At 42.8% G+C, this 115,000-nt stretch overlaps 4 protein-coding genes and 2 long non-coding RNA genes across 7 annotated transcripts; 2 read left to right on the forward strand and 4 right to left on the reverse strand.

Moving 5' to 3' along the window:
- The first annotated feature begins 19,646 nt into the window (after positions 1–19,646).
- LOC117472504 lies at positions 19,647–22,561 on the forward strand. Of its 2 annotated transcripts, XR_004554937.1 has the most exons (4): positions 19,647–19,697; positions 20,387–20,427; positions 20,591–20,618; positions 21,340–22,561. It is a non-coding gene; the product is annotated as an uncharacterized LOC117472504 (long non-coding RNA). The 2 variants fall into 2 exon arrangements; XR_004554936.1 differs by lacking the exon at positions 20,591–20,618 and having other exon boundaries at positions 19,657–19,697.
- A 2,417-nt stretch (positions 22,562–24,978) lies between these two features.
- On the reverse strand, positions 24,979–32,067 carry LOC117472577 (proton-coupled amino acid transporter 1-like). The gene is made up of 2 exons (XM_034117862.1): positions 31,879–32,067; positions 24,979–25,901 (listed from the first exon to the last, which is right to left on the reverse strand). The coding sequence occupies exons 1-2, from the start codon at positions 31,910–31,912 to the stop codon at positions 25,627–25,629; spliced, it is 309 nt and encodes a 102-aa protein (XP_033973753.1). The 5' UTR covers positions 31,913–32,067; the 3' UTR covers positions 24,979–25,626.
- A 13,821-nt stretch (positions 32,068–45,888) lies between these two features.
- LOC117472586 lies at positions 45,889–47,549 on the forward strand. Its single transcript, XR_004554944.1, has 4 exons — positions 45,889–45,964; positions 46,071–46,138; positions 46,646–46,689; positions 47,463–47,549. It is a non-coding gene; the product is annotated as an uncharacterized LOC117472586 (long non-coding RNA).
- Positions 47,550–50,744: 3,195 nt separating this feature from the next.
- On the reverse strand, positions 50,745–67,863 carry LOC117472590. Its single transcript, XM_034117882.1, has 15 exons — positions 67,181–67,863; positions 66,968–67,060; positions 66,379–66,768; positions 66,054–66,155; positions 65,646–65,878; positions 65,344–65,522; positions 65,134–65,227; positions 64,868–65,031; positions 53,461–53,635; positions 53,241–53,358; positions 52,941–53,032; positions 52,735–52,849; positions 52,253–52,522; positions 51,949–52,107; positions 50,745–51,854 (listed from the first exon to the last, which is right to left on the reverse strand). Exons 1-15 carry the CDS (start codon positions 67,470–67,472, stop codon positions 51,649–51,651), a joined length of 2,682 nt encoding a protein of 893 aa, XP_033973773.1. The 5' UTR covers positions 67,473–67,863; the 3' UTR covers positions 50,745–51,648.
- A 1,006-nt stretch (positions 67,864–68,869) lies between these two features.
- LOC117472664 (scavenger receptor cysteine-rich type 1 protein M130-like) lies at positions 68,870–73,236 on the reverse strand (the record flags this gene model as incomplete). The annotated part of the gene is made up of 4 exons (XM_034117979.1): positions 68,870–69,069; positions 69,364–69,660; positions 70,078–70,389; positions 73,149–73,236. Coding segments are annotated over 4 exons (792 nt in total), but the record flags the coding sequence as incomplete, so codon positions are not given.
- Positions 73,155–80,710, reverse strand: LOC117472594 (putative DMBT1-like protein). The gene is made up of 3 exons (XM_034117893.1): positions 80,635–80,710; positions 78,741–78,773; positions 73,155–73,439 (listed from the first exon to the last, which is right to left on the reverse strand). The coding sequence occupies exons 1-3, from the start codon at positions 80,669–80,671 to the stop codon at positions 73,243–73,245; spliced, it is 267 nt and encodes an 88-aa protein (XP_033973784.1). The 5' UTR covers positions 80,672–80,710; the 3' UTR covers positions 73,155–73,242.
- Between the last annotated feature and the right edge of the window lie 34,290 nt (positions 80,711–115,000).

The raw sequence follows: 115,000 nt of genomic DNA on the forward strand, positions 1-115,000 counted from the left end.
AGAGCAAAATAAAACCAACACTGTTCTTCTATTATTTATAATAATAGTTCAATTGTTCCGTTCCTCTCTTCATATTGAGTGATGGAGGCGACATGTCAACACATGAAGGACTTTAGGTTTCTCAGCATGTGATCACACCACACAGCAGGACTTACAGTTATCACAGAAACATGTTATTATTACTTTCTAGTAGTTTCTTTATCATTAACACGTTTTTCACAATGTGTTGGAGTTTAAAATCAGATCTATATCATTTCCCACCAATAACAGAGTTATGTCTTAATGCTGATATACTGAGAACATCTGATGGTATTCAGTTTAAAATATTGAAACTTTATTGGTTTGTTAATTGTGTTTGTGTTCACACATGTTCAGATGCTCAGAGAAGCCTGAACACTTTTCTCTGGGTATTGTCCACAGTAATGATGTTACATGTCTGATGTGTAATGTGTATTTGTAAAGCGCTTTGAGCACCTGGAAAGCACTATAATAAATGTAATGAATGTTATTATTATTAAACATTAATTATTCACATCCAAATATTAATTAACATTTAAATATGTACATCTCTAATGTCAAGTGATTATTTAAAGGTCTTCTATTAAAATCCTCCTCTTCTTCATGTCTCTTCTACATCAACATGTGTCCCCTCTTCCTCATGTCTCTTCTACATCAACATGTGTCCCCTCTTCTTCATGTCTCTTCTTCATCAACAGTGTCCCCCTCTTCTTCATGTCTCTTCTTCATCAACATGTGTCCCCTCTTCTTCATGTCTCTTCTACATCAACATCAACATGTGTCCCCTCTTCTTCTTCTCTTCTTCATCAACATGTGTCCCCTCTTCTTCATGTCTCTTCTTCATCAACAGTGTCCCCTCTTCTTCATGTCTCTTCTCTCACATCATGTGTCCCCTCTTCTTCATGTCTCTTCACATCAACATGTGTCCCCTCTTCTTCATGTCGCTTCTTCATCAACATGTGTCCCCTCTTCTTCATGTCTCTTCTTCATCAACAGTGTCCCCTCTTCTTCATGTCTCTTCAACATCACATGTGTCCCCTCTTCTTCATGTCTCTTCTATCAACATGTGTCCCCTCTTCTTCATGTCTCTTCTACATCAACATGTGTCCCCTCTTCTTCATGTCTCTTCTACATCAACATGTGTCCCCTCTTCTTCATGTCTCTTCTACATCACATGTGTCCCCTCTTCTTCATGTCTCTTCTTCATCAACATGTGTCCCCTCTTCTTCATGTCTCTTCTACATCAACATGTGTCCCCTCTTCTTCATGTCTCTTCTTCATCAACATGTGTCCCCTCTTCTTCATGTCTCTTCTACATCAACATGTGTCCCCTCTTCTTCATGTCTCTTCTTCATCAACATGTGTCCCCTCTTCTTCATGTCTCTTCTTCATCAACATGTGTCCCCTCTTCTTCATGTCTCTTCTTCATCAACATGTGTCCCCTCTTCTTCATGTCTCTTCTTCATCAACATGTGTCCCCTCTTCTTCATGTCTCTTCTTCATCAACATGTGTCCCCTCTTCTTGTCTCTTCTTCATCAACATGTGTCCCCTCTTTTCATGTCTCTTCTTCATCAACATGTGTCCCCTCTTCTCATGTCTCTTCTTCATCAACATGTGTCCCCTCTTCTTCATGTCTCTTCTTCATCAACATGTGTCCCCTCTTCTTCATGTCTCTTCTTCATCAACATGTGTCCCCTCTTCTTCATGTCTCTTCTACATCAACATGTGTCCCCTTCTTCATGTCTCTTCTTCATCAACATGTGTCCCCTCTTCTTCATGTCTCTTCTTCATCAACATGTGTCCCCTCTTCCATGTCTCTTCATCAACATGTGTCCCCTCTTCTATGTCTCTTCTCATCAACATGTGTCCCCTCTTCTTCATGTCTCTTCTTCATCAACACGTGTCCCCTCTTCATGTCTCTTCACATCAACATGTGTCCCCTCTTCTTCATGTCTCTTCTACATCAACATGTGTCCCCTCTTCTTCATGTCTCTTCTACATCAACATGTGTCCCCTCTTCTTCATGTCTCTTCTACATCAACATGTGTCCCCTCTTCTTCATGTCTCTTCTACATCCATGTGTCCCCTCTTCTTCATCTTCTCTCTCATCAACATGTGTCCCCTCTTCTTCATGTCTCTTCTACATCAACATGTGTCCCCTCTTCTTCATGTCTCTTCTTCATCAACATGTGTCCCCTCTTCTTCATGTCTCTTCTAACATCAACATGTGTCCCCTCTTCTTCATGTCTCTCTTCATCATCAACATGTGTCCCCTCTTCTTCATGTCTCTTCTTCATCAACATGTGTCCCCTCTTCTTCATGTCTCTTCTTCATCAACATGTGTCCCCTCTTCTTCATGTCTCTTCTTCATCAACATGTGTCCCCTCTTCTTCATGTCTCTTCTTCATCAACATGTGTCCCCTCTTCTTCATGTCTCTTCTTCATCAACATGTGTCCCCTCTTCTCATGTCTCTTCTCATCAACATGTGTCCCCTCTTCTTCATGTCTCTTCTTCATCAACATGTGTCCCCTCTTCTTCATGTCTCTTCTTCATCAACATGTGTCCCCTCTTCTTCATGTCTCTTCTTCATCAACATGTGTCCCCTCTGTGGAAAGAGACTCTGAAAGTTTCAGGAACAAAGATTCTCTCTCTTTTTGTCCTGATCCATTTCTATAAAAACCTGTCTGAAAATGAGCTGATCAGATTTCGGCCACTTGATGATGTCATAACGATGTTTTGGCTTGTGTACCATTAGCCAATCAGCAACCAAGGTAACCCCCCCCCCCCCCCCCTTCACCTGAATCTCCTCCTAGAGCACCATTGAGTTCTTTGTAACCAAATGTCTCTCAGAGGGGCGTGGGGAGGGGCTCCTTATTTTCATCTAAAGTAACAGACAGAGAATCAGCACTTTGGAAACAGGGCTGAAACAGAGGGGATTATGGGTAATGCTGCAATGATCTGTTTGGTGTTTCAGCCAATCAGAGACAGGCTCTGTATATATCTGAGACCTATAATATATTGATGAGAAACAGTCTAATAGGGGACCTTTTAATTTCTGTTTCTTTTGGTAACAGTCACTGACAGCAGGAGCACAGACATGTGGTCAGATCACACTGACAACACATTCAACTCTATTATAATATATTATTATATATAATATAAAATGGACTAACAGCAAATCTCAATCAGAACATATGTCAAATATGTTTTCATCAAATGCTTCAAGTTAATATAATGTTTCCTCTTGTTTTAACACATGTTGTAATATATGTGTTATTATAGACTCACTGACTGTGAACTCTCAGAGACTGAATGTGAAGTCGTGGCCTCAGCGCTGAAGTCTGACCCCTCTCATCTGAGAGATCTGGACCTGAGTCAGAACACTCTGAAGGATCCAGGAGTGGAGCTGCTGAGTTCTGGACTAAAGAGTCCAAACTGCAGACTGGAGGCTCTCAGGTCAGTTCACTGACTGCAGTTCATACAGATCTGTTTGTGTTTATGATTTTCTGAATTTGAACAAATACATTTTAATTGTTATTTCTTCCATGTTTGCTAATGACTGCATATTGATCAGAGTAACAAAGAGAAGGTGAATGTGTGAGGGAGAGTGTTTGAGCTTCCACAGACTCACTCTGTGCTCCATGAGTCAGTGGAGATGCTGTCAGTACTGATGAGCTGTGAGGGAGATGAAGGAGTTGTTAAACATCTGATCAAAGTTAAAGGTCCAGATTATCAGTGGATTGTTTCTACATCATCTCTGACATTAAAACCCTGTTTAACTCTGAACAGATTATTAAACCTGGAGTTATTTCAAACAGGAACATTGTTTTCTAAACTTACATGTTTTCTTTATTCAGACTGGAACTGTTTACTTTCTGACATAGAAATGTTTATGTTCCCAATCATTTAGATGTGTTTTCACAGATAATAAACAGAAGGCTGATATAATGATGATCCTCAATAACAGAATGACGGTCACTGTTATTCAGGGAAAGATCATTGATTAGGACGCAGTAATGATGAGCTGCACATTTCAGACCTGATCACCTGATCACCAGGCTCCCCACGATACGATAGTATTGCAATTCTACGATATGCTAAGTATTGCGATACGATATATTTCGATATTGCAAATCACATGGGTCATATCCATGTCCGTCTTCCCTTCCTGGTTAAAAATGTATTTGCAATATGAATAGTTTATGTAAATAACCCAATTTGTGTCTTTTGAACCTGAAAAGGATTGTTTTTGTTACTTTCATTGCTATTGTTTACATTTCTATAATTTACCTCAACTTCCTGTTTTATTTAGACATGCTTTTTTTTGAAGGCGACTTTGCGCTATTAACAGGAAGCTACTGTTCCCAAAGAAAAACACTTGACGGAGATGAACGGAGATAAAGTACAGGCATTAACGGAGATATCTTGTTAGATATTCTTGAACCCCGAGAGCAGGAGAGACTGAAAAGAGTCAAGGCAAGCTTATAAAAGTTAACAGCATTTAATTACACAAAAGATGCGGTGGTTTACAAATGAAATTGCAAGCGGAGACACTCTCCCCATGTCTTGGTCAGCCCAGGTCCGGAGGCGAGCAAGCCCCCAGGAAGTGCGCCGGACTCAGATGAAAATATTCGTGCTGGCCAAACGGCGGTACTACACTTCCTTTTGGTTGCCAGGCCCGGAAACACTTTTTCCCATTGACTTACATGGGGAAAGAGTGGTCTGTAAATCGTTGGATAATTTTTTTTAAACTAAATAAACTACCCAGTATGAACACTTGTATAGCCCTTATTAAAAACATTCATTCCTCAAGTTGTAAAAATGTGCTAATAACGTTATTCTGTGAGTTATTTCCCTCCGCATTATGAACGCGCATCTAACCCACGGGACCGCGCGCCGCCCGGCACGTTCATGTTACGTGTTCAGCACTACATGCGTTTATCTTTACCCATGGATGCACAATAAGAACGGACCCATATCGCCTTACTGCCAGCCCACGGAGCTGTAATAATGGATATGTTGCACATGTTTGCTGTAATTCATCATTTGTAAAATATTATACTACATGGGCTGTATGATTAAATCTTGTACCGTAAATGTTGTATTAAATAAAGTTAATATTACCGACGTAGATTAACGTCCCTGTACAGTAGCTTCTTATTGCACTAAGAAGCTTATTGCACTGTATATATATATATATACAGTGCAATAATTCTTTCATGCTAAATGAAGCTCTGTTGCTTGGATATCACTAGATCCTGTTACAGCGTAATATAAAGTACATAACGATTGATGTGTAAATTAGCATAATTACTAGCTAACCGCTAGCTGCTAACTGCCGCCTCGTTATAATATAAATCTATCATAATAACAAACCATTACCATGCTGTCATGAACGTGCGGTGCTGTTACGTGTACGCAAATGGACGTGCTTGATGTGAACGAGCATTTTGGGGGGCATGGTTAAAGTTGCGCTATGAGCGCACATACGGGTACTTCTCAGGCATGCCGGGTAATCTGTGACGTTTCGCTCTCTCAAAAGTTGGGCCATTTTATCATCATGCGCGAATGAGCAACTCTCATAGGAATGAATGAGGCCCCGCCTCCCACGCTGTATCCAGTTCTTATTATACATCCATGGAGGCGAGCACCCCTGATTCTTGGCTTGGTCTTCCTGTTGTCATCTGAGGTCTTCTCCTATTGGCCAGCGTCGTCGGGGGGGCAGGTCCAATGCAATTCCTGCCTTTTTTTGTTGCTAAATTACATCCTTCTGGTGTCTGTGGTTATTTAAACATTCCCTGATAAACGTTATTCAGCGTCAATAAATGAGTGCTAATCCCATGTGTTTAGTCTACAACATCACATGTCATTTCACCTTCAATTCACGGTTTCAAAACGTTAGCCACATGCTAATGCTAACCGGAAATTAAGGATTTTCAGAATAAAATTGCTTTTAAGCTGACGGAATGTTTAAACTAAATGATGCCATAAAACATTGATTTTAATTTCTAACAATCCCTCCTTTCACACCTTTTAAGGTGTGAACACAATACTGAAATCAATGAGTTCTTCATCTGAACTTTGCATAGTACATAACTCATATAAAAAAATACTATCAAAATGGAATGGTTCAAATAACCGTCATCAAAAATACAAGAAATACTTCGGTTGGTCTTCAACATAACAGTTTTCCCTTGTGCTTAAACTTCTAGTTTTAACATTCAATATCACTTTTCAAAATAGCAGCAATTAGCTTGGTATTTGAACATTTCTTTCTCCCTCCTTTCACAGAAACCGTTCTCATACCACATTCAGTGTTAAGGCACTTGTTCTTTTACAAAATATAAGGATTAAACTATCTGAAAATAGCTAAACAAATTTTTTAAACAATCTTATCCTCTTCAGTTTTTTTTTTTTTTACACACCCCTTTTTCAACTAAATTCTAGCGCCATTCTATCGGTCTGTTTTTATCTGGTTACAGCAGATATAGTTCTCCCCATCCACATTCTTGTTGGTTATGGGACAGAGGAATAATAATTCAGAACCTGCTGATATCTGAATCTTACTACTTGGCATATGTTACAAAAAAATAAAACATCTTCATGGTGAACTAAATAACATATTTCAATAGCTCGGAAATGTCTGATGAGCATCTGTGTTATTCCTAAATAAAATCCTTGTAATCTTTCTCAAATCTAAATATAACAATGAACTATTCCTGTTTGTGGTAAAGACACACACTAACATTATGTAATACAATTTCATTATGAATTCAAAAACAACTGAAGTCATGATGCTGTCAGAGTGTGGTTTCCTGAGTGCATCTGTCCTGTAAGGTACGTCATTCTCTGCTTGGATCATGTGCAGAAATCCCATCAATTTCACCTGGCAATACTGCTTCTACCTGTCTATTATCAAGCTGAAAAATGAATGCAGAATTCCAACATACTGTCATCAAATGTCTTTCTATTATGAATTTAAATTAAATGTATATCCCCATAATAACCTAAACAATAAAGTCCATGGCTTTTACATCTATTTACCAGGCTAGTTACAAGATGTTGTCTAAATTAAATTCTGTGTCATTACATTACTATGTTTTAGCTTAACTTAACTGTAATATGTTCTTTCTATATTTCAAACCTCAGTTACTCTAATGTCTGTTAAAATATTACAAAATAGTTTCATTATCACAGGTCAACTTCTTCTGTATTCTATTCTGGAATTACATCTCTCACAGTAGCCCCTTGGCCACTGCTTCTGCATCTGTGTTACCTGTTCAAAATGCAATCAATATTTAGAAACATGTCAACATTCATCAAACAGTATCTTATCCCCAGATATGGAGCAGGTTCATTCTAAAACTATCATTCAATGCTCAGTTTGAACCTCTGGGTTGGGGCGGAAGGTTTCTTTCAATCCCTAAAAGAAAAATTTAAATTGTGAATTTTACAGCCATGTTGATGTTATACATTTATACACACTCCCCCCTTTTTACACATGAACTCATGTGTAACAAAATCCTGTAATGGGGAGGGGAAAGAAAACGTTCAGGTAAATATTGGTTAGGGACATAGCGAACATTATTTACAATTTTACATCCATTATTATTATTTCCACAGTAAACACTTCAGTGAAAATAAGTGTTTCTCTCCGTCCTTCAGTCCTAAAAGAAACAGAATCTTCAGATTTTAGTTTGAGTTTTACATTTGCAAACTGCCAACTCCTGTGGGAGTAAAATATCATCAAGTAGATTAGAAATGGGTCACATGTGCGGTTTCCCATTTTTGTGGAATTATAGGAAACCTCTCGTTTCCCTTGGAGCTCCAAAATAATATGTTAGTCCAAAACCATGCTTGGTTAGTTATTGTTTTAGAATCATGCAGTTACACTGATCACATGCCGGCATTCATTCACACTCATACCGTCTGGTTGTCAAGTCAGGTGTGGTCAGGTACATCCCAGAGTCAGTCATTGACAGTGCTTTTGTCACACTGTCAGTCAGGGTCAAAGGTCATTTGGTCTCGGCCTTTTGGCCATGTCGTGCTCTGCAGAGTCTTTTCAGAGGTAAATCAGCATAGGCGGGTACCCTCTATCTACAAAAATATGTCATATGCGGAGCACCATTCCTTATTCATTCACAATTTCAACTATGATTTTCAAGATGGTATTAACTTTTCATTGGGACTTCTGCTTCCCATATTTCCTGACACTTGGTACAAAACTATGCCACAATGGTGAAACCAATACTTTAGATTGGAATACTATATTTGGAATGTTATTCCAAAAACTTCTAAAAATGATTTCAACCATTGCTACATATTTACCCAACATAACTCTTCCTATAAATTGAAATACTTACATGTTTCAAGCATCACATATTTCACACACTACCAAAGAACATCTCTATACTTTCTCCAATATTTAAAATCCCACTGTTACTTAGAACAATAGTATAAAACCTGCAGAGCACACTAATCAGATCACAGTAATGTAAATTGACTCAAGTGTAGGCCCATGTCTACTTTCTATTATACTTATTACTTTGGTGAACATTTGTTTATATTATCTAAATTCCTTGTCTATGACATGCAACTAGTTTGAGTGTAAAAATGTGTTTTTTCTCGATGTATTTACACTCTACGATTCTTGAGTTTATTCATCTCCTGGTGCTGTCGTTCCTAACAATGTTCAATTCCTTATTGTTTGTACCAGTTTTTTTCAAAATCCAGTTCTAACTGCCGTGCCGTTTCAGGAAATGTGGCGGTACGGCTACACAATTTGTAAGAAGGTGCCAACATGTTCCTTTGTTAACTCTGATCCGGAGTGCATCTGCAGTGCGTTCTACAAACTTCCCATGGTCCACTCCATACAGGTTGCAACGACTTCATCTTGTGGATTTTTTACATTAACCCAATCACCTGATCCAACCAGAAATATTCATCATGGACCTGGCATATGCTTCCGCCTCAATTTTCTAATATCCGAACACTGGTTCTCCTCTGTATTGTGAGGTGCTCGATTGTGGTGGATATTGCTGAGTGGGGCAATCTCTGCCAAATGTCTACAATCTCCACATATGAAGCAGATACACAGGTGTTTGCTGTTGAAGATACTGTGGTGCTTGTGGCTGTACTTGGGTAGGAAGATACACAGGTATTTGCTGTTGCTGGAATTGTGTGGGAAGATACTGCAGTGCTTGTGGCTGTACTTGGGTAGGAAGATACACAGGTGTCTGCTGAACTTGGTTTTGTGGACATTCTTGGACCAATGTGACGTCTGACCACATGTGTAGCAGCCACCATTTTGGAAACCTCTTCCTCTGAAACTTCCTCCTCCGCTTTGTTGGTTTTGCATTTGATTCTCTGGTTCTTCCTGAGTTTGAACTGTTGGAGGTGTCCGCCCTGCCTTCTCTGCTAGTATGGCCATCTGATTTGTCGATTTCTTGTTTTTATTAGCTTCGGTATCTTTCTCAGCTATTTGTATCTTCAAGAGTCTTCTAGCTAGTATTTTGTCGTCTTCATCATTTTCCCTCTGTGTTGCCTGGTATTTCATGTTGTGGTAAATGAGATGTTGTCTCCATTCTTCAATGGGTTTAGTGTCTAATCCCACCACGTCTCCCAGGCATGCCTGCACTGATGGGGGAAGGGCTTTAATGACAGCGTTCTTCCACAACATTTCAACAGATGGAGAAAGATCATGTCGTTCTCCCGTGCTGTCCTCCCACACTCCTTCACATCTCTTCAAGAAGGTATGCATGTCTTCCCCCTGCTCTTTTCTCAGGCTGGTGAGGGCTTGTAAACTGCGTGTTGTCGGGTAGATGTTACGAATAGCAACCCAATAGCTCGACCTGATATTGTTGAATGAAGTGTCATCTGGAGAGTTGGTGCATTGGGCCTTGGAATCTACTGCTCTTGCCTCTAGTCTGCCTTCTATCCGTCTAAGCAGTGCCCTCATGTCTCCCAAGCACAGGTGGTCTTGGCCAGTGTACTTCTCCAGATCTTTCACCCACTTCTGACCTCCTTGGGTGAGTGGAGGTAGCTTTGCCACTAATGATTCCATGTCCCTGTGAGTCCATGGTTGGTAGTCAAATCTTCCTCTTCCAGCCGCTATCAATGGCATGACGCTATGTACAGTGCCCCTGGTCTGTTGTTGCCGTGTGTCTTCCGGACATACTGAGTGTCTGCTGGTTACAGAATGTGCACTGTCGCTGTCATCGTGTCCTTGTCCTTTGTAATTTTGTTCGTCTGGAGAGTAGTTTGTTCGGCGTGTTCTTTGAGAGTCTTCCCATCTTTGAGTTCTTTGTTGTTCTTGTTCTCTCCTTTCTCTCTGGTGTCTGTCTGCCATCATGTCTTGGAATCTTTCGTCTTCTGTCCTTTTTCTTTCTGCCATAATGTCATTTTGGGCTTCATCTGCCCGTCGTCTTTCTTCTGCGGAATGTGTTGTTTCAGGAGAGTAACCAGTTCGGAATTGTTTCTCTTGTTCTTTTTCCCATCTTTTTCTTTCTTCATGTTCTTGTCTTTGTCTTTCTTCCTCTCTTCTTTTGAGTTGTTCCATTCCTCTGCCGAGTTCTTCCATTCTTCTGTTGAGTTCTGCTTCCATTCTCATATTCAACTACAGCTTTTCTATGGGCTTCCGTTGGTCCAGGTTGATCATCTGCTGGAATCAATCGTCTCGATTGCCACTGCTTGAACAGTTCCTCTATTTGGTTCCATGTCTTCTGTCTTTTACTGGGAGCTGTCATAGCATCTGACCAGATGTTTACCCTCTCCTTAATATCTGCAGTTGAGCCTGGCATTGTGAATGCTCTTAACTTAGTGTCTTTTGGTGACATGTTTCTTAAGTACTTGGATAATATTATTAAGTTATCACAAATGAATTACTAATCCTCTGAATAGTACCTTTGTATTATTTATAAAGATATCCTATGTCATCTGAACTTAACTTTAAAATCTGGTATTTTTTTTTTTTTTTTTTAAGTTAAAAAACAGAAATTGGAAAACGAATTCAAAATTTTGAAAATATGCAAATTTTTAAATCAGAATTTAAAAAAAAATGAACAGTGTATAGTTTTGACTTTGAAATATGAAAATAGGAATATGGTGAAAATCCAAATAAACTGTGTACAGTGCATTATGAAGTTTATGAAATTATGCAAATGTAATAAAATGTGTTAACTACAATACTTCAAGTCAGAGAAACCACATGTAATCTTTATCTGTGTGTGGTGAAGAATGTATTAACTGTAATACTTATTATGTCCGCTAGGGGAGCTGTTTTATTTTAACTCCTTTCAAATGTATCAACTAGTACTTCCGGTTCATAAACCTACTTCCGGTTTATTTTCCCAAATAATAAAGTTCAAATGACTTTCTTTGAAAAGCATGAAAAACAAAAACAACTTAATCTACTCTCAATGTTCATCTACACCATCCCTGTGTATTTAATCAGTAGTTACCGGTTGTATCTTTACTCAAACTATTTCACCACCTAGTAATGCTAACTGGCTAGCTAACTAGCTTAGCAGTATAGCATTAACCTCATGTGACTGGGGGAAGGGGAGGGGAACAATGGGAACATGTGATGCAATTAAAAGCCACACTGCTTGAAAAACTCCAATACAAAACAAGACAATCTTCATTTATCTTAGCTCTAAATTCTATAGATGCTGACCTTAAAAGCTGATCTTATACCAATCTTGTACACAATCTTTCCGGCTTAGAACATCACACAAAAATATACTTTATTAAACCAGACTACGCCGGTTTAACACATCAACCATATAGACTAACATGAATGGACCCAGTCCAGTGCAAAACAGAACACATATAGTGCCTTCCCAAAGGTCTTAATACTATATAATATTCACATTAATCGGGCGGCACCGAAGAAACACTATAAACAAAACCGCACCACTCGCAATCACCTATCACACCACAGATCAATCTACAAATCACTACCAACGCTTGCACCTAATGTAGACAGTTTTTTAGTTAAACAGGTAACCGTCTCACCTTTCGTTTAGGCCCAGCAAAAAACTCCTTTGTCTGCAGCCTGGTGTGATGCTAGTTAAACTGCAGCCTTCTCCTCTTCCAACTCTCTCCAGTATCAGAGTCCCTTCGTGGTTGCCAATTGTTAGATATTCTTGAACCCCGAGAGCAGGAGAGACTGAAAAGAGTCAAGGCAAGCTTATAAAAGTTAACAGCATTTAATTACACAAAAGATGCGGTGGTTTACAAATGAAATTGCAAGCGGAGACACTCTCCCCATGTCTTGGTCAGCCCAGGTCCGGAGGCGAGCACCCCTGATTCTTGGCTTGGTCTTCCTGTTGTCATCTGAGGTCTTCTCCTATTGGCCAGCGTCGTCGGGGGGGCGGGTCCAATGCAATTCCTGCCTTTTTTTGTTGCTAAATTACATCCTTCTGGTGTCTGTCGTTATTTAAACATTCCCTGATAAACGTTATTCAGCGTCAATAAATGAGTGCTAATCCCAGTGTGTTTAGTGTACAACATCACATGTCATTTCACCTTCAATTCACGGTTTCAAAACGTTAGCCACATGCTAATGCTAACCGGAAATGAAGGATTTTCAGAATAAAATTGCTTTTAAGCTGACGGAATGTTTAAACTAAATTATGCCATAAAACATTGATTTTAATTTCTAACAATCCGTCCTTTCACACCTTTTAAGGTGTGAACACAATACTGAAATCAATGAGTTCTTCATAAGACTGCTTTTAAACTGACGGTATGTTTTAGACTAAATTATGCCATAAAACATTGATTTTAATTTCTAACAATCTACATTTAAATACGGCGATATCTAAAGAAAAAGTTTACATTAAAGTATTAGCAAGAGGCACAAGGTTAGTGTTCACTAATATAAACATGTGTCCTGATTCGTTCATACTGTTTTATAACTTTGCGGTTCACTTGTTTAATGGTATGCTAAAGTGATGCTAATATGGATGAAGCTTAACTGTAGTTGTTGTGTTGTGTCTTTGTGTAGCTCTTCCGTTGATTGTTGGAGTTTTCAATAAATGAGAAATCATCAGTCAAGTGTACGACCGTCTTTCGGAGGGATCTGCTACACTTGAGCCTCATCTCAATACCCCTCCTCGACTCCTCCTTTCCCTCACTCGCATCCCTTCCTTGCGTCTTAGCTCCGCCTCCTTAAGATGCGAGCGAGAGACACGAGGAGGTGACGCGAGGACAGAGGAGTCCTCAGATATTATTTGGGATGTCCTCGTTCACTCAAACGTCACTTTTAAACGACGTCTGTTAATGATGACATGTGCACAGCTGTATCCCCTCTCATCGGGCTCAACTGAATTCACTGAAGGAACTCAATGTATGATGGTTGGTCCTGCTTTTGTGTTCCGTTGTGGTGTAAAATGTACATTTCAATACAATTATAATAATGTGAAAGCCTTTACTCTGAACATGTGTGTCCTGTAGATCCCCACATTCACCACAAACACACATTCAGGACTGTGCATTTTAAATAATTTAACTACTGAATATTTTAACACAAAACAAAACAAATAATTGTTATTTATCAAGATCTAGCCATTTATGAAATAGCTTTCTTAATAGCTATGTTTTAGTGACGTTCAAGATCATTAAACATGACTTAAATTGTTAGTATAACCTTAAGAAATGAATTGCACATAATAATTCCCACGGAGCTGTGAGCACTTAGACATTTATGTGACGCTTTTCCACTCATTCTTCCAGTTCTCCGTTTTCCTCTCTTGAAATCGACCAGCTGTGAAGGTGGGGGCGGGGCTTTTATACGCGAGTAGTGAAAACACTTCCGCGTAGTCTGCTCTCGTGTATCCTCCCTTTCGTCTCCTCCCTCACCCCTCCTCCCTCACCCCTCCTCGACTCCTCCGTGTGCATTTCAGCTATTGGGACGTCCTTCAAAATGGCGTGTCTTGATCGATTTCCGGGTCAAGTCCCCGAGGAGGGGAAGAGAGGAGTCGAGGAGGGGTATTGAGATGAGGCTTCAGTGTTCCGGTTTCCTGTTGTTAGCATTCCAGCTTCACAGTAGCATGCAGCTAGCACGTTCTTGTGTGTGTAGTTAAATGGAAAATAAAGTGTGGAGTTCCATATTAAACACACCGCCTCCGACTCCCATTCATCGGCTCTACACCACGCACATTTCTTTATTTCATTAAATCTCAGCCTGTTGCGGTTATGTAATCGCACAAGCTGATATCGTGATTTAGATTCGATTAATCGTGCAGCCCTAGTTCCCAATCATTTAGATGTGTTTTCACAGATAATAAACAGAAGGCTGATATAATGATGATCCTCAATAACAGAATGACGGTCACTGTTATTCAGGGAAAGATCATTGATTAGGACGCAGTAATGATGAGCTGCACATTTTAGACCTGAACATCTGATTGGATTATAAACTGATTTTTATCCTCATCATGTTTTCTTTATTCAGACTGAGGTGGTGCAGTTTGTCAGAGATCAGCTGTTCTGCTCTGGCCTCAGCTCTGAAGTCCAACATCCATCTGAGAGATCTGAACCTGAGTGGCAACGCTCTGCAGGATTCAGGAGTGGAGCTGCTGAGAGATCTTCTGGAGAGTCCAGACTGCAGACTGAAGACTCTCAGGTCAGTAAGGGGTAGGGGTGGGAATCACCAGGCTCCCCACGATACGATAGTATTGCAATTCTACGATATGCTAAGTATTGCGATACGATATATTTCGATATTGCAAATCACATGGGTCATATCCATGTCCGTCTTCCCTTCCTGGTTAAAAATGTATTTGCAATATGAATAGTTTATGTAAATAACCCAATTTGTGTCTTTTGAACCTGAAAAGCATTGTTTTTGTTACTTTCATTGCTATTGTTTACATTTCTATAATTTAACTCAACTTCCTGTTTTATTTAGACATGCTTTTATTTAGAAGGCGACTTTGCGCTATTAACAGGAAGCTACTGTTCCCAAAGAAAAACACTTGACGGAGATGAACGGAGATAAAGTTCAGACATTAACGGAGATATCTACATTTAAATACGGTGATATCAAAAGAGAAAGTTTACATTAAAGTATTAGCAAGAGGCACAAGGTTAGTGTTAACTAATATAAACATGTGTCCTGATTCGTTCATACTGTTTTATAACTTTGCGGTTCACTTGTTTAATGGTATGCTAAAGTGATGCTAATATGGATGGAGCTTAACTGTAGTTGTTGTGTTGTGTCTTTGTGTAGCTCTTACGTTGATTTTTGGAGTTTTCAATAAATGAGAAATCATCAGTCAAGTGTACGACCGTCTTTCGGAGGGATCTGCTACACTTGGTGTTCTCATTTCATCAAATTCCCCTCCTCGACTCCCCTCCTCGTGTCTTAGTCCCGACCACAGGAGATGCGAACGGAGGACTCGAGGAGGGGAACCGAGGAGAGAGGAGGGGAAGCAGCAGGCGGTTAGAGAAATGAGAACTCCTCTCCTCTGAGCGGTCATTTTAAAGAGACGTCCATTAATGATGACAGGAGGCACAGCAGCCCTCTGTCTGATGGACAGATGTGTTCATGATGACTTCTATATTTACTTTGATTCATTCACAGTGCGGTATAATGAGACAATAACAGGCTACAGATGCGGACACACACACACAAACACACACACACACACACACACACACACACACACACACACACACACACACACACACACACACACACACACACACACACATATATATTTATATATATATATATATATATATACAATTTCAGAATCAAACAGAGCACTCTCATAATAACGTAACACTATCAGAGACTGGATATACCCCCACCCCCTCTCTGGTCGCTACAATAAGGGAAATAAATGACGGGCCAAAAGTTTTATCTACAAGTACTAAAAGTAAGCAGAGGACACCAAACCAACTGAGACCTGTCTGTCCGCTGCATCTACGCACACACTGTACCACACACACCTACAGCACACACACCTACACCACACACACCTACACCACACACACGCACCTACATCTCCTAAAGCATATAATCAGGCTACAGCCGTTGTGTATTTTATTTTGTGAAGCACTAAATGGTTTTAGAAACATCTGGACTCTTTGTAGATATCTACTAAACTAAAGCAAATAAAGAGAGTAGGCCTGTTATACTGAGTGATATATATTATACACACTGCTCTGCTTTCTGCACGGACCTCACAGCTGTTCTCACTGTAAACATCGCGTCGCGATGAAAGCAGTTACTAAAATAATATCCAGGGGATGCATGCAGAGCTGTGATTGGCTGAGATAAGTCCGGCCGTGCGTCACGACTCTTTGAAACATCTCTGTTCCCGGAAATGCATCCACGAAGGAGCCGTGGAGGACCGTGGAGGACCCATCAGTGTATCCTCGGTTATAGCTCCTCCAGAGAGCCTCCTCGACGCTCGATGCTCGGTCCTCGAAGTGCATTTAGAGAAATGAGATGTCCTTCAACATGGCGCGCTAAAATTCATTTCCGGGTCACTACCGGAGGACCGAGGAGTCGAGGAGTCGAGGAGGGGGATTTGAGATGAGGCTTCAGTGTTCCGGTTTCCTGTTGTTAGCATTCCAGCTTCACAGTAGCATGCAGCTAGCACGTTCTTGTGTGTGTAGTTTAATGGAAAATAAAGTGTGGAGTTCCATATTAAACACACCGCCTCCGACTCCCATTCATCGGCTCTACACCACGCACATTTCTTTATTTCATTAAATCGCAGCCTGTTGCGGTTATGTAATCGCACAAGCTGATATCGCGATTGCGATTCGATTAATCGTGCAGCCCTAGTTCCCAATCATTTAGATGTGTTTTCACAGATAATAAACAGAAGGCTGATATAATGATGATCCTCAATAACAGAATGACGGTCACTGTTATTCAGGGAAAGATCATTGATTAGGACGCAGTAATGATGAGCTGCACATTTCAGACCTGAACATCTGACTGGATTATAAACTGATTTTTATCCTCATCATGTTTTCTTTATTCAGTCTGAGGAACTGCAGTTTGTCAGAGATCAGCTGTTCTGCTCTGATCTCAGCTCTGAAGTCCAACATCCATCTGAGAGATCTGGACCTGGGTCTCAACGCTCTGAAGGATTCAGGAGTGGAGCTGCTGAGAGATCTTCTGGAGAGTCCAGACTGCAGACTGAAGACTCTCAGGTCAGTAAGGGGTAGGGGTGGGAATCACCAGGCTCCCCACGATACAATAGTATTGCAATTCTACGATATGCTAAGTATTGCGATACGATATATTTCGATATTGCAAATCACATGGGTCATATCCATGTCCGTCTTCCCTTCCTGGTTAAAAATGTATTTGCAATATGAATAGTTTATGTAAATAACCCAATTTGTGTCTTTTGAACCTGAAAAGGATTGTTGTTGTTACTTTCATTGCTATTGTTTACATTTCTATAATTTAACTCAACTTCCTGTTTTATTTAGACATGCTTTTATTTAGAAGGCGACTTTGCGCTATTTACAGGAAGCTACTGTTCCCAAAGAAAAACACTTGACGGAGATGAACGGAGATAAAGTACAGACATTAACGGAGATATCTACATTTAAATACGGCGATATCAAAAGAGAAAGTTTACATTAAAGTATTAGCAAGAGGCACAATGTTAGTGTTAACTAATGTAAACATGTGTCCTGATTCGTTCATACTGTTTTATAACTTTGCGGTTCACTTGTTTAATGGTATGCTAAAGTGATGCTAATATGGATGGAGCTTAACTGTAGTTGTTGTGTTGTGTCTTTGTGTAGCTCTTACGTTGATTTTTGGAGTTTTCAATAAATGAGAAATCATCAGTCAAGTGTACGACCATCTTTCGGAGGGATCTGCTACACTTGGTGTTCTCATTTCATCAAATTCCCCTCCTCGACTCCCCTCCTCGAGACTTAGTCCCGCCCACAGGAGATGCGAGCGGAGGACTCGAGGAGGGGAAACAAGGAGAGAGGAGGGGAAACAAGGAGAGAGGAGGGGAAGCAGCAGGCGGTTAGAGAAATGAGAACTCCTCTCCTCTGAGCGGTCATTTTAAAGAGACGTCCATTAATGATGACAGGAGGCACAGCAGCCCTCTGTCTGATGGACAGATGTGTTCATGATGACTTCTATATTTACTTTGATTCATTCACAGTGCGGTATAATGAGACAATAACAGGCTACAGATGCGGACACACACACACACACACACACACACACACACACACACACACACACATATATATTTATATATATATATATATATATATACAATTTCAGAATCAAACAGAGCACTCTCATAATAACGTAACACTATCAGAGACTGGATATACCCCCCCCCTCTCTGGTCGCTACAATGAGGGAAATAAATGACGGGCCAAAAGTTTTATCTACAAGTACTAAAAGTAAGCAGAGGACACCAAACCAACTGAGACCTGTCTGTCCGCTGCATCTACGCACACACTGCACCACACACACCTACACCACACACACGCACCTACAGCTCCTAAAGCATATCATCAGGCTACAGCCGTTGTGTATTTTATTTTGTGAAGCACTAAATGGTTTTAGAAACATCTGGACTCTTTGTAGATATCTACTAAACTAAAGCAAATAAAGAGAGTAGGCCTGTTATACTGAGTGATATATATGATACACACTGCTCTGCTTTCTGCACGGACCTCACAGCTGTTCTCTCTGTAAACATCGCGTCGCGATGAAAGCAGTTACTAAAATAATATCCAGGGGATGCATGCAGAGCTGTGATTGGCTGAGATAAGTCCGGCCGTGCGTCACGACTCTTTGAAACATCTCTGTTCCCGGAAATGCATCCACGAAGGAGCCGTGGAGGACCGTGGAGGACCCATCAGTGTATCCTCGGTTATAGCTCCTCCAGAGAGCCTCCTCGACGCTCAATGCTCGGTCCTCGAAGTGCATTTAGAGAAATGAGATGTCCTTCAACATGGCGCGCTAAAATTCATTTCCGGGTCACTACCGGAGGACCGAGGAGTCGAGGAGTCGAGGAGGGGGAATTGATGAAATGAGAAAGGGCCTTGGTGTTCCGGTTTCCTGTTGTTAGCATTCCAGCTTCACAGTAGCATGCAGCTAGCACGTTCTTGTGTGTTTAGTTAAATGGAAAATAAAGTGTGGAGTTCCATATTAAACACACCGCCTCCGACTCCCATTCATCGGCTCTACACCACGCACATTTCTTTATTTCATTAAATCACAGCCTGTTGCGGTTATGTAATCGCACAAGCTGATATCGTGATTTAGATTCGATTAATCGTGCAGCCCTAGTTCCCAATCATTTAGATGTGTTTTCACAGATAATAAACAGAAGGCTGATATAATGATGATCCTCAATAACAGAATGACGGTCACTGTTATTCAGGGGAAGATCATTGATTAGGACGCAGTAATGATGAGCTGCACATTTCAGACCTGAACATCTGATTGGATTATAAACTGATTTTTATCATCATCATGTTTTCTTTATTCAGTCTGAGGTACTGCAGTTTGTCAGAGATCAGCTGTTCTGCTCTGGCCTCAGCTCTGAAGTTCAACATCCATCTGAGAGATCTGGACCTGAGTGAGAACGCTCTGAAGGATTCAGGAGAGAAGCTGCTGAGAGATCTTCTGAAGAGTCCAGACTGCAGACTGCAGACCCTCAGGTCAGTAAGGGGTCTCTGCTGGTTCAGCAGTATTGTATGAAACACAGGGAGGTGTTTCTCTCTCTGGGGAATCACAACAGATCAGTGATGTTACCCACTGACTGCAGGTTCTTTCATTCTTCCATCAACTATTGAAGACCAGCTGAAAATGCAAAGCCACATTTATATATATTATTATTTATTTATAGCCACTGTCATTTTATTTTGTATATATTGATTGTTGTATTGTTTTATTTAGGTCTTAATGTGTGCACATGTAAAAATGTGTCTTTGATTCTGTGTAAATATATATATATAAATATTTGTACACATATTTTTATATCAATTAGTTTTTATATTCTGGATTGTGGGAAACGGTATTTCGATCTCTCTGTACACACAAACTGGAAGATTGACAATAAAGTTGACTTTGACTTAACATTTAGTAATCAACTCTCTCACAGACACATGGGATTTGACTGAAGAGTGGAAAAGGTAGTCTGTTTGTTATGGGATGTTTTTAGTTTCTAGCCTAATGACTGGTTACTTCCTGTAATGCAGCTGAGAGCAGTCAGTCGTAGTGTTTGCAGAGAAGATATGATGGGATGTAAAGCATGAGATCAGTCAGGACTCTGAAGCTGACTAACTCAAAGAACAAACACTTATTTTAAACTGGATCTAAAACTGTTGGGTTGTGTTCATCCCTACAGGATCACAGGAGAGACGTTCAGAGCCAAGATCCAGAAGACCTGTGAGTACTGAATATCCTCCATTCATCTAGATATGAAACTCTTTCATGGAGCATGACCTCAGAGGAAAACAACACTCTTGTTTTTCTCTCTTCATCATTCTGGATGTTTCTCTTCATGTTTTATTATCATCATGATTCTCTCTCTCTCTCCTTCTCCTCTCAGGTGACAGGAAGTGAAGAGACACAGAAAGGTGAGAGGTCGTACCGTGTGAAGTTTATTTATTGAGGTTTCACCACGGAATAAATGTAGTTATAGGTTTTTCTGGGGAAGAAAGTCCTTCATTCAAAATGTTCCTCAAAAGAAAGTAGAAAAGTATTATCATCAAAATATAGTGAAAGTAGCGACAGTAAAAGTAGTCATTGTGCAGATTGGTCCATTTCAGAATAATATATATGATATGTTTTATAATGATTGATCATGAAAGTGTTCTCAAAGCTGGTAAAGGTGCAGCTAGTTTGAATGACTTTGTATACTGCAGGGTAGCTTGTGAATTTACTCCAGGTGGAACTAAAGTCTGATTTAACACTTGGTTATATTTCACATCATTCATCCACATCTGTGAAGTAACTAAAGGTATTAAATACATGTAGTGGAGAAGAAGTACACCATTTACCTCTGAACTGTAGAGGAGTAGAAGTACACAGTACATCAAAATGTTACTTAAGGACAGTGCTTGAGTAAATGTACTTAGTTCCTCTCCTGATCTGTAAAGCTCTCCCAACATATGCAGGTTAGCATCCGGCAGCTTCTATGTGCTGGGGACCCGTACTGTACATTTCTCTCATCACACTTTGGGCTCCTCAACATCTCTGTGTTCCCAGCAGGACTCTCTGAGCTGCAGACACATTCTTTCTGTGACTTTGATCCAGATATTTGGAGCATAATAACTGAAGCTGTTTCTCCATGTTCAGGAACTCTGAGTCCTGCGGCAGGAAGCGGTCCTTCTCTCCAAGAACTCCTGGAGCCAGGCCTGCAAGCTGGTCCAGAACCAGAGTCCAACCGGTCGACCTCGTGAAGTTAAACTAAACTACACAATTATTAAAGATCATGTTTAAAGTTAAAAATGGATGCTTTCAGACTGCAGGGTTTCCCACACATAGACTCTACTTGTATACAGGTCTATTAACGGCCGCCAAAGTATATTTCGCGACCCATTTAGTTTAGTTTTTTATCCGTCCGCAAGCAAGACACCATCTGCGATCGATGAGCTAGTGGACAATGATCCCTCGCTCTACGCCTCCTGTACCTGTTCGCTCTGTGTTGGGAAAATACTGAATGTTCCTTCTGTATCAGAGTAGCACATGATAACAGAGGCCCTACGTAGCTGTGTACGTAGCTGGATGTCTGACTACATGGATGACGCTCATGAGACACTGTGTTGAAGTTATGATAGCTATGTTCCTCAGATTGGCATGATGACACAGCCCCTAGAGAGATAGGCATATGACTGTCATGTGTATTGCTTACGCAGGCCTTAGCTAATCTGAACTAATGTCAGAATACTGCTTTGAACCAGTGTTCCTCCATCTTGTTGACTGTCACTCCCTCTCTTGTATATAAGCATATCAAGGACTCTACTCTGGGAACTATTTGTCCCACGCAGCTCTGTGTGTGAAGACTACTTCCATTCTTGAGAGGATAATAAATACATGGATCCTGATATTGAAGCTCAAGCCGGTGACGAGTGATATTTGTATAACACTCTGCTACCGCGTGAAGGGTCTGCTAACAAGCGACCAACAGAAAGGGAGACCTCACGAGAAACAGAGAAGACGACGTAAACATCGTTTCTCTGACTGCAGTCAAAGCAGATACTTTGTGGAATATAAAAATGAAACTATAAGAATTACTCAGAATGTTCTTTTACAAATATTTCAAATGTTTCTATCCGAGTGCTTTCCTCATGAATTATCCATAAATCTAGGAGTTTGTTTTCTGTGTATTTCATAATCTTAGAGGATATTTGATTTCATGTAACTTTCAGATCAGACATGTTTTTATTGCGTTTCTACAATGCATAACAAGGGTTTGTCCTTTCAGAAATGGAAAGCTAAATGTATGCAAATACAAATGACACAATTGTTTGTAATGGTTATATGTAAGAAGAGAAAAATAAAAAACAACAGAATGAGAGAGGCTTTAGCATTTTACCTTTTTTAAATAAAGAAGATTTATTGTGTTAATTGTTCAAAGGAGACAGGCTGCATGTTTGCTAATCTAATAGATCCAAGCTAAAGACTTTAAAGTCTCATTTTATCCTCGGAAAGTTCACAAAAAAAGCTTCCTAAACTTTTATTCTGACAATCTCAAATGTGGAGAATCTCCTGACTGGTTTCACATCCACAGTTTGAACCAAAGTCTACAGATATCTCAGCGTTCATGTAGCCGAGAACACTTTTTCTTTTATAAAGGTTTGTTGGTTTTGACACGTGAAAAAGTAGAGTATTGCTCCATATGTTGTCTCCAGTACTGAGCAAGACCACTCTCTATTCCAGTAAGTCTTCACAGGCTCTGCAGCATTTAGAAGTGACGCTGCACAGATCAGTGCTGCAGAGTTACAGCGACGAAGAGGAGGAGGAAGAGGGGGAGGAAGAGGAGAGGGTTAGAATAAGAGAGGCAGGGAGAGGACGGATGAGATGAAGGTAGGCGATGAAAAATATGAGGAGAAATTAAATAGAAATGGAAAGTCTGGGTCTGACCTTGCTTCAGTCTCTGAGGAAAAATACAAATGTTTGGTAGAACTGTCCCTTTAAAGACATCATCATCGTCAGCTGGTCCCCCTTGAGGTGTCAGTTGGAAATTATTTCTCAAAAATCTGACTTTTTTCTCAAAATTATGTTTTTCCTCAAAATCATGACTTTTTAAGAATAAAACTGAAATTGATTTTATTTCTCAAAATTCCAACTTTTTCAAAAAAAATCGGACTTTTTCAGAAAAATACGAAATTAGATATTTTTCCTCAAAATTCAGTTTTTCTCAAAATAATGACTTTTAATATTATTATTTTTAATAATCTGACTTTTTTTGAAAAATCTTTGTGAGCGTTATTCAGAGCTCATCTGTGTGTTTCACCCTCATGGGGAGTGGAGGATAAACGTTGCAAATGCATGAGTTTTTGCAATAAAGGATTTCTAAATCGTTGTTTTGGTTGAACTGTCCCTTTAAAAACAGAAGAGATCGTTTCCATAGCAACCTAAAAACAGACACACATGCGAATGCTTTCAAATGTATTTATTCATATATATAGGAATAAAGAAATGAAAGGGAATGAAAATAAAGTTGTCATTAATTTATTAAAATATCAAACAGATGTAGGTTACAGCTTGACTGATGATTCTAAAATGGGTTTCAACAATTAATTTGGTGGAAAATAATGACTTTATTTACTAGAAATCGTTAGTTAGCACTAAATGAAAGTCGAAATTAGTCTTCTTTGGGAAGCTGCACATCATCTTCATCATCCTCTTCATCATCATCATAATGCTTCTCCCCCTTAAAGTGTCAAGTGGCAATTTTAGCACAACTCCAGAATAAAAGAAAACAATTGGCATTTAAAAAAATTAAATAAAAAAATAGTGTGCAGACATTTACATATGCAACAAATGGATATATACACAAACAGCTGGTTTAAATTCTTTATGAATAAGGCTTTTATATCAACAAGCCTTTTGTATACTGCCACATAACACTGGAGACGTCTGAACAGAAGCAGTGAGTCTGCGGTTAAACTCACAATAACTAACACGTGTCATTAAAATGTGTTTTATATTACATACATTACATTATAATACATGCAGAGCCTCTCTGTTCAATTAAAACCCAAAGAAAATAACATTTTCAAGGTTAGGTGTTTCAAATGCATGCTGTTTAATAAAACAAACAACAACAAAGCCAGTCAGAAATGTTTGTAAATACATTAAAACACCCAAAAAAATGTGATCAAAAGAATCAGAAACACAGGAGAGCTCCGACATAAAGACGGTACGACTCAGTTCCTAAAGTCTGACTGCATTATTACTTTGTTTAGTGACGGTTCATTCTGCTAGGGTCGAGTATCAGGGAGATCTCACTGATTATAATTATCCATATTTATTTTTATTAAATCCTATGAATAATATATTTTCCCTTTTATCGTATTTTCGACTTCATCCAGATCTCAGGTTCCAGCATCACGTGATCTTTGGTGCCTTATAGAGACTAGAAACACAAACAATGCTGTAATGTAACTTTAATGTGTTGGACAAAAGAGAAATAATTTAAAAGGTTTTTTTAATATCTACGGATGAGGATTAGGGTCGAAAATAAAAAATAAAAAATTCTGGATTTTTCTTCAAGTTCTAACTTTTTGTCCAAATTATTACTTTTTAAAGAAATGAAGAAAAAGTTACTTTTTTCTCAAAATGTTCTTAAATTTAACTTTTGTCCAAATTATGAATTTTTGGAAAAAGTTACATTTTCTGAAATCTTCTGAAAAAGTCAAATGCTTCAATTTATTCTGAAAAAGTCACATTTAACACTTTAAGTATATTTCTGGGAAAAAGTTTTTCTTTCAAGGACTATTGCAACACCTCGCTTCTGAATAATTCCCCAAAAAGCTCTTATTTTTTCCAATTAGTTCTTATTTAATTTAATGATACTCAACCCCATTATTCCCTAAAAATACAGATACTTGATTTAGAGTTTTCCTGATGTGTCTAATGTCAAAGAAGCGCGCCGTTACTGAATAAGACATAAATCAAAGTGCAACAAAACATGTTGATTTTCTTCTAAATGAGGTGGTGGTTAAAAGATCTACAGAAAACTAAATGTCAACAACTAATGTGGAAAACGTTTTGATCGTCCAGATTTAAATAAACAAATGTGTGAGGTAGTTTGATTAAACATTAATATATTCAAAATGATAGACTACCTCTTAAATACCTCTACCTAAAATCTCTCGAAGCTACCTGAAGGAATGAATTTATCATTATTATTACGTTATTGTAAGTTTGCATGACTTTCCAGGACTTCAAATGAAATGTGGCAGTTTGTTACAGCAATGAAATGATGAAATATAAATTCTCACAGCTTCTTAAAAACACGATAGATGAATGCAACAAAAAAAAGCAGTGTCCGCCATATCCAACAGCAGCAAGTGGAAGGATCAAATCAAATAAAAAATGTGCCCTAATATGTTTTCTAAATGTCTTTTCGGGTCATCACTGCACCATGAAGGAGGAAAACGCCTCGGTGCTTTTGAGTCCGTTTCGCTCTATGATCTTCTCGATGGCGATGTAAGTTCCCGTGATGAAGCCGATGAGCCCGATGAGGCTAATGGCGGCGTTTTTGATGGTGACAAGAGGCGAAAGACCCTCCGTGTGGAAAGTGATGATCTGCAGGATGGGCGGGAAGATCAGCGCCAGAAAACTGCTGCTGACCGAACCGACCAATGAGATGACGAGGTCCAGCTCTGGGATCAGGATGGCAAGAGCACCTGGAGGAGAAGAGGGAAAGGAGAGAATATTGTTCATAACTTTATCTCTGACTTTGTGGTGAAACTCAACGATACTCTAGGGTAAAAGTAGAGACGTCTCCGCAGAACCCATCTTTACTATAAAAAGTCAAATGTTCAGAAAGTAAAATGTTCAGAAATGTTCAGTGTTATGACCTGGCTCAAAAGGCCACAACAAAGAGGAGACACACCATATCAACGGTTAATAAAATATGTTTATTTAAAGTGGACCTATCATGCTATATTTAAATGATATATTGTAGGGCCATACCTATATAAGGTATATTTATACGTTTCTGTTTTCAAAATACCAAACAGATCATGCATTTTAGCCATGCCTCATTTCGCTCTATGTGCTGTTTGCTGTCTACGGGTCTGATTCTGCTGACCACGCCCCCCTGCAGGAGAGGGGAGACGTGCTCTGATCAGCTGCTGGGCTGTCAGAAGAGGGGGAGAAAAAGAGATCTCCGTCCTCCGTGTTTTATTATATAGAGTCGTTATTCATTTGTTTTAAAGCTCAATAAATAACAAAGAAGACCTTTGACCGGTACTTTTCTAATTTTGTCCGGAAGATTTAAACTTTAACGGACATCTTGACCGGCGAAAGAAACTGAAACTGAAACTCTGCCGCACGGTCCCCTCATTCCTTGGAAGAGGCGGAGAGGTGGGTGTTTGTCATCTGCTGGTGGACTAACCGGAGAGAATTACAGTGCTTGCCTCGACGGGGAGGGATTGCATTGAATTAAAGCAGCGGGAGCAAACGCTTGCTTCGGGGAGGGAGAAAGAAAGCCACAGCGGAGAATAAACAGAAGGGTAACCATGGTAACTATGGGCGGGAAGTCTTCTTCGCTGCTTTTGTGGCAGACTACAGCGCCACTTACAGGCCTGGCATATGTACTACAGCGTCTCCAGCGCTTTCGAGTGGCCATGGCCGGCCGTGGCCCAACCCCACATTCCCCTGATAGGTGGAGAGTTGGCCCAATAGCCGTAGCGCCACTTCTGTGACGACATAGAAGTGTTCAAATCTGGATCAGTTTTTATCAGATCCGTTGCAGCCCCTTTTTTAGAGATTTGGGTATGGAGGAAAATAGAGAGGGTTGTGTTTTCTGACACTTGGTGAGTTCCCTGGAACACCGGAGACACATATTCATGTAGAAAAGACGTACAAAAGTGCATTTTGCATGATAGGTCCCCTTTAAGCAAGCAATTCAAATTAAGCAAATTAATTAAGTGCAAAACGAGTAAAGCATGAGGCGTGGACGTCAGTGGTATCAGTAGTGCAAATACAGGGTGAGGGTTGCATGGAAGTGTAAGTGTGAGGGTGTTGAGGGGCACAAAGTAAAGCAACTAAAGTAACAAACAGCATACTCAACAGAACCGGGTGCCTGTAGGGAAAAGCAGAGAGAGGCTTTAAGTAGCTGCAGGGCACCAGACCCAAGTGCCCTGAGTTACTGCAATCAAGGCTGGACACAGCACAGCCACACCCTCTCCAGATGAACCCACAGGGGCATCACATCAGAAAAATATACATTTTCAGAGATTTTCTCAGTAACATTTTCTGTAAAACATTCTGAAACTTTCTGAAAAAGTAAACATTTCTGAAACATTTCTGAAATGTTCTGACATTTTCTCAATAGGTAAAGTTTTCAGAAATGTTCAGAAAGTAAAATGTTCAGAAATGTTCAGAAAAAAATACATTTTCAGAAATGTTCTCAGAAAGTAAAATGTTCTGACATTTTTTCGGAAAAAGTAAAAACATTAGAAAATGTTCTGAAAACAAAACAAGATATCAGCTAGCAAGCTGAGATTCCACCGATTCCAGAAATATAAGTATCATCACTGAGCGACATGGGAAGCAAACCCAGACATCCCAACACGTAGCTTTACGGAGCAAAAACGAGATATTCTTACTTTTGCTGTTGTTCTGATCAAAAGTGTGTTCAATGAAATTAAAACGATAAAAAACGCTGCTGAAAGTTAATCCATAGGTTAATCCAATGTGTCTGTGTCACTTTGAAAAGATTACTGATAATCCATTATTCCATTTGTACTAGACTCTATGGATAAAGGGTGTTGTTAAGATTGTAATCTATTTGAGATAAATGTGATTTTGTGTTAAATTAAGACAATTTACTTGAGTTAAAGATTGATTTCTTTCTATATCATTCAGGTATTGGGATTGTATTTAAAGACTATAAATAAGTGAACTCTATATCTATGTTTTATTAAAACTTGTGAATAAATATACGATGATTTTTCTGATTCTTTAGTCTCTTGCAGCTCTACTACACTCACAGAGTCTCTTTGGTTATTACTGTGTGATATCTAGTTCTTACGTGATGTTTTCTTTTGTTTTAATATGTTATTTTCACGGATTTGTAAAGAGCTTAAAGCTAGCTGTAGAGTAGAGGGATGTAGCGGCTGTGTGTTGGACCGTTCATGGTCTCATTTCTTTGTGCATTTTACGCCTCGGATACACTCGGATAGCCTGGCAATGCTCAAAGCAAACTAAAAACACGGCAGCATGGAACAAGTGGAACAAAGACAAACGTATCTCCCATCGGAAAGCCAAGCACTGACATCTTGATTCAAACACTGAGACTCTCTGGGCTTTTTCTCTTGAAGATTTGCTCATCACGTATGCACACGATGATGCGCTGCTTCAATCTCTTGTAGTATTCTCATTCAAAAACCCAAAAGCAATCTCTTTCTCGCAGATGTGAGTGTCGGAGTCGCATTATTCCCCCTCACACGTTTAGTCCTTCAACTCCTTCATTCCAGCAAACATTATTGAGATCCAACTGGGTGCGATGTCCTTTTCATTTCATTTGTATTTGATCCGTTCATGGTATTGTTATATCAATCTTGGACCTTAGGCGCTTTCACACCGCAGTACTTTTCCCACAAAGGTTCATCAGAACTTAGTTCATGAGAACTCTTTAGTTCTCATGAACTAAGTACAGATCGCGTTCACACCGGAATAAGTCCCTGAGGGAGGATTAGGCAAATGAAGCCGCTGACGTCACTTCTTCGGCTTTGGCTCCGACACCTCATCTCCACCGCTCCCATGTTTTCTTTTGTGTTGCCATAAATTAGTCTCTCTGCGTTTCTGCGCTGGGCTAATGCTAATAATGCTAATGCGAGGATAATAAAATGGCGGCTTCACAAAACTTTTTGGGAGTTTTACGGGGCGTGGTTTTGCAATCCGCCCAGCCAATCAGAAATAGGAACCCTTTTCTCCCACGAAAGTCCCTGCTCTCTAGCAGAAAAGAGGGGTAAAAAGGTTCATGAACTAATTTTAGTTCCGGCTCTTTTTGGTGTGAACGCGACATTTCGGAACTATATCAGAACTAAAGTGGGAAAAGTACTGCGGTGTGAACGCGCCTCTAGTCATAGTAACTAGGTATGTTATTGAATTACAGTTTCCAGAGCCAAGAGGCTAATCGTCTCTTTGCTAATTATTCACTCATTAATTCAAGTGAGCTGACAAAGAGGATGTTTAGATTATAATAGAGTTAGAGGGAAAACATTGAGGTTTGTGTGTTAGTTAAATAAAGAAAAGTGTGTGACCTCCTGCTAAATTATGAACCATCCAGAACTCTCAGGTCTTCAGGGACTGGTCAGCTTTCTGTCCCCAGAGTCAGAACTAAACATGGTAAAGCAGCGTTCAGTTATTATGCTCCAGATATCTGGAACAAACTCCCAGAAACCTGCAGGTCCGCTGCAACTCTGACTACTTTTAAATCCAGGCTGAAGACTTTTCTTTTTGCCGCTGCTTTTAATTGAACTACTTGCCTTGCCTTGCCTTGCCTTGCCTTGCCTTGCCTTGCCTTGCCTTGCCTTGCCTTGCCTTGCCTTGCCTTGCCTTGCCTTGCCTTGCCTTGCCTTGCCTTGCCTTACCTTGCTTTGCCTTGCCTTGCGTTCATGTGCAAACGTATATATAGTTTGTTAATTGGATAATTCATATCAAGACTCCTAAAGACGTCATGAAATAATGACCTTTCGACATCTGGAACATACATGTTGCTCTGATGTTGGTGCGTCCATTTGGAGAACATGATGTTCGTGTGCTAGTTAAACATGATTAGGGGAAATGAGTGTGTGGTCATTATAGCTGCTATATAGGCTGTGTGAAACTTCCACTTTGTGGGGGCATTTCCGCGATTGGCTGCTGTGGCAAGAGGTAAATGTTTTCCTCATTATTATTTGTTTGTTGCGCAACTGAATAATAATTAATCTCAACCATGTCTGTGTTTGTGTTTTATTGATCTCTCTCTGTGTTAACATTTAAGGTTGGTGAGCCATAAATTGCACGAACAGTATGCACAACTTAATGTATAACAATTATAAATGATAACTTATAACTTAACTCCCACTGTACATTTTAAATTTATATTCAATTTAATATTGAATAGGGAGGCGTGTGGTGCAGTGGGTTGTGTGTTGGTGTTCGGATAAGGTGGTCACAGGTTCAAACCCCACTGCAGTCAGCATGTTGTTGTGTCCCTGAGACACTTCACCTCTCATACCCCTTTCACACCAACGGTGTTTCAGGGCCGGTTCGGTGCTGGTGCTTGAAAAGCACCGGGTTTTCCTGTTCACACCGCAGCGGAGCAGCGTCATAGCTCCGGAATCCGGTTCGTTTCGAGCACCAAAAAGTTGTCCGTCTAGAAGCAAGAACCGCATACGTCACGCTTACATCGGAGGGGGGCGAGATTAACCTGAGCTAACACTTAAGGCGAGTACGGCAAATAAAAGTTGTAACAAGCAGTAGTGCTGAGCAAAGTGACTAGAACGCAACCACACACTTGTTAAAAAAAACACACTTTATAAAGTCAGGCAACACTAACCAGGCTTCGTGTGATTCTGTTTATTTGTACCTTACTTTGACCATCCGTTCGCTGTTATTGATCATTGTGGAGAGCAGGCAGACGTTTGTTATTATAGCAGCTATCGGATGGGAATCAATACATGGGCTGCACAGGTTGTCATGTCCGACTATCACAAGTAGAATCATAATGAAAAATACGTCGGTAAAAAGTGCCTGTAGAAAACTGCTTAGCAAGTAGTCAGTTTAGCTTCGGTTGCTATGCTAACATCACCCATGTTATACCAGAGAAACTTTCATAACAGCGTTGTGATGCCAAACAGCGTCAATTCAGACTGACACCAAACAGCGTCAATTCAGACTGACACACATTCACTTAAGGGGAACTGGGGATATGTATCAGCTGCTTGTGTGACAGTCAGACAGTGAATACTTTAGAGCCGTGTGAGCTAACCCGGAGCTAACGGGAGAATACACTCCCGTTGAAGAGCAGCCGGCCAGCACTGCAGCGGTCGGTAAATGCCGCTGAAACACATTAATAAACAATGAACCACGGCACTCTGGAGAAAAGTATAAGGTTGGAGAAGTCGTTATTTAATTTAATCTGGCTTCGTATGATTAAAAGCAACGCAGTCCCCGGCCCGTTGTTGTTGTGAAGTGAGCTCCGGCGTTGGGGAGAAACTCAGCGACGTAAACTGTGACGTCATGACGCAGCAGCGGCAGCACCAGTCGGGCTCTGAGCGGTGTGAAAAGAGCCGGCGCTAAACCGAAGAACCGGTTCTGAACCAGAAAAGCTCTAGCACGGAGCTTGAACCGGAGTTGCGTTGGTGTGAAAGGGGCAAAAGTGCTCCTGTGGGGATTGCCCACAGTATTGAGTCTGTAAGTCGCTTTGGATAAAAGCGACTAACAATTAACATGTCATGTAATAATTCATTTCTTGCACAATAATATCCTGCATTATATTTGTTACTGTACATTTGTATTTCCACATGTATATTTTTAAATATTTAATGCTATTCTATTTCAGAAATATTTTGGATTGTTTATTTTAACTTATCTTGTGTGCATTGCCTTGTCTTTTTATATGTTAGAAATGTATTGGCTCCCACATAACTTGAACCCTGCACTTACATGTGAAGAGGACGAGGACGGTGCGCAGCAACATGTCCACGGGTCGCTCCCATCTCACCGACACACGAGCCAACACGGGGGGGATGAGGATCTCCGCAGGGACGTAGAACTGCAGGGCGAAAGTGATGAAGATACCGAAACAGTAGAGAAGCTTCACCCCCTGGTAGGTCCTGGAAAAAGAGCAGAGAAATAGTCAAATAAACGAGTTATGTGGCAGAAAAATCAGCTTTCAAGCCTTCTTCTGTTCTCCTGCATCCTGCTGATGTTCAGGTGTATATCAGTATGTAGTGTCTCTACTTTAAAGAGTCCTCTCCTGCTGATGGTCAGGTGTATATCAGTATGTAGTGTCTCTACTTTAAAGAGTCCTCTCCCGCTGATGTTCAGGTCTATATCAGTATGTAGTGTCTCTACTTTAAAGAGTCCTCTCCTGCTGATGGTCAGGTGTATATCAGTAAGTAGTGTCTCTACTTTAAAGAGTCCTCTCCTGCTGATGTTCAGGTGTATATCAGTATGTAGTGTCTCTACTTTAAAGAGTCCTCTCCTGCTGATGGTCAGGTGTATATCAGTATGTAGTGTCTCTACTTTAAAGAGTCCTCTCCCGCTGATGTTCAGGTCTATATCAGTATGTAGTGTCTCTACTTTAAAGAGTCCTCTCCTGTTGATGTTCAGGTGTATATCAGTATGTAGTGTCTCTACTTTAAAGAGTCCTCTCCTGCTGATGTTCAGGTGTATATCAGTATGTTGTGTCTCTACTTTAAAGAGTCCTCTCCTGCTGATGTTCAGGTGTATATCAGTATGTAGTGTCTCTACTTTAAAGAGTCCTCTCCTGCTGATGTTCAGGTGTATATCAGTATGTAGTGTCTCTACTTTAACCTGTTTCACACCTTCCCCCCCCGGTACCGGGCGGATAAACGCGTCATTTGCAGGAAACAACGTCTAAGGAATCTTAATATTGAATAAAACTATGAATGTGTTATATCCATGTAACGGGAAGAAACTCAGCTAACTGATCTTTTTAATTTTTTTTTTCAAAAAAAAACCCACAATGCTAGCACTCAGCCTCTGAATTAGCCTCGACGAAAAAACGTAACCTACAAAGGCACATAAACTCACTCAGAACTCCCTTATTACTTATCCTAGATGCACAACCAAACACTCTTTTTTGGTGTCCTGGAGACACTGAATCTACCGGTGCCCACCTCAACACTCAGTGATAAACATTCGCGACGCTCTAAACGAAAGCGTACATCATCACATGTGGAGCTAAGAAGCTAAACACGTAAATATGGCTTACCTTGGTCAAAAGTGGTCTTCAATGGCATTAAAACGATAAAAAAAAACGATGCTGCAGTTAATCCATAGGTTCATCCTATGTGTCTGTGCCTTCTTTGAAATTATTTCTGATAATCCATAAGCAATACAACTGCGTTTTAGTTTCCAAACTCCAGAAGGAGACATTCCTCCACTTTGGTTTCGTTTTCCACACGCGAAGCAACCACATTTTTTCTTTACAACGTGTCTGGGTGGGAGCCTCCCCCTTCGATTCTATTGGCTCTAACGGTCACAAGGGTATGTCAACCAACCAAATCGAGCAAGGGGGGGCCAGAGATAGGTCAAATCCACCCAAATGACCCCAGATGGCCCAGTTTTTGGCTAAATCTCTCTAAAAAGGTCAAATTTCACTTGTTTTGCATCAATCTTGATACAGGGTACTTATTATATGTTGTACTTTGGATTCCTAAAGCTTTTAGTCTACTAACACATCATCCAAGGGTAGTTTTCACTATCTGTAAAAAATAATTTTTGGACGGACACTATAATTTACAGTTTTTTACTATGTAAAATCTGAATTTTCTTTAAAATAAAAAACATTTATATTGATTCTGACACTTCTACATCCAACTCACAGGTTTATCATTACTTTGAGAAAAAAGATTATTAATTTAACCCTTTTAGAAGGGAAGATATGGTCATCTGTTCTGGGAATGTCATTTTCGAGCCTGAGACCTGAAAAACAGGCTCAGAGTGGAACAGGTTTTAAAGAGTCCTCTCCTGCTGATGTTCAGGTGTATATCAGTATGTAGTGTCTCTACTTTAAAGAGTCCTCTCCTGCTGATGGTCAGGTGTATATCAGTATGTAGTGTCTCTACTTTAAAGAGTCCTCTCCCGCTGATGTTCAGGTCTATATCAGTATGTAGTGTCTCTACTTTAAAGAGTCCTCTCCTGCTGATGGTCAGGTGTATATCAGTAAGTAGTGTCTCTACTTTAAAGAGTCCTCTCCTGCTGATGTTCAGGTGTATATCAGTATGTAGTGTCTCTACTTTAAAGAGTCCTCTCCTGCTGATGGTCAGGTGTATATCAGTATGTAGTGTCTCTACTTTAAAGAGTCCTCTCCCGCTGATGTTCAGGTCTATATCAGTATGTAGTGTCTCTACTTTAAAGAGTCCTCTCCTGTTGATGTTCAGGTGTATATCAGTATGTAGTGTCTCTACTTTAAAGAGTCCTCTCCTGCTGATGTTCAGGTGTATATCAGTATGTTGTGTCTCTACTTTAAAGAGTCCTCTCCTGCTGATGTTCAGGTGTATATCAGTATGTAGTGTCTCTACTTTAAAGAGTCCTCTCCTGCTGATGTTCAGGTGTATATCAGTATGTAGTGTCTCTACTTTAAAGAGTCCTCTCCTGCTGATGTTCAGGTCTATATCAGTATGTAGTGTCTCTACTTTAAAGAGTCCTCTCCTGCTGATGTTCAGGTGTATATCAGTATGTTGTGTCTCTACTTTAAAGAGTCCTCTCCTGCTGATGTTCAGGTGTATATCAGTATGTACTGTCTCTACTTTAAAGAGTCCTCTCCTGCTGATGGTCAGGTGTATATCAGTATGTAGTGTCTCTACTTTAAAGAGTCCTCTCCTGCTGATGTTCAGGTCTATATCAGTATGTAGTGTCTCTACTTTAAAGAGTCCTCTCCTGCTGATGTTCAGGTGTATATCAGTATGTTGTGTCTCTACTTTAAAGAGTCCTCTCCTGCTGATGTTCAGGTGTATATCAGTATGTACTGTCTCTACTTTAAAGAGTCCTCTCCTGCTGATGGTCAGGTGTATATCAGTATGTAGTGTCTCTACTTTAAAGAGTCCTCTCCTGCTGATGGTCAGGTGTATATCAGTATGTAGTGTCTCTACTTTAAAGAGTCCTCTCCTGCTGATGTTCAGGTGTATATCAGTATGTAGTGTCTCTACTTTAAAGAGTCCTCTCCTGCTGATGTTCAGGTCTATATCAGTATGTAGTGTCTCTACTTTAAAGAGTCCTCTCCTGCTGATGGTCAGGTGTATATCAGTAAGTAGTGTCTCTACTTTAAAGAGTCCTCTCCTGCTGATGTTCAGGTGTATATCAGTATGTAGTGTCTCTACTTTAAAGAGTCCTCTCCTGCTGATGGTCAGGTGTATATCAGTATGTAGTGTCTCTACTTTAAAGAGTCCTCTCCCGCTGATGTTCAGGTCTATATCAGTATGTAGTGTCTCTACTTTAAAGAGTCCTCTCCTGTTGATGTTCAGGTGTATATCAGTATGTAGTGTCTCTACTTTAAAGAGTCCTCTCCTGCTGATGTTCAGGTGTATATCAGTATGTTGTGTCTCTACTTTAAAGAGTCCTCTCCTGCTGATGTTCAGGTGTATATCAGTATGTAGTGTCTCTACTTTAAAGAGTCCTCTCCTGCTGATGTTCAGGTGTATATCAGTATGTAGTGTCTCTACTTTAACCTGTTTCACACCTTCCCCCCCGGTACCGGGCGGATAAACGCGTCATTTGCAGGAAACAACGTCTAAGGAATCTTAATATTGAATAAAACTATGAATGTGTTATATCCATGTAACGGGAAGAAACTCAGCTAACTGATCTTTTTAATTTTTTTTTTCAAAAAAAACCCACAATGCTAGCACTCAGCCTCTGAATTAGCCTCGACGAAAAAACGTAACCTACAAAGGCACATAAACTCACTCAGAACTCCCTTATTACTTATCCTAGATGCACAACCAAACACTCTTTTTGGTGTCCCTGGAGACACTGAATCTACCGGTGCCCACCTCAACACTCAGTGATAAACATTCGCGACGCTCTAAACGAAAGCGTACATCATCACATGTGGAGCTAAGAAGCTAAACACGTAAATATGGCTTACCTTGGTCAAAAGTGGTCTTCAATGGCATTAAAACGATAAAAAAAAAAAAAACGATGCTGCAGTTAATCCATAGGTTCATCCTATGTGTCTGTGCCTTCTTTGAAATTATTTCTGATAATCCATAAGCAATAAAACTGCTTTTTAGTTTCCAAACTCCAGAAGGAGACATTCCTCCACTTTGGTTTCGTTTTCCACACGCGAAGCAACCACATTTTTTCTTTACAACGTGTCTGGGTGGGAGCCTCCCCCTTCGATTCTATTGGCTCTAACGGTCACAAGGGTATGTCAACCAACCAAATCGAGCAAGGGGGGCCAGAGATAGGTCAAATCCACCCAAATGACCCCAGATGGCCCAGTTTTTGGCTAAATCTCTCTAAAAAGGTCAAATTTCACTTGTTTTGCATCAATCTTGATACAGGGTACTTATTATATGTTGTACTTTGGATTCCTAAAGCTTTTAGTCTACTAACACATCATCCAAGGGTAGTTTTCACTATCTGTAAAAAATAATTTTTGGACGGACACTATAATTTACAGTTTTTTACTATGTAAAATCTGAATTTTCTTTAAAATAAAAAACATTTATATTGATTCTGACACTTCTACATCCAACTCACAGGTTTATCATTACTTTGAGAAAAAAGATTATTAATTTAACCCTTTTAGAAGGGAAGATATGGTCATCTGTTCTGGGAATGTCATTTTCGAGCCTGAGACCTGAAAAACAGGCTCAGAGTGGAACAGGTTTTAAAGAGTCCTCTCCTGCTGATGTTCAGGTGTATATCAGTATGTAGTGTCTCTACTTTAAAGAGTCCTCTCCTGCTGATGGTCAGGTGTATATCAGTATGTAGTGTCTCTACTTTAAAGAGTCCTCTCCCGCTGATGTTCAGGTCTATATCAGTATGTAGTGTCTCTACTTTAAAGAGTCCTCTCCTGCTGATGGTCAGGTGTATATCAGTAAGTAGTGTCTCTACTTTAAAGAGTCCTCTCCTGCTGATGTTCAGGTGTATATCAGTATGTAGTGTCTCTACTTTAAAGAGTCCTCTCCTGCTGATGGTCAGGTGTATATCAGTATGTAGTGTCTCTACTTTAAAGAGTCCTCTCCCGCTGATGTTCAGGTCTATATCAGTATGTAGTGTCTCTACTTTAAAGAGTCCTCTCCTGTTGATGTTCAGGTGTATATCAGTATGTAGTGTCTCTACTTTAAAGAGTCCTCTCCTGCTGATGTTCAGGTGTATATCAGTATGTTGTGTCTCTACTTTAAAGAGTCCTCTCCTGCTGATGTTCAGGTGTATATCAGTATGTAGTGTCTCTACTTTAAAGAGTCCTCTCCTGCTGATGTTCAGGTGTATATCAGTATGTAGTGTCTCTACTTTAAAGAGTCCTCTCCTGCTGATGTTCAGGTCTATATCAGTATGTAGTGTCTCTACTTTAAAGAGTCCTCTCCTGCTGATGTTCAGGTGTATATCAGTATGTTGTGTCTCTACTTTAAAGAGTCCTCTCCTGCTGATGTTCAGGTGTATATCAGTATGTACTGTCTCTACTTTAAAGAGTCCTCTCCTGCTGATGGTCAGGTGTATATCAGTATGTAGTGTCTCTACTTTAAAGAGTCCTCTCCTGCTGATGTTCAGGTCTATATCAGTATGTAGTGTCTCTACTTTAAAGAGTCCTCTCCTGCTGATGTTCAGGTGTATATCAGTATGTTGTGTCTCTACTTAAAGAGTCCTCTCCTGCTGATGTTCAGGTGTATATCAGTATGTACTGTCTCTACTTTAAAGAGTCCCTCTCCTGCTGATGGTCAGGTGTATATCAGTATGTAGTGTCTCTACTTTAAAGAGTCCTCTCCTGCTGATGGTCAGGTGTATATCAGTATGTAGTGTCTCTACTTTAAAGAGTCCTCTCCTGCTGATGTTCAGGTGTATATCAGTATGTAGTGTCTCTACTTTAAAGAGTCCTCTCCTGCTGATGTTCAGGTCTATATCAGTATGTAGTGTCTCTACTTTAAAGAGTCCTCTCCTGCTGATGGTCAGGTGTATATCAGTATGTAGTGTCTCTACTTTAAAGAGTCCTCTCCTGCTGATGTTCAGGTGTATATCAGTATGTAGTGTCTCTACTTTAAAGAGTCCTCTCCTGCTGATGTTCAGGTGTATATCAGTATGTAGTGTCTCTACTTTAAAGAGTCCTCTCCTGCTGATGTTCAGGTGTATATCAGTATGTAGTGTCTCTACTTTAAAGAGTCCTCTCCTGCTGATGTTCAGGTGTATATCAGTATGTAGTGTCTCTACTTTAAAGAGTCCTCTCCTGCTGATGTTCAGGTGTAAATCAGTATGTAGTGTCTCTACTTTAAAGAGTCCTCTCCTGCTGATGTTCAGGTGTATATCAGTATATAGTGTCTCTACTTTAAAGAGTCCTCTCCTGTTGATGTTCAGGTGTATATCAGTATGTAATGTCTCTACTTTAAAGAGTCCTCTCCTGCTGATGTTCAGGTGTATATCAGTATGTCGTGTCTCTACTTTAAAGAGTCCTCTCCTGCTGATGTTCAGGTGTATATCAGTATGTAGTGTCTCTCCTTTAAAGAGTCCTCTCCTGCTGATGTTTAGGTGTGTATCAGTATGTAGTGTCTCTACTTTAAAGAGTCCTCTCCTGTTGATGTTCAGGTGTATATCAGTATGTAATGTCTCTACTTTAAAGAGTCCTCTCCTGCTGATGTTCAGGTGTATATCAGTATGTCGTGTCTCTACTTAAAGAGTCCTCTCCTGCTGATGTTCAGGTGTATATCAGTATGTAGTGTCTCTCCTTTAAAGAGTCCTCTCCTGCTGATGTTTAGGTGTGTATCAGTATGTAGTGTCTCTACTTTAAAGAGTCCTCTCCTGCTGATGTTCAGGTGTATATCAGTATATGTAGTGTCTCTACTTTAAAGAGTCCTCTCCTGCTGATGTTCAGGTGTATATCAGTATATGTAGTGTCTCTACTTTAAAGAGTCCTCTCCTGCTGATGTTCAGGTGTATATCAGTATGTAGTGTCTCTACTTTAAAGAGTCCTCTCCTGCTGATGTTCAGGTGTAAATCAGTATGTAGTGTCTCTACTTTAAAGAGTCCTCTCCTGCTGATGTTCAGGTGTATATCAGTATATAGTGTCTCTACTTTAAAGAGTCCTCTCCTGTTGATGTTCAGGTGTATATCAGTATGTAATGTCTCTACTTTAAAGAGTCCTCTCCTGCTGATGTTCAGGTGTATATCAGTATGTCGTGTCTCTACTTTAAAGAGTCCTCTCCTGCTGATGTTCAGGTGTATATCAGTATGTAGTGTCTCTCCTTTAAAGAGTCCTCTCCTGCTGATGTTTAGGTGTGTATCAGTATGTAGTGTCTCTACTTTAAAGAGTCCTCTCCTGCTGATGTTCAGGTGTATATCAGTATGTAGTGTCTTTACTTTAAAGAGTCCTCTCCTGCTGATGTTCAGGTGTATATCATTATGTAGTGTCTCTCCTTTAAAGAGTCCTCTCCTCCTGATGTTCAGGTGTATATCAGTATGTAGTGTCTCTCCTTTAAAGAGTCCTCTCCTGCTGATGTTCAGGTGTATATCAGTACGTAGTGTCTCTACTTTAAAGAGTCCTCTCCTGCTGATGTTCAGGTGTATATCAGTATGTAGTGTCTCTACTTTAAAGAGTCCTCTCCTGCTGATGTTCAGGTGTATATCAGTATGTAGTGTCTCTACTTTAAAGAGTCCTCTCCTCCTGATGTTCAGGTGTATATCATTATGTAGTGTCTCTCCTTTAAAGAGTCCTCTCCTCCTGATGTTCAGGTGTATATCAGTATGTAGTGTCTCTCCTTTAAAGAGTCCTCTCCTCCTGATGTTCAGGTGTATATCAGTATGTAGTGTCTCTCCTTTAAAGAGTCCTCTCCTCCTGATGTTCAGGTGTATATCAGTATGTCTCTACTCTGAAGAGCTGATGTCCTCTGAAGGAAACGCTGAGCAGAAGGAACTGAAAGCATGCAGAGAGTGTCACCATTTATTTGATTGAACATAGAAGATAATCTCTGTGATTATCTGATCTCAGGTCTGTGTGCAGGGCTTCATTTATTCACATGTTCTCATCATTATACGTCTTTCTCCATTTTCCCTCATTATATTTAACCTGATTTACGTCTTCATATATATCAGATCCCTCCTCTCAAATTACACTTTCTTATCAATTCAGACAAATGTTTAAAATGAAAGTGTAAAAAATAAGAGAAATATTATCTCAGAATTCTGTACACTTCTTTCTGACATAAAATCTAAATCGTTTCTCATGAAATCAGATGAATTCCTAAATGAAACAGAAAAAAGGATTCTTTAATTACAAAACTCAAATCCTCCTAAAAACAAGCAGAAACACACAGTGAAGCAAAAACTCTAAAATGCTAATTCCTCCTGAAATAATCACAACATGTGAAAAACTCTCACATAATAAAGCAACATCAAATACAGTAGAGCACGAAGCATCATTGGCACATCCTTTTGAACAAGCCTTCATCACAAATTAAACTGAACTCAAATTCTGCAAAAATGTCAAGATGTTGAGATAAGGTCAGAATTTTCATTAAAAAGTCAAAATGTTGTTCTGAAGTTCTGCTTTCAGGACATCTGTTCTCTGAGCAGGGGCTGAATGATCATGTATTATATATTATCATGCGTGTGTCGGGAGCATGGATGTATAATAAGAACTGGATACAACGTTGGAGGCGGGGTCTCGTTCTTTCCTATGAGAGCTGCTCATTGGCGCGTGAAAGCAAAATGGCCAGAGATTTTCGGAAGCAAAACGTCACAGATGACCCGTCATGCCTGGCTATCAGAGCAGAAGAACCCGTATGTGCAGTCATAGAGCATGCGCACCTTAAGCCCCGCCTCCTGTCATTAAGCCCCGCCCCCCGAGCTCCCACTCTCGGCTCACTAGAATGAGTCCTCATAGTCCTCCTGTCTGCGCTGCCCCCTGGTGGCCTGCAGAGACATAACAGCCAGGTTCACTTCCTGCAGCTCCATGTCCTCCTGTCTGTCAGGCTGCCCCCTGGTGGCCTGCAGAGACATGACAGCACAGAGGTAACTTCCTGCTCCTCTTCAGGCCCACATCACAGTCCTCTGAACACATGCCTACCTTACAGCAGAAGTAAAGACCGATGGCCAGCAGCGGAATCAGCAGCAGGACGACGGCTCGGATGATCAGAGGTGTGGGATCTGAGGGAACATCTGTCAGACATCACAGCATGAGGCCAACAGTCCCACAAACTGCACTCTTTTGGCTTTCATATGTTTGCCAGAGTGGGACCTCTTTAAAAAGCACACAGTGAGACACATATATGATCCTCTTCCTGTGAACACTGAGCTCACCTGAGACAGTGACAGACAGACAGGTGAGACACAGACATGATCCTCTTCCTGTGAACACTGAGCTCACCTGAGAGAGTGACAGACAGACAGGTGAGAGACAGACAGGTGAACACTGAGCTTACCTGAGACAGTGACAGACAGACCAACACACTCTCACTCCCAACGCGTCCAGGAGCGACGCTTGGTCAGAATTCCGTGGCGTCCAGTTGTGACGCGCCGAGTTTCCATCAGCGTCATAAACGGATGCAAAGAGCTTTCAACTGATTGCAATGTATTCCCATCGGCGTCGGTATTTGACGCTTAGGGAAGCACGGCATTCGTTTGTGTCGGCAGCTGTTAAAAGTGAGCGTCCATTCCCATTGGATAACGGAGAATTGTACACCCGGAAGTAAGTATTCTCCTTACTGTCGATTGATTTGACAGTGATATCTCCATTACTCATCCACTCAAAAAACAACCAGATTACCTTTGTTAATTAAACGACATTGATAGGTTTAAATTGTGTACAATGCTTTTGTGTTTTTCCCCTACAATTCTGAGACAACTTGTTTTCTCTGAAATGTGGAGCGCCAAAGAGACTACACTACCCACAATCCCCAGCTATTGTTGTGATTGTCTGTCCGCTTTGCGACAAAACCTCGTGATAACTCAACAAGCTCTGTGATTGGATGAAACATAAATAGGTGATATTTGCACTACTCATTAACTAAAAACCACCAGATTATCCTTGTTAATGAAACGACATTGATAGGTTTTAGTGTAAAATGCTTTTGTCACGTTTTCCCCTTCAATTCTGAGAAACAAGTAGTTTTGAGTTTTGGATGGCCGAAGACACTACACTACCCACAATCCTCAGCTATCTTCGCGAGGCCAGGTCTCGAGGTCACGTAGTTCACGTGATACATTGCTCGGAACCTTGAGACACCAGCAAGGTAAGCTGTAATAAACTCGACTGCTCACTTAATTTTCGACAATATTCAAATATAACTCAAATAAAATATTTGGGTTATGTATTCAAGTCCCACCCAGGCAGCAGGATTCGTAAGACAGTACGAGAAACTTAAAGAAAATGTAGTCTGTAACAGTTATTTTCTTTTTTGTAATAACGGATCATTTAGAAGCTAGCATTAGCCACCGTGTGGCTAGCTAGCTGTGTTAGTACAATGTCGTAGTCATCAAAGGAGCTAGCACTGTTAGTTGTATCGCTCATCAAAACAAAGAGGACTCTCTGGAGCGAAAGTATTTGTAATTATTATTATTTATTTATTATTTATTACTTAGCGAGAGTGTTTTACATGTTCGGTGTAATGACGTAAAATGTTTAGGACGCGTCACTGGGTTGCTGGTCATTTGTTTTTTTTACCATAAGCTGTCATCAAGAAGGAATGCCATCATTTAATGTCATGATGTTTATATGTGAACAAATTACACAGTACATTAGAAGTCAGTACACATTAGCCTAATTATTAACAGAATGTTGTTCAATTTTGTTCAAAATGGAGTCACTTAGCATTGGCGTTTAAATGTTACATTCTATTATACAAAAACCCCACTTGTCATTTGTGTTTGAATATATTGAATATTCACAACATATGAATATATTAATTTGATTCAAACCATTGGAAGTTTGCGCACTATCTCAAGTATTCACAGCATATTAGACTGTATCTTCTGTCTCTCCAATTGCATTTAATATAGAGCATGAACTTAATAACATATTTGTGTATTTGAGAACAAATTGATCAACTGACAGCAAACATTTTTGAGATAATCCCTCTATGTTTAACTTTCATTTGCAGAATGACAAAGCCCAAAAAACAACTGTGCCCCTCCTGCCAGGCCCCAAATTCCCTTGGGCGTAAAACATGTGTGGTGTGTGTCTGCCCCCTTCAAATAAATAAAAAAATTTAAAAAAAAGAAGCGGAATTAAAGGACTCTAGCTGGGGGGCTTCTGTGAAGAGCAACAGGAACGCCAGCAGGACCGTTAAGTCGGCCGAGCTATCTGTGAGTTTAAATGACTTATTATTTAAGATGTTTGGCCTCTCAGACGATTACATATCTTATTTGTCAAACAGCCTTGCCCTCAGTGAATGTGAAACCATTTTTCTGGCTTTAAAAAGATTTGTATCATTGATCAATGTGCCTGTATGCAATCTTTTTCGCTCCAATTCTTGCAGGTTCTTAAACTACACACCCTTGGCTCCAGCCCGGTCCTTTTCCTCTCCAATAAGGGCCGCAGTGGGGAGATCCGTGGGGATCTGGTCCACCATTTTGGAAATGCTGATGGGGTCGTTAGGGAGATCCTACTGAAAATGAGGAAACTTTATGAGTACCTCCTGAAAAGTAAGATCATCCTTGTACTTTATTATCTCATTGTGTAGTCGTCCATGGGCTTTGTGTCTATCTATATCATCTATCCCGTTATATCATTAAAATGTCATCCCCCCCTGAGCCTTTTTTATATAATACAACCTATGCTGTATTATAGAACAAAGGCTGTCAACATGGGCTTGTCAGGGCCAGCATGTTATCACTGTGAACACTAAGATACTAATATGAGGGTACCACACTAATGGTATTGCAGTTACCTACTTTTTAGTTTTTATTTATAATTAATTATTTGTATTAGGGCTGTGCGATTATGGCAAAAATCATAATCGCGATTATTTTGGTCAATAATTGATATCACGATTATTAAATACGATTATTCATTGACTTTGAAAAAATCAATTTATTGAACTTTAAAACAAATACAAATAATAATTTGAACAGTATCTTTTTAACTGTTGATTACCCTGAACGTATCATTCAACTGAAAAACCAATACAAAAATAAATGATACATTTAAATAAATAATATCAAAATAATAAATACCAATAAAAAAGATCAACAAATATTTTGGAGCGCACTTCAACAAGTTACTAAACATATATAAATATGATAAATACAAATACATTGGATCAAATATGTTGCAGTGCACGGTCACAAATAATCGTTTTTTTCGATTATGTTGTTTTCGTAATTGTGGCAGGCCAAAATCGTAATTGCGATTAAAATACGATTAATTGCACAGCCCTAACTTGTATGCATATTTCTTTATTTTGTATTGTGTTTTAAGCCTGTACAGCACTTTGGACAACATTGAAATGTGCTATACACAAATATTTAAAGGGTTGAATTGAATGCAAATGTCGACATTACTCACCTGTAGTTAGCAAGCATGCACGTTATGCATGTGTCTGTAATACAACACATCTCTGCAGGCATCATAAAGATATGAGGCTGCTCTGTTTTCCCAGTTTGTAACTCTTGCCTCCTCTCTTCATGTCTTAATCCCTCTCACATGAGATGGGAGAAGAGGAGGAGACACCTCGAGAGACGAGTTGAGGCAAAAGACATTCAATGAAATTAGACATCATGACACTCCTACCTCGCACCCTAATGTCCAGGACACACATGGTGCCGTACGCTGCACGTGTGCTTATCATTACGGCTTATGCTTTTTATCTGGGCATCCGTAGAAACATGTCAGAGCAGCCACAGTTTCGAAATGACACAGAAGAAAAGTCATGCCTATTTTCTTCTGTGAGACGCACGTGGTTCTTTGCAAAAACATACCCGGCAACAACTTGTCAAAAGTCTTATCACCATGTTTCATTACAGATTTAATGTATTATCTGCAAGTTTTAAATGATTTTTAGTTTAATGAGAGAAGCTGCTCCAGACTGCAACTACATTTTCATTATGATCATGGTCTTAACTAAATACGATAAGTTGTTGTGTTAAACACTGATATGAGAAACATAGCAATATGTCTACAGTCAGCTGTGGTAGCTTAAAAACATTATTTTCACACTACCTGCATTTCATTCACTTAAGAACTACCTGGTTGATTTATAATAAGAGGGACATTCAATGCATTTAATTAATTTCTTGCAAGTAAGGCCAAAAATAACTCTTCCTTAAAATGTGTTCTGTTAATTTTCCCTTGTATTATTTTCAACATTTGCAGTGTGTGCTGCACAACAAGCTGCATCTACATCTGCTGGTCCACCAGCCCCCCCTGGACCAGAGCAAGAGCCAGAGCCAGAGACGGAGCGAGGGACAGAGACGGAGCCAGAGCCAGAGACGGAGCGAGGGACAGAGACGGAGCCAGAGCCAGAGCCAGAGCCAGAGCCAGAGCCAGAGCTTCCGGAGACATTTACTCTCCATCTTTTTTCTCTTCCTCCACCTCCTCCATGCTCCCAGCCTTCTCTCCCCCCCTTGTCTTCTCCTCCACCGCCTCCATGCTCCCAGCCTTCTCTCCCCCCCTTGTCTTCTACTCCACCTCCTCCATGCTCCCAGCCTTCTCTCCCCCCCTTGTCTTCTCCTCCACCGCCTCCATGCTCCCAGCCTTCTCTCCCCCCCTTGTCTTCTCCTCCACCGCCTCCATGCTCCCAGCCTTCTCTCCCCCCCTTGTCTTCTCCTCCACCTCCTCCATGCTCCCAGCCTTCTCTCTCCTCCTTGTCTTCTCCTCCACCGCCTCCACCATCAAAGAAAAGTCGAAAAGGTTCGATTTGCACTATACTATACTATATACTATACAATACATTTCTTTAAATGATTGTTTGGAAGACTTATTACCTAATTATTAAAATGGTGTTATTTATTTTTAGAATGCAGGAAACACAGGACCCAGAAGGTGTTCCTCTATGAGAGCATTGTGGAAAAAAGAGTTTTTAATGTAAGTGTGTTATAATTTCTTCCTTTTTGTTTTTCTTGTTAAATAACATAAAAACGTACAGAACATTATTGGTACCGTCTACAGACCATCAGTGAGATATCTGCACAGAGCCCAAACGATACTAACATATAACGCCTCTGAATCCAGAGATACACAAGTATCCACTATCGTACAAGTATGGAGCAGTGAGGTTCCTCAATCCATCCTCGACACTGCACCTTTTGTTGTCATTGTAAGCATTACAGGACTACGTTTTGCATCACCTTATAACCTTGTGTTGTAGGAAACTCCCAGTCTTAAAGAAGCTGCTCCATACTGGTACGATAGTGGATTCTTCTGTATCTCTGGTTTCAGATGCTGTTGTCTGTTAGTATTGTTTATGTGTAGAAATCTAACCTTATTGATGGTCTATAAATGGTACAAATAATGTTCTGTAAAGTTGTATCACCTAACTTTGTAAAGTATCTCTCATTAATATTTCTGTCCATTTCATGTCATGCCTTTCAGCAAAGAGAAGAAGTGAAAATTCGCTGGACACCATGCTCCGAGTGGTAAGTTTTTCCTTAATGACCATACATGTATGTGTTGTACTGGAAGCAAAGGGTTTATACACTGATACAGTAGGCTCATCTCAATTGAATACTTTTGTATTGTATGTTGTTATGTAATTTGTCCTACAGAAGAGAGACACAAATCACTAACATATGTATTAGTTATGCTACCCGTATTTGTATATATCCTAAATGTTTGACGTGCTGTGGGTCTACCACACATGCATCACAAACCACAAGTAAGAACTGTACGTTATTATTTTATAATCAAAAAATTATTATAGAATTTGTAAGTATATTTCACACACTTTAATGTTTTTATAGAGTTCGATCTCCTGATTCGTTTAAGAGATTTAATATATTTTACTCTTAATGAAGCACTTTAAACATTTAATGACTCTGATCCTCCTTTAACGGTAAGATCAGCTGCAGTGAGCAGAGGTTGTGCAGCTGGGGGCGGAGGTCTGATGCGCGAGTAGTGTGCTCTCGTGTATCCTACCTTTCGTCTCCTCTGGAAGCCTCCTCCCTCACCCCTCCTCGACTCCTCCGTTTGCGTTGAAGCGATTGTGACGTTCTTCAACATGGCGTGTCTTGATTGATTTCCGGGTCAAGTCCCGGAGGAGGGGGAGAGAGGAGTCGAAGAGGGACATTGAGCTGAAGCTAATGTTTCAAATCCTATTTGAAATGTACTTACTTGCCTGATTAAGCATCAGAAATATATATAGCATGACATATTAATAATTATTCAACTGTTCTTTATGTGTGTTTTGCAGTGGCAAGGACTGGGAGGACACATGGGAGCCTGCCCAAAACTATAGCAGCTCAACATAATAACACACACACACAGACACACACATACACATACACACACACACACACAGACACACACACATACACATACACACAGACACACAGACACAAACACACACACACACACACACACACAGACACACAGACACATACACACACAGACACAAACACACACACACACATACACACACACAGACAGACACACACACATACACACACACACACACAGACACATACACACACACACAGACACATACACACACACACACACACACACACACACACACACACGCACACACACACACACACACACAATACGTTTTTTCAATAAATTGTTTCAATAAATTGTTGTTTCTGTTGTGTATTTTTTGTACAATTATTTCTCAATAGGGTAAAGCCATTTAAAATGTTTTAGTTTTTGGTATGTTAATGCAAATGTGACAATCATTATTTTCGGGCTGCCTCAGTCTTAAAACACAAGATAGATATCAATTTTTGTTATGGTCTTCTGTATATGTCATGAATAATACTGGTACAATTTGAATTTGCCCCAAAACGTGGAAATGCAGACCAGATCTTCTAAATGCCAGGGACCGGAACATCAGGAGCATCTCTAAAAGACGATATGTGACAGTCCTGCAGCAACGGACCATATGAGAAACATTATGTTAAAACCTAGAAACTTATTCTAAACCTACTATCAAAGTATTCACCTGAAATGTAGCACAATTTGGCTCCTGTTAAAAGCACTATTTGAAAATGTAGATTTGTCAGGTCAACATGTGACTTATCTGGTTTGCTATAACAGTTTTACTCCCCAGTTGAACTGTATTTGACAATCATTAAATTCACAAACATAATTTGGGAAATAAATCAAAGACAATAGTGTAAATAAGAAAGGTTTAGTTTTTGAAACTTGTAATGGAGACGTTGATACATTAACTGTCAGCAGTATTTATTGTTACTTTGTAATTCTACTCCACCACAATTCAGAGGGTAACCTTAACCTATTTGGCACATCCCTTTCAAGATGTTCTAAGGTTTATTGACATATCATATACACAACTACGGTGTAGTTATGCAATGAATGACAAACTTCGCAGGTTCGTCAACAGTGCATTACAAGAGATCTATCAATATGTTTATACCTCCACCATTAAACAGTCATATTCTGCACATTTCTTATACTATCTACATACATCTTATAAGAGTATAATTAATATGTAATGTCAGTTAAAATAAGTGCTTAAACGTAGTTAACATTGCAGGAAAGTTGATTGTCAAGTCCCAAAACAAATTATGCAATATATCAGGGTTGCCAACTCTCACGCATCTGGCGTGTGACACACGCTTTCACTCTCAATCTCACGCTCTCACGCTGCCCAACCTATTCTCACGCCAAAAACAAGATGAACCGGCGATCATTTTTGGTTGGTTATTTACAATGTTGAGTTGACAGCTGCTCAAGCTGTCAATCCGCTCCCTCCCCGCCCCCACCACTCTTAACAACGTTAACAGACAGCAGAGCAGTGGGAGCCGGTTGGTCAATCCCCGACCCGTATTGCGCATGCGCAGATCTGAGATCCAGTAGAAATGATAAAAAGTAAAAGTCTGCTGCTTATTGTTCTACTAGGCCAAAATAGAGTCAAAGAGTATATGAGAGTGAGAGTGTGTTAATTAATATATGTGGCAGTTTGGAGTAAGTCTGTAGATTTGTTTGTGTGTGTGTGTTTCATGTATAGGCCTCTCACGATAATTAATTTTGTTGGATACATTTTCCCGGAAATGATTGCGATAAACGATAATATTGTCGGCACCGTTGTATGACCATTTTAGACCACTGACATAATGATAATATATAATAATAATTCAAGTACATCCTTTCAAACTGCTTGTCACATCCTCATGTAAATGGCAATTTATCGAGTTCATTTTTATTTATCGTACGATAAGTCAATTATTTGCTTATTTTGCTTACAGGCACAATAAAATAGTGGAAACAAACATGTGTTTGACTTTCATTAGTGAATGAAACTTTGTGCCCTTTATAGTCTGTGTCCAATATTGTGTATTTGCATATATTGTATATATATCCAATATATATGCTAAGGTCCCGCTACTGACATGATAGCAGTCATTTAGTGCGCATATGTGTAATTAAACCCATGATATCAAAATCTCACTCCAGCCAGGTACCCAAAGTTGGCAACCCTGAATATTAGACTTTAAGTACTTTATCAGGCTTAATATTTATCTGTAGATTTACCAAAGCTTTTTGCTTACATGTATTTAAAAGAAGACCTTAACTTAAAGTATTATTTAATGTTTTAATAAAGCCTAATTAGTTTGCCTGATTTGCACATCCTCCTATTAATATCTGTGTACATCCGGCACTAAACTTTTATTGTAGAGATCACTTACAGTAGCCTATCTTGTTGATATTTTCTATTCTATATTTCTATTCTATATTTCTATCATTAACCTTCTACTTTCCCCCTATTTGTATGTACTCTTAATATTTAAATGTTTTCATCAAATGTAACCCATTCAACAAAACATGCAGCAGAGATTAGCAACACAACCTTACCGGCATTGCAATGACTGTAAACGTGTAATAACGTGCTTTAACCACTAGGTGAATAATACAGACGTATAAAGTACACATGGTTTACAATGCTATCAAAACACATTATGTTAATTTACATATCTAACTACCATTATCAAGCTAAATATGGACTATATGAGGCTAAGGCATTGTACCAGGTGTAGGCTAATTATGTAAGCTAAGTCAAAAACAGGCAACTGATGAGGTGTTTGAAAGGTAATTTATGAGGAACACAGAATACAATGCCATTTTATCTGTTTCATTATTAGTGTAGGACAGATATGTATATATAACACCTGAAGATGTTTTATTCATGTTAGTCATTACTTTTAATACTAGTTGAACATTACATTTTTACATTTGTATGTTTAAAAAAAATATATGTTTCTAGTTATTGTGCTTTTTATCATGTTTTTAATTATTGTACTCCTATTGTGTTATTTAATATTGTAGTTATTGCTTGTACAGCACTTTGGTCAACTGAAGGTTGTTTTAAATGTGATATATACAGGATATAGCTATATTATTGCACATATTTTAAAACATCAGACAAAAAGGTTTATCCGCCCCCTCATGGTGCTAATCAGTATGTGTGTTTGCTAAACAGAGATACAAACAGAACATGAGTGAACAGTCAAAACAATTTTTATCAACTTTATTGTTATGGGACCTTGTTTACATAGTGTTTCAGAGTAGACATGTAATAACATCTGAATAAAATGAAATGATAGAAAATGTCTTCAACAGCATATCAACAACCGGAAGAATAACTTACTGGACATACATATTAAGACATTAAGAAATGTGTCATTTTTTTTTGTCGGAGGACCGCAGCTGACGAGAGGGGGTGTAGGGCTGAAAGAGGTCAGAGACGTATGCAGGGGCTAGGGAGTGGAGAGATGTGTAGGTTAGCAGGAGGAGTTTGTACTGGATGCGTGACTTGACCGGGAGCCAGTGAAGGTGGAGGAGGATGGGGGTGATGTGTTGCCAGGGCTTAGTGCGGGTGAGGAGCCTGGCTGCAGAGTTCTGGATGTACTGGAGCCTGTCCAGGGCTTTGCAGGTGACCCCGAACAGAACTCCATTGCAGTAGTCCAGGCATGAGGAGATGAAGGTATGTATTAATGTTTCTGCAACAGGGTCGGGGAGAGAGGGCCGGAGTCTGGAGATGTTTCGAAGGTGAAAAAAAGCAGTTTTGACAGTAGACCTGATGTGGGAGTTGAAGGTGAGGCTAGAGTCCAGAGTGACGCCCAGGCTGGATGGAGCAGCCATCGACGGTGAGGAGCAGATCTCCAACCTCCCGGAGCAGTGTTTTTGGGGCCACAACCATGAGCTCTGTTTTGTTTTTGTTGAGTTTCAGTAGGTTTGTTGACATCCAGGTTTGGATGTTGCGGAGGCAGTTGACTAGTGACAGCTGGGATGATGGATTGGTGCTGATGTAGAGTTGGGTGTCGTCGGCATAGGAGTGGAAGTTGAGACCATGTTGGCGGAGTATTTCACAGGGGGGAGCATGTAGATGTTAAATAGAAGGTAGTCTGGAGGGGGCTTCACCGTGTGTCATCAGAGCTGTCAGAGTCGCAGTCAGAAGACTCATCTGAAAGACTTTGCAAGAAGCTGATGGTCTCTGCTCCAGTCAAAAGCTGCAGATAGCATCGTCTAGCATGAGTCTTCATTTCTCCGATGTCGTGCTGCTTTTTCCTAAACATGCTCTGGAGACCTTTCATCCCGTCTTCGCTCAGGCCCAATGGTGAATCTTAAATGTATAAGATAAAGACAATATGAGTTACTTCATCACCTATCACTGATGTGTAAAGTCATGCAAAGTAAAAATGTAATATATACTGTACTTTGCAGGCAGGACATCTCTTTCAGGGAATCACTGCGGGTTGAAAGGACCTTCCAGTGTTGGTTCATTTCTGTGACGAGAATCTTCTTCTCCTCCTGTAGTCTCTTCACTGCCATGACAAGGTCGAATGCTCTTCTCTTTGTCCTGAGGTCGAAAGAGTCTGGAAAGCATTTATGAGAAAACATGAATGAATGTGTATGAAAGATCAACATTCAAAGAATCTATGAAGTCTTAAATAGATTTATATATCAGACATGAAGGTTTTCCACATTTGCTGTGAGCATTCAGCAGACTGGTGTACTTACCACTGTTTGGTAGCTGCCATGGCCAAGCTTTCTCCACAGACAGAATGGCTTCGAGGCACAGCGCTTCTGTGCTTGGAACCATTGAGTTGTATTTCTCAACTGTGGCTGTCAGGACCCCTTTCTCATCCCTGATCTTGCGGCGGATCCGGGAACGACCTTTGTTGCTGTCTGTGTCTTTGTAGAGACGCTGCGAACGTCTCTTGACACTTACTGTCAGCATTTCAATCTTGCTGGCCAAGGCAGCAGCATCCCTTGGGTTGTTTGTTGTTGCTTTTTAGAGGAAATAGGTGTATTAAGCACAGTAATTCACAATAACAGTGACATTTGATCAAATGTTTTAATATTATTTTATTACATATGCTTCATGAAAAATAAGTAATGCAAATGTCAATAGAGGGTTATCACTAATTCTGAAAATTTAAAATAAATTGATAAATCATGACTACAAAAAAGTTGAAAAACGTCATTAAGATTGTCCTCACTTTCTGCCCACTCATTCACATCTCTGATCCAGTCTTCCAGCTGCTTTTCAGTCACTGCCAACTCAGCCTTCATGGACTCCAGGTTCTGCAATTGCTTTTCCAGAGCTTTTGTGGTCTACAAACGTCAAACAATTAAAGACAAGTAAATACAGAAATCTACATTTAGGCTGCAGCCACAAATAATTCTTCTAAAACTATGTTATTACCTTCAGATATCTGCGGGACAGTGAGGTGGCCAAGTTGCTGACTTTTTGCTGATTCCAGCGCATGGCCATCAGCGTCAGCATGTCTGTACGTCCTGCAAAAGAGAATATCACATTATTACTATTCCTCTTACTTCTTATACTGTAACTGGGGTTTATACTATATTGCCATCCTAAATGGTGTTCTATGGTCATAACCGTCAATGAGCTTTTATGAGTTTCTGTTGTTGGTGTAATTTGTTAGTGGAATCTGTGCCTTTCTGAACATTTTTTGAAAACTGACAGTAAAGGTTCGTAACTCACCTGCTTTTGACATGTGTTTTGTGGTCACTGCTATCCGAGAGAGGAAGGCATTGACCTGTTCCACCTCCTCCCCTAGGGTTAGTCCAGCCCCCTCTTGATATGCCCCACTCCATTTCACCTGTTTAAAATATATTCAAAAGTACGACTCGTTACAACTTGTCACTATTCACAAGGAGGTTTTTACATAAAGTGATTGTGTCACATGGTAACAATTCCTTACTTCACATTTGAAGTCATGCGCTTTGGCATGAAACACTGAGAGAAAGGGCTTCATGTCGAGAAGATGCTGGAGCTCTGGACAGCTTTTTGTGATTCTCTGGAGGTAGGGCCAATATTTGCAGGTCACATCCATGCAAAAGAACATACTACTGGCCAGCTTTTTCTGTAGGTACAGGGGATAAGGGAATGCTCTGGTTTTTGGACAAAATTAACATGGGATCACTCCCGTCACCGGACGTACTTCGTCTCACTGGAATAGTAACGGTCATAGTGAATATAAAATCGTCCCCATGTATCCGGCCAATGACGGGAGAGTTTTGAAAGAGACAAAACACTGTTCCATACATTTAAAAACACTTAAACAATTAAACAATGTTTACCTGCCAACAAGCAGCAGTGTGCTGTCATTTCAAACATGTTACCCCACTGTTTAACACAGTTTTACCTGTGTTTTGAAGACTCTTTCCTGGGTCAATGTGTCCTCTTTCTCCCCCCCCTGGGTGTGTGTGAGACAAGTCAAGTGAGTCAGGCCTGCCAACAAGCAGCAGTGTGCTGTCATTTCAAACATGTTACCCCACTGTTTAACACAGTTTTACCTGTGTTTTGAAGACTCTTTCCTGGGTCAATGTGTCCTCTTTCTCCCCCCCTGGGTGTGTGTGAGACAAGTGAAGTGAGTCAGGCTGCCAACAAGCAGCAGTGTGCTGTCATTTCAAACATGTTACCCCACTGTTTAACACAGTTTTACCTGTGTTTTGAAGACTCTTTCCTGGGTCAATGTGTCCTCTTTCTCCCCCCCTGGGTGTGTGTGAGACAAGTGAAGTGAGTCAGGCTGCCAACAAGCAGCAGTGTGCTGTCATTTCAAACATGTTACCCCACTGTTTAACACAGTTTTACCTGTGTTTTGAAGACTCTTTCCTGGGTCATTCTGTGCTCCAATGTGTCCTCTTTCTCCCCCCCCTGGGTGTGTGTGAGACAAGTCAAGTGAGTCAGGCTGCCAACAAGCAGCAGTGTGCTGTCATTTCAAACATGTTACCCCACTGTTTCACACAGTTTTACCTGTGTTTTGAAGACTCTTTCCTGGGTCAATGTGTCCTCTTTCTCCCCCCCTGGGTGTGTGTGAGACAAGTCAAGTGAGTCAGCCTGCCAACAAGCAGCAGTGTGCTGTCATTTTAAACATGTTACCCCACTGTTTAACACAGTTTTACCTGTGTTTTGAAGACTCTTTCCTGGGTCATTCTGTGCTCCAATGTGTCCTCTTTCTCCCCCCCTGGGTGTGTGTGAGACAAGTGAAGTGAGTCAGGCTGCCAACAAGCAGCAGTGTGCTGTCATTTCAAACATGTTACCCCACTGTTTAACACAGTTTTACCTGTGTTTTGAAGACTCTTTCCTGGGTCAATGTGTCCTCTTTCTCCCCCCCTGGGTGTGTGTGAGACAAGTCAAGTGAGTCAGGCTGCCAACAAGCAGCAGTGTGCTGTCATTTCAAACATGTTACCCCACTGTTTAACACAGTTTTACCTGTGTTTTGAAGACTCTTTCCTGGGTCAATGTGTCCTCTTTCTCCCCCCCTGGGTGTGTGTGAGACAAGTCAAGTGAGTCAGGCTGCCAACAAGCAGCAGTGTGCTGTCATTTCAAACATGTTACCCCACTGTTTAACACAGTTTTACCTGTGTTTTGAAGACTCTTTCCTGGGTCAATGTGTCCTCTTTCTCCCCCCCTGGGTGTGTGTGAGACAAGTCAAGTGAGTCAGGCTGCCAACAAGCAGCAGTGTGCTGTCATTTCAAACATGTTACCCCACTGTTTAACACAGTTTTACCTGTGTTTTGAAGACTCTTTCCTGGGTCAATGTGTCCTCTTTCTCCCCCCCTGGGTGTGTGTGAGACAAGTGAAGTGAGTCAGGCTGCCAACAAGCAGCAGTGTGCTGTCATTTCAAACATGTTACCCCACTGTTTAACACAGTTTTACCTGTGTTTTGAAGACTCTTTCCTGGGTCAATGTGTCCTCTTTCTCCCCCCCTGGGTGTGTGTGAGACAAGTCAAGTGAGTCAGGCTGCCAACAAGCAGCAGTGTGCTGTCATTTCAAACATGTTACCCCACTGTTTAACACACTTTTACCTGTGTTTTGAAGACTCTTTCCTGGGTCATTCTGTGCTCCAATGTGTCCTCTTTCTCCCCCCCTGGGTGTGTGTGAGACAAGTCAAGTGAGTCAGCCTGCCAACAAGCAGCAGTGTGCTGTCATTTCAAACATGTTACCCCACTGTTTAACACACTTTTACCTGTGTTTTGAAGACTCTTTCCTGGGTCAATGTGTCCTCTTTCTCCCCCCCTGGGTGTGTGTGAGACAAGTCAAGTGAGTCAGGCTGCCAACAAGCAGCAGTGTGCTGTCATTTCAAACATGTTACCCCACTGTTTAACACAGTTTTACCTGTGTTTTGAAGACTCTTTCCTGGGTCATTGTGTGCTCACCAGGGGCACGAGAATACCCTCCACAGAAGGGGTCGTGGTTCCGTGAAGAAGGCCGAATTTGGGTGCTCATAGGCAGCCTGCTGCAGAGTCATTTTCAGGCTCCTCTCCACAATTGTCCCCCTAAAATGATTTTAAATCATTATTTTTGCATTTAAATGCATTTATTCTATCATTTATATGGTTCCCCAACACAATGCACATAGTCTGGAGCTCACTGGGGTCCTGCATATAATTTAATCAGGCGTTTTAACACTTTTTCCCATGAAAATGATTTTTAATCACTATCATGGGGCTATGAAAATAAAATTCCGGGTAATGCAGAGCACAAGTGCACCTTTTACTATTTAAATGTATTTGTATTATATATATTTGGGCTAGAAAGGTGACCTCTCTGGGTGATTTAGTCAGTTTATGGAGCTTAGCCCACAAATCCTGGATGATCCAGGCCGAATTTGGGTGCTCATAGGCGGCCTGCCAGGCGCCCCCACCCGTGGAAAGCAAAAAAAATTGAAGAAAACGCTTAATTATAACTTAAAATAATCAAAAATGAAGTTTTGAAAAATTGTCAAAAAAATGACAGAGTGCCAACGGGAGAAGGGGCCAGACTATTGGCGCTTCGGGCCGATTTTTCCCCTTCTCCGATGGTTGGTACAACGGAGAAGGGGAAAAAGTCCCTGGGCTTCATTTCCACTTCTCTGTTAAAAAGATTCATCCATACTTTTCAAACTACCGTCTGCACGAAATCGGAAACCCAGTTTTTGGGTGCACTCAGAAAAATAACGGCTGTTGCAAATCATGGAAGAATGTATCCGCTCACCAAGCACTTTGAGTGGGCCTAATTTTGTGCCTCAAGGACCCCCCAGCCTGGTTCTCTCAATACTTAAAGTTTGACATGGAGGAATGCGAGGGCACTTTGCAGGTGACTCTACCCGATTATGAGACACTATTTTGGGGCGTATTTTTTACATTTCTCTGGTTCTCCAAATAGTTTAAGTTCGACATTTTGAGCCATGGAGGAATGCGAGGGCACTTTGCAGGTGACTCTACCCGATTTTGAGGCACTATTTTGGGGCGTATTTTTTACATTTCTCTGGTTCTCCAAATAGTTTAAGTTCGACATTTTGAGCCATGGAGGAATGCGAGGGCACTTTGCAGGTGACTCTACCCGATTTTGAGGCACTATTTTGGGGTATAATTTTTACATTTTGACCCCTTTGCCCGGTTATCACCAAAGTTGAGTTGGATGATTTCGACCATGGAGGAATGTCAGGGGAGTCCGCGGGGGACTCCTGCGGGGTCATGAGGCACTATTTTGGGGTACAATTTTTACATTTTGACCCCTTTTCCCGGTTCTCACCAAAGTTGAGTTGGATGATTTCGACCATGGAGGAATGTCAGGGGAGTCCGCGGGGGACTCCTGCGGGGTCATGAGGCACTATTTTCGGACACTTTTTTCCCATTTTCCCCCCTTTTGCCTGGTTCTTTTTATTTTTATTTTTTTCCCTGTTTTGGCCCGTTTGACCCGGTTCCTTCTCCCGGGGGCACTGCCCGGTCCCGGGTGCCCCCCCCAGGGCTCGCTTACAGCCGTTTCACCCCCCACATTGACGGATTTTGACCCCTTTGCCCGGTTCTCACCAAAGTTGAGTGTGATGATTGCTGAGTCATGATGCACTATTTTGGGGTACATTTCCCCCATTATCAACACGGACTAGAGATGTCTCGGAGATGGCTCGGAGCCCACACCCTGGTTCTATGTAACCCTGGAGGAATGTCACATGAGTCGACAGGGGACTGCTGCTGGCTAATGAAGGACTATTTTGGGGTACATTTCCCCCATTATCAACACGGACTAGAGATGTCTCGGAGATGGCTTGGAGCCCACACCCTGGTTCTATGTAACCCTGGAGGAATGTCACATGAGTCGACAGGGGACTGCTGCTGGCTAATGAAGGACTATTTTGGGGTACATTTCCCCCATTATCAACACGGACTAGAGATGTCTCGGAGATGGCTCGGAGCCCACACCCTGGTTCTATGTAACCCTGGAGGAATGTCACATGAGTCGACAGGGGACTGCTGCTGGCTAATGAAGGACTATTTTGGGGTACATTTCCCCCATTATCAACACGGACTAGAGATGTCTCGGAGATGGCTCGGAGCCCACACCCTGGTTCTATGTAACCCTGGAGGAATGTCACATGAGTCGACAGGGGACTGCTGCTGGCTAATGAAGGACTATTTTGGGGTACTTTTTTTTCATTTTCACCCAAATTTCCCTGGATGAAATATTTTTTAGTTTTTTTAGTTTTTAGCCCAGTTTTGGCCACAGCGTTGCCTGGAGGATAGGACCGAGATATGACAGACTCTCTGGCCGCCTCACAAGTCACTATTGTCGGACACTTTCTTTGCTTTACCCCGGTTCTATCACTCTTTCCTCCTTTGACCATACAACCCGTTTCCTGCTGGGGTGGTGCCTGGTTCCGGGGTACCCCAAACCCTCTCATGGTCGGGGCACCATGTATTGATGCATCGGACCCAATGTTGCCATCACCAGCCCCGCGTTGGTGCGGAAGTGGGACCATCTGACCCGGTGGTAACCCAATACTTCCCTTCGTCCATGCACCATGAATTGATGCATCGGACCCAGTGTCGCAACCACCGCTCACGCTAACGCATATAAACGGAGAACTATAACATAATTTTGATCAAAATCATTATGTGTGTTTCAGGAAGGATGTCATCTGAATGCCCGGTGTGCAGACTCTTCTATCTGGCATTGAACAAACACCTTAAGCACAAGCATGCAGTGCGGAACTTGGAGGAGAGGGGAATCCTCCTGAAAATAGCCAGTGGAAGGATAAATGTTCGGACCAAACCCTGTCCCATCGCTGGGTGTTCGTACGCTGGGAAGAGACTGGACCGTCATGTAAAACATGACCACCCTGAGTTGTCCCGACATAAGGCACATCAGGTCATGGCAAGGCTGAAGCATAGTGTGGCACTGCAGTTGCTCCATGACCTCCGTGAGACTAACCCCATCATTGGAATGGCTACATCATTGGATATAGACAATGAGGAGGAATACCCCGGGCACCCTCCACCCTTCTCCCCACATACCGAGTGTGACAACGAGGACTGCAGGCAGGTGATGCTGGAAAATGTGGCATTGAGGGCTCAGAAGGATGCCCTCAATGATGAGGTGAAGACCCTGCGCTCCAGGCTGAAAAAGGAGCTAAAACCCAGGAAGCAGAGTGCTGCTGTTCTTGAGGAAGAGGACGAATGTATACGATTTAAGGGCCTGGCAATCCCAAATACCTCCGGCATAAACACAGTAGCCTCAGGCAGCAATACCCCTGTGAAGAGCCCGGTGAAGACTGTCATGCAGTCCCCAGTAACCTCCGGTAGCGAGACCCCTGTGAGGAGCCCGGTGAAGACTGTCATGCTTGCAGTAGCCTCCGGTGGGAAGAGACCGGTCAAGAACCCTGTGAAGAGCCCAATGAAGACTGTCATGCTTGCAGTAGCCTCCGGTGGAAAGAGACCGGTCAAGAACCCTGTGAAGAGCCCAGTGAAGACTGTCATATTACCAGTTTCCTCCGGTAGCGAGACCCCTGAGAAGAGCCCGGTGAAGACTGTCATGTTTGCAGTAGCCTCCAGTAGCGAGACCCCTGTGAAGACCCCGGTGAAGACTGTCATGTTTGCAGTAGCCTCCGGTAGCGAGACCCCTGTGAAGACCCCGGTGGAAACTGTCATGTTTGCAGTAGCCTCCGGTAGCGAGACCCCTGTGAAGACCCCGGTGGAAACTGTCATGTTTGCAGTAGCCTCCGGTAGCGAGACCCCTGTGAAGACCCCGGTGGAAACTGTCATGTTTGCAGTAGCCTCCGGTAGCGAGACCCCTGTGAAGACCCCGGTGGAAACTGTCATGTTTGCAGTAGCCTCCGGTAGCGAGACCCCTGTATGCCGGAAGACCCGTGCCTCTAAGCTGGCTAATGACTTGCCCTCTCCCTCAAATTACTGGTCCACTGGGTGTGGACGGGGGAATACCATGCGTGAAATCACGTTGCCTAGAAGCATGGAGGCGTACCTTCAGACATACTTGGATCACTGTTTGGGTGTCGCTCCGACAGTAAAACAGAAAGACAATGTTGTGTCGAAGATCAGCCGGATAAAGAACTTCATAGTATACATGGCCCATGGTGTTAACCGCCTGTCAGACTGGCTGTTCCTAAGAAACATGAAGATGATCCGTGGCTGGAGCGAGTATATTGTAAAGCCGGGCCGGGCAGTCACAACATCAGAGTTCTTCCTGAAGAATGTGCACCAGTTCATGGGGTACATGTCTGAGTCAAAGCCCCGGGGGTGCAAGCTCACCCAGTCTGATATGACCCACATAATGAGAGAGGTGAAAGCCAACATGAAACACTTGAATAAGGCAGTCACTCTACATCAGTTTAAGGTGAAGAGGAACAAACTGGATCGTCTGCCGAGCCAGGCGGAGCTTCTCGCCGCCATGGCGGCCGCTGAGAAGCGCATCCCGGAGCTCCTCGACCTGATGGCCGGCACGCCGACCTCAACCACCCAGAAGCTTCTCTATGGCTATCTCACCCTCCATTGGAGCCTCCTGTATGGCCACCGTACGGGCGTGTACGCAAACATGAAAAACAGTGAGGTCTTAGAGGCAGCCATAAGGGGAACTGCTGAGGGCTACATCATCCATGTGCAGGATCACAAGACGGCCAAGACATATGGCGAAGCACAGCTGGCGCTTACAGTAGAGGAGTTTAGCTGGGTCATGCGGTGGATGGGGATTAAAGAGGCATTGCTGGGTCCTCAGAATGAATTCTTCCTTTTCACAAGGGGGAATCGGGCCTCCAAGAACCTGAACGCTCACTTGAAGAGGGCATGGGCTGATGCTGGGCTAGAAACAGCCGTCACCTTCACAATCCTGCGCACTGCCCTGGCTGACAATATCAAGCATCACCAAGATCCAGAAAGCCGGTCGATTCTCGCCAGGTTTATGTGTCACGACGTAACCACGGCGGACCGGTTCTACGCGAATGCGCCAGGTATAAAGGAGGCATTGAGAATCCGCTCCATGTTCAGGGCGTCATCAGATGCGGCAGCAGCTGCATCATCATCAGAAGGATGTCTACCGCTGTCAGATGGGGAGACCTCCGAAGAGGGCTGCTATAACAGTACAGCTCTATCATCTTCACCTGATGGGTCATTGGAGCGGCAGCAGCAGCGGAAGCGGAAGCGGGAGGGAAAGAGGCCAATGAAGTCGGGACCGGGGCTGGTTGACACTCCTGATGATGGGGCAGGGGCCGTGGACTCAACCTGTTTGCCCTGGTGCACCGTAAGAATTAGACGCCTAATTTGGTCCCCTGAATCCCGCTAAACATTGTGAATATGTATACCGTGTATATAATTATTATTATAATCCTGTGTATACATTTTGTAAATAGTACAATATCTCCAGGGCGCATAACTGCACTTTACAAGCCAGGAAAGGTGCCAGAATCCTGGGCATACATTTTGTTAATAGTGCAACACCTCCAGGGCGCATAACTGCACTTTAAAACGTAGGTTAAGAAATTTAGTAGTACTGTTATAGTAGCAGTAGTACGTGTAAATAGTTTATGTTTTAGCCTCTCTGTACTGTCAACTGTGTTTTTTGTTCAAATAAAATAAAAAAAAAAAAAAAAAACAATAACCTTGATGGTTACCAGGGGCAGAAAAAGTGCCACTTTCCATCAGCACCGGGGAGGCACTCTCCTTGGTGCTGAACCCTGTGATGAGCGCTCAAGTGTTGGCGGAGGAGGTGTAAGCCAGAGGAGGGTGAACAAAAGTTAAAGTGTTTGAACCTCCAGCCCAGAAGGGGGGGTGATGCCGTGAAGAAAGCCGAATATGGATGCTGATGGGCGGACACAGAAGCACCATAAAACCACCCCCTTGTAAGGTCACCAGGGGCACGAGAATACCCTCCAGCCCAGAAGGGGGGGGTGATGCCGTGAAGAAGGCCGAATATGGATGCTGATGGGCGGACACAGAAGCACCATAAAACCACCCCCTTGTAAGGTCACCAGGGGCACGAGAATACCCTCCACAGAAGGGGGGGTGATGCCGTGAAGACGGCCGAATATGGATGCTGATGGGCGGACACAGAAGCACCATAAAACCACCCCCTTGTAAGGTCACCAGGGGCACGAGGTTCTGGTGGGTGTGAATACCTGTGTTTAGTCCGTGGGGGAGTGCTTAACTGTGGGGGCCCGGGGACTCAGGGTGTGCAAGGTTATGGAGGTCCCACTGTTAGGGGCCCATGCTGGAGGTAATTAGTCCGTCCTTGGGGCTCTGTGAGCGGGCAAAAAGAGGTGATTTCCCCCTGGTCTCTGCTGGAGGTGCAGAGTCCCACTGTTAGGGGCCCATGCTGGAGGTAATTAGTCCGTCCTTCGGGGCTCTGTGAGCGGGCAATGAGAGGTGATTTTCCCGGTCTCCGCCCTGGAGGTGTGAAATAAACAGAGTCCCCCTGTTAGGGACTGGTGCTGGAGGTCTCTAGTCCGTCCTTCGGTGCTCTGTGAGCGGGCAAAAAGAGGTGATTTCCCCCTGGTCTCTGCTGGAGGTGCAGAGTCCCACTGTTAGGGGCCCATGCTGGAGGTAATTAGTCCGTCCTTGGGGCTCTGTGAGCGGGCAGAGAGAGGTGATTTCCCCCTGGTCTCTGCTGGAGCTGTGAAAGAAACAGAGTCCCACTGTTATGGGGACATGCTGGAGGTAATTAGTCCGTCCTTGGGGCTCTGTGAGGGGGCAGAGAGAGGTGATTTTCCCCTGGTCTCTGCTGGAGCTGTGAAAGAAACAGAGTCCCACTGTTATGGGGACATGCTGGAGGTAATTAGTCCGTCCTTGGGGCTCTGTGAGGGGGCAGAGAGAGGTGATTTTCCCGGTCTCCGCCCTGGAGGTGTGAAATAAACAGAGTCCCCCTGTTAGGGACTGGTGCTGGAGGTCTCTAGTCCGTCCTTCGGTGCTCTGTGAGCGGGCAAAAAGAGGTGATTTCCCCCTGGTCTCTGCTGGAGGTGCAGAGTCCCACTGTTAGGGGCCCATGCTGGAGGTAATTAGTCCGTCCTTGGGGCTCTGTGAGCGGGCAGAGAGAGGTGATTTCCCCCTGGTCTCTGCTGGAGCTGTGAAAGAAACAGAGTCCCACTGTTATGGGGACATGCTGGAGGTAATTAGTCCGTCCTTGGGGCTCTGTGAGGGGGCAGAGAGAGGTGATTTTCCCCTGGTCTCTGCTGGAGCTGTGAAAGAAACAGAGTCCCACTGTTATGGGGACATGCTGGAGGTAATTAGTCCGTCCTTGGGGCTCTGTGAGGGGGCAGAGAGAGGTGATTTTCCCCTGGTCTCTGCTGGAGCTGTGAAAGAAACAGAGTCCCACTGTTATGGGGACATGCTGGAGGTAATTAGTCCGTCCTTGGGGCTCTGTGAGGGGGCAGAGAGAGGTGATTTCCCCCTGGTCTCTGCTGGAGGTGCAGAGTCCCACTGTTAGGGGCCCATGCTGGAGGTAATTAGTCCGTCCTTGGGGCTCTGTGAGCGGGCAAAAAGAGGTGATTTCCCCCTGGTCTCTGCTGGAGGTGCAGAGTCCCACTGTTAGGGGCCCATGCTGGAGGTAATTAGTCCGTCCTTGGGGCTCTGTGAGCGGGCAGAGAGAGGTGATTTCCCCCTGGTCTCTGCTGGAGCTGTGAAAGAAACAGAGTCCCACTGTTATGGGGACATGCTGGAGGTAATTAGTCCGTCCTTGGGGCTCTGTGAGGGGGCAGAGAGAGGTGATTTTCCCCTGGTCTCTGCTGGAGCTGTGAAAGAAACAGAGTCCCACTGTTATGGGGACATGCTGGAGGTAATTAGTCCGTCCTTGGGGCTCTGTGAGGGGGCAGAGAGAGGTGATTTTCCCCTGGTCTCTGCTGGAGCTGTGAAAGAAACAGAGTCCCACTGTTATGGGGACATGCTGGAGGTAATTAGTCCGTCCTTGGGGCTCTGTGAGGGGGCAGAGAGAGGTGATTTCCCCCTGGTCTCTGCTGGAGGTGCAGAGTCCCACTGTTAGGGGCCCATGCTGGAGGTAATTAGTCCGTCCTTGGGGCTCTGTGAGCGGGCAGAGAGAGGTGATTTTCCCGGTCTCCGCCCTGGAGGTGTGAAATAAACAGAGTCCCCCTGTTAGGGACTGGTGCTGGAGGTCTCTAGTCCGTCCTTCGGTGCTCTGTGAGCGGGCAAAAAGAGGTGATTTCCCCCTGGTCTCTGCTGGAGGTGCAGAGTCCCACTGTTAGGGGCCCATGCTGGAGGTAATTAGTCCGTCCTTGGGGCTCTGTGAGCGGGCAGAGAGAGGTGATTTCCCCCTGGTCTCTGCTGGAGCTGTGAAAGAAACAGAGTCCCACTGTTATGGGGACATGCTGGAGGTAATTAGTCCGTCCTTGGGGCTCTGTGAGGGGGCAGAGAGAGGTGATTTCCCCCTGGTCTCTCCTGGAGGTGTGAAATAAACAGAGTGCTACATTTTGTAAATAGTGCAATATCTCCAGGGCGCATAACTGCACTTTACAAGCCAGAAATAATGTTTAAATGGTCGGGGAAAGTATTTTTAAATGTCTGGAAGAGAGTTTTAGACAGTCATTTTGCACGAAATCATTTAACATAGACGCTCTCCTGAAAATGCACAGAATATGTGCTTTTTCAGGAGACCGTCAATGTTAAATGATTTCGTGCAAAATGACTGGCTAAAACCTCGGAATAAGTGTTTGAAAAGCGGGGAAAAGTTGTTTAAAATAGTCTGATACCTCCAGGGCGCATCACCAAAAATGTACAAGCCAGGGAAGATGCCTGAATCCCGGATACTTTAGGTCTGTCACTTAGGGTGACCGCACCACTCCGACGCTCCCGAGAGTGGACGTCCATTGTTTGTAAGGCACCTAAGAGGGATAAGCAAAGATTTCTCCCCTGTACATATTGAGAGCACAGAGGAGCACTCCATGTCGACAGACGGCAAGCTCTAGTCCCTCCTCATCCAGCTTGCCGGCTGATTTTTGGGAGGTCTCTCTGGCTGCCGACCACTGTCCTCCACAAACACCTCTTCCGGAGACCTAATATATAAAAATGTATTGATGAAAATGGTGCAAAGACTAACCTAACCAAACCCTTCATTAGGATATTATATTATACATAATTAGAGTCTGCAATATTACATGTTTGGTTGTGGTGTGTATATAGTCCACAAATCTTGAGACGTCTTCATCCCTGGCTATAAAGACACCGTCAAAGATGGCCTGTTCCTCAGATCTAAATAAATCAAAGGAGCAATGTATGACATCTCAGATTATTGATTGGTTCACATCAAGATACTTTTGTTTCGTTATTTGTTCAAATACTGTGACATTATATATTTTCTATAGTACCTAGCTGCATTCTTGAAACGGTAATGCTTGCGGTTTCCATCCACGGAAACTGCAAGCATATCAGGGCTACACGCAGGACAGGTGAAGGGCTCCTCCTTGCACATGATGTCGACCTCATAACGCACAGCCTCCCACTCAAAGAAACTTTTGATGAAGCTGTCAGTTGAGATCTTCCCAGTCTATAACAAAATAAGGACATCAACAGATAATTATGTCAAAAATAGATTATAAATTATAAGGACACAGCTTACAATTTGTACAATACAAATAGATCAAAAAGGACAAGTAACTTCAATACTCACACGGCCGAAGCGCAACGTTCGCTGATCGAGCATCCTTAAATATGCCTGAAAGGATAGTCCAGGTGCAGCCATTTTCATTTCTTCAAATGAGAAGAAAACATCTGTGGCATAAATGGTGGCGAAGTGAAGGGTAGCTGGCCAGTAGTCACTCCGAAGAAGGTCGTCAACCCCAGTCGTCCATGTCGCAGCGCATGCTTCACAAGCCAACTCTGGCATGCTTAGCTCATGTCGTCCTTGAAAAACAGACAAGGTGTTTTTAATACATTTGGTATTCTTTACTCAATACCCATGTTAAGGTTTAATAGACAAGCTATCCCACATGTCTTTGAGAAGGGTTGGATATTATCAAGAAGAAACTTCAATAACATCTATCTTAAGAAACAAGACAAACATTCTTCCCATTCTTACCATTCATTGTGATCACAGTCACAGTCTTTCCTGGCTTGAGGCTCAATGACTCTGATGCACAACCACAGATTTTGTCCGGGATCTCCACAGGTACAAACCGCACTGGAAAAAAATTCAAATGGGAATTAAAAATAATTTGTCTCTTTTTAAAAATACTACATTGTTATGTGACATATTTAGGATTTAACTTTACATCAGAACATTAAAAAGAGACTTAAGCACACTGCTGGGAATTAACACAGAGATGTTGAGGAAGCTCACATTTTCAAAATGAAATTCTCAACAAGTCCAGCAAGAAAATGTACATTCACAAACCAGAACTTACCACAGGAGCAAAGGGCCATATTTAGTACATGTGTTGTTGGGGCCAATGGCTGGAAGTAACCTGCAGTAGTAGCATCTCTGTTGTGGAGGGGGTGTCTGGAGTGCATGCTGACATCACAGTCAGCACAGAAGAAGGGATGTGGTCGGCAATCCCGGCACCGGACAACAGACGTTTTGCTCCAACACTGTTGGCAAATGTGTGTTCCCACATTTGCTTGGGCCACTACGGTGTTAACCAGATGTGGTCTCGCTGCCCTCCAGCTCTCTGAAAAAAAACTTTTTCGAGTGCTCCAGTTGGTCGATGCCAGCAGAGAAGCACTTGGGGTTTGTGCTACCACCTCATCTCCTGTAGTATCGCTCAGAGACTGCTGGAGATCTCGTAGAAACCCCTCTGTTAAAACGGTACAATAAAGTCCAAAGCACAATGATTAGTTTTCTTTAAAACATTCTGGATGGAGTGGTTTTGAAAGCTGTAACTACTGTGTTCTTAATTCTAGCAAATTATGAAGTTTAGAAATGAAGTACGTATCACATAAAGATACAAGTATGAATATGTGTTTCGGGCTAACCAGACCAAATGAAGTACATACCAACAGTCTCTGGAGCGATAGCTGGAGCAAAGATCAGATCACAGTCAGGGTCAGGAGCAGCAACGGGGGGATCAGTGTTACGACTGCAGCCAGCTGTATCAGAAAAAACATTTATTTTATACCATTAAATTGTAATACTTTTCCCTTACCAAGAGTTATGTTTTCATTCATTTCATATACTCAAGTGCCTAGAAATATATATCTTATACTGACCCTGATTTGAGACATTCCGGGTTGAACGTGGTCTTGCAAAGATCAAGTTTCCCTCACTGTCTCTCTTCTTCCAGCACATCATTGACACTGCTGGCACTGCTGCAGCTGCTGCTGCTGCTGCTGCTGCTGCTGCTGCTGCTGCTGCTGCTGCTACTACTGCTACTGCTGCTGTTGTTGCCGCTTCCACTTTACAAAGCAAATCATCAGCACTCCGTAGGTCATCCCTTAACTCTTTCTGCTCAACCAGCTCATCTGCGCTTCTCAGGAGATCCTCAAGATCAGAATCACTCATTATAGTGAAGAGACACAGACAGAGACACAGAAGAAAGACTGACAACAGAGTTAGACAGAGAAATAAATAGAGAGATAGGAAGAGACTATCAAGTACAACACAGCAAGGACAGTTTAACAAGACAGACTTGGCTCTTAAAAGTGCCTTTGGGTTGTTTGGAGTTTGAAAAAACAAAGGGTTGTTTTTTGGAGAACAAATTGCAGGATCTGTTGAGAGAAAACAACATAATTTAGAAACTCAAAAATAAAATGACAATGCCAGTGTAATTGTTGTTGTTTACAATTTTCTACTTGGCTAATAACCAATTAATGCTTACTACTGTTGTCATTAAAGGTATTTTCACACCATCGCACAGCAAAATCACTGCCACCAGTCATTTAAATAAGTCATTTGTACAACAATTATAAAAGTATTATTACTATTAATACTAAAAACACATGTATACAAAGTATTATTAATAGATTTACGATTCGAAAATTCGAAACATGTGGAGATTATCCGGCTGAACAAAACGTGATCCGTCTCTGAGCTATCTAGCTAGCTAGCTCAGGCGAGTTCATTTGTTATATTTAGGTAATACCCTAGTAGAGTGGAGATTATCCGGCTAAACAAAACGTGATCCGTCTCTTAAATGTGTGTCAACCACAGACCTTATTTCGAGCTATTTTCCAAAATTCTATGGAGAAATTGCAGTGCGTGTTCTAGCTAGCTAGCTAGCAAGCTAGCTCAGGCGAGTTCATTTGTTATATTTAGGTAATACCCTATATTATTTAGTTACTATACCCCTCAGAAAGGTGCCAGAAGCAACATTGGCGCCGATTAGATTATTATTATTATTATTATTATTATTATTATTATTATTATTATTATTATTCGTGGCTAAGTTTATTTCCTATAACTATGTGTTACCCATGCTCTTACCTTGATTCTGAAGAACTGCGACTGATCCAGGTTTGGTCACGTAAAGTGCAAAGGTATGCCGTCTTAACGACGGTACCTGAGGATTGTGGGTAATGTAATCGCAAAGCGGACAGAAGTCGTAACAACAATAGCTGGGGATTGTGGGTAGTGTAGTGTCTTCGGCCATCCAAAACTCAAAAGTCGTCAAAACAATAGCTGGGGATTGTGGGTAGTGTAGTCTCTTTGGCGCTCCACATTTCAGAGAAAACAAGTTGTCTCAGAATTGTAGGGGAAAAACACAAAAGCATTGTACACAATTTAAACCTATCAATGTCGTTTAATTAACAAAGGTAATCTGGTGTTTTTGAGTGGATGAGTAATGGAGATATCACTGTCAAATCAATCGACAGTAAGGAGAATACTTACTTCCGGGTGTACAATTCTCCGTTATCCAATGGGAATGGACGCTCACTTTTAACAGCTGCCGACACAAACGAATGCCGTGCTTCCCTAAGCGTCAAATACCGACGCCGATGGGAATACATTGCAATCAGTTGAAAGCTCTTTGCATCCGTTTATGACGCTGATGGAAACTCGGCGCGTCACAACTGGACGCCACGGAATTCTGACCAAGCGTCGCTCCTGGACGCGTTGGGAGTGAGAGTGTGTTGGACAGACAGGTGAACACTGAGCTTACCTGAGACAGTGACAGACAGACAGGTGAGAGACAGACAGGTGGGAGAGAGACAGGTGAGAGAGAGACAGACAGACGACAGACATGTGAGAGACAGACAGGTGAGAGACAGGTGAGAGAGACAGGTGAGAGACAGACAGGTGAGAGACAGACAGGTGAGAGAGAGACAGACAGACGACAGACATGTGAGAGACAGACAGGTGAGAGACAGGTGAGAGAGACAGGAGAGAGACAGACAGGTGAGAGACAGGTGAGAGACAGTCAGACTGTAATGCATCATGTCACTGATGGGCTTACCTGAGCAGGTGAGATTCAGGATGTAAGTAGAGGAACCTGATACTGCACACTCCCTCAGAGCAGATCCAGACTGAACACAGGGAGGATAGATCCCCCACATAGATCTCTCTGAGGACTCCTCGCTCTTTCTCCATCTTAGAGAAACAGCAGAGCCACAGTTGAGATCTCTGCAGGCGATTGCTGCTTCCTTCAGGGTCCACCACTCATAATAAGCAACCACTGGTCTCCACTCTCCCCAATATTTCAGCTCCAGTTCTCCCTCACAGCGACTGGATCCTCCTACCAGCCTGACAGGCTCTGAACAGAAACAGGAGAGTCATCAGTAAAAGAAGAGAGTTCACAGAGAGGGGAAGTCCCGCCCCTTCCTGTGGACCAACATGAGAGAGAGCAATCCTTTCTGGTCCTGTTTGAAGTGTTCCATGTACAACATAGTTTAGTCAATTTAGAAATGTAATGTACAATAGTTGAAGTAGTTCATGAGCAGTTTAACTCCACCCTAAATGAAGCACACAGAGTGACCTACGTCACTCAAAGAGGATCTTTAACACGGCCAAACCTCAGATGTGTAATTCATGGAACAATTCAAACGGTATAAACTGTTCGTCTCTCGCTGCCGTAAGTTTCCTCAGAAATAAGTTCCCATGGGGACACAGGAAGGGGCGGGGCTTCCCCTCTCTGTCAGAACAGAATGAACCAATCACAGCTCCTCTCTACCTGAGCAGGTGAGGCTAACAGTTCTGCCAGGTGAGCAGGTGTTTCTCTCTGAGGCTGAGCTACAGTCCAGGAGAGCAGACTCATGGCCTCCACACTGGAACTCTTTGGTCCACATTGGAGCCTCCCCTGCTCCATAGAGCGCCCCCTGGAGGACTGAAGGAGCCCCACAGCCGAGCTGCTTGCAGACCACCTGAGCATCCTGCTGGTCAAAGTCAGACTCACACACTGAGGACCAGGACGGGTTAGACGGGTTAGAGTTCACCTCCAGTCTGCCTGAGCACAGACCAGTCCCCCCTAGCAGCCTGACAGAGTCTGCAGAGAAGAGAACACAGAGATATCTTGGTGCATTCAGCAGCTGCAGCAGATGTGTCAGGATTGAGCGAAGCAGGCAGGACCCAAATGCAGATTTAACAGAAAATACCTTTATTTCAAGGCTACAAGTAACAAACAGAGCTCTCCCCCGTGAACACAGTCAACAACAAACAAGGATCTCACAAAGACTAACAGGACAAAGCGAACCTAAATGCACACAGGACTAATCAAAGAAACAAGAGACAGGTGAGGAGGGAGGAGAACAAGGTGAACACAATCGGCTAATCAGGCAAGGAGGGAACACACAGACAGGAAGCAACAGGCAAGACGGGGGTTGAACACTTTTCAAAATAAAACAGGAAACCAAAGACAGATCTAGACAAGACAAAACACAACACAGACAGATCGTGACATTACCCCCCCCCCCCCCCCCCCCTCAAGAGACGGATCCCAGACGTCCCTAAAAAAAGAAATCCAAAACGTCCAACAGGGTGGGTGGAGGGGGACCGGAGGAGGGACTCGGACGGACATCCCGGGGCAAAGCAGAAGCCGAGAAGGGGGACTTGTGCGGACGGCCCGGGGGAACAGCAACAGAGCAGGGAAGTCCGCGGCGGGGAAACTCAGGGGGGCGAAGACAGAGGCGAAGGTCTCGTCGGGGTGAATTAGGGGGCCGGACTCGAGGGAGAAGGCAGCGGCTGGGAAAGTCAGGGGGCCCGGCTCGAGGGCGAAGGCAGCGGCTGGGAAAGTCAGGGGACCGGGCTCGAGGGCGAAGGCATCGGCTGGGAAAGTCAGGGGCCGGGCTCGAGGGCGAAGGCCACGGCTGGGGAACTTAGGGGGCCGGGCTCGAGGGTGAAGGCCGTGGCACTCAGGGGGCCGGGCTCGAGGGCGAAGGCTGGGGAACTCAGGGGGCCGGGCACAAGGACGGGCAAGAAGGGCGGCGACGGGACAGCTCCGCAGGACGGGCAGCTGGATCACCGAAGCAGGAGCACAGGAATCGGGAGCACTGGGAGCTGGGGATGGCGGGACAGGAACCGGTGTTGCGGTACAGGAACCGGTGTCGGCCGGATAGGAACCGGAGCCGTCGGGACAGGTGCAGACGGAACCCACGATGGGACAGGCACAGACGAGACCTTGGACAGAACATGGGCTGGTGTCAGTGGGACCCCGGACAGGGCAAGGGCTGGTGTCGACTGGACCCCAGACGGAACAAGGGCTGGTGTCGACGGGACCGCCGTCGGAACAGGACACGGTGTCGGCGGAAGAGGCATCAGCAGGACCCCCAACAGAACTGGACATGGTGTAGGCGGGACCCCCGGCGGGTTAGGATCTGGTGGCAGCGGGACCTCTGACTGAACAGGATTCGGAGCAGGCTGGACCTCCGACGGAACAGGTGTTGGCGGGACAGGTGTCGGCCGGACCCCCAGCGGAACCCCCAACGGACCAGGACATGGGGTTGGCAGGACCCCAGACGAAACAGGTGTCGGCGGGACCCCCAACGAAACAGGACATGGGGTTGGCAGGACCCTCAGCGGAACCCCCAACGAAACAGGACAAGGAGTTGGCAGGACCCCCAACGGAACAGGACACAGAGTTGGCAAGACCCCCGGCGAGACAGGTAACGGCGGGACCCCCAACGGAACAGGACACAGAGTTGGCAGGACCCCCAGCGGAACCCCCAACGGACCAGGACATGGGGTTGGCAGGACCCCCGACGCAACAGGTGTCGGCTGGACCCCCAACGGAACAGGACATGGGTTTGGCAGGACCCCCGGCAGAACAGTAGTCGGCGGGACCCCCAACAGGACAGGACAAGGAGTTGGCAGGACCCCCGGCGAGACAGGTGACGGCGGGACCCCCAACGGAACAGGACATGGGGTTGGCAGGACCCCCGGCAGAACAGTAGTCGGCGGGACCCCCAACGGGACAGGACATAGAGTTGGCAGGACCCCCGGCGAGACAGGCTGCTGGGTCTCAAGGTTTAAAGCAGGCATGCAGTTTATCGGGAGGAGTCACAAAGTCCCTTAAAAACTCAGGCAGTGAGCTCCTTAACCAGGGCTTATCTGCAACTTCCCGGCGTGCTTGTGAAAGAGCAGCCTCCTAAGCCTCTTTACCATGAGCCCTCATCCACTCTCCAAGAAAACATAAAAGTTTGCAGGATAATTTGCCAACGTCATCCTCAAAAAACACTGCTAGGTCCATCTTTGGTGAGATCCTTCTGTCAGGGTTGAGCGAAGCAGGCAAGACCCAAATGCAGGTTTTACAGAAAATACCTTTATTTCAAGGCTACAAGTAACATACAGAGCAGAACTCTCTCGCCTGTGAACACAGTAAACAACAAACAAGGATCTCACGACGACTAACAGGAAAAAGCGAACCTAAATGCATACAGGACTAATCAAAGAAACAAGACACAGGTGAGGAGGGAGGAGAAAACACAGGGGCACAAGGTGAACACAATCGGGTAATCAGGTAGGAGGGAACACACAGACAGGAAGCAACAGGCAAGACGGGGGGGGGGAACACTTTTCAAAATAAAACAGATCTAGACAAGATGCAGCCACTAGGCTACAGCTGCATTAGGCTGAGAAACCCTGAGGAGCAGAAAGACAATACATGTTCCCTGAATCCTGAAGTACTGAGCAGCCGGTCATCAGGTCCTGCAGGAGCCTGCTGAGACTCCAGCTGCTGCATGTGGGTTACTGTGAGGATGGGACTGATGGACTTACAGGTGAGATGCATGATGGGACTGATGGGCTTACCTGAGCAGGTGAGATTCAGGAAGGCAGAAGAGGAATCTGTTGCTGCACACTCCCTCAGAGCAGATCCAGAATAAAGACAGTCAGGACTGATCCCTCACACTAGTCTCTCTGAGGACTCCCTTCTGTGTCTGAGAGAAACAGCAGAGCCACAGTCGAGATCTGTGCAGGCAACTTGTGCTGCCTTCAGGGTCCGGTGCTCAACAGGATAATGCACTTGTCTCCATATTCCCCGATATTTCAGCTCCAGGTCTCCTGCACAGCGACTGGATCCTCCCACCAGCCTGACAGGCTCTGAACAGAAACAGGAGAGTCATCAGTAAAAGAAGAGAGTCCCGCCCCTTCCTGTGGACCAACATGAGACCTTATTACAGAAACATATTCATGGTAGCTAAGATACCTAGCTAATGCTAGCTAGCAGGCCAAGGCTCTTTTAGTGTTACGGAGCACTGGACCGCACCGGCCTACTGTAACCTCTAAACAGAAAGAAGAGTCATCTGAACAAGAAGTTTGATGTGCGGTTACACTGCACTCTCTCTTCAACGCGAGGTGACAGTGAAGAGAGAGATCTGCTGCTGAACAGTGAAATATAACTCAGATAAAACCTTAATAAATCAATGTCATGTTGTCTGATCAGAACAGGGACAGCTTGCACTTTGTTCTAAGGTTGTAGATGTGTGTGTGAGACGCTCACTGAAAGCTGGAGACTGACAGAAGAAGTCCAGAGTTGGTGAATCACGGTGAAGAAATAATTACACTAAGGCTCGGCCGTTGCTACTGTTGAGATCTCCATATTGTTGAATACTTAAAACAAAAGTTCAAGGTTCAAGGTTCAAGGTTCTTTATTGTCAATCTGACATAGCTACAGAGTAATTATGCAGTTGAAAATCTTATGTCACAGGCTTCTCCAACAATGCAACATAATAACATAACATAATAACAACATAACAATAAGAGCATGAGCAATACAAAAATAATAATAGTTATAAAAATGAAATAAAGTTATGATGTGGAATAGTGCAGTATGAGTCTATATACAAGTTATTGGAATGATATATATATATATTAGGTATTAGATACATACTACTGAGTAGCAGTTGAATGTTTGATGTTGTTTCAACAGTTCAATTTTTTAACAGTCTCACTGCCCGCGGGAAGAAACTGTCTCCGAATCTTCTTGTCCTTGCCCGGATGCTGCGGTAACGTCTGCCAGACGGCAACAGAAAGAACAGTTTGTGGCTGGGGTGATGGGGGTCTTTGATAATCCGTAGTGATTTCTTCCTGAGCCGCTGGGAGTAAAGGTCCTCCATGGATGGCAGCTCCGTCCTGGTGATGTGCTGTGCAGTTTTCACCACCCTCTGTAAAGCCTTACGATCGAGGTCGGTGCAGCTGCCGTACCAGGCCGTCATGCTGCCAGTGAGGATACTCTCTATCGTGCACCTGTAGAAGTTGCAGAGTATCCTGGAATCCATTTTGAACCTCCTCAACCTGCGGAGGAAGAAGAGCCGCTGTCGAGCTTTCTTGGTGATGGTGGTGGTGTGAAGAGACCATGTCAGGTCCTCAGTGATGTGGACCCCAAGGAACCTGAAGCTTTTGACTCTCTCCACCGTAGTCCCATTGATGGCGATGGGGGCGTGTCCCTCTCCCTGCTGCTTCCTGTAGTCCACAATCAGCTCCTTTGTTTTGCTGATGTTGAGATGGAGGTTGTTCTCCTGGCACCAAGATGTCAGGTTTTCGACCTCCTCTCTGTACGCCGTCTCGTCATCGTCTGTGATCTGACCGATGACGGTCGTGTCATCAGCAAACTTCACGATGGTGTTGGAGCTGTGTGTGGCCACGCAGTCGTGGGTGAACAGGGAGTAGAGGAGAGGGCTGAGCACGCAGCCTTGAGGGGCACCGGTGTTGAGAATCAGGGTGGAGGATGTGATATTTCCCACCCGCACTGCCTGGGGTCTGCCCGTCAGGAAGTTCAGGATCCAGTCACAGAGGGCGCTGTTGAGCCCGAGGTCTCTGAGCTTGATAGCCAGCTTGGAGGGCACAATGGTGTTGAATGCTGAACTGTAGTCAATGAACAGCATTCTCACATATGTGTTCCTGTTCTTCGGGTCCAGGTGTGAGAGGGCAGTGTGGAGGGTGAGGGCTATGGCGTCGTCTGTGGACCTGTTTGCTCTGTAGGCAAACTGCAGGGGGTCCAGAGATTCAGGGAGGGAGGAGGTGATGAATAATTTGACTAACCGCTCAAAGCACTTCATTATGATGGAGGTGAGTGCTACTGGGCGGTAGTCGTTGGGGCAGGTGATGATTGTCTTTTTGGGGACAGGAATGATGGTGGAGTGTTTAAAGCATGTGGGGACTACAGACTGCAGCAGGGACCTGTTGAAGATGTCTGTGAACACCTCTGCCAGCTGAACTGCACACACCCTGAGAACACGGCCAGGGATGCCATCAGGTCCAGGAGCCTTGTGTGGGTTAACCCTTTTAAAGGATTTACACACATCTGCCCCATTTAAAACAAAAGGGCAGTGTAGCTCCTGGTCCCTCTGTACCTCCACAGCCTGGCTGCTCTCAAAGCGTGCAAAAAAAACTGTTCAGCTCATCTGGGAGAGATGCGCACGCAGACACTCCCGCAGCACCCCCCGCTGCTCCTTTGTAGTCAGTCATTGTCCTTAGTCCCGCCCACATATTCCTAGTGTTACAGCCTTTGAAGTCAGATTCCACCTTGTCTTTGTACTGTCTCTTTGCATTTTTAATTGCTCTCCGGAGATCATACCTAGACTTCCTGTACTCCTCCAAATCTCCCGCTGTGTGCGCGAGAGTGCGCGCTTTCAGTTTGCCGCGCACCTCACCGTTTACCCAGGGCTTTTGATTTGGGAATGTCCGTACAGAAACCTTCGGTACCACGTCATCGATCCATTTCCCAATGTAGCAGATGACAGTGTCCGTGTGTGTGTTGATGTTATTGTCCTCAAACACACTCCAATCCGTAGATGCAAAGCAATCCTGCAGTGCCTCATCTGACTCCACGCTCCATCGTTGTACTGTCCTTGTTATCGGTCTGTCCCTTTTAAGTTTCTGCTTGTAAGCAGGCAACAACAGTAGTGAGATATGGTCTGATTTGCCGAAGGGAGGGCGAGGGAGAGCCTTATATCCATTCCGGAAAGGGGAATAAACATGGTCCAGTATGTTTCCCCCGCGCGTCGGGAAGTTGATGTGTTGGTAATATTTTGGCAAAACCTTCTTCATGTTGGCGGTGTTGAAATCTCCGGCCACAACGAACGCCGCATCTGGCCGTGAAGTCTCGGTTTTATCAATAAACCCAAACAGCTGATCGAGTGCCGTGTTGTTGTCTGCGAGTGGCTGCGGCGGGATATACACTGCTGTTATCACAACAGATGTGAATTCCCTCGGCAGATGGAAGGCCCGACATGAGATCATGAGGTGCTCTAGCTGTGCGGAACAGTCCGATGAAATAATCTTCACATCTGAGCACCAGTTGTTGTTAGTCATTACACACACACCGCCTCCCTTACTTTTCGTAATTAATCGTAGTTAATTATAATCAAGTATAATCAATTATATTCTTGTATAACCCACAATGAAAATGCATCATATTTTATGATTTTGCATATTTACAGTATAAACAAAGTGGTTTGTTAAGTTGAGTGTCAGGCCTATAATGGTTTATGGCTGTCACTGATAAGAAAGAAGGCAGTTTCTTCCCTCTTCCCTCACAGCAGTACACAGGGAGGGGGGCTCCTGACTTTTTGGAGATAGACTGAGGCCCAAAAAGGTGGTTATGTCATAACCGAGAATAATGTTTTAGTTCTGTACATTTGAGGTCATGAACTTTTGTTACATAAGCCTGAGGAGGTGTGTATTGGGTTTTTCTGCCCTGTGTTGAGCTTTAAAACACTGGGTTAGAGAGGGAGAGCTTCAGAGCTGGGTTTTTGCTCTCGGTAAGGTACTCTCAAACTTGGTAAATATCTCTCGAATTTCTTTGTTGAATGCTGAGTGAATTTCTTTGTGAAATTAGTGGAATGAATAGATGTTTGTTGAAAGTTAGTACCCTGCCACCTATGAGGAAGGTCCTCTGAATTCATGCGGGACTAGTTGAAGTATACAAATGTGAATTGTGGAATGAATTGATGTGGAATGAATTGATGTTTGTTGAAAGTTAGTACCCTGCCACCTATGAAGAAGGTCCTCTGAATTCATGCGGGACTAGTTGAAGTATACGAATGTGGAAATGAGAAAATGAACTGATTTGTTGAATGAAAGTTTGAATGTGCTTTTTATTATCATCGGTCTTTTATGAGGAAATGCCTCTAAATTCTATCGGGAGATTTTAAATGTCACAACTGAATTGGGCAGTTGAAGTTACAAATTATGGTAATAAATGTAAAACTGTGAATTAAAGTTTTCATATTAGAACATGATCACAGCATGATAGGTTTAGTATGATTATAATGTTGTAACGAGAGAAGGTAAAAACCCTGTATTAGTTTGGACCTATTTTTCTTCAAATAAACTGATCCCGCCTTTTGGATTGGGACAACTTAAAAGACATCTGCGCTCTCCTCTCCTGCTTCAAAGGTAAGATTGCACACTGCCACACTCACACTTAGTATAGGGCCACACTTAATTTACTGATATCAAAATCCTTCGGGATCGCTTAAACAGATTTAGGGGGTCGTCTGAATTGAAACAGCAGTTAATTGAACCTGGTTCTTCGGGGAGTTAATAGAGGTGAGATCTTGCTGACGTTGGTGGATCTGAGCCAAGCAGCAAACTTACATAGACTCAATAACTTTGGTTAGGTTAATTAGGAGGTCTGAGTAATTTGCCAGAATAAATTATCAGTCCTCCCGACTCTTACACTACGCTAAGCTAGCTAGCTAAAGTGAGAAAGGCTGGAGTTAACAACATTAGCATTAAACAATGAACAGTGCAATAAGCTTACTGTTGTAGAGTACAGCTACATCTACTGACAACTCTCTGACACGAAGTTGCACAAAAAGGAGTGCTATGCTTAGGGTTTTATTCAGCTTATTGAGCTACTGAACAGTTTAATACTAAATCAATATAGGTACAATTGTGCCAAGTGAACCTGTAGTTAGTGACACTGTAGTTAGTGACACTGTATTTAGTGAAACTGTAGTTAGAGACACTGTATATAGTGACACTGTATTTGGTGACACTGTAGTTAGTGACACTGTATTTAGTGACACTGTATTTAGTGAACCTGTAGTTAGTGATACCGTAGTTAGTGACACGTAGTTAGTGACACTGTAGTTAGTGACACTGTAGTTAGTGACACTGTAGTTAGTGACACTGTATTTAGTGAACCTGTAGTTAGTGATACCGTAGTTAGTGACACTGTAGTTAGTGACACTGTAGTTAGTGACACTGTATTTAGTGAACCTGTAGTTAGTGATACCGTAGTTAGTGACACTGTAGTTAGTGACACTGTAGTTAACTACTTGCTTGCCGTTAAAAAAATGATCTTAAATCTTAACTAACACCACAGAAAGCACAACTGAAACTCAGCTGGTTCTGCTTCAGTGTTCCTCCACTTGTGTTTCTCTCCCTGTGTACCTGGTGGTTTGATTGCTCCTTCAGCCTGGAGTCCTGAGGAGAAAGTCAGGAGATAAACGTCAGTAAAAAGCTCTTTTCAGACTCTTTAAACTTGAAGCATCAGATTTAAACATGCAGCTCTGACTCTTTAAACATGATGCAGCAGATTTAAACACCCAACCAAACAACCCCCTGGTTATGCAATACAATGCAGGGACTGCCACAAACTCTATGAGGGGGAGACACGTAAAGAAATCAGCCTCAGAATTAAGCAACACCTCTACAAAGGGAAGTCACAAGCTTTCATGCACCCATTTTAAAATCCACGGCCCAGACAAAGTGCAGCCCACGGACCTGGAGACAGGGACTGGATCAGGGTCCAGAGCATAGACTGTATATACAAATGGACGTAGTGTCCGTGACGTCACCCATAGGTTTCTGCAGAGTTGCTGAGAAGCCCTTAGTAGGCGGAGTCGGCCGCCGCTGTCTCGACAGTGACATCAGAGTCTAACTCCCGCCTGCTCCATCCTGCTCCAAATAAGGTCAAAGAGTCGGAGCCGAGGCGGCATATGATAAGTCCGATATTTAAATGAAGAATACTCGACCAGGCGCCAACACAACAAACACATCCGAGTTCAAGTTGTGTTGCCCGGATCAGCCTCGCAGCTGAGCCCCTGTAGCATCCTGGAGCTAACAGAGCTAACGGAGCTAGCAGAGGGACAGAAAGCTAGGAGCAGCAGTCACCGCAGAGACCTGTCCATCAAAGTGACCACGCCCTAATTTATCCCAAAAAGTTAAGACCTAATATAACTAAAAGGGTCATGTTATAAAACAATTCACTCACCAATTCATAATCATTAAGGTGGAATCTAACTATATCCAGAATAATTTGTATTGCATCCAGGGGTAGAAACATGTTTATTTCTGCTGTAAAGTTGGGCATTTTAACATGGGGGTCAAAGGAAATTGCTCCTTTCTGCAGCCATCCCCTATCGGCCAATAGATGAACTGCAGTTTATGGCACTTCCTTATGGGCTTGCCGGCTCTGCCCCATAGTTTGCCGCTTGGTCCAGAGCCAGGCAGCGGAGAGCAGCTGGAACAATGGACCCACCTCACTAAACTAGAGATACCAGTGATGATGAGACCACCTCCACTTCTTTTTATTTATTTAATTTCTGAAATGTTATTCTATTAAATGAACTGAAACTGTTCTTATCTCCCCCTTTTCCTCCCCATCTCTCCCCCTCATGTGCTTTTAAAACCCCTACTTATAAGTAAAAAGTCTAATAAATGATTAAATAAAACCAAAATATGTGTTAATTAGTTATGATCAACTAATTTTAATTTATTTTAATAAAAACATTTACATTTATTTGAATGATTAAGTATTTAATTTGAACAAGGACCACTCATACCAATACATTCATCTCAGAAATAGATGTTTCATGACAGATTTGAGCTAATATCTAATTTCCATCTGCAGTCCTGAGGTACACAACAATCAAACACTACACTCATTATCTCTATCACACAAACAATTATAAAACAAGATTAAAGTACAGGGCAATAAAATAGTTCATAGTACGGTTAAAATACAATATTACACTACAGTTAAAATGTAAAAACTCAGGTTATAGTGTAATTAATGTTGTCTTAATATCCATTTCTCTGCACCATGAGAGAAAGAGTGAAAGGTTTTAATCTGGAAGAATATTCCAGTGTTTGATGTAAATGAAAATGCAGACTTTGCAGAGGGACGGTTATATCTGCATTTAGTGCAGATCTTAACTTTTTAACCACATTTTAAATGTATTTTCCTGTCCTGTTTTAGTCAATAACTGCTGTGTTGATATATCAATATAATACTGAATATCTATAGTAGAGATAATAATCAAAGAAAAAGAGTATGTGTTACCTGAGCCCAGCAGCAGCAGCAGCAGCAGGGGGTCCATCTCCTCACTCTGTGTACTTATACTCACATATCTATGTACTTATACGTATATGTTCACGAGAGACAGGAAGTCAGGCTCATTTCCTGCCAACCCCCGCCCTGTCATAAAGGGATAAGATATAATATATATTATTATTATGTAATACTTTCAACTGAACAACACGATGTAAGAGTGAAGCTGATCTACTGTAAGAGCAGTTTTTATTTGTGGGTTTACACTTTACAGATTACACAACTTCCACATTTCATAGTAAGAGCGTGCAGTCCTTCCTGAAACGGACTGTCCCTCCTCGGACAGTCCTCTGTGCCATCAGGCTGCACAGCAAGGGGTCAACAAAGTAACATGTAATGTACCACAAGTACTGTATATGAAATATACACTATTTTCACAATAACTCTTTACCGGCACATATTCATGTAAATATATTTAATATGTATACATGACCCAAATATGTATATGTTAATTTAAGTCATTTTAAAAGTGACTTGTTAATTTTGTATTGTTAATGTCAAATTGTTTTGTCCTAGGTAAAAGGGTTTTGCTAATGTAATTTTGTTTTATAAAATCTAAATTTGTCTCAAGCTTTGTTAAAGTGTTTCACACTTTGTAATTCTCGTTTGCCTTTCCCAGCCACCGTACAACGCCCCTTAAGACAAATATGTAATTGCGATATTGGGCTAGAAATGTCACGAACGAGCTGAGAACCAAAGTGCAACACACGGGAGACCAGGGAAAGTCGGTAACCAGCTTTATTAAAGACAAACCGGCAGACAGTAGGCAAAGGGCTGGTCGGGGACAGGCGAGGGTTCCAGGAGTAGGCAAGACGGGAGACGCAGGTACAGACAGGGTCAGGGAGCAGGCGAAGCAGGCTGGTCAGGGATAGGCAGGGTCAAAACCGGGAGAGCAATCTGGGAGGTAATGATGGAAAGAACTGCATGATGCAAAATACGATCTGGCACTGAGGTGAAAGTGAAGCGGGCCTATATACTAGTGGAGCTGATGGGTGTAACAGTGTGAGAGAGAAACAGGGTGTGACTACCAGGTGACTGAGAAATACTAATGCAGAAAATAGGTGAGTGAGGGATCAGACTGTGACAAGAAAGATATACATTGATTTGATTAATTAGAATATCAGTTGATGTAATGTCTTAGTAGTACAGGAGCTTATCCACAGTCTTGCGTAACAGCTGTTTAAATCTAGTATGCTTACAGCCTAATCATTCTGAAAGATAATCCCATATCTGACCCGTGTTTAGCTGACTCTGTTAGCATCCGTCTCCAGATCAAGCTGAATACTATCAGCCATACGGATCGAACCGCAGATAAACTGAGTTTCTTGTCACAGAATAGTTTCTCTGCGTGTATCATGCATCTTATCAGAGAACCAGAGCTGCCAGACGACTGGTGGAGAGCTGGGGGTGAACAGACCATATGAGAGGGTCTTTAATCTGAGCTGATATCTGCAGAGCCAGTATTTCGTTTTTATAAAAAAGGCCACCAAATCGTGTCTGTAGTCAACAGAGTATAAAAGACTACAATCCCCACACGTCACCTCCTCTAAAGAGACAGATGGGCAACCTGTCAGAAAGATGCTGTCGAGGCTCAGTTTTTAACCGTTAAGATACCGTTTGAATTACCAAATTATACAAGCCTTAACATAGAAAGAAAGCAAGAAAGAATACCTAAGTTGTTTGTTATTTTATTTGAGTTTTGCCTCTTTGTCTTGATCTTTGTAAAAGCCTGTATCTTTGTTACCTGTATGAAAAGTTTGTTAGTTTATTTTGAGCATTGCACAATATCATCCCACCATCGAGGCCAACTCATCAACTGTGAGAAACACAAAAATAGAGGAAGGAAAACGAGTTAAACATGTCTGTTTAAGGCGTCTAGTGGCTCGATAGAAAATAAGGAAGGAAGCCACGACACACATATTAATACAACTCAAGGGAAGTAACACATCGTTATTCAGCACGATGAGAATGACGGCTGATTTTAAACATCGATTATCTTTCGCTTGCTTCCAACTCACCGACTCCATTCATGATCCAGTCATCCAGAGACAGTTGAGCAACCAATTTACAATCCTTTTTGATCAAATGGGTAATTTTCCCTCTTAACCTCATGAAATAATTGCAAATAACTGCATTATTATTACAAAGACTACAGTCAGAAATCCTTAATTCAGTGCAGCAAGACTAAAGTCAATCGGAGGAGGAAGTGAATACAGAAGCAAGCAACAGGTTATGAAGTCAAATAAGTACAAGTTCAAATAAGTAGCAGCCAGTAATAACTCTAATGCTGAACAGATTGACCCTGTGGTGAATTATCAAAGTCAAAGTCAGCTTTATTGTCAAGAATTCTACATGTTGTACATCCAGAAATATCGAAATATCGTTTCCCGCAGTCCTACAGTGTGACATGTATACATCAAACAAAAAACAAAAAGGGCCTAGATAAACATGGTATACATTAAACAAAACAAAGGGCCAAGATAACCGGGGTATACAAATTAAAATGTTAATAATATATTTAAGTGTTTCAGTGTTCAAAGTACAGTTTCAGGGCAGTAGCAGCGGAGATGGGCAGAAAAGTGACTGGTGCTGGATGAGAGAAGTTGGATGTGTGTGTGTTTGTGTGTGTGGGGGGGGGGGGGTTAGAGTCCAGGACCATTTGGGGCAGGGGAGAAAGGTCGGAGGCAGGATGGAGAGTTCAGGGGAGAGATGTCAGAGGGCGGAAGAGAGGGAGGGAGGGGAGAGAGTTCAGCATCCTGACCGCCTGGTGGAGGAAGCTGTTGCCCAGCCTGGAGGTGCGCGAGCTGAGGCTGAGGAACCTTCTTCCTGAAGGCAGGAGGCTGAAGAGGCTGTTGGAGGGGTGGGTGGAGTCACCCGCAATGGTGAGTGCTTTGCGGGTGAGGCGGGTGTTGTAGCGATGGGAGTGAGGCACCGATGATCCTCTGGGCAGAGTTCACTATGCGCTGCAGGCTCTTGCGGTCGGCGGCGGTACAGCGTGATACAGCTGCTGAGGATGCTCTCGGTGGCGCCTCGGTAGAAGGACAGCATGATGGGGGTGATGCTCCGGCTCGCTTGAGCTTCCGGATGAAGTACAGGCGCTGCTGGACTTTCCTCGCTAGAGCGGTGGTGTTGTTTTTCCAGGTGAGGTCCTCAGTGATGGTCACCCCAAGGAATTTGGTGCTGGTCACCTGCGTCACAGCAGCGCCGTTGATGGTCAGGGGAAGAGGGGGTCGGCGGTGGGTTCTCCTGAAGTCAACAACTATCTCCTTTGTTTTCTCCAGGTTGAGGAAGAGGTTGTTGTTTTGGCACCACAGGGCCAGCTGGTTCACTTCCTTCCTGTAGTTACTATTGTTTTTAGGGCGGATGAATAGCATATTATTTGTATGGTTTTCGTTGCAGCAATGCTTAAAGAGGAACCTGCTAAGTATCAAGTGTTTGCACCGATAACAGTCTGAAAACATTCAATCTAAATGTGACGTCAGCTGTTTTGCAGAGGCCAAATTTAAGTAATGTCTGATGTGATTAACATGTGAACAAAAGTCTTATTCAAGGAGCTTGATCCTCACATTTCTGAGGTCTGACGAAGAAATGGCTTCCAATGAATCGAAAAGCTGTTTGCTGTTAGCCTCAATTACGATAAACACTGACCTGCTAATTAATGTGTGTGTGTGTGTGTGTGTGTGTGTGTGTGTGTGTGTGTGTGTGTGTGTGTGTGTGTGTGTGTGTGTGTGTGTGTGTGTGTGTGTGTGTGTGTGTGTGTGTGTGTGTGTGTGTGTGTGTGTGTGTGTGTGTGTGTGTGTGTGTGTGTGTGTGTGTGTTAATATCTGTGTGTCTGTTTTATGGAATCTGAATCTGATGTGTACTGACCTGAAAAGTGAAGAGCCTGCAGGATCCACCAAACTGTGTGTGATGGGAAAGATGTGTAGAAGAAAAAAGGAAAATGTCCCAGATGATCCTTCCACTTGGCGTGACATTTCACTATTGCCCACTATATACAAAGTCTTTATGAAGTGCCTACTCACCCGCATCTTACCCTGGCTGGTGGACACAGGGATTCTCTCCCCCCATCAGAAAGCATATATCAACAGACAGGGAATGAACGAACATGTGTTTTGCTTAAAAACCGGAATAGATGATTTCAAACATGGATCATCTAAATTCTACACAGTGTTTTTGCACTTTAGAGACGCGTTTGGTACACTCTCCCATGAGGTGATGCTAAAAGCATTAGAGGAAATACACCTGCCTCAGCCTTTTGTGAATGTGGTATCCAATGTGTACCAAGGTTCATTTCTCCAGGTTATCTGTGGGCAGCAGCTCACAGAGCCGATTGCACTGAAGGTGGGAATAAAAACTGGCTGTCCCTGGAGTGCCGTGAACTTCATCCTAGCACTCAACCAATGGATGAAGTGGATTTACCAGTGCGCTCCTCTACATGTCAAATCTCCAAATCCTGTTCAAGGATACGCTGACGACGTGCAGGTGTTATCTCGACAGGAGGATGTCATCATTGGCATGCTAGCACGCACTGATGAGTTCCTCCAATGGTCAGGGCTGGAGGTGAAGCAAGCTAAGTGTGCCGTACTCCATGAGCGCCGCAGTGGAGGCAACCGCTGGTATAAGGCCAAGAACGACAAGCCCCCCTCCTTTCTTGTAATGGGCCAACCTATTAAGGTCTATTGCCGTAATGAGACCTACCCATACCTTGGCCACAGGTTTAACATCGCTGGCGAGTGGGGGGAGCAGGTCGAGGAGCTCACTACAGAGTTTCTCCATCGTCTCCACCTGATTGACTTGTCCCCCCTCCCCGTCCTCATGAAGTTCCAGGCTGTGAGAGAGGTGGCTTTGGCCAAAATTCAACATCTCTTTGCCAATGTACACATCCCTCTCAAGGGACTGAGAGAAATGACAAACAAAACTGTCCAGCTGGTCAGAAAGTGGGTGGGCCTCAACACACACTCCACACGGGGCATGATCTTTCTCCCATGTGGAGAGGGGGGGCTGGGAGTCCCCAATGTTGAGTGGACCTACATAGCCACCAGGCTAGCCCACCTGATCCACATGCTTAACAATGATGATGTCACCGTAAGAGAAATGGCCAGGGCCTCTCTCCTGCTGGATCTACAAAGAAGGAAGATCCCCCTGGCCAGCGCAGACCAGAACAACTTCCTCGGCTTCAGGAGGAAGGACTCTGGGAAACTGGACTCTCAGGCCAAGGGCTTCGGGGTCTGGTCTGACTGGCCAGATCTCAATGACCTCTGCAATCGGACTGGAGTCCAGCTGAAATGGACAAGACTCAACACACAGACTGAAGTCCCCGTCTCTGATGAACTGATCACAGACCCCAGTGTGGTTGTGAAGGCCGACATCACAACACCTCAGGAAGAGACTGTGGAACTGCACCGAGACTCTGCAAGGAGGGTTCTGCTCAGCATGAAGCAGTCTGAGATCAAGCAGCACTGGTGTGGACTCAGATTACAGGGAAAGCTAGCCTGTTTGGGGTTTGCTGACCACTCAGTCTCACACTCAGTGTTTAAGAACGCCGCTGTTGGTGAGGATGTTCTGACATTTACCATCAAAGCAAGACTGCAGGTATTACCTACTAAGTACAATCTGTCCACCTGGTACCCTCACATTCACACTCCATTCTGTTTAAACCATCAGGATTCACAACAACACCGAGAATCCATTGCACACATAACAAATGGATGTAATGCATACAAACGCCTGGACATAGCCCGTCATGACCGTATTGTGGACATTGTGTCTGATGCGGTACAAAACATCTTACCATCTAGCGCAGCAATGTACGAGCACACTAGAGTGTTACCAGAATGGTTTGGTTTGACCAATGATGTCTTTGCTCACATCCCAAATACACCTGATGTTGTTTTTGTTGACACCAACCACAGGGAGGTGCTAATCTTAGAAGTAGGCTGTTCCTTTGACCTGTACATGGACCAGGCTTTCCAGGACAAGTATATCAAATACCAACCACTGCTCCATGTGATAACCAGCTTTGGGTACAAGTGTAGATATAGCATACTCATATTCGGAAGTCTTGGCCATGTATATAAATGCACCATGATTGGTCTGAGAATTGCTGGAATGTCAAAGAGAAAAGCCAAACAAATTGCCAAATATTGCTCTGTTTCAGCTATTATTGGCTGCTTAGCCGTGTGGAGAAGGAGATGCTATGTGTTCCCTTAAGTGTTCTGTGCTGCTTAGCCCCGATATATTTGATTCCCTGTCTTATGTAATATAATTTGTGGAACCAAATAGTGTGTGTGTGTGTGTGTGTGTGTGTGTGTGTGTGTGTGTGTGTGTGTGTGTGTGTGTGTGTGTGTGTGTGTGTGTGTGTGTGTGTGTGTGTGTGTGTGTGTGTGTGTGTGTGTGTGTGTGTGTGTGTGTGTGTGTGTGTGTGTGTGTGTGTGTGTGTGTGTGTGTGTGTGTGTGTGTGTGTGTGTGTGTGTGTGTGTGTGTGTGTGTGTGTGTGTGTGTGTGTGTGTGTGTGTGTGTGTGTGTGTGTGTGTGTGTGTGTGTGTGTGTGTGTGTAGGTGGACGGTCTGGAGGCCCAGATGGAGCAGAGCTGTGTGAAGAAGCAGCTGGAGGCTCTTCAGATGCAGCTGGAGCTCCTGGACGAAGCTAAGAAGGAGGTGGAGGGACGACTGGAGGAAGAGGAGAAGAAGAACGAGGAGCTGGAGAACAGAGGCACACACACACACACACACACACACACACACACACACACACACACACACACACACACACACTCACACACAGAGAGTGGAAACAGCAGGTGGAGAAAAGAGGGTTCTCACTTGAATGGTATTGAATTAAAGGTGATAGGACACTCCGCATAGCAACAGAAAATACTAGTTTCTGATTGGCTGGCAAGTGTCTGCTACTACTATCAACATATGTATGTTTGTATAAATGTGGCACATCTCCTACAATCTCATGTCAGGTGCCATTGTAAAATAAAAGCCCTCTGAAACAATAAAACAATTCATGAGATGATGAGGAAATTAAAACTCAGTAATTAGCAGCCACAGTTTAGTCACCGCTGTCTTCTTCTTCTGTGGTTTCTGTGTTTACTCCTCCATTGACTCCCAAATAGACTTTTTGTGACCCATCTGCTGCGGGGAACCTGGCTAACACGCAGCATTTCTCCTGGCGTGCAACATGGCATCTGTGTGTGTCTAAATGGGTCACATGACGTCGGCCAAAAGCACCAGCTGAAACCGTTAAAACGACAACAATAAAAACAGAAGGCTCTTTCATGAGCCGGGGAAAGTCCTCAATCTGGAGGGAAACGTGGAGGCACCAGGAAAAACATTGTAAATCAAAGTGATGCAGTGTTATTAATGTGAAGTACTTTCTCTCTAAAGCCTGTATTTGTGCACACATGCACATTAAGCTGCAACAAAATTGAATTTCGGTGGATTAATTCCTAATCTTGTGATCAAAATATTTAAAATATATCTCGAGAGCATTGTTGAGTACATCCTTATTATCAAAATGCACCACATGTTTTAATCTAATACAATGTTATGCTTCAATGCTCTTTTGTTTGCGTTTTAAAGAGAATATTTCCACTCGTCAATAAATGTTACCTATTTAATTCAATCTATAATCAAACTCCTCAATAATAGCAATAATTGTGTAATAAAAAATATTTATACAAACACAAGAAGGTAAAGGAAAAATAGAAATTGTGCTAAAAGTTCAAATAAAATAAAAATATTTATATAAAAACAATAACTTAATGAATATAATACTAATTGTTTAAATAAAAACAAAATGTTAAAGTAAAAATGTGCAAATAAAAGGGATAATCCAAATTAAAATAAATGTTTTTTTATAAGAAACAAAAATAGAAAATCTCAATACAAATATTTTATAAAATGGTGTTTAATGTTGAACATTTCAACATTAAAATACAAATACTTGTATTCATTAAAGTGAAATAAATACATATAATACATGTATTACAGTTCTCCCTGTTTTCACTGTGTCACGTTTCTGATTGTCTTTCTCTCCTCAGTGCACCAGCTCCAGCAGAAGGAGGTTGCCATGACGACCGTCCCTCCTCCCCCCCCTCCTGACCCCGGGGTCGCCCCTCCTCCCGCCCCCCCGCCACAGCCGCCTCCACCTCCACCTCCTCCCCCTCCTCCCCCGCCGCCACCCCCACCCTCCAGATGCAACCCCCCTCAGGTGAGGATGACACACACACACACACACACACACACACACACACACACACACACACACACACACACACACACACACACACACACACACACACACACACACACACACACACACACACACACACACACACACACACACACACACACACACACGCTCGGGATCACATCAAAACACACACACATGAACTCATTATGCAGTGTATTGTTTGTAAGTCTTTGTTCAAGTCAATACATTTTAGTTATTTAATTCAATCTTTAATCAAAAACCACCAATAATAAATAAATGTGCAATAAAACTATATATTTTGTATTACAATTAAGTCCCAAATTGGGATCAATAAAGTACATAAAAACCACAACCAAACACACCTCCAGCATCACAACACACACACACACACACACACACACACACACACACACACACACACACACACACACACACACACACACACACACACACACACACACAGTATGTAGTATATTTGTGGTAATTCTCTGTTTGTTAGGGTAGACAGGCAATCATGACTGAGACATTTTATAGCATTATATCAAAATAAAAGACAAAAATTGAAATAAGTTTGAGTTTATTTGTATTTATTTTTGGATAAACATCAACATTATAAAGCAGTATATGTTTTAAACACACATGCAGTGTCCAGTGTTTGACTCTCACTCATTGCCTCTCAGCTCTCTGATCGCCATCATGAGGAAATCCTCCAAAGGCTCCAAAACCTCCGTGAAGACAGAGCAGCCTGCAGGTGAGTCTCCATGCACCTGAAAGTTAGACCAGATGGGATGTCATGTTATAATCCAGTGAATCAATCAGAATCTGAATCAGGTTTATTGCCAGGTACGTTTACACATACAAGGAATTTTCTTTGGTATCTGGTGGTGCGAACATAAAATATCTAAAAAAATATGTTGCAAAGTAGTTAAAAAAGCAATATATAAGAATGATAAAAAATAAGTATTTTTAAGAAACAATTTTGCATAAAAAAAGATATTTACACCAAATTTAAAAGTAACTATACAAATAACCTTACAAGCTAAAAAAACAATGGGATAATGAGTATATGGCAAACTACAGTCAATTATATTTTTAAATGGATGGCTGTGCAGACATGTGTGCAAAAAGCAGTCAGAGAGTTGAGCATGAACATGGCTCAATAAGAAAATGATGTTGTTATACCTCTAAAGATTAAAGTGGACCTATCATGCTATATTTGAATAATATAGTGTAGGACCATACCTATATAAGGTATATTTATACTTTTTCTTTTTCAAAATACCAAACAGATCATGCATTTTAGCCATGCCTCATTTTGCTCAATTTGACATTTTCTAGCTCTGTTTTAGCAAGGGCAGATTCTGTGAGAACAGCACCACCTACAGGCCTGGCATATGTACTACAGCGTCTCCAGCGCTTTCGAACGGCAATGGCCGTGGCTGTCTCCTCCTGATTGGTGGAGTTGGCCCAATAGCCGTAGCGCCACCGTCCTGACGTCAGGACAGTGTTCAAATCTGGATCAGTTTTTATCAGATCCGTTGCAGCCCCTTTTTTAGAGATTTGGGTATGGAGGAAAATAGAGAGGGTTGTGTTTTCTGACACTTGGTGAGTTCCCTGGAACACCGGGGACACATATTCATGTATACAAGACGTACAGAAGTGCATTTTGCATGATAGGTCCCCTTTAAGTTAGAATGATAGCTTACGGTACGTCTACACAGCAGCGTTAAAAAAATCTTGGAGGTGGGCGTATCTGAAGCTTGGGGATTTTTTGCGAAAAACCAATCACATGAATCTCCCGCCCGCGACATACGAAGCAAAAAAGCCCGAAGTAAACTGGATATAAACTCCCCAAACAGGCGAAAAGCTACCACTGTCTCTGCCACCTCCCTCCATGCCTGGCTCCTCCGGTTTGTATCCCGGTAGGTAAATAGGGACTGGTCATAAAGCACCGGGTGATTCCCTACCGCTCATTTCTCCTCCATGTTTTGGAATATGAGGAAATGACCTGCGGTATGTCTCTCCCAGCATACACGCCGTTTGATTGGCTAGAGCTTGAACTGTCAGATTTGCGTACACGGGATTTGATTGGCTGACGCTTCCACCTCAGCTTCAAAAGTTGAACATTGTTCAACTTTGAATCCTGAAAATCCTGAAAATCTCCGCTCGCCTGCCCACAATGCATTTCGGCGAAAAGTGAGGGAAAGTGACGTCACCCCATTCAAAGTGAATGGGCAGAAGTGTTTCAAGATTTGCAACGCTGCTGTGTGGACGCTCCGTTACTGTCTGATCAAGTCTGAAATGTTTCCTGGTCCACTGCAGCTCCATTTGAAACATCAACAAGGACGGATATTAAGACGAGAATCAGACATTTAACATAACATCACGATCACGGAAGACAATATGTTCAAGACCCTTTAACGTACATTTGATTTGAGATTTAACTTTGCATTTAATTTTAAGATTGACCCTGTATCTCCAATTTGATGCTAACAGAGGTATTGTTCATTTTGTATTATGTGTAAGCCTGATTTATCGAGTTCCTCAAAGGGTTGACCTACAATCTTTGAGCAGTGTAGTAGTTTTGACTCTAAAATGGTAAATTAAGCATTTTTACCGTAGTATAAATGCCTAATGTTCCCCTTATTAGCTAGCCAACATTCACTATCTATATAACTAGTTAGCTAGCTTACGTTAGCTCTTTTTTTAGCTTGTTCCTAACAATAATCCCATTGCATCTGTTTGTATGTATCTGTTAGGGAATACAGTAACCTTCATTTGTATCCTGATGACAGAATCCCATCACATGTCATCCATTACCTCCCAAACCTGATTATATAACGTATTAAAACTAAAATCGTTGAGCTTTCTTTACTCCAGAAGGCGAGGGTGACGACGTGAAGGCGAAGGCGGTGAACGAGATGATGGAGAGGATCAAACATGGCGTCGTCCTGCGGTCCGTCAAGAGTCAGGAGAGCAAGGTGAGGAAGAGGAGGAAACACTGAGGGGATTTCAAGAGGAAGCTGCTTTTATTTATTTAAAAAAAAACTATATTTTAGGTGTTTTCTGATCATAAAATAGCATTTGAAAAGAATCTATAAGTCACAGACACCTAGAATTAACATGTAGTGGCTTTCAGAAAATAGCATTTGATAAAATAATATTGTCACAGCACTGAATTATTTTAATCTATATCTAACTTGTCATTGTTTCTGAGAATAGCCCTCACAAAATAATCAACTAAGCCTTCATTATATTGTCTTTTCAGATATATGAGCCAATGAGTGTTTGTTTCACTATTGCCATTATTTATTTTTTACTTATTTCGCATTTTCATTGGATAACGCAATAATATAGTTTCTGGCGACAATTTAAAATGAATTAATTCTGACCCTGCATCAACAATAGAGAGGAGGTCAAAGGTCACCACTCTCTGACAACAAATATTCCTGTGACGTCAGAATGATAAAGGAAAAATCAATCTCCACTTCTAAACATGTCAAAGCAGCTTTTGTTGTTTTAGTGTGATAGAGTGGTGCGGGAATGAGTCAATAAACCAGAAATGAGTCAGCATTTTAACACTTCCTGTTCCCTCCTCTTAAAGTCAATGGTTTTTTTAACGTGTTTTTGTTTGGAAGCCCAACATTAGCCTCCTTTAGCTTAGCGGTGGTGACGTGAAGTCATGTGACCGTGCTGTAGTTCCTTTATAGCCCAACATTAGCCACCTTTAGCTTAGCGGTGGTGACGTGAAGTCATGTGACCGTGCTGTAGTTCCTTTATAGCCCAACATTAGCCTCCTTTAGCTTAGCGGTGGTGAGGTGAAGTCATGTGACCGTGCTGTAGTTCCTTTATAGCCCAACATTAGCCACCTTTAGCTTAGCGGTGGTGACGTGAAGTCATGTGACCGTGCTGTAGTTCCTTTATAGCCCAACATTAGCCACCTTTAGCTTAGCGGTGGGGACATGAAGTCATGTGACCGTGCTGTAGCACCTTTATATCCCAACATTAGCCGCCTTTAGCTTAGCGGTGGTGACGTGAAGTCATGTGACCGTGCTGTAGCACCTTTATATCCCAACATTAGCCACCTTTAGCTTAGCGGTGGTGACGTGAAGTCATGTGACCGTGCTGTAGTTCCTTTATAGCCCAACATTAGCCACCTTTAGCTTAGCGGTGGTGACGTGAAGTCATGTGACCGTGCTGTAGTTCCTTTATAGCCCAACATTAGCCACCTTTAGCTTAGCGGTGGAGACGTGAAGTCATGTGACCGTGCTGTAGTTCCTTTATAGCCCAACATTAGCCACCTTTAGCTTAGCGGTGGTGACGTGAAGTCATGTGACCGTGCTGTAGTTCCTTTATAGCCCAACATTAGCCACCTTTAGCTTAGCGGTGGTGATGTGAAGTCATGTGACCGTGCTGTAGTTCCTTTATAGCCCAACATTAGCCACCTTTAGCTTAGCGGTGGAGACGTGAAGTCATGTGACCGTGCTGTAGTTCCTTTATAGCCCAACATTAGCCACCTTTAGCTTAGCGGTGGTGACGTGAAGTCATGTGACCGTGCTGTAGTTCCTTTATAGCCCAACATTAGCCACCTTTAGCTTAGCGGTGGTGATGTGAAGTCATGTGACCGTGCTGTAGTTCCTTTATAGCCCAACATTAGCCACCTTTAGCTTAGCGGTACGTCATCACTCCCCCACTCTATTGTTTTTTTCCCTCTTTTGTCTCTTCTTTGTCGTCCTCCTGTAAAGCTCAGGACGTTGGTCAGTAAACATGTCGGTTTATATTTCCTGTCTGCAGTCTGATGCACTCTGTCTGATTATCTCCTCTCTTTCTCTGCATGTGTCTCCACAGAGAGTAGCAGTAAAAGTGAGTATATTGACGTTTGCATCAATCTTGTGATGTGGGGGAGACACACACACACACACACACACACACACACACACAAACACACACACACACACACACACACACACACACACACACACACACACACACACACACAGACATACACATACACATATGGGCTGGACTGTGAACATTTCTTATTGTAAAGCCGCAATTTAATTCATTCAGCATAGAAAGTGAGTGTTTTATGGAAAATCCCTGGCACTGAATCTCTAATGATTATTTTTTATTATTTACTAAGTATATTCGTAACATCTTGAAATCTTAAATGTAGTATCACTCAGTATAAATGCATGTATACAGAATACTTTATTTATCCCAAGGGGGAAAGTAGTTTTAAGACAGTTGCTCCTTAAAGAATAAAATGTAAATGGTAGATTGATATTTCTAGTACATTTGGCTAATATAATCAAACTCAATGAATTTGTAAAGGAGGTTTTAATCCTATTTTTAGGTATGAGGTATTTAGGATGTACATGCACTTACGCAATCAGTTTTTGAGCAGGAACTTTGCATGATAATCAGAAAACTGGATTTCTTTGCAAAAATGTGTATATTACAATATTGGTTTATCCATAAATGTGAAATTCCTGGTTGCTACAGTACATGCATGCTTATAAACCAACTGAAATCTCCCACCTCTCACCCCTCTCATTGTTCCTCAAATGCATACAATTATATTTATGTTTTGTTCTTTTCTCCAGCCGCCTCAAATCAGTGAGGAGAAACCTGAGAAACCTGAGAAACCTGAGAAACCTGAGAAACCTGAGAAACCTATGAAACCTCAGGAGAGCGCCATGGAGGAGCTGAAGGGCATCCTGGTAAAAATATATAAATATGTATCTGGATTTTTTAGTTTTGTCCCAAAGCTGCTGCTCTTAAAGAAAAATAGTGTTGTTTTAGTACCGATATTAATGCTGAAATGTACAGTTCAAAAGGGATTTAAATAAGTCCAGTGTCAGTACATTGAATCAGAGCGCTCGTTGAAACATATCATAGATAATATGAATAATAGTAATAATAGTAGTACTAGTGAAGAGTCTGCAGTGACGCTGTGTTTCTCCAGGAGACGGTGAAGCGGAGCCCCAGTCGAGGCTCCCAGGATTCGGGTTCGTCCGTTCCGTCGGGGCCGTCTTTGCCTTCAGGGAAGAAGGACAGCGAGCTGGAGGTCATCCTGAGGCGCAGACGCAACAAGGCAGGGGAGGCCGGCTCCGCAGGTACACACACACACACACACACACACACACACACGCACACACACACACACACGCACACGCACACGCACACACACACACACACGTTTCGAAATGTAACGCAATACTTTTTCAACAAATATCTACCTGTCTCAAATAGTCTCATCTTGCAATAATGGCTTTTATAAAACGGTTTACTTTGATTGATTTGATGATTATACAACAGAGCCTCCAGGCGTATTTCCATTGTGGTCCTCTTGTATAACACCACCAATACATTAAGAAAAACAAACTTTTTTGTTTATTAAATTCAAGTTTCCACCCACTATATTTAAATAACTATTTAACCGGTTTATTACATTTGACCACTGAACACATGTAATGGTTTGAACCGCAGTGTGCATGTGCGTCCAGAGGAGGGCGCTGTGCTTCACAGAACGATGCACATTGTGTGTTAACAGGTCAGAATAACACTGACATGGATTTATCTGCTTTTCCATCATCGACTGACCTCATCTAGCCGGATGGTCTTCTCTAAAGAAGAGGGACCAATGGAAACGTTGTCATGTTGCCGTTGTTCAGCATGGAAACATTCATTAGCTAACAATGACATTATTGTTCTATTAATATAAAGGGAGGTCAGGTACTCTTTAAAACAGCTGCTAGTTATGGGTACTTTTTACTTTTTTGCATTTCTTCTAATGTGATGTTTATTTTTCCAGCTGTGAACAATCAAAAGCACAACTTTTGAAAGAAGAACATCCATAACATTAATCTGTTTGCACCTTAACAATTATTTATCTAATATATCAAATTCCAATTACTTGTATATAGACTCTCCTTGCACTATTTATATTCTATTTTATTTTATTTACTTGCACTATTATCTGTTGTATTGTGTTGCTCTGTTGGAGGAGCCTGTGACCGAAGCTTTTCATTGACATATCTACACTGTAGATATGTCAATGAAACATGAGCCATACTGTAGATATGTACAAATGACAATAAAAGCCTTGAATCTTGAATTGAATCTAAGAAAACAATCTCATGAAATAACAAAGAAAGATGTCATCCTCTCTTTTCCCTCTGGTTCCTCTCCAGATGAGCGTGAGGGTCAGATGAGCCACGTCTCCTCTCTGGACAGTCTGAACGGGAGGCGAACCAGCAGCGAATCGGGGAAAGATCCAGAGGTTTCGGGGGGTCTGAGCGTCCCCTCGGACTCTGCCGGTCCCCGGGTCAGTCCGGAGAGACGGGGTCCGGACCGGGGCCCGCCGTGGTGGCCCGGAGGAAGAGCTCCGAGACTAAAGAGCCCAGAGCCGGGTCCTGGCAGGAGAGGAGGTCCTGCAGCTCGCTGTCTGAAGCTCAAGAGAGTCCCACCAGCAACGGCTGCTCCAACAGGTCAGAGAGAGAAACTAACAGTGTTGGGAAAATACTGAATGTCCTCGTCCAATATCAGAGCAACAGGATAACAAAGGTATCCCAACTGTAGCTGTGAACATGACAGGATGTATGATTACCTAGAAGAGCATCAGGACTGTTTGAGGCATATGATAGCTATGTGATGAACATGATGATTCAGCCTCTATGGAGATAGACACATGACAAGCATGCTCATTTCTGACGTGGAGCTAATCTGAAGTAAACATTGAATACTGCTTTCTATTCCTCCATCTTGTGACTGTGTAACTCCCTCTCTTGGATATCAGCATGTGAAGGACACTGTTCAGGAACTAGTTGATGCTCTGTATGTGATGACTACTTCCATTCTGGAGAGGATCACAAATACATGGATCCTGAGATTGAAGCTCAAGCCGGTGACCAGTGATTATTAACATTTTTAAGTATTCAGAAAAAGTCATGATTTTGAGAAAAAAGTCAAGATTTCCAAAAGATTTAGAAAAAAGTCAGAATTTTTAGAAAAAAGTCAGGATTTTCAGATTTTCAGAAAAAACCCAACATTTTGAGAAAAAAGTCAAGATTTTCGAAATTTTGAGAAAAAAAGTCTGGATTTTGAGAAAAAAGTCAGGATTTTGAGGAAAAAAGTCAGAATTTTCAGATTTTCAGAAAAAACCCAACATTTTGAGAAAAAAGTCAAGATTTTCGAAATTTTGAGAAAAAAAGTCTGGATTTTGAGAAAAAAGTCAGGATTTTGAGGAAAAAAGTCAGAATTTTCAGATTTTCAGAAAAAACCCAACATTTTGAGAAAAAAGTCAAGACTTTGAGGGAAAAAGTCAGGATTTTCAGAAAAAAAACAACATTTTGAGAAAAAAACTCAGCATTTTGTACATGACAGGATGTATGATTACAAGAACCGGTATTCCTCCATCTTGTGACTGTGTAACTCCCTCTCTTGGATATCAGCATGTGAAGGACACTGTTCAGGAACTACTTGATGCTCTGTATGTGATGACTACTTCCATTCTGGAGAGGATCACAGATACATGGATCCTGAGATTGAAGCTCAAGCCGGGGACCAGTGAGATGTTTCTAACAGGAACCAATGCTTTATCCTGTTAGCTCTTATACTGTGATCTCTTGCAAGACTTTGTGCAAGGAAGTACCGTCTAGCTCCATTACATTGAAGAGAAGGCAAAACATCTCTACAACCGATATCTCACTCTCTGACAGTTTCCATGTGTTTGTCTTGTCTCCACAGTGCGGGCGAGGAAGATCAAACTGCGCCGGAGAAATGTATCGAGACGAACGGAGTCGATCACGCTGAACCCGGACAGGAAGAAGTCCTGAAGGACAACGGCAGCTCCGAGTGTTAGGCTGGACTCTGAGGATCCCGGGCTTGTTTCTGTTACCTGATCCATCACTGGCTCTGATTGGCTGACGTGAGAGCGACGTCATCGATATCCACTCTCTGATCAGAAGGGTTTAAAGTGCGGTCACACGTTTGCCTTTTTTGTTTATCGCCGTCAGAACAAGAGGGGGAAACTTTGTCGTACTTTTTTTGTATTTGTGTTTTTTTCAAAAGTATACTTATAATACCAGGTTACTCTGTTAACGAACATGTAGCTAATTTATTGAACACGCTTGAGCTTTTTCTAAATCTATTTCCTGAAGCTTTATGTTGAAAAAGCTGAATATTAAACGCAGATAAACTGTTCAGAACATGCTTGTTGTGAACGCAGCCTCACATTTCTAGCCATTGTAGAAGCTCCTCCTACCTCCTTAAAAACAACGCACCTGTCACTCGTCAGCAGTTTAGAGATGAATTGAATAAAGCGTGGGTCAGTGCAGGTACTGTAACAATGACAGGAACGTTTTTGAGAGATGTAATAGTCCTTAACCTGGAAGAAACACAGAAGAGCGTCTGCAAAAACGTGTTAAAAGTTATCAAAACGTCACGCTAATTTTACAATAAGTAGGTGATAGAAGACGCTAACTTTCCAAACAGACAATTCGTTGCAGTCGCAGTGTTTGCATTAACTAGAAAACATAATCTGCTGTTTGTTTTCTTGATCACTTCATTGTGCAAGTGACCCCTTGAGGACATCTGGGCTTACAAGGCTTTACTTTCAGGCCATCAACATGCATTAAAAGTTCCTCTGCTGTTTCTAAAGGCACTGTGTTAGCATCTTAAACAACGTCTGTGAGCCTTAAAGTGATTGCAATTAGGTACAAAGTGTGGAGATAATAAAACTATATGTATAACACACTTATCTCGCTGGCCTTAACCGTTATGAGCAAAACAACCTTCATGAATTTCAAGTAGAGACTTTTCAAACCTTAATTTTCACCACCTTTTTCCATTGAATTATCCAATATTCACCGACTGCTTCCCCCGTGTCTCAGAGAAGCTGATTGGTGGCCAAGGAAAGAGATCTTATTGTATTTTAGGTGGAAAATATGGTCAACAATAAGGAATAAAAGGTTCACTATAGAGATTGCATGTCTTAAGAAAACGTACGGAAACATGCACAAAGATAAAGAATACATCTCAAATGTTCAATGCGGACATTTTGGGATTCTTGTTTGACAAAAACGTTTCTGAAAAAAGCAATTCCCATACTTGTTGATTTTCATATCCTTATACCTTAAGTAGCCTCAAATCCATTCAAATATAACAATGGCTCTTTATTTGAGCTTGCATGGGATCTGTAATCCAATGAACTAAAGTGTTAAACCATTAAACCTTTTCACAGCTCAATAAAACTGCATGTATGAAAGGTTTACTCATAATAATCATCAAACATGACCGAGTATCGGCGAGGGGCTTTCTACAATGGCTGCTGTTAGGAAGATATGACTCCAGCATTTATGGGTTCTTTTCTTTGGAAGGTTTCTGAAAACAAACCTGTGGATCCTGCAGAACTGTACGAGGGAAGCTGCACCCTTTTTTGCACAGGACCTCTTCAACTGGTACAATGACTGCAAACTGCAAAGCTTTTAGTTTTTTTATAATCGATGCACAAATGATCTGTTCAATATCACTTTGTGTCATCAGAAGGAATGCACTGTACGGTTTAGATGCAGCTCTACAACCTCTTCTTTGACTTCCTCCCATGTGTGAGCGGGCTGCACAAACTGATTCACGGGAGATCAGGTTGCTTTTAGATTCATTGGTGGAAATAGAGTGGTGCAGGAATGAGTCCTAAAACCCGGAAGTGAGTCAGCATTTCACCACTTCCTGTTCCCTGGTCTCAGAGCCAATGGGATCTCTCCATAAGATTTAGGAAAATATCTGGAACTAAGGTCTGTGGTTGAGACACATTGAAGAGACGGATCACGTTTTGTTCTAGGACATTAAATCCATCAGCAGTGACCCCACTGGTGATTTCTGAAGAGTTGACGTGTCTGAAAAACGATGGTTGTTACCAAGTCGCTGAATAGGACTACAGAAGTCGTGGAGGACGTTGTACGTCATTACGCCGAACACGTTAACACTCCTCTAAGTTAGTTTGCCCTGTTCTGCTTGAAAGCAAGTCCCTGCCTCCTGCAAAGTGTTCAAACAAACGCTTCAACTCGTACCATTTAGAATCTGTATGTTTGAATATGGATCTGAAGTTGGCGTGACGTTGAAGTCGTGCTGCTGGACTCGGCTGTAGTTCCTTTATAGCATAACGTTAGCATTTTGCTTCTGGCCATTAGAGTTATGATTAGAACATTATAAAAGTAGGGTAGACATGTGGAGATTATCCGGCTGAACAAAACGTGCATTTATCAAACAGGTTCGTTTTCCACAGATCTTATTTTTTACAATATTCCAAAATCCTATGGAGAAATCCCGTTGCTTTTTTGTCGAGGGAACCAGCAGCTTCCTTCGGGTCGGCCTACAAAAATACGTCATCACTGCACCGCTCTATATTGGAGCAATTTACTTAACGGACGCTTTCCTTCAACCACTAAGGCAGAACATCTTGTCTAGGGTTAGGACAAACACGATCAAATTCAACGATTCAATAAAAACGTATATATTCCTTAATTACTTTAAAGCATTCATGGTTTCCACCTTAAGATTTAGATAAAGAATCAGTGTCCAAAATGTGCAAAGATACCTAAAGACATGACTTCCATTGGATTTGTCTTCTTTGGAGCAGTTCATAGATGAGTTTCAAGGCTATCTGCAGAGTCAGTTTCAATATTTATTGTGTTTTTATATATTTAATGTAAAAAACACACTTAATCAGGAAGTTCCTTTGACACCTAATTGATGATGCATTTTGATCGGGAACGTTATTTTTAACTGCAGATTCTAACCTCAGTGCAATCGATAACTATTTATATATCAATGAGTAATCCTAGCCCTAATCCTCATTATTAATAATACTAGATTGAGTGATCTTAACATTGATTACAAGTTCCAAGTAACTTGACTTCCTGAGCAAACTGCATCCACTGATGGAGTCCAAAAGTTGTGCCGACTTTGTTCAAGAACTGTTCAAGTCTTCAAGCTCTTGAGACGTCTTGAGTCTTCATTGTGCAGCCCTGACTGTAGTATAGAGGTTTTTAGAGTATCTCCTCATGAAGTTCGTCTGCTTAGACCAACTCTTGCTGAGCCTAAACTTAAGGAGGCTGAGGGAAAAACCCAGGACCAACATACTATAAAAACTGTGCTGGAAGAACTGTAGGAAAGCACTTTCTTTCCACTCTCGCTGCTGAGGCTCCGTCCAGGTTTCAGCGTGACGACTATCAGGCTTTTTGAGGCGCGAATCAGACAGATGTGGAGAAGAAATGTGGATAATATTTCAGGTTTAGAGGAACAACAGCAATGACAGTAGCACAGCGCTATCAGATAACAGAAGTGTTCTCAGGGTTTCAACCAAAAACCAATCTGCAGCAGGCAGCAAAGCGTTGGGGAGAAACGACCAGAAAGCCATTTTTCTATGAATGAGCGAAGGATAAGAGCTGCTTTGAAGGAACGAGGTGCTTGTTTTCTTTGTCTACCTCTCCACAAACACCTGCCTCCTTACCTGAATTACATGTTGTGGTGTGTAATACTGTCCCTCCAGCAGAAATAAGATGTCTTCCACACGCCTTCCTCCACTGTATGCACACTCATTGTTTCTGTACTCGGTCACTCACCGTCACATTTCACCGTGCATTCCTTGACTTTTTTATTTGGTAGGGCTGTACTGTCTATATATAGCTTTCCTGACACGTGATGCAACATTAGGAACCATTTTTGAAGAGTATGCAATTACATAAGGCACATTTGTATGATGCTTTCACACCTTGTCATTCTTTCTTTAAACACATTTCAAAGTGCATTGTGTTCCGTCCATTAGGTGTATTTGATTCTAATGCAAAGGACCAGGATTGAAGGAGGCACATTATAAAACCCACTGAATCTGATGCATATCGAGGGGTGGTGTTTTGGGTCCTATTTATTAACCAAGTGGCTACTTAACAAAGGGATTCACTGTATCTGACAGAGTTTGGGTGACTATAGATATTGTGTGTGTTTGGGATATACATGGAGTGGTGTTTTTTAAAACATGAATTTTGATTTTAGCATCACTTGAAATAAATTGAAACTAAAACCAGTGTTGTTTGTCTTTTTTTTGAAAAAAGTAAATAAACAAAAGCCACCGATACACCGACACAAATGAATGGTTAGGACAAGCTCACCTACATTGAGAAAACAAAAAGAAACACAATATAACATACCTTGGCCCAAAAGATCAAATGCTCAATTATTTTGAAAGTTATTTTGTTATTTGGTTGAAATAACTCCCTAGTCCCATATACTTAGAATATAGAATATCTAAATCATTGAACTTAATCATTGCTGACTGAGACTTCTACATACATTTCTACCAGAGGTGGGAAGTAGTGGAGTACAAATACTTTGTTACTGTACTTAAGTACATTTTTCTGGTATCAGTACTTTACTCCACTACTTATTTTTCTGACGACTTTTTACTTTGACTTCTTACATTTTGAACACAAATACCTGTACTTTCTACTTCTTACATGAACCTCTGAAATGTAGTCACTGTACTCAGAAGATAATTTTTGTGGGGACTTCCCCCTTCATACTGTGTCCCTCACGTTTCCTCTTCCCTTTTTGCGAATGTTCCATGAGAGAAGAGTTGGTGTGAGGAGAAAAACAATTGAATGACGACTGATTTGTTGTATATTGTCAGATTATCAGTGAATAAACGGAGATCGCCTCAACTGTGTGCTGGCTCGGGTCTCATCCATCATCAACACGTTACAACGCAGACACCGCTTAACGACACACCGGTTAAATGTGTGTGTGTGTGTGTGTGTGTGTGTGTGTGTGTGTGTGTGTGTGTGTGTGTGTGTGTGTGTGTGTGTGTGTGTGTGTGTGTGTGTGTGTGTGTGTGTGTGTGTGTGCGTGTGTGTGTGTGTTTAATGGGGGTTTTGAACCTCCAATCTTGAAGCATTGAAGTCTTCAATGTTTTTGTTTCTATTATGTTGGAACTTGAGCATGATTCCTATCAGAGGGAGGAGCTGCAGAGGGGGAGGGAAGTTGAAAGTGAAAGTATGAAGTCAGACTTGTCAGACTGCCAGAAGCCATTTTACAGCTCGACACGAGGAGGACAACAGGGTGAGTGTTCACTCCAGGATCTGCTTTCTAACACATTCATTATTTACTCTGTTATACTGGATGTCAGAAAATAACTTCTTGGTTAAAAATCTGCGTCTAGAGTCCAATGAGACTTCTGCAAGTGTTGTGAACCTTTATTATTTCCTGTTTTCTGATTCATCAGAGTTACATAACATGTGACGCAGTCAAAATGGAGAGCGGCCTGTCTGAACCTGTCTGACTGATTTCATGTATTTGAACCAAGTTTATTATTAAGATGGTTTAGAATTTAAACGTGTGTGTGTGTGTGTGTGTGTGTGTGTGTGTGTGTGTGTGTGTGTGTGTGTGTGTGTGTGTGTGTGTGTGTGTGTGTGTGTGTGTGTGTGTGTGTGTGTGTGTGTGTGTGTGTGTGTGTGTGTGTGTGTGTGTGTGTGTGTGTGTGTGTGTGTGTGTGTGTGTGTGTGTGTGTGTGTGTGTGTGTGTCCAGTGTTACTGGTTTATCTCTCAGACTGGAGAAGATGAGTGATTTAAAAGATGATGAAGAGGACACATCTCCAGTCCCCAGCTGTCTGTCTCTGAAGAGTGACCGGTCTATGGGGGACCCTCTAAACTTCAGTAATGAACCTGGACCCTCAGACACAAAGTAAGAGTCTGTTTCTACTGTAACCTGACCTGAAGAGGATTCTGTTTTTATGTAATCTAATATATTAAACTGTTTAATGAAACCCAGTAGAGTACATTAACAAAGTTGAACTCTTGCTCCTTGTCATCATCAGCAATAGTAAATGATCTACCAGTGAAATCGTCCTCACACTCTACATGTTGGACTTTGTGTTAAATTAAGCTAATAAAACACAAATATGTAAAACGTTTCACACTCAAATGAATTTTAACAACAGAAACCCACAATCAAGACTCAAAAACTAAAACAGGTGATCAGTCATGGATCAAAATCTGCTCTTTAAATAAACTAATGGTGTTTAAAACATGTGTTGTTTCCACAGACAGAGAGCAGAGTCTCCAGTCCCCAGCTGTCTGTCTCTGAAGAGTGACCGGTCTATAGGGGACCCTCTAAACTTCAGTAATGAACCTGGACCCTCAGACACAAAGTAAGAGTCTGTTTCTACTGTAACCTGACCTGCAGAGGATTCTGTTTTTAGTACATCAACAAAGTTGAACTCTTGCTCCTTGTCATCATCAGCAATAGTCAAGTCTCCTCTGATTTTGGTGCAGTTTCCCCACTTGAAAGGGACTTGAGGCATCTACTGACTTTGAACAGGATTCCACTCCAAAGACACAGCTTTACTTTCCAGTCTTTTATTTCAGCAGTTTACTTCAAACAGAAGTCCATTTACTTGCTGAATGGGTCATTTAGTGTAGGGGGAAAACCTTTGAAACAAGAAGGATGCATTTAGACAACTTGCAAGTTATTAAAATAAACAAAGCATGCAAACAATACACTGACACTGCTGCCTTATTGTGAATATTTTACAAATAAACTGGGCAGACTAAGCACAGAAATATTCATTTTAAACATCAATTCTCTAAACCCAAGCTCTTTTTAAAACTCCGCAGATTTAATTAACTGAATTTTATTAGAAATGTTTTTAACAAATCAAATGAATTTTATTTAAACAAGAAAGATTCTTAACTGTTTTAACAGAAGTATTCAACAAATTAAACAAGACTTTACTAGCAATGTTTTTAATAAATCAAATGAATTCTTTATTACAAGAAAGATTATTTTCTCCATTTTAGAATATTCAGTGAACTAAATTAACAGGATTTTATTAGAAAGGTTTTTAGTAAATCGAAATGAATGCTTTTTAACGATAAATATTTCATTGTATTTATTTATTTATTTATTGTTCTTCTTAAATTCAATGTATTTAACCTCCTAAAATCGTATATCCTTTTAACAACTATCAGAGTAGGCTAATTGCAGGATGTTAGTGTGTTACCGACTGCCTGTCCTGACTTGGTAGAATGCCTCCCGTCTGCACGCTTCAGTGTGTTACCAGCTGCCTGTCCTGACTTGGTAGAATGCCTCCCGTCTGTACACTTCAGTGTGTTACCGGCTGCCTGTCCTGACTTGGTAGAATGCCTCCCGTCTGCACGCTTCAGTGTGTTACCAGCTGCCTGTCCTGACTTGGTAGAATGCCTCCCGTCTGCACACTTCAGTGTGTGACCGGCTGCCTGTCCTGACTTGGTAGAATGCCTCCCGTCTGCATGCTTCAGTGTCTGACCGGCTGCCTGTCCTGACTTGGTAGAATGCCTCCCGTCTGCACGCTTCAGTGTGTTACCGGCTGTCTGTCCTGACTTGGTAGAATGCCTCCCGTCTGCACACTTCAGTGTGTTACCGGCTGTCTGTCCTGACTTGGTAGAATGCCTCCCGTCTGCACACTTCAATGTCTGACCGGCTGCCTGTCCTGACTTGGTAGAATGCCTCCCGTCTGCACACTTCAGTGTGTTACCGGCTGCCTGTCCTGACTTGGTAGAATGCCTCCCGTCTGCACGCTTCAGTGTGTTACCCGGCTCGCACGCACCAACTATTTAACTCCTTCAGGTAGCGGCACCGGGGCTTTCTGATTAGAGTGATTACACCCTGCTTGCCAGAGGAGGACCGCCTGCGATCATTACACACTCAATTTCTATCCCTATTAATGGGTCATTTGTATTTAAATTAACATATTTGTAACATATTTGATTTAAGTTCTTATTAAAATTAATCTATTTTTGTATTGATATGTATTTATATATATTACTTTTCGACTAATTGTAATCTGTATTTCTTTTATAATTATTAGAGCCTTAGGCTCCGTTTGACTTTACAGTAAATGATCTACCAGTGAAATCATCCTCACACTCTACATGTTGTACTTTGTGTTAAATTAAGCTAACAAAATACAAATATGTAAAACCTTTCACACTCAAATGAATTTTAACAACAGAAACCCACAATCAAGACTCAAAGACTCTAAAAATCTTTAATCAGGTGAACAGTCATGGATCAAAATCTGCTCTTTAAATAAACTAATGGTGTTTAAAACATGTGTTGTTTCCACAGACAGAGAGCAGAGTCTCCAGTCCCCAGCTGTCTGTCTCTGAAGAGTGACTGGTCTATGGGGGACCTTCCAACCTTCAGTAATGAACCTGGACCCTCAGACACAAAGTAAGAGTCTGTTTCTACTGTAACCTGACCTGAAGAGGATTCAGTTTTTATGTAATCTAATATATTAAACTGTTCTTTAATGATATCATGTGAGCAGTTTGTAAAGGGAACACGCAGCAGAGTACAGCAAGCTAACATTATTTGAGGATAATTCAATATGCAATTAAATATATTGTTGCGACCCTGTATAGGGTGCTGGGTGTGTCACTCAAGCGTCCCCCGTCTCTCTGCCAATCACAGAGCTGCACAGTAATGCTGGTCGGTGTTCTGGCCTGTGGTTGGGGGAGCAGAGGGGGGAGGGCTGGGAAGTTGTGACGATTGAGCCTGCTTGTGTGTGTGAGTTAGGGAGTGGAGTACGGAGTGGTGATGAACCTGTAACCTGTAACCGTATGCGATCAAAGGAGTTATTAAACCCAATAACCTGAGGCCTGTTTCCGACTCCTATTCTCGAACGTTACATTGGTGTCAGAAGTGACTTTTTCGAACGAAGGACGTCTATCCTGACGGGAGCTCGTAACTGCGTTACGGAGTTAGCCGGTGAGCTAGCGGAGATGGATGAGTTCGACAGGATGGGAGTGAAGCAAGAAAATAGTGATGGAGAGGAGGATGGAGCATGCGGGTGGTAGGGCTGTGCATCTTCACTTGTCTCACGATTCGATTACGATTATCCTGTCAACGATTCGATTCAATTCGATATCCCGATGCATCCCGATGCATCACGATTCATACCAATGCGTTGCATCCTCAATTTTCTATATTACTGCACTTGGCTTCTTTTTCATCAATGCATTCATGCAGTAAATACATATGAACTCTCTTTTTATTATTTAGAAAGTGCTTCAGAAATCAATAACATAAATGTCTTGACATTAATTTATAAACCAAAATAAAATAATTGTATAGGTCTAGCCTCCCTATATCTGTGTGTGAAGTTGTTCCATCCTCAAAAACAAAAAACTAATACTTCTGCAGTCTAGCTGCAGCTTCTAGCAACGGTCTTCTGTTAAAGAGAGGACACTGAATGTCCTGAATGTGGCATCACACACAGGACTTGAGTCTGAACCTTTATATATACAGTCTATGGTCTGAACACAGCAGACAACAGGAGTATTTACAACAGCATATACAAACAAAAATAGTGCATGTGGGTGCACACTTACATTCTCTGTCTTACTGTTACATAAATCCCATGAATGTATGAGATTAAGTTAGCTTCATTATATCTCAATCAGTGATTAAGTGAATAATAAAGTTTCTATCGGGTCACTATCAGCCTGTCACTCATTATTTTCAGGGAGGGGGCGGGGCTTGGAGGAACGGAGAGGAGACGGTGATCGCGGAAGCTTTCCTCCTGCCTTCACTTTACACTTTAACTTTACACACGTATATATCGTCTGAAAATGGCTAGAGGACATTCATACTCTGCAATCCAAGACTTAATTAAATCCACCAAAAACTTCACATGATTCAGGGATGCAAACTTGTCACCTTTCGGCGAAATTCGCCGTTTTGAATCCAAAATAGGTCGTTTGTGTGATTCATGTAGATCTGCAATAAAAATATTTTTGGGGTATGGGGGGGGTTAGGGACCCGGAGTAATCTGCGGCCGCGAGCTGTTATGTGCCATCATGACACGCATGGTGTTCTTTTTTTTTATATATTATAATGAAGCGCGAGCTGTGTGCTGGAGTCTTCCTGTCGGCTCTGCTCATGGATGTAGAATAAGGCTCTGCTGCTCCGGGATGAGGGTCTAGCTTCAGCAGCTACATTACCTACGGGTGCGTTCGTTAATATTAACTGTGCGGTCCGGAGTCACTGTGGCACAGACTGGACCGCTGGTGAACAGCTGTTAGAACGGGCCGTTCAGGTGTTCAGAGCAGAGCTCCCTGTCGGAGCGGCAGAGCGTGATGTGCACTGAAAGTTTTTCTGTCGCAATATTATTTAAGGAATCGTTGAGCTAGCTAACTAGCATACATTGTCAATATCTGCTAACGTTAGCTTTAGCCTTCGTTTTCTAATAGTTTTCTAAGTATAGATATTGTACTTGAGTAAAAGTAGAAGCACTCAGATCTTGTACTTGAGTAAAAGTATAAGTACTCAGATCTTGTACTTGAGTAAAAGTAGAAGCACTCAGATCTTGTACTTGAGTAAAAGTAGAAGTACCAGAGTGTAGGAATACTCTGTTTCAGTAAAAGTCCTTAATTCAAAATGTTCCTCAAGTGAAAGTATAAAAGTATTATCATCAAAATATAGTGAAAGTAGCGACAGTAAAAGTAGTCATTGTGCAGATTGGTCCATTTCAGAATAATATATATGATATGTTTTATAATGATTGATCATGAAAGTGTTCTCAAAGCTGGTAAAGGTGCAGCTAGTTTTAATGACTTTGTATACTGCAGGGTAGCTTGTGGATTTACTCCAGGTGGAACTAAAGTCTGATTTAACACTTGATTATATTTCACATCATTCATCCACATCTGTGAAGTAACTAAAGGTATTAAATACATGTAGTGGAGGAAAAGTACACCATTTACCTCTGAACTGTAGAGGAGAAGAAGAACACAGTAGCAAAGCATTGAAATACTTAAATAAAGTACAAGTATCTCAAAATTGTACCCAAGTATAGTACTTGAGTTTATGAACTTAGTTACTTTACACCACTGGCTGTAAAGATAGAAAGACTAAGCCTTGCACAGAGGCATGAAAATACATTTTCAAAATTATAAACTGACTGCTACACAATTCAAATAAATGCTTTTATATATTTCTATTAGATGTGACTCTTTGGCGTTTCTGTTATTATTACCACTGCTGCTTTAGTTGTTCTGACTGCTAACATCCTGTTATTCCTAATTTTAAAGCCGATATTCCGTGGGGTCGGGGGGCTCGGGCCTCGGATCCTTGTCACCTTTTTCATACCTGATGAGTTTGCATCCCTGTGATTGTAACGCGATTATTTTTGAAAAACATAAATCCCTGTGTGTCTGAGCCGCAGCGACACGGAGTGATTCAGAGCGATTCAGAGCGCGTCCTTCTGCTGTTGGTTCTGGACTGGTGTTCTTGTGTTGGTGGATAAAGCAGACTGCTCCGTGTTTGGTGTTGCTGTGCCGCTGTGCCGCTGTCACGTCTGTTCCCTGATCTCTGCGTCACCGACCGATTTGATATTAAAGTGACAGAAAAAAAAAATGTTATAGTAAAGCCGCGGCCGGAAAATAAGGAAGCAACGTTACTACGCTATAATCGATTATCTTCCGTCACTGCATCGATACCGAATCGTCCACGTCCGCATCACAATGCATCGTAGAAACGATTATTTTCAACACCCCTAGCGGGTGGTCGAAGGACATGAGTAGGGAGTTCAAGAGTGCATGGGAGGCGAGAGAGCGCCTGAGAGAGTCGGCGGTGAGGACGGCTAGAGACGCGGGGATGACGCCGTCCTCAGCGGCGTTTCGCGCCATTGACATTCAGGATGTAAACAACAATGGCAGCGCCCATTTGGATCTAAACAACAATGGCGGCAACCAGTAGCAGCCGCCGCGTCCGTGAAAACACCCAAATACTCGGGTAGGTCAGACTGGGAGGCTTTCCATGCCCAATTTGAACTGCTAGCACATGGGGTGGTCAATAGAGACTAAAGCGCTACAGTTAGCTTTGTGCCTCACAGACGAGGCTCTTTCATGCCTGCTACTACTTAGCCCTGAGGACCGACACAGCTATGAAGCGTTAGCGGGGGCTTTGAAGAGGCGGTTTGGACAGTGTTTCCCGCCAGGGCTGCTCCGGAATGAATTAAAGGGCCCATGTCATGGCCATTTCCACTGATCATAATTACATTGTTGAGGTATACTAAAATAGATTTATACTGTGCAATTTTCCAAACTCACATTGGTTTCGCATACAGCATCTCTGTCAAGCATGTGTATTCAGCAGTATTCACTTTCTCCACTAAACGACTCGTTGGAGCTCTTGCCCCCCCCTCCCTGTGAGCCTAGTGTGCTCCGATTGGTCAGCTCGGCCACTCGTTCTGATTAGTCAACCACCAGAGAGGCTGCGCCCATGTCTAACAGTGCTTTTCCCGGCTGCTCTCAGCGTAACATCAGTCTTATCATGGCGTCGGTACAGCGGTATATTTTATATACATATATATTTTTAACTGTTGTTATAGAAGAGTGTGACGGCCCCAGGGCCTTTGTCTTACGATGGGGTGGAGCTGAAGAGGCTAATCAGCACGATCACGGACACCTCCGGACACTACGGCCCCAGTCTCTCTCCAAAGCGGCTGCAGGAAGACTAACTCTGCGATCCTCTCAACCACCTATCTCTCCATTTACCACAATAAATGTGCCGTGGTTTTGTAAACTCGTGTATGTCTCCTTGTCTTTGTGGCCTACGAGCCGCTCATAACAAAGAGTAAGTTATTTTTACCCGTTATAAACTACTACTGTTTGATGAGAAATCAAATCATGGTTTGCTATATATGAATTCAGGGAAGAAAGGATAGGCCTACTAAGTATTTCCATTAAACTTTATTTTTAGAAATGTACAAAATGAACATAAATATACATATATACACGGTATATCATCCATTCCTCCTCCTCGCATCTTGCCTGCGCACAGTCGGTGCGGTGCCTTTTAGCACGACGCCTCAGTAGTAGTAGAAGTGCCTTTTAGCACGTCATGGATTGTCCGCCAGGATCTGGCTGGACGAAATCAAATGCAAATCACAAAATATTAGAGAAACTTAGTTGTTTTAGATTCGTTAGTAGTAGTTGTGTAATGAACAGCTTGCCTGCTAATATGCTAACCTAGCTTTGTTTACCTTGGTAGCTAACACGATATGAACGTTAGCTTGGAGGAAAAGGCAACTATAATGCAGTGTAATAAAACTACTATGAACAAAAGCTAGTGGTTCATATTAGGCTAGCAATAACGTGTTTATAATTGCAATCGTATACGGGTATTCTGCTACCATACAATGTAACTTGCATGAATACATTGTTTTGCGCTAGCATACAGCTAGCCTCGTTAGCTACATGCAGTATATGTACGGTCACAATGTACGGTAAACCGGAGTATACTGTATGAGTATTCCGTGTGTGACTGCAGACATTCTCCTGCCATGACAAACATGTAAGGCCATCTGCTGACATTGTAGTTGATATATTTAAACGCTAGCAACGTAGCATCACAAAAATGTTTTTCTGACCAAAACTAGCTCAAGCTCCGTGTGTTAGATCGCTACGCCAGCTATAATGTAATTACGTTTCGCGACTGACCGGCAAATCACCCGCAGTATACTGTCAATAGGTATTTTGTGTGTGAATGCAGACATTCTCCTGCTATGAGATACATGTATGCAAGGCCATCTGCTGATATTAGAGTTGATATATGGAAACTCTAGCAACTTAGTTAGCACAGTTAGCACTGTGTCAATGGCTTAGCAGTCCAACACAGTTTACACATTTAAACAGTCTTGTTTGATAAATACACAAATAACAATGCAAACTTACAGGTTGTATACCCAGATCTTCCCCTGCTCCAAACGGTCCAAACAAGCTGTGCATATCCGGCCTCAAACTGGGGCAATGTTTTGGAAGCTTTCGTCTGTGAAATGCCGGTTCTTCGAACCTCTGGAGGAGGAACACGCCGCTGCTGGTGTGGCCATAGCTCTTCGGGATTGGTCCATTTCGTTCCGGGTACCGCATGACATCAGGCGGTACCCGGAACTAAATGGAAGACTCAAATGGGCAGTGACGTATCTCCAACGAGGCGTTTTGGGGAGGTATTTTCTGTGTTAGAGTTTTACTCGCTACAGGGTGTACTTTGAGGGTTTTGACTCTGCACACCGTTTACATGCATAAAAACCTTCATAACACACAAGGGGACGGGTAATAACCGGAAAAGCATGACATGGGAGCTTTAAGTAACCGCTGTAGGAAGTCTGGGGAGATGCTGCGGGAGTTGGCTAACGACGTGGAAAGCCTGACGCGGCGGGCGTATGCACACATGCCTCCCGGAGTGCAGAGTGAGCTGGCACGGGATCAATTCATCAGGGCCCTCCTCCCTGCTGACTTGAGGGTCGAGGTACAGCTGCAGCATCCACAGTCCTTGCAGGCGACCTTGGAGATGGCTGTGGAGAGAGAGAATGTGTGGAGTGTAGCTGCTAGGAGCAGTGAAGGGCCGGAAACGACGTGGGGCCCGCATAAAGGGGAAGATGCGGAGCCAGGCCCAAAAAAACCCCAACCAAACCACAGCCTTATTGCCCCCAACACAGACATTCGAGGAAGGAGCCCGACAGCACAGCCGGGCTTCCTGAAGAAGATGACCGCACATGCTTGGAGCCTGTCGTCGCGGTGGGCCATGCTGGTGGTGGGGATTCCTGTTATGTCCCTGTCACTCTGGAAGGGGTGCCCTGCACTGCACTGGTGGACACAGGCTCGCCAGTAACCCTGGTAAGAGCAGATGTGTTGCCCAATGGGACTCAATTAGAACCGAAAGCGGTGCGTCTACGCACAGTCACGGGAGAGCTGGCCCCTATGAAAGGAAAAGGCATGCTGACTGTGTCGGTGGGGGGAGTTGAAGTGCATCATCCGGTGTGGATAGCAGAAGTACAGGACCCGTGTATTCTGGGCTTGGACTTTTTGAGGGCGTCTGGTTGCCACCTGGATCTTCAAGCAGGCACAGTGAGTTTCCACGGGGGGCCAGTGATCACTATGACCCGTATCCACACCCCTGCTGAACCTGCTGGGAGACCCCCTACACACCCCGTGAGTACCCTAGAAACTGAAATAAATCCTCCCTCCTTGCCTTTATCCCCGGTGATGCCCACTCAGGGCAACTCCGCACCTGTCACCCCCGGCCTGTGCCACCCGACCACAGCCCCCCCCAAGTTACCACAGACTGGGGTGGAAGAGGCTCAGTCAGCAGGCTTGTGACGAGGCAGAGCATGCTGCAGGCAGACATCATCGAGCCCTCCGACAGCACCTGTAGTCATGGTCCCAAAGAAGACAGGTGGCTGGCAGCTGTGCTCAGACTACAGGCCGGTGAACGGGGTCACCAAGAAGGATTCATACCCCCTTCCCCACATCGATGAGTCCCTGGACCTGGTCCGCAGTGGGTATTACCAAGTCCCTCTTGCCCCAGAGGCTAGACCAAAAACTGCTTTCTTTCGGGGGCTATGGCAGTTCAAGGTCCTCAGTTTTGGGCTTTGTAAAGCCCCGGCCACCTTTGTGCGGTTGATGGACAGGGTGCTGTCTGGTATTCCCCGTCAGCCGTGCTTGGTTTACATGGACGACATCCTGGTGCATGGCAGCTCGTTTGAGGCGGCCCTGGGATCTCTAATGGCGCATTTCCACTACACGGTCGGCCTCGGCCACACTCGGTACGGCTCGGTACGGCTTGGCCGCGTTGGGCCTTAACAGGGCCGACTCACTTCATGCTGCGCTTCCATTACAGTTTAGGAACTGGGGTAGTTACTATAGTAACGCAGTGTAGGCGGAGCCGTGACGTCATCTTCAATGAGAACTCCAGAAACACAACACAGCCGTTAGCTGTTAGCACTCAGAGCTCACAGCTCCTCATATCTGTTCAGAAACTCGACAAAAGTTAAACAAGTACAAACCACAGACTGCCTGTGTCATGGTGAATACAGTCGCTGCTTTATTTATGTCTGTATAGGCCGTTGTTGTGAGTGTGGACGGTCAGAGCATATACTGCGTTAGCTTAGCCAATCTCCATCTAGAAAAACACGCATTTTAAAAGGTTTTTCGCCTGCCGTCTGTCTGCAGACTTGACAAAGCATTAATTCATGGTTTTTACTAACCGGTATCAGTATGTTGTTACTTCGGCATCATTTTGAAACGTGTATTACAATTAAATCACGGTCAAATATGTCCATCTTGTTGTAGTTCTAGCCCTCTTGCCAGCGCTCCTCTCTCTAGTTTAGCATACTCAGCCCGACTCAGCCCTGTTTGTTGGCCCCGATAGAACCACAATTTTGTCGGGCCAGAAAAGAGGTGAAAAAGTGGCCTCGGGCCGGGCCGTAACTAGGCCTAGTGGAAGCGCAACCAAAAACGGGTACGGCACGACACGGCACGCTTAAAGCGAGCTCCGCGCTGTAGTGGAACTGCGGCATAAGAGTGGTGCTGGAAAGGATCAGAGCCACTGGCTTGAAGCTACACCCAGAGAAGTGACATTTCATGCAGAGAGAGGTCACTTTCCTGGGCCACAAAGTGGTGGGCGAAGGCATCGGCACCCTGCAAGAGAAAGTGCAGGCGGTCGCGGACTGGCCAAATCCTCGCAACCAGAAGCAGCTGAAGAGTTTCCTGGGCCTGGCCTCGTACTACAGGAAGTTTGTACGGGGTTTTGCTTGCACTGCTGCACCCCTGTTCCAGCTGCTACAGAAGGACAGTGATTTCCTTTGGTCTGAGCAATGTCAAGCAGCGTTTGACAGCCTTTGACGGACCTTGAGTGAGGCCCTGGTTCTCGCCCCAGCCAACCCCAGTCTGCCATTCACCCTGGACACAGACGCTAGCGGTGTGGGTGTAGGCGGAGTGCTCTCCCAGACTACACCAGAGGGGGAGCAGGTGGTGGCATACTTCAGCCGGGCGTTCAACAAAGCAGAGCGACGATACTGCGCCACTCGCAGGGAACTCTTGGCAGTGGTGCTGTCCATCAGGCACTTTAAATACTACCTGTGTGGCCAGGCGTTCACGGTGAGGACTGATGACATTCAAGGAGCCAGAAGGGCAGGTCGCCAGGTGGTTAGAAGAGCTCCAAGCTTTCGACTTCAGGGTGGAGCACCGGGCTGGGGTGCGTCACACAAATGCTTGT

Source organism: Trematomus bernacchii, unplaced genomic scaffold (genome assembly GCF_902827165.1).
Source record: "Trematomus bernacchii unplaced genomic scaffold, fTreBer1.1, whole genome shotgun sequence".
NCBI lineage: Eukaryota > Metazoa > Chordata > Actinopteri > Perciformes > Nototheniidae > Trematomus > Trematomus bernacchii.

Excerpts from the sequence above, each read along its gene's own strand:
- LOC117472577 (XM_034117862.1), bottom strand. The coding sequence starts at position 31,912 with ATGTTGCTGCGCACCGTCCTCGTCCTCTTCACAT. Across the intron at positions 25,902-31,878 it reads CGTCCTCGTCCTCTTCACAT|GTGCTCTTGCCATCCTGATC; the intron begins GTAAGTGCAGGG and ends CTTCTCCTCCAG.
- LOC117472590 (XM_034117882.1), bottom strand. The coding sequence starts at position 67,472 with ATGAGTGATTCTGATCTTGAGGATCTCCTGAGAAGCGCAGATGAGCTG. Across the intron at positions 53,636-64,867 it reads GGAGAAATCTTTGCTTATCC|CCTGTACCTACAGAAAAAGC; the intron begins CTCTTAGGTGCC and ends ATTCCCTTATCC. Across the intron at positions 52,523-52,734 it reads TGTGAATGAGTGGGCAGAAA|CAACAACAAACAACCCAAGG; the intron begins GTGAGGACAATC and ends TCCTCTAAAAAG.
- LOC117472594 (XM_034117893.1), bottom strand. The coding sequence starts at position 80,671 with ATGGACCCCCTGCTGCTGCTGCTGCTGCTGGGCTCAG. Across the intron at positions 78,774-80,634 it reads GCTGCTGCTGCTGGGCTCAG|GACTCCAGGCTGAAGGAGCA; the intron begins GTAACACATACT and ends CTTTCTCCTCAG. Across the intron at positions 73,440-78,740 it reads AGGAGCAATCAAACCACCAG|AGCCTGTCAGGCTGGTGGGA; the intron begins GTACACAGGGAG and ends GTTTCTGTTCAG.